At 50.3% G+C, this 105,028-nt stretch overlaps 7 protein-coding genes across 16 annotated transcripts; 4 read left to right on the forward strand and 3 right to left on the reverse strand.

Moving 5' to 3' along the window:
* The first annotated feature begins 692 nt into the window (after nucleotides 1-692).
* LOC116892675 (isochorismatase domain-containing protein 2A) lies at nucleotides 693-18,382 on the forward strand. Its single transcript, XM_032894507.1, has 6 exons — nucleotides 693-830; nucleotides 15,014-15,154; nucleotides 15,256-15,465; nucleotides 15,637-15,707; nucleotides 15,785-15,902; nucleotides 18,028-18,382. The coding sequence occupies exons 2-6, from the start codon at nucleotides 15,017-15,019 to the stop codon at nucleotides 18,118-18,120; spliced, it is 630 nt and encodes a 209-aa protein (XP_032750398.1). The 5' UTR covers nucleotides 693-830; nucleotides 15,014-15,016; the 3' UTR covers nucleotides 18,121-18,382.
* A 3,063-nt stretch (nucleotides 18,383-21,445) lies between these two features.
* On the reverse strand, nucleotides 21,446-28,250 carry LOC116894545 (uncharacterized protein C19orf85-like). The gene is made up of 2 exons (XM_032896253.1): nucleotides 28,078-28,250; nucleotides 21,446-22,141 (listed from the first exon to the last, which is right to left on the reverse strand). Exons 1-2 carry the CDS (start codon nucleotides 28,248-28,250, stop codon nucleotides 21,637-21,639), a joined length of 678 nt encoding a protein of 225 aa, XP_032752144.1. The 3' UTR covers nucleotides 21,446-21,636.
* Nucleotides 28,251-35,998: 7,748 nt separating this feature from the next.
* Znf628 (zinc finger protein 628) lies at nucleotides 35,999-43,465 on the forward strand. 5 transcript variants are annotated; one of them, XM_032894509.1, is made up of 3 exons: nucleotides 35,999-36,185; nucleotides 38,281-38,404; nucleotides 40,210-43,465. In XM_032894509.1, the coding sequence occupies exon 3, from the start codon at nucleotides 40,215-40,217 to the stop codon at nucleotides 43,332-43,334; it is 3,120 nt and encodes a 1,039-aa protein (XP_032750400.1). In that variant the 5' UTR covers nucleotides 35,999-36,185; nucleotides 38,281-38,404; nucleotides 40,210-40,214; the 3' UTR covers nucleotides 43,335-43,465. The 5 variants fall into 5 exon arrangements, with proteins under 5 accessions (XP_032750400.1, XP_032750399.1, XP_032750401.1 ...); XM_032894508.1 differs by having other exon boundaries at nucleotides 38,281-38,387; XM_032894510.1 differs by lacking the exon at nucleotides 38,281-38,404.
* A 552-nt stretch (nucleotides 43,466-44,017) lies between these two features.
* On the forward strand, nucleotides 44,018-46,145 carry Nat14 (N-acetyltransferase 14 (putative)). 6 transcript variants are annotated; one of them, XM_032894514.1, is made up of 3 exons: nucleotides 44,018-44,113; nucleotides 44,687-44,807; nucleotides 45,375-46,145. In XM_032894514.1, exons 2-3 carry the CDS (start codon nucleotides 44,736-44,738, stop codon nucleotides 45,921-45,923), a joined length of 621 nt encoding a protein of 206 aa, XP_032750405.1. In that variant the 5' UTR covers nucleotides 44,018-44,113; nucleotides 44,687-44,735; the 3' UTR covers nucleotides 45,924-46,145. The 6 variants fall into 6 exon arrangements, with proteins under 6 accessions (XP_032750405.1, XP_032750409.1, XP_032750408.1 ...); XM_032894518.1 differs by having other exon boundaries at nucleotides 44,058-44,113; nucleotides 44,690-44,807; XM_032894517.1 differs by lacking the exon at nucleotides 44,018-44,113 and adding an exon at nucleotides 44,343-44,389 and having other exon boundaries at nucleotides 44,688-44,807.
* A 1,719-nt stretch (nucleotides 46,146-47,864) lies between these two features.
* On the forward strand, nucleotides 47,865-65,042 carry Ssc5d (scavenger receptor cysteine rich family member with 5 domains). The gene is made up of 14 exons (XM_032895215.1): nucleotides 47,865-47,884; nucleotides 48,008-48,034; nucleotides 48,458-48,807; nucleotides 49,057-49,170; nucleotides 49,398-49,511; nucleotides 49,871-50,179; nucleotides 50,676-50,993; nucleotides 51,404-51,568; nucleotides 53,195-53,512; nucleotides 56,098-56,661; nucleotides 56,743-57,057; nucleotides 57,343-57,510; nucleotides 62,774-62,938; nucleotides 63,584-65,042. The coding sequence occupies exons 1-14, from the start codon at nucleotides 47,865-47,867 to the stop codon at nucleotides 64,981-64,983; spliced, it is 4,347 nt and encodes a 1,448-aa protein (XP_032751106.1). The 3' UTR covers nucleotides 64,984-65,042.
* Nucleotides 65,043-75,655: 10,613 nt separating this feature from the next.
* Sbk2 (SH3 domain binding kinase family member 2) lies at nucleotides 75,656-82,357 on the reverse strand. The gene is made up of 4 exons (XM_032896254.1): nucleotides 82,138-82,357; nucleotides 80,863-81,117; nucleotides 77,210-77,412; nucleotides 75,656-76,551 (listed from the first exon to the last, which is right to left on the reverse strand). The coding sequence occupies exons 2-4, from the start codon at nucleotides 81,113-81,115 to the stop codon at nucleotides 75,919-75,921; spliced, it is 1,089 nt and encodes a 362-aa protein (XP_032752145.1). The 5' UTR covers nucleotides 81,116-81,117; nucleotides 82,138-82,357; the 3' UTR covers nucleotides 75,656-75,918.
* A 2,710-nt stretch (nucleotides 82,358-85,067) lies between these two features.
* Sbk3 (SH3 domain binding kinase family member 3) lies at nucleotides 85,068-89,153 on the reverse strand. Its single transcript, XM_032896255.1, has 4 exons — nucleotides 89,109-89,153; nucleotides 88,477-88,627; nucleotides 87,819-88,021; nucleotides 85,068-85,754 (listed from the first exon to the last, which is right to left on the reverse strand). Exons 1-4 carry the CDS (start codon nucleotides 89,151-89,153, stop codon nucleotides 85,068-85,070), a joined length of 1,086 nt encoding a protein of 361 aa, XP_032752146.1.
* Nucleotides 89,154-105,028: the final 15,875 nt, after the last annotated feature.

Consider the following 105,028-nt stretch of genomic DNA (forward strand, 5'->3'; position numbering starts at 1 on the left):
AAACAGGAAGCCTAAGAAGCCTAGTCTCTGTGTGGAGGCCATCCACGGAATCCCTGAGGTTGCAGTGGCGTGAAGAGGGGACAAGGAAGAGGTTTCCCTGAGTGGTAGTTACTTAATTTTTTCATCTATTTATTCTGTGGCGTGTGTGAGGGTCTGTTTTTGCCACGTGTCCGTGCCACATGAAGTCTGCAGAGGTCAGAAGACAAGTTGCAGGACTCAGTTCTCTTCTCCAAAATAAGGGTTCTAGAGATCGTACTCTACAGAAATCAGGTCCAGAACTCGCAGTTGTTTCTTTTGTTTATTGTTGTTGTTGGGGGAGGGGCTCTCACTGTGTAGCCTACGATGGCCATGAACTGGCTTTAAATGCGGGTGCTACCACCTTTAGTCAAATAGGAGAGCCAGGTTGTAACCCCAAACCTTCGACTAGCCGGGGTAGGGCGTGCTGCGCAGCGATAAGCCAAGGTGCAACCTGGCTACTTCTACCCACATTCCCAGATAGAACCTGAGCTCTCTGCAGAGAACGCCACTCACCGCCTTACCAGCTCTCCATTGATCCTATCCGCTCTCTCTCCACGCCCTTGGGCTTCTGCGGACCAATCAGATTCTCGTGACTGACCCGCCTTAGCCGCCTGGCGCCTTTAAAGGGCGCCGCCCAGGCACGGGCGGATTGGTCTGTCGGGAGGGAGGGGCAGGCACGTAAGGGGCGCAGACCTCGTGACCAAAGCGGGCAAAACGGTGACCCAGCCTGGAACCAGTGACAGTCCAGTGGGCAAAGTGCCCTGAAGGGACCTAGTGGAGGGGCTGATTAGACTCGAACCTGGTATTGCTGGGTAAGTCCAACGGCCCGTCCTTGCAGACGGGGTAAACTGAAGCCTTGCGGGGTGTCCAGCTGGAGCGGGGTTCCAATTCGTCTCAGGATGGCCCATCAGGGAGGGACGTCAAGCTTCTCCAGAGTTAAGTTTTGTGTCAGGCCCGGGAATGGGTGACTCCCACGCTCATTTCTTCCAGGAAGAAAAGCGTCCCAGAGAGGGACTGAAACTCACTCCGGGTCACACAGCTTGGAAATCTGGGTTCCTGTAGTGGTGGCAGTAACCACTTGCCCAATTAAGCAATCCCCAATCCGTACACAGGAAGTCATTTACTTCAGTTTAGGACAGATTTCCATTACAGAGGGCTCCTTTCAGAATCTCCATGAGGTCCCTAAATCTCTCTCCAGTCCAGATATCCCCTTTCACTTCTTACACGCCCCGCCCCACCTCCCCCCTTCCTTCCTTCCTTCCTTCCTTCTTTCTTTCTTTCTTCCTTTCTCTCTCTCTCTCTCTCTCTCTCTCTCTCTCTCTCTCTCTCTCTCTCTTTTTTCTTTCTTCCTCTAAGATTGGTCATTTTCTGTCTTATCTCACACCCAGGTTCCACTTCGTCTTCAGATCATACACAGCTGTCCTGAACTTTTTTTTCTTTTTTATTCTGTCAGATATTACATCTCGGCAACAGTTTCCCCTCCTTTCCTCCCAATACCCCCACCCCCCATCCCATCTACTCCTCTTTCTTTTCAAAAAGGGCACACCTGCCCTCACACACCAACCAAATACAGCATATCAAATTGCAGTAAGACTATGCACCTCCCCTAGTATTAAGGCTGGACACAGCAACTCAGTGTGAGGAAAGGGGCCTAAAAGCAGAAAAGAGTCAGAGACAGACCCTGCTCCCACTGTTAGGAGTCCCCCAAGAAGACCAAGCTATACACGTGTGACACATATGCAGAGCAGCCTCCCTGGATCCTGGTCCAGTCTCTGTGAGCCCCTGGGGACCCAGGGTAGCTGATCCTGTGGGTTGTCTCCTGGTGTCCTTGACCCCTCTGGCTCCTGCAATGCTTCCTCCTGTCTTCTGCAGGACTCCCTGAATTCTGCCTAATGTTAGTCTGTGGGTCTCTGCATCTGTCCCCACCAGTTGCTGGTTGAAGCCCCTCTGATGGCAGTTGGGCCAAGCACCAATCTATGAGCATAGCAGAATATCATTAGGAATCATTTCATTGGCTTTTTAACTTTTAAAATATTTATTTATTGCCAGGAGGATTGTTTCTATCCTAGGTCTCTGGGCTATCCAGCCTCCCATTTGTGGCCCTCTAAGTAGTAGGGTGGGTTCCCTCTGGTGGCTTGGGTCTCAAGCTGAGCTAGTCATTGGTTGGCCACTCCCACCATTTCTGGTCCACTTTTACCCCAACATATCTTGTGGGCAGGACAGATTGTAGGTCAAAGGTTTTGTGGCAGGGTTGGTGTCCTAGTCCCTCCACTGGAAGTCTTGCCTGATTACAGGAGATAGTTGGTTCAGGCTCCATATCCCCCTTGCTAGGAGTGAGTGTTAGCTAGGGTCAACCTCCTAGATTGCTGGGAGTTTGCATTACACTAGTCTAGCTTGTTACTGAGATGCCCCCCACCCCAATTCTAGTTGTCTCTCCCAATAACTCTCTCCCTCCTGCTCCCCCCACCTGCTCCTGGTTCCTGCCCCCGCCCACCCCAGTCTCCCCTTGGTATATAGTGTATTTTGCCTTCCCTTGAGCCCTCCTTGTTACTTAGCTTCTCTGGGTCTGTATGTAGTGTGGTTATGTTTTAGTGATGTCTAAGGGAGTACATGCTACTATATTTGTCTTTCTGGGTCTGGGTTATCTCGCTAAGGATGATTTTTCTTTCTAGTTTCGCTCATGTGTTCTAGATCCATCCATGACCAGGATGTATCATCTGTTGGGTATATGCCCAGGAACGGTGTAGCTGGGTTTGAGGTAGATTGTGTCTTAGTTTGGGCTTTACTGCTGTGAACAGACACCATGACCAAGGCAACTCTTTTTTTTTTTTTCAGAACCGGTTATCTTTATTTTTTGGAAAGTAAGTTGGCTGTGTTAACAAAACCACATTTGCCAGTGTGGGCTGAAAAACCATATGCTAGGCCCCAAGAAAGTCACCCTGAGCCACTGTCCTGACCCTGCTGGCTGACAGGCAAGGGACAGCCACCCAAGCCTAAGGCCCAGTAACAGTACAAACCGTAACAAAATTGCATTCAGCACTCTCTCCCAAGCTTTGAAAGGTAGCAGTCAGGGGTTGGGGATTTAGCTCAGTGGTAGAGCGCTTGCCTACCAAGGGCAAGGCCCTGGGTTCGGTCCTCAGCTCCGGAAAAAAAAAGAAAAGAAAAAAGAAAGGTAGTAGTCTAGGCTATAAAAAGTCTAGGATCACTTCATAGGAAGTGTTAAGCCTACAGCAAGACAACTTGTAAAAACTCAATAAATTATAGATGGATAAACTTGTAACAGACATCCATTAACATCTGAACCTTCTTTGCAGGGCTAGCCCCTCCCTGGGCACAGGCCCCTGCCTGGAACACATAACAATTAGAATAATCTGTATGAAAAATACCAGTTCACCTTGAAATCTTTAAAAATCTTCTAAAGAAAGTCCCTATATAATCTCATCCCCCACAGAAGAGGGCCAAAGGAAACAAAACAAAAACAAAAACAAAAACAAAAAACCCAAATGCTTACTGGAGCCACCATTAACTAGGAGAGCCGCTCAAGCTCCACGGGGCCACGTCCAGCCTTGGTGGGAGGCCAGACGCACACTCTCAGCAACTCCCTAAATTCAGCACAAACCTCTTCAGCTGTTAATAAGTTACAACTTAAAATTTCTGCAATACCCTGAGACTAAATGCTATGAACCCGGGGTCGGGGACTAGAGCTCTGAGGGTTGATAAATAGCTTTACAAATATACAGGTCCAGGTACAAACAACTCTGCAGTGCCAGAAGAGGCCCCTGCCTCTCGGCCTGCCTGTGCAAAGCAACTCTTATAAAGGACAACATTTAATTGGAGCTGGCTTATGGGTTCAGAGGCTCAGTCCATTATCATCAAGGCGGGAGCACGGCAGTGTCCAGGCAGAGCTGAGAGTTCTACATCTTCATCTGAAGGCAGCTAGGACTAGGGTATTATTAAAGCCCATCTCTACAGTGACACACCCACTCCAACTGGGCCACACCTCCTAATAGTGTCACTCCCTGGGCCAAGCATATACAAACCGTCACAGATTGATTACAGATTTCCCGAGAAGCCACCATATTGATTTCTAAAGTGTTGTACAACTTCGCACTCCCACCAGCATGTGCTATCTGCTGGGGTTTTGCTCAGAACTATTCTGAAGGGTCTAACATGCAACCTCAGGGTCGTTTTGATTTGTATTTCCCTGATGACTAAGGACATTGAACATTTAAGGGCTTCTCAGCCGTTTGAGATTCCTCTCTTGAGAATTCTCTGTTTAGATCTGTAACCCACTTTTGATTTGTCGGTGCCTGATTTATTGAGCTCTTTATGTATTTTGATATTAGCCCTCTATCACATGTGGAGTTGGTAAAGATCTTTTCCCAGTCTGCGGGGCCTGTTTGTCCTACTGACAGTGTCCTTTGCTTTACAGAAACTTTTCTTGAGGCCCCATTGGTCCGTTGTTGATCTTAGTGCCTGAGCCATTGGTGTTCTGTTCACTCCTGTGTGTTCAAGGCTATTCCCCACTTTCTCTTCTATGAGATTTAGTGCACCCGGTTTTATGTTGAGGACTTTGATCCACTAAGACTTGAGTTTTGTGCAGGGTGATAGATATGGCTCTATTTGCATTCTTCCACATGCAGACACCCAGTTAGACCAGCACCATTTATTGAAGATGCTTTCTTTCTCCACCGTATGGTTTTGGCTTCTTCTTCAGAAGTCAAGATGGGTCTTCAGTTCCATTCCACTGATGAAGTCTGTTTTTATGACAGTACTGTGTGGTTTTTATTATTATTGTTCTGTAGTACAGCTTGAGGTCAGGGATGGTGATTCCTCCAGAAGTTCTTTTATTGTTCAGGATTGTTTTGGCTATTCTGGGTTTTTTGATTTTTTTCCATATGAAGTTGAGAATTACTCTTTCAAGGTCTGTAAAGAATTGAGTTGGAATTTTGGTGAGGATTGCATTGAATCTGTAGATTGTTTTTGGTAAAATGGCCGTTTTTACTCTATTAATCCTGCCAATCCATGAGCATGGGAGGACTTTCCATCTTCTGAGATCTTCAATGTCTTTCTTCAGAGACTTGAAGTTCCTATCTCATAGATCCTTCACTTGGTTAGAGCTACACCGACATATTTTATATTGTTTCTGACTATTGTGAAGGGTGTTGTTTCCCTAATTTCTTTCTCGGCCCGTTTATCATGTGTATAGAGGAGGGCTACTGATTTTTTTTTTAATTTTAGCTTGTATCCAGACACTTTGCTGAAGTTGTTTATCAAGTTTAGGAATTCCCTGATAGAATTTTCGGGGTCACTTATGTATACTATCATATCATCTGCAAATAGTGATACCTTGACTTCTTCTTTTCTAATTTGTATCTCCTTGATTTCCTTTAGTTGTCTATTGCTCTGGCTAGAAGTTTAAGTACTATATTGAGTAGGTATGTCAAGAGTGGACAGCCTTGTCTTATTCTTGATTTCAGTGGAATAGCTTCGTGTTTTTCTCAACCTAATTTGATGTTGGCTGTAGACCTGCTGTAAACTATCATTATTGTGTTTATGAATGTGCTTTGTATCCCTAATCTCTCCGAGACTTTTATCATGAATTAAAAGTCTCCCACTGTTAATGTGTGATTTAAGCTTCAGTAATGTTTCTTTTACTATGTAGGTGCCCTTTGTGCTTGGGGCATAGATGTCCAGAATTGAGAAATCATCTTGGTGGATTTTTCCTTTGATGAGGATGAAATGTCCTTCCCCATTTCTTTTGATTATTTTTGGTTTGTAATCTATTTTGTTAAATATTAGAATCGTTACACCAGCCTGCTTCTTGTCTCCATTTACTTGGAAAATCTTTTTCCAAGCTTTGACTCTGAAATAATGACTACTTTTGTTACTGAGATGTGTTTCTTGTATTCCGCAGAAGAACAGACTCTGTGTTTTCATCTGTTCTGTTAGATTGTGTCTTTTTACTGAGGAATTGAGTCCATTTATGTTGAGAGATATTAATGACTAGTGATCGTTAATTTTTATTATTTTATTATTATTGGTGGTGGTGGTGGTGGTGGTGGTGTGTGTGTGTTTCCCTTCTTTGGTTTTGCTGCTGAGAAATTATTTCCTGTGTTTCTTGGGTACCATTAACCTTCTTGGGCTGGAGTTTTCTTTCTAGTATCTTCTGTAGGGCTGGATTTGTGGGTCGATATTGTTAATATTTGACTTTGCTGTGGAATATCTTGTTTTCTCCACCATGGTGATGGAAAGTTTTGCCGCATGTGGTAGTCTGGGCTGGCATCTGTGGTCTCTTAGAGTCTTCAAGGCCCTTCTGGCCTTTAGAGTCTACTTTTATATGGTACTTGACCTTTATCCCTTGCAGCTTTTAATGTTCGTTTTTAGGTCTGTATGTATAGTGTTTTGATAATTATGGGATGGGGGACTTTCTTTTCTGGTCCAATCTATTTAGTCTTCTGTAAGCTTCTTGTGCTTTTTTTTTTTGGTTCTTTTTTTTCAGAGCTGGGGACCGAACCCAGGGCCTTGTGCTTGCTAGGCAAGCGCTCTACCACTGAGCTAAATCCCCAACCCCCTTCTTGTGTTTTTATGGGCATCTTTTTCTATGGTTTTGTGGAAACTATTTCTGTTCTTATTATTCTTAGGTTTGGTCTTTCCATAATGTCTCAGATTTCCTGGATGTTTTGTGTCAGGAATTTTTTTTTTTATTTAACATTTTCTTTGACCAATGTATCAGTTTATTCTATCGTATCCTGTATGTCTGAGACTCTCTCTTCCATCTCCTGTATTCTCCTGTTCACTTACCTAGGATTTCTGTCTCCGGGATTCCCACAGTTTGTGTTTCTTTATTGCTTCTCTTTCCATTTTCAGGTCTTGAAAAAAGTTTTATTTCCTTCCCCTGTTTGTTTGGGTTTTCCTGGACTTCTTTAAGGGATTGATTCCATTTTCTCTTTAAGGGCCTCTGTCATCTTCATCAGATTGTATTTAAGTTCCTCTTCTTGTGCTCTGGCTGTGTTAGGATGCCCAGGGCTTGCTGTAGGAGGATATCTGGACTCTGGCAGTGCCCTGTTGCCCTGGCTCTTGTAGACTGTGTTCTCACGCTGGCCTCTAGGCATCTGGGATTGGGGTAATTATAGGTTTAGCTGCCAGGTTCTGAGTTTATCTTTACTCGATGGACATTTTCCTCCTCGGTTGCTGTTTCCTTTCTGATCTTCAAGCCAGAGTGGTTTGTGGTTCCGGTGGCCTGTGAGTCAGGTCCAGTAGAGTGTCTCCGCTGGTGTTTTGGTGGCCCGAGTAACCTCTGAGGTTTTGAGTGTCAGCGTTGCCTCTGGTGTTCCAGGAGGTAGCACGGCCTCTAGTAGAGCAGTGCTGGCCTGAACTTGAAAAAGAAAAGGAAAGAAAAGAAATAAACACTGCTATAAAATTAGAGTAAGGGTGCAGGGCATTGTAGTGCATGGTTGTAATCTCAGGACTCAGGAGCCTTGAGTTTGCCAGGAGACTGAGCCAAGCGTTGGAGGCCAGCCAGTTGAACTTAGTGAGACTTTGTCTTTAAAATGAATAAATAGTACCAGGTGGTGCACACCTTTAGTTCCAGCACTCAGAAGGCAGAAGCAGGGGAAATCTGTGAGGTCAAGGCCAGCCTGGTCTATAGAGTGAGTTCCAGGACAGCCAGGGCTGCGCAGAGAAACCCTGTCCGCCCAAACAATTCCACAAAGCCAGGCAGTGCCAGTGCACACCTTTCAATTGCTGTCCTCTATTGCTGTCCAGCTTACTAAAGCTGACACCTTTATAGATAGAACACATTACCTCAGGCTGGGAGATCGCTCAGGAGGTAATGCTGTGCCTGCACCCAAGCGTGAAGACCGGAGTTTGAATTCCCAGCACTCATGCCAGAAGCCAGTAGCAGCCATTGTGTGTCTGTGCATACTTTGTGCAGCACCAGGACCGGGGAGAAAATGATACACATTGATGGGTCGGGTGGGGTGAGGGGTCAGGTGAGAGCCAGTCTGATAAAGTCAGGATAAAGGCATGCACGACCATGTCCAGTTTATCCAGGGTTTTGTGTATGTAGGCCAGCACTCCATTAACTGAGCTATATCCCCAGCCCCTACTGTTGTTTGTTGTTGTTGTTGTTGTTGTTGTTTGTTTGTTTGTTTGTTTGTTTGTTGAGACAAGGTCTCTGTGGTGGTTTAAATGTGCTTGGCCCATGAGGAGTGGTACTGTTGGAGGTGTGGCCTTGCTGAAGGGAGTGTGTCACTGTGGGGGTGGGCTTTGAGACCCTCCTTCTAGCTCCCTGGAAGACAGTCTTCTTCTGGTTGCCTTTGGAAAAATATGTAGAACTCTCAGCTCCTCCTCCCGAACCATACCTGCCTGGATGCCGCCATGCTTCCTGACATGATGATAATGGACTGAACCTCTGAATCTGTAAGCCAGCCCCAGTTAAATGTTGTCCTTTGTAAGAGTTGTCTTGGTCATGGTGTCTCTTCACAGAGATAACACCCTAACTAAGACAATCTTTCTATGGAGCCCTGGCTGATTCCCCTAGAACTCACTGTGTAGACCAGGCTGATCTCAAACTCACTGAGATCTGCCTGTCTCTGCTTCCTGAGTGCTGGGATCAAGGGCCTGTGCTTCTCTGCCTGGCCTGAGTTTTTGTAAAATAAATATTGGTGTCCTTACTACATAGCTTTGAAAAAAAGTCTGTTGCTTACCACTACCTCCCTCAGTGTCCCTCTGTTGGGTGTCCACCTCCCTCTGTGTCCCTCTGTTGGGTGTCCACCTCCCTCAGTGTCCCTCTGTTGGGTGTCCACCTCCCTCAGTGTCCCCTCTGTTGGGTGTCCACCTCCCTCAGTGTCCCTCTGTTCAGTGTCCCTCTGTTGGGTGTCCACCTCCCTCAGTGTCCCCTCTGTTGGGTGTCCACCTCCCTCAGTGTCCCTCTGTTGGGTGTCCACCTCCCTCAGTGTCCCTCTGTTGGGTGTCCACCTCCCTCAGTGTCCCCTCTGTTGGGTGTCCACCTCCCTCAGTGTCCCCTCTGTTGGGTGTCCACCTCCCTCAGTGTCCCCTCTGTTGGGTGTCCACGTCCCTCAGTGTCCCCTCTGTTGGGTGTCCACCTCCCTCAGTGTCCCCTCTGTTGGGTGTCCACCTCCCTCAGTGTCCCCTCTGTTGGGTGTCCACCTCCCTCAGTGTCCCCTCTGTTGGGTGTCCACCCCCCCAGTGCCCCCTCTGTTGGGTGTCCACCTCCCTCAGTGCCCCCTCTGTTGGGTGTCCTCCCTCAGTGTCCCCTCTGTTGGGTGTCCCCCTCCCCTCTGTTGGGTGTCCACCTCCCTCCGTGTCCCCTCTGTTGGGTGTCCACCTCCCTCAGTGTCCCCCTCTGTTGGGTGTCCACCTCCCTCAGTGTCCCCTCTGTTGGGTGTCCACCTCCCTCAGTGTCCCCTCTGTTGGGTGTCCACCTCCCTCAGTGTCCCCTCTGTTGGGTGTCCACCTCCCTCTGTGTCCCCTCTGTTGGGTGTCCACCTCCCTCAGTGTCCCCTCTGTTGGGTGTCCACCTCCCTCAGTGTCCCCTCTGTTGGGTGTCCACCTCCCTCAGTGTCCCCTCTGTTGGGTGTCCACCTCCCTCAGTGTCCCCTCTGTTGGGTGTCCACCTCCCTCAGTGTCCCCTCTGTTGGGTGTCCACCTCCCTCAGTGTCCCCTCTGTTGGGTGTCCACCTCCCTCAGTGTCCCCTCTGTTGGGTGTCCACCTCCCTCAGTGTCCCTCTGTTGGGTGTCCACCTCCCTCAGTGTCCCTCTGTTGTGTCCCCTCCCTCAGTGTCCCTCTGTTGGGGTGTCCCCTCAGTGTCCCCCCTCTGTTGGGTGTCCACCTCCCTCAGTGTCCCTCTGTTGGGTGTCCACCTCCCTCAGTGTCCCCTGTTGGGTGTCCACCTCCCTCAGTGTCCCCTCTGTTGGGTCCACCTCCCTCAGTGTCCCCTCTGTTGGGTGTCCCCCTCCCCCATGGTCCCCTCTGTTGGGGGCCCCCCTCCCTCAGTGTCCCTCTGTTGGGTGTCCACCTCCCTCAGTGTCCCCTCTCAGTGTCCCCTCTGTTGGGTGTCCACCTCCCTCAGTGCCCCCTCTGTTGGGTGTCCACCTCCCCTGTGTCCCCTCTGTTGGGTGTCCACCTCCCCCCCTCTGTTGGGTGTCCACCTCCCCAGTGTCCCCCTCTGTTGGGTGTCCCTCCCTCAGTGTCCCTCTGTTGGGTGTCCACCCCCTCTGTGTCCCTCTGTTGGGTGTCCACCTCCCTCAGTGTCCCCTCTGTTGGGTGTCCACCTCCCTCAGTGTCCCCTCTGTTGGGTGTCTCCCTCAGTGTCCCCCTCTGTTGGGTGTCCACCTCCCCTCAGTGTCCCCCTCTGTTGGGTGTCCACCTCCCTCTGTGTCCCCCTCTGTTGGGTGTCCACCTCCCTCAGTGTGTCCCCCCTCAGTGTTGGGTGTCCACCTCCCCTCAGTGTCCCCTCTGTTGGGTGTCCACCTCCCCCAGTGTCCCCTCTCCCTCCTCAGTGTCCCCCTCTGTTGGGTGTCCACCTCCCTCTGTGTCCCCTCTGTTGGGTGTCCACCTCCCTCTGTGTCCCCTCTGTTGGGTGTCCACCTCCTCAGTGTCCCCTCTGTTGGGTGTCCCCTCAGTGTCCCTCTGTTGGGTGTCCACCTCCCTCAGTGTCCCTCTGTTGGGTGTCCCCTCCTCAGTGTCCCCTCTGTTGGGTGTCCACCTCCCCCTCAGTGTCTGTTGGGTGTCCACCTCCCCAGTGCCCCTCTGTTGGGTGTCCCCTCTGTTGGGTGTCCACCTCCCTCAGTGTCCCTCTGTTGGGTGTCCACCTCCCTCTGTGTCCCCTCTGTTGGGTGGTGTCCACCTCCCTCTGTGTCCCCTCTGTTGGGTGTCAACCTCCCTCAGTGTCCCCTCTCTGTTGGGTGTCCCCCTCCCTCAGTGTCCCCTCTGTTGGGTGTCCACCTCCCTCAGTGTCCCCCCTGTTGGGTGTCCACCTCCCTCAGTGTCCCCCCTGTTGGGTGTCCACCTCCCTCAGCGTCCCCTCTGTTGGGTGTCCACCTCCCTCAGTGTCCCTCTGTTGGGTGTCCACCTCCCTCAGTGTCCCCTCTGTTGGGTGTCCACCTCCCTCTGTGTCCCCTCTGTTGGGTGTCCACCTCCCTCAGTGTCCCCTCTATTAGATCCTTGTGTCCCCATACCCCACTGAATGAATAAAAGATGAATGAGCACAAACAAATCCACACAGAAGCGGTGAGAAGGAGCTGCAGAGAAAGCCCAGCGGGAACCCCGACTCATGCAGCAATTTGAGGTTCCAGCGACAGCACAGCCTCCTAGGAACACTGGCTGACGTGTGCCATTGGCTGTGAAGCCTCAGACCCTGTGGGTGGATAGACTCCATCCAATCAGGGGAAGTGAGGACAAACGTCCGGGCCCCTCTGGAACACAGGTTTTCCTCCTCTTGGAAAAGTGTTACTGGGCAGGTGACTTCACTAGCCTGTGAGGGGAGATGGCTCATTCTGCGAAGTACGCGTCATAGGTGCATGAACACCATGTAGAAAGTCAGCGTGGGTTGATGTAAAAGCGGGACATGGTTGCGTGTACGTTGTGACCCCAGCCGTGGAGGACAGAGTGACTCTGGTTAGTGAGAGACCTTGCCCAAGGCAGTAAGGTGGAGAGCAAAAGAAAAAGATACTGGACATTCTGCTGTGGCCAAACATGCATGTACATGTGTACACGAGCACATGCATGCACAGGAGCATGGACACACACACACACACACACACACACACACACACACACACACACACACACACGCTAAATGGCCAGAACAAACAAAGCCACAGATACAGACAGCCAGGGGCTGGGGAAGGAGGGATTTGAGGTGACTGTTAATGGATGCAGGGTTTCTACTGGCCATGATGAAAATGCTTCTCCGAGGTTAACAGTGATGGTAGACACATGAATATGCCCCCTGCGCATCTAAATTTAAATTTTATTTTTAATTTTTCTATTGATTTCCTACTTTTAACATCTTTCTTTTAAAAAAGATTAATTATTGTTTTATTTTATGAGTATGGGTATTTTATTCTCATGTATATCAGTGCACCACATTGTTGCCTGGCATTTGCAGAGGCCAAAAGAGGTCACTGAGTGCCCTGGAACTAAAGTTATAGATGGTCGTGAGTTGCCAGGAGGGTGCTGGGAATCAAACCCAGGTCCTCTGCAAGAGCAGCCAGTGCTCGTAACTGCTGAGCCATCTCCAGCTCCTTCATTGGCTTTTAAAGGCAAGGTCTTATTCCATATCCCTGGTTGACTTGGAACTCTCTGTTTAGCTGCAGGCTGGCCTTGAACACTCAGTGATCCTCCTGGCTCAGCCTCTTGAGTGCTGAAATTACAGTCATGGGCCATTTTGGGCATTCCACTGTAGACTCATATATCACATGGCCTTTGTTATGGGCTTTTTCCTAAATATAGTACTTTTGGGGTTCACCAGAGTTGTAAACGCCTACTAGGTTTTCATTAGTTTCTATAACTGGATAATACGCCATGTGTGAGAATCTTCCCAAGACCCAGAAGGCAGATTCAGCAGCAGTGTTTATACATGGTGTCTTAGTTACGGTTTCCATTGCTGTAAAGAGACACCATGACCAAGGCAACTCTTGTAAGGACCACATTAGTTTGGGCTGGCTCACAGGTTCAGAGGTTCAGTCCATTATCATCAAGGTGGGAAACATGGCAGCGTCCAGGCAGGCATGGTGCAGGAGGAGTTGAGAGCTCTATATCTTGATTGGATACATCTTGATACTGCTCCAGGATAAGAGTTCCAGACAGCTAGGAGGAAGGTCTTAAAGCCCACCCCCACAGTGACATACTTCCTCTCACAAGACCACATTTACTCAAGGCTATACCTCCTAATCCACCACTCCCTGGGCCAAACATTCAAACCAGCACACATGGGTAAACCGAGACCGGAGAAGAACTATTGGCCTTTCTGAAAAGGCCAGGTTTTAAGGATCTTAAAGCCTGGCTTGGTGGCAAATGCTTATTAGCCCAGCACTTGGAAGGCTGATCCAGAAGGGCATCAGTTTAAATTTAAGGTCACCCTGGGCTAAATAGCAAGACCCCGTGACCCTTTTTTACCTCAAGGATGATGTCCCAGATCTGTATGCCCTTAGACAGATCACCATACTGCTCATGCCTCAGTTTCCCCAGGGGTGGAGGCCTGAATGAGCTCCACTAGTGACAGATAGAAAGTGAATCAACTACTTGTTGATGTCGTATAATCCTTATACAAGAAGGAGAAAGTGGGGGCTGGAGAGATGGCTCAGTGGTTAAGAGCACTGACTGCTCTTCCAGAGGTCCTGAGTTCAATTCCCAGCACCCACATGGTGGCCCACAACTATCTGTAATGGGATCTGATGCCCTCTTCTGGTGTGTCTGAAGACAACGACAGTGTACTCACGTAAAATAAATAAATAAATCTTTGTTTAAAAAAAAAAGAGAGAGAAAATGGGGGTGGGGTAAGGGGTAGGGTGTGGGGGCGTCTAGAGGGTGTCACTGGGGCCAAGGCAGACATGCTCAGAAAAGGCTTCCTTAAGAAAGTAGCCCTACCTATGAACAGGGAAGGAGTGAGAAGGAAGGAGGGAGGGAGGGAGGACATTCCAGGCCGAGGAGAGCAGATGAAAAGGCCTGGAGGTGGGAGCAGGAATGCAGGGTGCTTGCGCAACAGAACCAAGGGTGCGAACCCTGGATGAGTCCATTAACCCTCAACCCCTGCTGTATCCCACAAGGATCCCAAGGACAGTGAGGGGGTGAAGACAAGGTGAGGTACAGAGAAGCACATTCAGGAAAACGGCATCTCTCCTCCCCTCTCCTCTCCCAGACCCCCTATCCCCCACCACTCAACCTCAGTGTACTTATTATATGCAGTTTGTCTTAGTGTTTTACTGCTATGAAGACACACCATGACCACAGCATTTAATTGGGGCTGGCTTATAGTTTCAGAGATTCAGTCCATTATCATCATGGTGGGAAAAATGCAGTCAGACATGGGGCCGGAGATGGAGCCTAGAGTTCTACATCTTGAGCTGCAGGCAACGAGGAGGAGACTAGCTTGAGCATAGACCTCAAAGCCTGCACCCATAGCAAGGCCACTCCTACTCCAACAAGGCCATACCTCCTAACTGTGACACTCGCTATGGGCCGAGCATTCAAGCACATGAATCTACGGGAGTCAAACCCATTCACACCACCACACAGTTGAACCCGTACAGATAAACCAGGAGGCAGGCTTAGCTGATCTTAGCAGTGTAAGATTCAAACTTAAGGACAAAGGCTGCCTTTGGCAAACACAGGGTGGAATTTAGGATAACACCTTGTTCCAGGAAATGAGCTAGCTGCCCTTAGCAGGGGTCCTTCACCACCCCCTCTGCATGACAAAGATATTTCCCGACCAAGGGCCTCCAGTAAATTCAAAGGACAATAGGTGACCACCAATGAGTTCAAAAGGTAATAGGCCCTACCAATGAGAAATAACCAACTCAGGCTGTAACCTAAAGCCTATACCCTGAAACAGTATAAAGGGTGTGGGCCTGTGTTCTTCAGGGTCACCTCTGTCTCGAGTACAGGGTCACCCCAGCGTGCTGGGTCATTAAACCTCTTCCTTATCAATCCCCATCTCGTGTTTTCATGAGTGGGACCTCCTGGACGTAGGGCTGATCAGGTCCTACAGCAGGAGCAGCCTCTGTGGAGGGCAGTTTGCAGGCCATAAACATCAGGGGTGGGAGAGCGCTATGGTGGACATTTCCTGCACACATTGCCAATATTCGCGCTCAGACTTGACAAAGGCTTTGTCCGTTTCCCATGTTTCTGAGGGTTTGGGTCTTGACATGGTCGTGCTGTGTCAAAACCACACATTTACTGAGCTCTTCACTGAATCCCTATAGTCCTCCCCTGTCCCTGCCTACTGTCCCTCTGTCCACCCCCCAGACAATGGCAGCAGCCAGGGCTAGCCTGGGCCGGATCCTCCCAGAGTCCTCCATCCTGTTCCTATGTGACATGCAGGAGAAGTTTCGTCCCAGCATAGCCTACTTCCCACAGATTGTGTCAGTGGCTGCTCGAATGCTTAAGGTACGTAGTCTCAAGACTCAAGCCCTCCTCCCTCAGACCCCAGCAATCCAGTCCCTTGCCCTCACCTTGAGATCCAGCCCTTTGTCTCTTTTCCCACGTAGGTGGCCCGGCTGCTAGATGTCCCCGTCTTGCTGACAGAGCAGTACCCACAAGGCCTGGGCCCCACAGTTCCTGAGCTGGGCGCTCAGGGCATTCAGCCAGTGAGCAAGACGTGCTTCAGCATGGTGCCCAGCTTACAGAAGGAGCTGGACAGGCGCTCCCAGCTGCAGTCTGTGCTGCTCTGTGGCATCGAGACCCAAGCCTGCATCTTGGTGAGACCCTGTCTGACCCCTGGATTCCCCATCCTCACCTCCTGCCCTGGGGCCCTGGCTGAGCTTCCCTCAACCCTCATTCGCAGTACCCAGCTCAGACTGGGACTTCCCAGTTCCTCACTGGGAGCCCTGCTTGTGCTCTGGGTCTGGACCTGACCTCTCTGCCCTTAGAACACGGTTCTGGACCTCCTTGACCGGGGACTGCAGGTCCATGTGGTGGTGGACGCCTGCTCTTCTCGAAGGTGAGAGGGAAAAAAGGGCGGGTATGCATGCTGTGGTGTTCCTGACACACATGGTCCTTCCTCTCTCTCTCCTGCAGCCAGATTGACCGGCTGGTGGCACTGGGCCGTATGAGACAGAGTGGAGCTTTCCTGTCCACCAGCGAATCACTCATTCTGCAGCTTGTGAGGGATGCTACCCACCCCCAGTTCAAGGAGGTATTGGGCCCTTTGGGCTTTTGTACCTTTCTACCTTTCTTTTTTTTTTTTTTTTTTTTTTTTTTTCCCGGAGCTAAGGACCAAACCCAGGGCCCTACGCAAGTTCCCCCCCACTGAGCTAAATCTCCAACCCCTTGGGCTTTTGTGAATAGAAGAATTATCCTCCTTTTGATATAGGGCTCCTGTGTCCCAGGCTAGCCTTGGACACACAGCATAGTCAGGGGTGAGTTCAAACTTCTGCTCTTCACATCTCTGCCAACCAAGCGATTTTACAGGCACACACACCACTACACCCAGCTGGCTTTTTTGTTGTTTTTGTTGTTTTGTTTTGTTTTGTGACAGAGATTCTCTGTGTAGCCCTGGATGTCCTGGAACTCATTCTGTACTCTGTAGATCAAACTGGTCTCCAACTCAGATATCTACCCGCTTCTGCCTTCCAAGTGCACCACCACCACTCAGCATGGTTTCTTAATTTATTTTCATTGTATCATGTATGTGTGTGTGTGCATTCGTGCTTGCATGTGTGTCTTCGTGTGTGTGTGTGTGTGTGTGTGTGTGTGTCTGTGTCTGTGTCTGTGTCTGTGTGTCTCTGTGTGAGGGAGTCAGTTCTTTCCTTCACCCACATGTGTTCCCAGGACAGGACACGGTCAGGCTTGAAGACAAGTGCCTGTGTTCGCTGAGCCAGGTTGCTGACCATGGCCCTTTCTGTTTTTCTGTTTTGTTTTGGTTTTTTGCTTCCCCAGCCCCAACTCTTTGAGACATTCTTACTCTGTAGCTCAGGCTGGCCTCAAATTCATGGCAATCCTCCTGCCTCAGCCTCCTGAGAACTGGGATTACAGATATGCACCATTATGCCTTACTGAGGAATGAATACCATTTCTTTAGGCTTCTGAAAAACATCCAGGGGCAGGGCAGGCTGAAATAGCAGTGTGACATTAAGTATCACAGAACAGAGCAGTGTGACCGGTCAGGAAGCAGCTGTGGCCCTTCACCAGGGTAGAGGCAGTGGACATACACACTTTGGTTTCCTGGAGATTAACCAATGATGCTAATGTGGTTGACTACTCCTGTTCAAGAGGGAGTTGTGTAAATGGGTTGCGAGTTCATAGGCACAGTTTGGACCTGTGCAGGATCTGAGGGCCTAAAGAATGAAGGGAAAGATAAGACTAGTGAAGAAGACGAAGAGACCCCAAGAGGGAGCCGTCTACCACTAATGGTCCAAGGCAACTGAGCAGACCAAGATGGTGGGCGATTAGCTCAACAAGGCAGATGCATCGAGAAATAGATGAAAAGGAACACCATTTTTTCTTTCCTTCTATTTTTGTGTGCCTTCGTGCAGAGTGAGTGTACGTGAACATTTGCATGCATGTGGTGGGAATATGTGTGTGTGCATGCATGTGGAGGCATGAGGCTCGTGTCTAGAACATTCCTTGATCACTCTTCCACCTTACAGGCAAGGTCTCTCTGTCAAACCTGGAGCTTGAGGATGTGGGTAGCGTCTCACTGGCCAGCTTGTTGTGGGATTTAGACTGGAATTACAGTGGGCCCTGCCCAGCCAGCGTTTATGTGGGTTCTGGGCATCAGAACTTGAGTCTTAACTCTTGTACACATGTTTTATACATTGAATCGTATCCTCAGCCCATTCCCAGGTGATTCCCCCCGCTTTTAGGACAGGGGCTTACTATATAACCATGGATGGTCTGAAACTCTAACTGTACATCAGGCTGGCGTCAAAATCAGAGATCTGCTCTCTCTGCCTCCTGAGTGCTCTGTTAAAGGTGTGCACCCATGTCCAGCTCCAGAATAATTTTTAAAATGTTTTTTATTTTACTTTATGTATGTGGATGCTTTGCCTGTTTATATGTTTTACAGCTCATGTGTGCAGTGCCCAAGGAGTCCAGAATAGGGCACTGGATCTTTTGGAACTGGAGTTAGAGTTGCAAGTGGCTTTGTGGGAGGTGGGAACTGAACCCAGATCCTCTACCAGAACAGAAATGCTCTTAATGGTTGAGCTGTCTCTCCAGCCTGCAGGAGAACTCTTTAGCAGAGTGATTGGCTTGAGGAGAGAGGCTGCTAGGAGGACCAGAGAGATGGGGCTTCTCACCTTCTTGACCTCTGTCCACAGATTCAGAAGATCATTAAGGAGCCAGCCCCAGACAGCGGGCTGCTGGGTCTGTTCCAAGGTCAGAACCCCCTCTTGCTGAACTCCAGGCCCTGACTGAGATGAGAGTGTTACTCTGTCATTGGTGGAAGCGGCTGCCCTGTGGGAGGGGAGGGGTGTAATGCCTCCTGGTGCAAGAGCTGGTCCTGGAAAAGCAAAAGAGACTCCTGGGTGCTGGAAGGGGTTGGGGACAGGAGGTTGACTGAAGAGGGGTGGAGGGGGAACTCTGCTTAGGTCTACCTCACGAGCAGAGGGCAAAGAAGTGTCACAGACTAGGACTCATACTCTGAATAAACATTGATGTGGCTGTGGACTGAAACATTGTTGGGGTTTGTGGGGTGCTACTAGAGCGTGCAGGTAGGAGAAGGAGATGGGTCTTTGGAGGTTGAGGGGAGGGGAATGTCTCTTCCCAGCCCCAAGCCGGGGCTAACGGAGGCCACGTCTGCATGGTAGGCAGTGTGTGTATCTTGAAGAGTTTCTGGCTGACCCCACGTCTTAGGGTTTCAGCTGCTAAGACAAAGCACCATGACCCAAAAGCAGGCTGGGGAGGAAAGGGACACTACCAGATCAGTGTCCGTCATTGGGGAAAGTCAGGACAGGAACTCAAGCAGAGCTGGAACCTGAAGGCAGAAGCTGATGCAGAGGTCAGGAAGGGGAGCTTTTACTGCCTTGCTTCCCATGGCCTGCTCAGCCTGCTTTCTTGTAGAACCCAGGACCGCCTGGCACCACCCACAATGGGCTATGACCTTCCACACTGACCACTAGTTAAGAAAATGCCTTACAGCTGGATCTCATGGAGGCATTTCCTCAACTGAGACTGTTTTCTCTCTGAGGACTCTAGCTTGTGTCAAGTTGACACACAAAGCCAGCCATACAGCCCATCCCAAATAGTACTTGTGCCCAACCCTGCTGGCCCCTCTGACACAACAACTCGTACATCCTGCAGGCCTCACATCCAAGCTCTGCTACCCCGAGAGGGAGCTGGGCGCCGTGTTACCACGGTTGCAGAGGCCACTTAGAACCCACATGACTAAACCAGGAAAAACATTTCTCTAAACAGCCTTTCTCTGGAGAGCACCCACTCAGCTTTATAGCATCCTGTAGGCTTGCACTGCGGTGCCAGAGAAGAGCCTGGAGGACCAGGCAGTGTGTGTCAAGGACAGGTTTCCTTCATGGAGCCCTTGCCTGGGCAGTCCATGAAGCTGTGGAGGGGAAGCCTAAGTTGCAGTGGAGACACCAGGGTGTTGGAGATGCCCTCGAAGAGACAGATGCACTGTTCTTTTCAAGAGAAAGTCTTCCAAATGAGTTTGCCTTTTTATACCCATCACCACTCTCGGCAGGAAAAGTAAGGTTTCCTGGACCACAAACACGATGGTACTGGGGCACTCCTGGTAACGGAGACGGTACCTAAGTGATTACCGAGGCGGGGCGGGGAGGGGACGGCGTAGCACATAGAGCAAGCATGGATACACAAGGCACAGGATTTCTTTTCCAACCGAGCAGTGGATGCATACTATTACGTACTGTTCAGAACGGTATGGAAATTAAAATGAATGCTCTATTTCTGGAATTTTCTGTGTGGTATTTGAAGACCAAGACCGATTGTCTGAACTAAAACTAGAGAGACCTCGGATTACATGGGGGGGGAAAGGAGGGAGGAAATCGCTGGATTTCCTGGGACATCTCAGATTCCAAATCCCATGAACTAATTCTTTATAATCTCTTTCTGGAGAAAGCTGGATCGGCAGAACTATCCATGTCTATTTGGTGATATCTTTCTAAGACGACCGGTCAGCTGACTGAAGGATAAATACTTGATCCTCCTCATGATGGTCCCTACCCACCCACCCGCCCACCCAGGGACCAGATATAGGAAAGACAGGCCAGCACGGATCTTCTCTCAAGCCCCTTAGGACTGGGTCTGCAGGTCAGAATCTGCTGGCCTTGAAAACCAAAGACTACTATGGATTTCACAGAGGAGTGACACCCTTACCTCCATATCTTTGTATTTTGGGGGGCCCAGGCCCCTCCTGAGCTGGCATTTTCTCATTTGCTTGTTTGCGGACACCTTCCTTACTCAGATTTTCCAGGCATAATCTTGCTGGCTGCTCAGTCCCAGACTCTACACGTAAGTGCACACAGCTCTCCACATCATGGTGGGGACTCAGGACAGGGAAAGGGAGACTGGTATATGACTTTCAGCCCTCAAACCGAAAAGCCAGCACCCAGCCCGAGTGATGTAGACACTGGAGCCCCCTCGTGGAGCATTCTCAAAGCACAAGCTTGTGCACTCAGGTCCTGCCTGGCTGGCTGGCTGGTTAAACCAGCGGCTGGGACTGGGCTAGCAAGAGTATGCTGTCCTAGCCACAGCAGTGGTCATCGTGTGCCAGCTTCGAGTCTGAGCCTTGCCTTCCAACCCTGCAGAAATCTGGAACCCAACCCCTGCAGCTCCTTACTGAGGCCTCCAGGCCTCCCTCTGGACCTGAGAGCTGGAGGAGGACAGGACAGCACCCCCACCCCCCACCCCATCTCCTCAACCCAAGAATGTGTGTGTGCCCAGGACAAAGAGACACAAGTACATACACACAGGAAGGTGGGACCTGCCCAGGACAGACAGACTAGGGCATTTTTGGGAAACCCTAAGAGAGGGGAGTGAGGCATAATATGACAGGCCTGCAATCCCAGCACTGTCTAAAGAGAAAACCCCAACAACCCACAATAAAAACTAGGTTTAAACTTTCCTCAATTCACGATAGGCCTCTCCTCTTACACACTCAGAACTCTTCAGCTACACTGACCTCCCTTAGTGGCTTCAGAGTTCCACCTCAGGGCCTTGGCTGTGCAGTTCCTGCCCCAGGATCCCATGCCTTCTGACAGCCCGATTCTGCTTACATTTCAGGCCCTCCCTGACCGTGCATGTCCCATAGTCCTCTCAGTCAGCCACACATTTTATTGGTGTCCTAACACTCATTCCAATCAAAAACTGGAACTCCATCTTGCTCTCTGAAGCTCTCTGCAGGTTCTTGGGCATTACGTACCCACAGAGAGGGGGCTCTTATCTGCTTTGTCCGCAGAGTCTTAACACCAAGTCCTGGGCCCACTCCATAGCAATGCTCTGTGGAATTGGGGACTATTGAGACAGAGCAGACACCAGGAAGAGAACAGGTTGTGTGTGTGTGTGTGTGTGTGTGTGTGTGTGTGCGTGCGTGCGTGCGTGCGTGCGCAACCCAGCCACTGGGAAGGAAGGAGGGAACATTGATGGCCAGCGATTCTCCCAGAGTTCTCCATCCTGTCCCTCTGTGATATGCAGGAGATATGTAGGGGTTAGTCAAGTGGACAGAGAGTGGCCCTGGGTCTGGGAGCAGAGCTCTGGACTGTGGTGCACAGTGGGAACCCCAGCTTGGTTTATTTTTCCAGGGTTTATTTTACATGTTTATGGGGTTCTGGGCATGGAATCCTGGCTTCTTGCATGTTGGCCAGGCACTCTACCAACTGAGCAATGGTCTTACGTCTGTCAGGAGCGGGGAGGTTGGCTGGGCCTGAGATGGGTTTAGCTTGTGTTGTGAATGGGTTTCAAAGGGTTCCCCAGCTGTCCAGGATCCCCTGAGGATCACAGGCACAAGGTGCCTCCCAACTGTCTCCCCAACCCCAGCCAGGCTCCAGGCTTCCCCCTTGGGCATTCTGGGGAGGGAGCAGAAAATTGGAGAACCTTGGGGCCTGTATTGGGGTTGGCTGTCCCTGGTCTCCTGAGCCCAGAGCATGAGAGGTGAAATCGGATGCCACCTGGGGGTTACCAGCAGTGAGAGTCTGGCTGAAGCTGTCAGGAGTCACCAAGGGACACGTAGGAGGGAGCAGAATGTCATCAAAGAGGTCAAGGGTCGAGGTGTCTAGGGCAGCCGGGCTCAAGCTGGGGCTACCATGGGGCACTTCCATGGGGGCCTCAGCACATGCCACCCCCAGGAAGGGGGATGGAGGTGGTGGAGGTGGCCTTTGGAGCTGTGGTCTCTGGGCAGGCGCTTTTTGAGACAGGATGGTCAGGGCCAGGTGTTGGGTGGCGGCTTCAATCTTGGCAAACTCCCTGGAAGGAGGGGGAGGGAGGGAGGGAAGGAGAGAGTCAGTTGTACGCCTAGGAAGACCCCTCTTCTGAGTTCCATCCCCCACCCCTCCCCCGCCCTGCACTTCACCCGGAGAGACATGTCTCTTCTTTCAGGCCCATTCCTCTCCTCTGCCAGCTCATTTCCTGGCCCCTGCCTTCATTTTCATGAGTCTGACAGGTCATTATGTCTCCCTAGGGGAGTTCTGATTGCTGTGGGTTGCGCACTGCTCAAGGAAGTTCCGTTAGCCCAATCCTGGACACATCTTGACAGTGAAGATTTATCATAACCCTATTCCAATACAGGAAAGTGAAATGTCTCGGGGAAAGAGCTCCTTTCCAGTCAATAACAGCGAAGGGGAGCCGTGGGCCAGCGGTGCACTGCCTATTGATAAGTGAGCATTCTTCAATGCTGCCCACACCCTCGTGTCTCTTGCCAGAAGCTCCAACCCTCTCCTGGTACTTCCACCCCTTAGCAGTCCCGTGGACAGATTTCATAAACAGCTGGGACTGAATTGTGTTTCCCCAAATTCTTTTATTTTTAAAAATTAATTTTTGCTATTATCTTAAATAACTTTTTAAAACATTGTGTGTATGCTCCCTCTACCTCCTTCCTTCCCCCTCATTCCCCCCCACCCCACTCTCCACACCACACGTGAAGGTTATGTGAGTTTCTGTTTCTTTTAATGTCTGTGTTTGTGTGAGTGTATCTGGGTGCCTGTTTATAGATAGTTGTGAGCCACCCGGTGTGTGTGCCGAGAACTGAACCCTGGCTCTCTGGAAGGGCAGCAAATTATTTTTAACTACTAAGCCAGCTCTTCTTCAGCCCTTTTCCTGGTATTTTACTCAGTAAGTCCGGCTTGGTTGCAAGTACCTTTACCTGCTGAGCTGTCTAGCTGCCCCATAGTTGCCGATCTGTATAAGTGTATTTCTGTGGGAGTGAGGGTGGGTTGAGATCGAGAAACTAGAAAAGGCACATGGCAGGAGCCATGAGGTTCCAAGGGAGGGAGGTGCGGAGGGTAATAGAACGGCTGTGATACAGAAGGGGAAGAGGAAGACTGTGGGTGGAAGGGTACAAGTGACGGTGGCACAGGGAGACAGGGAGAGGAAGAAGGTGGGTGGGATCAACCCAAACTAAGTGTGTATTAGACCAGAAATTTCTGGACCTGCCAGCGGTTAAATAATGATCCACAGACTTATTAATATCTATAAGAACTTAGATCTTTGGCTTGGGCTACCTCCCAGTTAGCTCATCTAGTTGACTCTTCGCCCACGACCCGCTGTGGAAAGTTCTACCTCCCTGTCCTGGCAAATCTATGGTCTCTGATTCTTCTCCCAGAGACGCTCTCTCTGCCTGGAAGTTCCGCCCTCCCTTCCTGCTTCAGCTATTGGCCGTCAGCACTTTAGTAAGCCAATCAACAGGCAAGGGAGGAAGGGACGCTTACAAAATACTGAGGAAGGTGATGATTCAGAAGAACAACAGTCCCAAAGTCCGCCAGTACTCAGCTCTCTGATGGTATAGCAATCAACGTCAAACTGCACACAGTGCACCAAAAATACGTGTATGAAAATGCCATATGTGGGGAAGAAGAGATGGCTCAGTGATTAGCAGAACTGGCTGCTCTCTCAGAGGACCGGATTCCATTCCCAGCACGCACACGGAGGTTTACAAGCATCTGTAGCTCCACTGCCAAGGGAGCTGTCGCCCTCTTCTGGCCTCTGAGTGCACTGCATACGTGTGGCACATAGACATACAGGAAGGCAAAGCATGGATAAAAAAATAAATCTTTTAAAAAGATAAAGTCCCGTAAGGAAACCAGATACTTTGTATACTAATTTTCAAAATTAAAATTTTAAAGCAGAGCGGGGAGCCACACCTGTGATTAAGTCTACACAACTGACTGTTAGAATCCTGCAGAATTAGGGGGTGTCATCCCAGGCTAGCTCTACTTCTGCTAGTAGCCGTTCATGGTGGGTGCAACACACCTGCAGTCCCAGCACTTGAAAAATGGAGGCAGAAGGATCATGAGTTCAATGCCACCCTTGGCCACGTACTGAATTTGGAGACAGCCTGGACTATATGAGTTCTTATGTCAATAAAGATTCCAGAGACAAAGCAGGAAAGAGAAAGAGGTGAGACAGGGAGGTAGAGAGGGAAAAGGAGAGAGGGAGGAGGAGAGAAGGAGGCAGAGGGAAACAGGGAGGGAGGGAGGGAGAGGGAGAGAGAGAGAGGATATTAAATTATAATAAAAAACCAGCTGAGCACGATGCTATACATATGTAATCTCAATTCTCTTGGAGGCTGAGGCAGGGAGATTGGTAGGTGTTTGAGACCAATCTGGCTGACAGAGTGAGTACCAGGACATAGAAATACTCTATCGCAGAAACAACAGCACACGTGTGGATGGGTGACGCGCATGTGCATGCACGCGCGCATACACACACACACACACACACACACACACACACTTTGAGGAACGATTACTCCCTGGGTTTGGAAGGTAGCTCAGTTAGTAGGGTGCACACACCAGTCCCTGGGTCAGACCCCCAGCAGTGAATACACTGGGTGTGCTGGCGCGCACCTGCACCCTAGCACATGGTCGGTGGAGGCAAGAGGATCAGAAGTGCACTTACTGTGAATGAGTTCTAACTCATCATGATTTAAAAGTCAAGTGCAGCATGTGGTACATTTAAATGTCGTGCACTTGTTACTGTCATCTTCATTATAACCCATCACCATGCCACCAGAATCATTGTCATCATCACCACCAACACCACAGTCACCATCATCACCACCATCATTATTATCACCACCAGCACCAATATCACCCCCATTACCATCATCACCAGCACAGCACTACCACCACCATCACCACCACCACCATCACCACCACCACCACTACCATCACCACCTACCACCACCATCACCACCACCACCATCACCACCACCACCACCACTACCATTACTGCCATCACCTCCATCACCACCACCACCATCACCACCATCACCACCAACAACAACACTGCCATCACCACCATCACCACCATTCCCTCCATCACCACCATCACCCCACTATCCTCAGCCTCCGTGCCTTTACTCTGGCTCTGGCTGCCACCTAGATGCTCAATGTGCCTCACCTTCTCCAAGCCTTAGCTCAAACCCATTCTCAGTGAAGCTTCCTTGGCCTCCTCCTTTAAAACAATCACACTCCCTCCTATCCCATTTCTTCCTCCATAACATTTGCCATCTCCTAACGTAGTCTTCATTTTAAAGTCTAGGTAAAAGTTTACATAACTGGGAAATTCGCTGTTTTCTATTTGTTTTTTTTTCTTTTTCTTTTTCTTTTCTTTTTGGAGCTGGGGACCAAACCCAGGGCCTTGTGCTTGCTAGGCAAGCGCTCTACCACTGAGCTAAATCCCCAACCCCTTTCTATTTGTTTTGAGACAGAGTCTTAAGTGTAGCTGAGGCTAGACTTGAAATCCTTGCAGCAGAGGAGGACCTCGAGTTCCTGATCTCTTGGCTAATTGAGCTGGCATGGTGTACACCTGTGATTCCAGGAGGTCGAAGCAGGCAGATCAGGAGTTCAAGGTCATCCTTTGGTATATAATTGTGTTTGAGGCCAGCCTGGAACACACAAACCCTTTGATTTAAGAAAAAATGTGTTCAGTGGATTCAGTGGCACTTGGGATGTTCCAGATCTTTTCACTTTTGAGCTCCTGATCTTTGTGCCTCCGCCCGCTGGATGCTATGATTACAGCTGCACTGCTGTGCTTGCTTTTATACTGCAATGAAGTTGAAACCCGAACTTCATTCATGCTAAGCAAGCATGGCCCAAGGTTGGTGCACAATAGTTTCTGCTTAGTATTATTGCAACTTGAGGTTTGATACTGGAATACATTGTTAATAAACACTGATATGTTAAAACATCATTTATTATTTATAATTTTTGTACTATGGAAACTGGCAATGAATAAACAGCAAACATTAGTGACTTTTGTTTTTTTGTTTGTTTTTTTTTAGAGACAGGGTTTCTCTGTATAGTTCTGGCTATCCTGGAACTCACTCTGTAGACCAGGCTGCCCTCAGACTCAGAGAGATCTGCCTGCTTCTACCTCCCAAGTGCTGGGTTAAGTACCTGACCTGAGTGATTTTTTTTTTATTTGAGTACAAAAGAATACAGCAGAAGAGACAATTTGCAACGTTAGTAATGCATTTGGCTCAGGAACTGCTAAGGAACAAACAGAACCCTGGTGACTCAAGACATTGGTTTTGCAAGGTGTGATAGAGGGAAGCTTTGATTCTAGCTCTTGGGAGGGAGAGGCAGGCACATCTCTGAGTTCGAGGTCAGCCTGGTCTACAGAGTGAGTTCCAGGACAGCCAGGGCTACACAGAGAAACTGTCTCAAAAAAAAATTTGTCTGTCTTTCTTTCTTTCTTTCTTTCTTTCTTTCTTTCTTTCTTTCTTCCTTTCTTTCTTCCTTTCTTTCTTTTTCCTTCCTTCCTTCCTTCCTTCCTTCCTTCCTTCCTTCCTCTACCTTTTCTTCTTTTTTGTTTTTGTTCAAGAAGTTTCACAAAGGAGATTAGAAGCCATTTGGCATTTGAAGCAAATAAAAAAGGTGACAATACTTGATAAATGGGTGCGTCAGGAGCTGATTAAAAAATGTAAGCGTGGGGTTGGGGATTTAGCTCAGTGGTAGAGCACTTGCCTAGCAAGCGCAAGGCCCTGGGTTCGGTCCCCAGCTCCGAAGAAAAGAAAGAAAAAAAAAATGTACGCACGATCATCTAAACCATGTCCTTCTATACAGCATAGAATGATTTTTTTTTCTTTTTCTTTTTTTCGGAGCTGGGGACCGAACCCAGGGCCTTGCGTTTGCTAGGCAAGCGCTCTACCACTGAGCTAAATCCCCAACCCCAGCATAGAATGATTTTGTTGTTGTTGTTGGAGACAAGGTCTCACCATGTAGCCTTGGCTGTCCTGGAACTCACTGTGTAGACCAGGCTGGCCTCGACTCACAGAGCTCCCCTACCTATGCCTCCTAAATGCCGGGATTAAAGGCGAGCAGCCACAGCACGTCCGGCCCAAGAACTGTTTCTTTGGACTGTGACTTGCAATTGAAAGTGTGTTCTATACAACAACAGGCAGCGGCCGCTCAGCTGGACAGAGGAGAAGCTCCACAGCAAGTCCCAAAGCTAACTTGGAGCGAAGAGAGAGAGAGCGAGAGAGAGCGAGCGAGAGCGAGAGCGAGAGCGAGATCTCCTAGGTCACTGTTCAGTGATCTGCAGCCAGGCTGATCCCCTAACCTTTCTGAATCCCAGCCTCCGGAGTCTTGGGGTTGTAGGCATGTTCCGCCACACCTAACCAGTATTCACCATCTTGTAAAACCAACGCCTCTAAGCAGCTCCAGGACCTTTCATCCTTTCTAAAAGGGACCTATTCCCTGTTATCCACAGCCTCTCTGCCAGTTCGTGCCGGGCAGCTTTGTCGGGCTTCTCTCTTTATGGGTTCTGGCTGAACAGCTGAGATCCACTTTGTCTTAAATCGTCTTGTCCAAGCACATCCACACGGTGGTGCCATACCCTCTCTTATTTATTTATTTATTTATTTATTTATTTATTTATTTATTTATTTATTTAGGCAGAATCTTGTTACCTAACCTGGCTGGCCTCTTACATGCTAAGTAAACTGGCCGAAAACTGGGAGTGTTAAGGTTACAGTCCCGGGCCACAGTGCCTCGCTACACTTATTTACTCAGGCCATTTCTTACCCTCTGTCTCCCACCTGGGACTCAGCTTTGCTGAGTGATGGGTATTGATTGACTCTAGTGCGCAGAAGGCACACAGGAATGCACACAAAATGGTGCCAAAACCAGCCTTAGGGCCTCCCGGTGTCCACCCTGTGCCTCCCTTCCAGCACCCCTCACCTGCAGATCTGGTTGTGTAGAAACCTCCGGTGGTTGGGCCTGCGCTTGGAGGGCCGGGTACGCCTGGGTTGCAGGGCCCGCAGCATGTGGGCCGAAGCCCCGCTCACAAAGGCACACAGCTCTCGGGGCCCAGGCTCAGAGACCCCGGGGACTGCAGGGGATCCAGGGTGCATGGCGTTTTACTCAGGAGTCACAATGCAGATCAGAAATCACCCCCCAAACCCGAGATGGGACAGGAGCATATGGACTCAAGGCCTGGCATTGCAGAATGAGAAACCACCCTGGTAATTAAGGTGAGCCCTCGCGCTGTGCCTATCCCACTGCAGATGCTAGACTCCGATGACTGCAGGTGAGGGGCTAATATAGGAAGGCAAGGGGCGGGGAGGGGAGGGGACGCCCCACACATCTCTTACATGCCCAATTAACACATAGTTGGGCCTGGGATATAAAGCAGGGGCGCGTGGGTGCTGAGGCATAGAAAGGCTCTTAGAGATAGCCAATTAAGGGGACAAAAGCCTCTTTAGCAAGGCCAGGCTAGGCAGAGTCAACCGCAGCGATTAATGTTGAGAGCCTTTAAAAAGGAGACGCGGGGAGGGGATCGCTGGTGGCTGGAAGAAGGATCCTGTCTCTGAGAGGGGTGCCAGCACCTCCAGGGGTGGGTCAAGCACCCCACATTGGCCCACCATCCTCAGGCTACCCCACCCAAGGCCTATTTCTTTGTGCTGGCACCAGAATCATCAAGGAGAAATTGAGGTCTCAGGTCTCTGGGAGTCTCAGGGTCTCTTAGGCTTTATTTCATTCTTGAGACAGGGTCTTAAGTAATTCTTATGTTGTCAAGGTTGGCCTTCCATTTAAAATGTATCAGATTCCAAAGAAACCCAGTACAAGTCTCCCTCAGTCCCTGTGGCTCCGCCCAGCACGTCTCACTCCGCCCCCACTACCCTAAACCTCTCCAACCCAGGGCCCGGGCTTCACTTCCCGTCCCTCAGCTTCCTATTCCTACATAAGTCAGCCATTTTGACACTCCCTTGGTCCACAAGTTCTCTCTTGGTTCCCAGGGGCTCTTCTTGTCTCCTCCCTCCCACCCCCCTGCCTCCCCGCCCCCTCCCCGACCGCCATGGCTGGGTTAGGTCTGGGCTCTTCCAGATGCCTCTGCTGTGCTCTCCCTCATATTTACTATAACGCCTTCTCTTCAACCCTATTAAGGAACAGTCAGGTTCTCATTTCATTCGATATGTGGCTGGGAATGGTCCTGAACTTTCGGCTCCTCCTGTCTCCACTTTCCCGGTGCTGGGACTACAACAGCACACTGTCACACTTGGTTCTCTGAATGAATGCTCCTCACTGTTGCTGTGCCTGCCTTTCCATCTTGACTAGGTTCAATCCCCCTGTCTGTCTGTCTGTCTGTCTATGTGTGTGTCTATGTGTGAGATCATCTAGTGAGGCAGATACAGGTTCATTTTCTCTGCTGATTTAAAGAATTTAAAGGCAGAACAGACATATTACCAGCCCTCTTGAGGTATCTCAGCAGAGATATCATATGATTCAGGGAAGGGGAAATCAGGGTCCTCTCATGAAGTCCTTAGTTTCATTAATAAAAGAATGAGGAAGGGCCTAGAGAGGTGGCTCAGTGGTTAAGAGCACTGACTGCTCTTCCAGAGGTCCTGAGTTCAATTTCCAGCAACCACATGGTGGCTCACAGCCATCTGTAATGGGATCTGATGCCCTCTTCTGGTGTTCATGAACACTCATGTACATACAACAAATAAATTAAGCTTTTAAATAAATAAACAAACACATATATAAATAAATAAACATGTAAAATAGCCAATCTCTTTTAAAAAAAGGATTAAGATTCAGATGGAAACTCAAGGATAATTTATTAGAGTTTAAAAAGCAACTCCCAGAGCAGGCAAGCTGTCAAGCTCAGGATTGTCAGCGAAGGGGTGGGGTGGGGTGGGGGTGGGGGGAATGAACTGGGAAGTCAGCCACAAGACAGCAGGTAGCCGAGCCACACTGCAGGGCGGGGATCTTTAGAATCAGAGCAAGGAAGCCCAAAGCCACAGTGAGGGAGTTTAAGAGCAGACTAAGTATCTGGCTAGAATCTGATGGAAAAAGAAGAAAGGAAAAATAGTTACTCCTTTCTAAGGAAACACACAGACCCAGCTGAACCTGAGACTCCAGTAGTGGGCGAGAATTCTGGGAAGGAAAAGTATATTATCTTAAGGTGACCGCCCTTCTTAGTGTAAGTTCCTTGAGGAGAGCTGGTGGCCAGGCCCTGTCCCCAATCATAAAAGCCATTCCAGCCCATAGAGAAGCAAGCGACCAAGCTCTGTCTTACAGAGGGAAAACAAACAAACAAAAAAGCCCAAGAACAGGCCAGAGAATCCCATCAATCCCAGACCATCTTAGAAAACCCTGACCCTCCCACCCAAGACACTATATAAAGCCTGCCTCCTGACCTGTTCTTTGCTGCTTCTCACCTGAGCAGAGGCAGCCACACCCTCTTGTCTTTCCCAATAAATCTTTTTTAAAAAAGATGTGTTTATGGGGTTGGGGATTTAGCTCAGTGGTAGAGCGCTTGCCTAGCAAGCGCAAGGCCCTGGGTTCTGTCCCCAGCTCCAGAAAAAAAAAAAAAAAGATGTGTTTATTATATAAGTACACTGTCCCTGACTTCAGACACACCAGAAGAGAACATCAGATCTCATTACAGATGGTTGTGAGCCACCATGTGGTTGCTGGGATTTGAACTCAGGGCCTCTGGTAGGGCAGTAAGTGCTCTTAACCGCTGAGCCATCTCTCCTGCCCCCTCCAATAAATCTCTCGTGTGAGGTTTCTTGTATAATGTGCCTTTGTGGTATTTCTTGGTGTCTGACTTCCCAGATACTGGAATTGCAACACTTAAGCTGGGAAAACCTTTCTACCCAGAACTGCAACACTTGTATCAAGGAAACCTTTCCCCTCAGAGCTGTTAACACTTACACTTAGGTCCTATGGGAGGCTTGTCTCCACTTCCAGATAGCGACTACTTTTTACAAATCTTTGTGGGTGGGGGAAGGCCGGGATTCCTTGGTTGGGAGTTGCTGGAAGTATACTCTCAGGTCTCTCCGGAGTCGAATGAAAGACTCAGACACCAAGGGCCAGCCAGGGGTCACCACTGCTGTAGCTAGTACAGCAGTCTTGCTAGCTCAGCTTCAGAAGCTGACTTGGATTCCTTGCTCCTAGCAGCCAACAGAAACATCCACCAGCTTCTCTGTTTCCAAGCCATGTCCAGCCTGAGGACACACAGCTTGCAGCCTGGGAATGGCTCTGCCAGGGGAAGCTAATATCTCTACTGACATTGGGAAGTCCAGCTCTAGATTTCAGACCCCCTTTTCTCTTGTACCATTTTGTGTGAAAATCTCCAGTGATTTCCAACCCCGCACCCCCATGTAGTCTGAGGTCTCTCTGGTTTTAGTTCAGACAATCAGTCTTGGTCTTCAAATACCACACAGAAAATTCCAGAAATAAAGCATTCATTTAAATTTCCATACCGTTCTGAACAGTACGAAATAGTATGCATCCACTGCTTGGTTGGAAAACAAATCCTGTGTCTTGTGTATCCATGCTCTGTGTGCTCCGCCCTCCCCACCCCGCCCTGCCTCGGTAATCACTTAGGCACCGTCTCCCCGTTACCAGGACTGCCCCAGTACCAGAGTGCTTGTGGTCCAGGAAACCTTACTTTACCTGCCGAGAGTGGTGATGGGTATAAAAAGGCAAACTCATTTGGAAGACTTTCTCCTGAAAAGAACAGTGCATCTGTCTCTTCGAGGGCATTTTTAACACCCTGGTGTCTCACCAAGGTGAGAGAGAAAAACCTGGAAAATTATGTAATGCATTGCAGGGCAGGGCTCCTTACAGAAAGACTGTCATAGTTAGAGTTTGTCTCTATTGCTGTGAACAGACACGGTGACCAAGGCAACTCTTATAAGGACAACATTTAATTGGGGCTGGCTTACAGGTTCAGAGGCTCATTTCATTGTCAGCAAGGTGAGAATATGGCAGTGTGCAGGCAGACAAGGCGCTCAGAGATCAGTAGGAAGCAGGAAGTAAACTGGCTTGAGCTTCTGGGACCTTGAGGCCCATCCCCTAGTGACATACTTCCTCCAACAAAGCCACACCTCCTAATAGTGTCACTCCCTGTGGGCCTATGGGGGCCATTTTGTTTCAAACCACTACAAAGACCTTGAGTGGGCCATGCATGAAGTTGTGGAAGTAAAGTCTAAGTTGTGATGGAAACCTGAGTATGTTGGAGAAACCAAGAATGTAGACATTTGGTAAAGAAAATGTCATGGAGGGTTGGGGATTTAGCTCAGTGGTAGAGCGCTTGCCTAGGGCCAAGGCCCTGGGTTCGATCCCCAGCTCCTAAAAAAAAAAGAAAAAAAAAAAAAAAAAAAAAAAGAAAATGTCATGGGGAAGGACCAGCCTTCACTGAGACCAAGTATGCTGCACCAAAGCCCACAGGATGTCAGGTGCCCCGCTTCAGCCAGTGGAAGTACAGAGTCTAATGTTTGCCCCGCTGTGATTGCGGTGGGTTTTTCCCCCCTTTTCTATCTTTCCACTCCTCTTCCATTTTGGAATGGGAATTGACAGGACAACATAGACCCCATTTGTCTTCACTTAAGGACCAGGTCTGACTTTGAAAAGAAGGCCATAAGGCAGCAGCTCCAGGAGCAGACCATAAAATCCAGGCACAAGGTCATAAAACCCACTCCCAAAGAACGGCCTGGGGATAACCACAAAAATAGAGAAATATTTTATCTCAGGATGGGCCATCTGCGCCGGGCAGGCCTATCTCCGCCTGTGGCTAAAAGTTCATGGCATAGGAAGGCAGACCATTGGTCACCTGTGACCTAGCACCCACCTATGAAATTTTAGATTACCTAATTCTTCTAGACAGTCCGTGTGTCCCCCGCCCCCTGGTTTCCTATAAGAAGGCCTGGGCACCTTTGTCTGGGGTGCCCATTTTGAAGAATGGTTGATTCCCGAATGCTGGTTGTTTCTGCAGAATAAATGCTCTTTGTCTTTGCCTACTATGGAGTCTGGGGTTTTCCTTCAGTGACTTTCAGACCCATACAGAGTGTTTATTGTGTCACTGTATATCGGAATCATGGAACTTCCTTTTTGATTTTGCAGGGCCTCACAGCTAAGGGGCCGCCATGAGTTTCAGGAGAGACTTTGAACTTAATTAATAGATTTACTTTTATGTGTATGGCTGTTTTGTCCATGCTTATGTCTGTATCTATGTACCCAGTGTCTCTGGAGGGCATCGGGTTCCGTGGAACTGGAGTTACAGATAGTTGTGAATTCTAGGAATCTAGGACTCTAGGAATCAAAGCCAGGTTCTCTGGATCTCTCTAATACACAAAATGAGAAAATGCAGATTACATTTACCGACTTACTTTGTGCACAGCATAGGTACCGATCCGAGGACAACTGGTGGGAGTTGGTTCTTTCCTCTCACCATATGCATATTGTAAATGCAATTGTTATTTTCCAGATGTAATGGTCATGTCTGATGCTTACTGTTGAATAAACTTACCCTTTCTGCCTCTTTCTGAATTCCGGCTGGCTGGTTCAACTCAGCTGCTCTGGCCCAAACGCTTCTCCAAACAATGATTCTTTCAGCTTCTGGCTGAATCGCTCTGCTTGACCTTAAATCTAGAAATCTGTTCTAATTTGCTTTCTTTCCATTCTCTGGCTCATCCTGTCTTCACCTGCAACCTGTCTCTACAAAACTATCTCTAAAAAATCTGCCTCTGAACTCTACTGCATAGCCTCTCAACTCGCTGACTCGACTGATTGCCTAGAACTCAGAAGATGGCCTGTCTGCCTCTATCTCCCGAGGGCTGGGATCAAAGGCATGCGCCACCACGTCTGGTCCTAAGATTCTCTTTACCTGAAACTTGGTCCACTCCAGGCTGACCTTGACTCAAGAGATCTGCTTGCCTCTGTCCCCTGGGATTAAAGGCATGTACTAACGTCATATCTGTGTTCCAGCCAGAATAGCCATGTTGCTGGATTAAAATTCCTCTACAGACATGACTTGAATTCCAGCATCAGATTGGGCAGTAAGCATCAGTATCTGCTGAGCCACCTCACCAGCCCTCTGCATGGTTTTTTTTTTTTTTCTTCCCCACCCCTGCATGTTTTTTTGTTGTTGTTGTTGTTTGGTTTGTTTTCTTGTTGTTGTTGTTTTTTTTGTTTTTTTTTTTTTTTTTTTTTTTTAGTTAACACCACTAACTTAGAGCTGGAGTGATGGCTTGGTAGTTAAGAACAACTGCTAGTTTTACAGAGGACTGGGCTTCAGTTCCTTGGGACCACACCTGACAGTTCGCAACTGCCCTGAAACTCTAGCTCGAGGATCTGACAGTTTCTTTTGGCTTCCTCGGGCACCGGGTACATATGTGGTGCACAGACATGCATGTGGGCACTCATGCATACAGAGAAAGTAAAAATAAATAGATCTTAAGAAAAAAGCAAAAGAATCCTCTCTCCTTACCCGGGCATCAAGAGAGTGGCTCCTTAGCAACCTCTTGAGATGTAACCGGAGAGTAACCGAAATGGCCTACTTGGCTGATGCTAAGACAACTGATTGGTTACTCTCCCCTAGGAGCCTGTACCTACGCTACGGTGCCGTCTTATTTTCTACCCACTCTCCTGTTGAGAAGCTCATATCTATACTTGGATGTGTTTTTCTTCTGAGATCCTTTTGTAAACCTTGTGCTTAAACCTATAGTAAAATATCTTTCAATAAACTTACCATATCTGCTTCATAAACTGGCTATAGCTGTGGAATTCCTTAGACCCCCCCAAGCCAAGTCCCCATTTTGACCTACATCAAGAGCCCTAAAAGTCTAGGGGAACTCCTTGGGCTGCTGACAATGGTGGTGTGTCTCCTTGCTACTGACAAGGACCTGGTTACCACGGATCTTTCCAACAAGAGGTAGGCAGAGATGGGTTAGAGATAAAAGGGCCTTTGGGTAAGGGCAGAGAATAGCCTGGAGAAGCCCATTGGGGAGGGGCATCGCTGTAATCCCAGCATTTGGGAGATAGAGGCAGGATAAGGACATCAAGTCCAGCGTGGTGCTGGTGGGTGTGTGTCTGGAGGAGGTCCACAGTCCTAGAGTGTTTGGCTTGCAGTACTGGCTTTGAACTTGTGGCTCTCTGGATTGTCTAAAGGCACTGTGGCTGTTGTTAAGTGTCTGTGTGCATAGGCAGTTGCACCAGTAACTAGTGGGCAGAGGCCGGAGCGGCAGCTGATGTTACTACAACACACAGGATAGCTTCCACAAAAACCAACCAACCAGCCAACCAACCAACCAACCAACCAACCAACCAACCAACCAATCAACCAACCAACCAACCAACAAGCCAGCCAGCCAACCAACCAACCAACCAACCAACCAAACCAACCAACCAACCAACCAAAGCCAAAACTATCACAAGTGAGAATGCAGGTGAAGCTTTGGAGAGGTGAAGGCACGGGGATTATGAATTCAAAGCCAGCCCGAGCTGCATACTGTGCTTCCTACATGAGACTATTGCCTCGAAAAAAAATTTTTTTTAAATAACAAAAATAATCTATCTCAAAGTCTCAGCACAGGCTGAGAAAGCAAGCAGATGCCAGCAGGCGGGGGAAGAAAAGCAGGCTTGAAGGGGCAGCTCAGACACGCCCCTCCCCAAGACCCAGGCCATGCAGGAAGGTTATGTGCCTCAGTTTCCCGCGTCTGAAGAATTCCTTTTCAGCACGAGGGAACCCGGTATGAGCGCATACCACACACCTGAGGCTTGGACCCCCCAGGACTCTGCAGCTGGCGCACCCCAGCAGTGGGTGGGGCCGGGCGCGTTGCGTCATGACGCACGACGGCGGCGGCGGGGTTTGTGTGCGCGAGAGGCCGCCGATAAAGGTTGAGTGCCTCGCGCCGGGGGCCGTGGGGAGGGAGCGCGCCCCCGCCCCCTCCCGGGCCGCGGGTCCCCCAGCGCAGTGCCGGGCCCCGCTTCCCGTCAGCCCCCGCGGGAAGGCCCTGGGGTTCTCTTTGATCCCCCCTCCCCGACCGGGGCCACAGGTGAGAGACCGGAGGGCGCGGAGGGGGAAGGGCCGGAGGGCGGAGTCGTTTGGAAAACGGCGAGCGGGAAACCGGAAGGGGTACCTTAAAGGGAAGGTCGCTATTTTGCCTCCGATATTTATCTGTTAGGTAGGCTCCGCCCTCTTAAAGGGTAAGGGCAGTGTGTTTAGCTGCATTTTTGCAAAGCTTCCTTGCCGTTTTCTCCCTTCTCTTTCTCTTAAAAGGGGGATTATTTCCTTAAGAGCGGATGATAGTTTCCCAAACATTGAACGAAAAGTTTCATAATTCTTCTGGTCCCTAGAATATCTGAACAAAGATAGCCCCCCCTCCCGGTTCCCCAGATATAATCTCATGTAGCTCAGGATGCCCTCAGACCCAACTATATAGCTGAGAATGACCTTGAATATATGATCCTCTTGCCTTCATCTACATGCTGGGATTACAGGCCTGCCTGTGCCACCACGCCTAGTTTCATGGTGTCATGTGAATAGAACCCAGAGCTTCGTGCATGCCAGTCATTAACTCTTAATAACTGACTATATCCCAAACTCTAACAGCTTCCTCTCAAAACCCAGCCTTTTAAAGGGGATTCTCACTGCTAAGATGGGTCCCTGTTCCTTTGGGCCTCTTGTATTAAAAGATGTGGCCTCAGAAGCACAGGCAGTTTCTGAAGCTCATTTGTCATCCACATTTCAAAAGGAACACTAGCGCTTTAAAAGCAGAAGTCCTTTGTAACCTGTCAAGAGGGGATGGCTAGTCTATGTTCTCTCAGGCTGTATTTACTGAGCATGCACTCGGCTGATGTTTTGGTAGGTGCAGGGATGCAACAGTGAATGAGGCAGATGTTCCCTGTTCGGATGATGTGAACATTAACAATAAAACAAGCAGTGAAAGAGCTATATGTCCTGATGGGGCCATCTCTGGGACTGCCACTGCAGTACTGACTTAACGGGTTTACTAGGGAAGGGTCAAACTGGCACTAGTTTGGTTACTAATGGCATCCATTCCGTTGAGGTCAGGAATCCTGCTAAACATACAGCAGTGTGTTAGACAGTCCCTCTGACAAAGAATGACCCATTTCCAAATCTCTGTGCTGATGAGGTTGAGAAATCCTGGCTAGGGTGGTGGTGATGCAGGCCTTTGAGCCCAGCGCTCAGGAAGCAAAGGCAGATAGCTGAGTTCGAGGCCAGCCTGGTCTCTGTAGTGAGTTCTGGGACAGCCAGGGCTATGCAGAGAAACTGGGCCTCAAGACAAAGAGAAAGAAATCCTTGTACGTAGGTGATGAGCCCCAGTGAGAAGGGAGCAAATTGAAGCACGGGAAGAGAGCAGGGAGTGCTGAAGGGATTCAAGTAGGCAGGTCTGAGGAAGTATTTCTGGGGTGAGTTCGTGGCTAACTGGGAGGTGACAGTGTGAATTGTGGATGGTGGAGGGAGGGGGCACTGGGCAGAAGCTCCGAGGTGGGGTTAGCTTTCTCTGCCCAGTTGAAAGGCCAGAGGCATGGAAGGCCAGCAAGATGGGAGAAGACTACCAGTTATGAGCAGTCCGTAGGCTCCTGAGAGAGAGAGTTTGTCTTCTGTTCCCACATAGGTGTGGCTGTTATACTGGTTTGCCTCAAACTCATCCTCCTCCTTTCTTTTTTTTTTTTTTTTTTTTTTTTTGGTTTTTTTTTCAGAGCTGGGACCGAACCCAGGGCCTTGCGCTTCCTAGGCAAGCGCTCTACCACTGAGCTAAATCCCCAACCCCACCATCCTCCTCCTTTCTTAGCCTCTTCTCTCACACACCTGGTCTATGCAGTGCTGCAGTTCAAACCCAGGGCTCTGTGTGTTGGATAGGCACTCCACCAACAGAGCTACATGTCTTGCCCAACCTTTGTAATAGGAGACCGGAGAGGGGAAAAAGACATGGAGTTAGATTGTGGTATGAGTGTGAGGTATCTTGTGCACCAAGCCTGTGGAGCAAAGGAGAGGCTTGGGTAGAGCCACACTTGTGGAGTTTTTAATAGATTGTGGAATCCTAGGAGAGAGCGAGGGTTTCCAGAGAGGGAGCAGATAGAAAGACAGCAGTTCTTGACTGAGCTCTAATTCTCCACCTCCAGGTTTAGAAGGATCCAGCCCAAAGGCTAATGTGGTCACAGAACAGAGTGTCAGCCATCTGCAGCTAGGAGATATGCTTAAAGGAAAGACTCAGCAGCAAGGAGCTGGGGTACGTGGGGACTACAGGTACCTGCACTGGTTCCAGAGGGAAGGGCAGGTTAAGCCTCCTGACCTATAAAGGACCGGAGAGAAGTGAAACAAGGGGTCTTGTTTCTTTGTTTGCTGCTGGGAGTGGGCCTGGAGAGAAGCAAACTGCTAGAGGATGCCATGGGAGGTCAGAGGCCATGGGAGGTCAGAGGCCATAGCAGAAGGCAGCTTGGGGCGGGGTCTTCTGTGGTTTTTCAACTGCTACTCTTTTGGACCGGATCTTTGTAGGGATTCATTATATGCACTGTAGGGTGTTAAGAAGCACCGCTGTCCCTGCACTTGACAAGCAACAGCCAGTGTCTCCAGACATCACAAGGGTCTCCTGACTGGGAAGACAGTTGGCTCAGTTGGGAACCATTGGTGCCTGGATTGGAGCATGAGAACATTGTTCAGATCGCTTTTCTTTTTCCAGTCATCGGCATGGTCAGTGACAAGGTCACTGGGTAGGAACAGGGAACAAGAGGATTTCAGTTGGGGAAGAAACATGCCAAGGGGTTACCCCTGAGGGAGCATGGGGATCAGAGAAAGTGCTGTGTGAGGTGAGAAGCATGGGCTGTGTTCTGAGTTGTAGGCCTGAATGTATGCACGGGCAGGATGTACCAGGGAGAGTGTGTACAAGGCTGGTAACTCTGGTAGCAGTGGCTTGATGGAAGGAGGTTGCAGATCCTCTGGGAACAGGATGTCATCATGTTGTTGTAAAAATATAAAAAATAAAAAAAGTATGGGTCGTCTTTTATCCTGCTAGGTCACACTGCAGTGCCCCAAGATACCTGCTAGATATCTTGTCCGAAACACATCCCAACTCAGCGGCGGTCCAGAACAGCCACCGCACACCTTTTCCTACACTCAAACCGTCACACAAAAGAACACACAACACAGTAACCTTAGATTCAATTGGTAAGATATAATTGCCCACCTAAACATACAAAGCCCAGTACCATCCATCTGTTAAGAACATTTGTAACAACCTGTAAAGGTACAGCATGGAATCTTAACATCACCCGCCATATTCTCCTGCTACAGCTTCTCTCCCTTTCCTCCTGTCTCCTCCTTTCCATTCCAGTCTCCTCCTCTTCTTTCAAACTTCTCTCCCGCCCATCCTTCCTTCTCCTCCAATGACAGGCCTCCTTCTATCCTGTACCTGCCCCTCACCTGTATTTTACAAATTCAATGGGGAGAAGGTTCTGGTGAAGTCACCTGATTCCTGAGTACTGGACTAGGCAGCTGTCCTTGGGACAGTAGAATTAGAATCAAAATACAGATAACTCCAGGACAAACCACATCATCATCACTAGGGGTTTGGGGAATCTGAGAGTGGATGGTGGAATGGGATGCCTAAGGCTCTGATCACTACTCGGTGGCTTTGCTTAGACTGAAATTGTTTAGGGTGAGGTAGGGGGACAAGTGTTGAGGTGGAGAGGTAGGAGGTAACTCTTCAAAACAGGCAGGAAACAAAGCCAGAGGCTTCTTCCAAGGGACTGATGACAGAGGGAGCCATTGTCCTCCTAAAAGCAGGACTCTCTCAAGAGACCACCCCTTCTTGGATGTGTTTGCTTCCTACTTCCTAGAGGAGCTCCTTTGCTGAGAAGTTTCCCCTCCAGGTACTCCATTACTCTTCCCTCGAGTCTATGATAGTGTTAGCCTAGGCTGTTGCAAATCCTAACCTTAAAGAAGAGTGCCTCCAGCGTGGGCGACATAGGGAGGCTACCCCGTCCCTTGAAGAGCCAGTGTGGGTGGTGGTGAGGCCCAGTGCTTGCTTATTCTGATCAGAATCCTTCCACCAGGTGTGATGGCCGGCTCCCACATGGACATGGTGCCAGCTTCCACCATGGAGGGAACTGGGGAAAAGCCAGATTCCACTACCCCAGCGCCCACCCCTGCTGCTCAGTATGAGTGCGGGGAATGTGGCAAGTCCTTCAGGTGGTCATCTCGGCTCCTGCATCATCAGCGCACTCACACAGGTGAACGGCCCTATAAATGCCCGGACTGCCCCAAAGCCTTCAAGGGTTCCTCAGCCCTTCTCTACCACCAGCGGGGCCATACGGGTGAGCGGCCCTATCAGTGCCCTGACTGCCCCAAAGCCTTCAAGCGCTCCTCCTTGCTGCAGATTCACCGCAGTGTGCACACAGGCCTGCGGGCCTTCACCTGCGGCCTGTGTGGTCTGGCCTTCAAGTGGTCATCCCATTACCAATACCACTTGAGACAGCATACTGGTGAGCGGCCCTACCCGTGTCCTGACTGCCCCAAGGCCTTCAAGAACTCATCCAGCTTAAGGCGCCACCGGCATGTGCACACGGGAGAACGCCCTTACAGCTGCAGCATTTGTGGGAAGAGCTTTACTCAAAGTACCAACCTTCGCCAGCATCAGCGGGTACACACGGGCGAGCGCCCCTTTCGTTGTCCACTTTGTCCCAAGACCTTCACACACTCCTCCAACCTGCTGCTGCACCATCGCACCCACAGCCCTGCCCCCAGCCCCGCCCCCGCCCCTGCCCCAGACCCCACCCCCACAGGGGAGACCAGCAGAGCTGGCACCAAGGTTCTGGTCTCTGATGCCTACTTGCAGCCCCGCAGCCCACCTGAGCCTCCAGCCCCACCACCCCAGCCCCCACCTGTGGTGCCCGAATTCTTTTTGGCTGCTGCTGAGACTACAGTGGAGCTGGTATACCGCTGCGATGGTTGCGAGCAGGGCTTCAGTAGCGAGGAGCTCCTCTTGGAGCACCAACCATGCCCAGGTCCCACCGTGGCCACCCAGCCCCAGGATGTGCCTGCCGAGCTGCCCCAGGCTGACTCTGCTCTGCAGCCCCCACCTGCCAGTACTGGCCCTCCTAACTTTGCTTGCCTTCCTTGCGGGAAATCCTTCCAGACAGTGGCAGGCTTGTCCCGTCACCAGCATAGCCATGGTGCGGCCAGTGGACAGGCCTTTCGCTGTGGTAGCTGTGATGGTGCCTTCCCACAACTGGCCAGCCTGTTGGCTCACCAGCAGTGCCACGTGGAGGAGGCGGCAGCTGGACGCCCACCACCTCAGGCTGAAGTTGCAGAAGTCACCTGTCCCCAGGAACCTGTAGCCCCAGCCACTCCTGCTCCACCTCCTCCTCCACCTGCCCCAGTTTCTGCAGAGCGGCCCTACAAATGTGCAGAGTGTGGCAAGGCCTTCAAGGGTTCTTCCGGGCTGCGCTACCACCTGCGGGACCACACAGGTGAGCGGCCCTACCAATGCGGGGAGTGCGGCAAAGCCTTCAAGCGCTCCTCCCTGCTGGCTATCCACCAGCGTGTGCACACGGGCCTGCGAGCCTTCACCTGTGGCCAGTGTGGCCTCACCTTCAAGTGGTCGTCCCACTACCAGTACCATCTGCGACTTCATTCCGGTGAGCGGCCCTATGCCTGCACTGAGTGTGGCAAAGCCTTCCGTAACACTTCGTGCCTGCGGCGCCACCGGCACGTGCACACTGGCGAGCGGCCCCACTCATGTAGCGTGTGTGGCAAGAGCTTCGCACAGACCTCCAACTTGCGGCAGCACCAACGTGTGCACACGGGTGAGCGACCCTTCCGTTGCCCGCTCTGCCCCAAGACCTTCACACACTCCTCCAACCTGCTGCTGCACCAGCGAACTCATTCTGCGGAGCGCCCTTTTGCCTGCCCCATTTGTGGCCGAGGCTTTGTCATGGCCGCCTACCTGCAGCGGCATCTGAGGACGCACACCCCAGCCACTACAACTTCGGGGACCACTGGCCCTGCTGTAGCATCGCAGCCCCCTACCCCATTGGCTGCAGCTCCAACTCCACTGGCCGCTCAAGATGTTCATGTTCTCCCTAACCTACAGGCCATACTTTCACTCGAAGTAGCTGGGGGCACAGCTCAGGCTACACCCCCGGGCCCAGTTGCCCCCAGTTCTCAGACATTTCTCCTGGTACAGACCGCCCAGGGCCTCCAGCTGATTCCTAGCAGTGTCCAGCCCCCTACCCCACCACCACCACCTCCACCCCCTAAACTCATTCTGCTGCCTCCTGCCAGTGCTGGAGGTATGGGCAATGGTGCTGCAAGGCCAAGCCCTCGGGCTGTTGGGAAAGCTGGACAGGGGACAGGGGTAGTGTGGTTTCCAGGCCCAGGTGGTCTAGGGGTGCAAGGAGGAGGCAATGCTGGGACTAGCGGGGGCGGGCAGAGCCTCATTGTTCTACAGAATGTAGGGAGTGGGGAGACAGGACCACAGGAAGTGAGTGGGGTTCAGCTTCAGCCAGCACAGGAAGTGGCCACGGTCCAACTACAGCCTGCACAGGAAGTGACCACAGTCCAGCTACAACCAACACAGGAGGTGACTACAGTCCAGCTCCAGCCCCTGACAGGACAAGTCTCCAATTCTAGTGGAGGAGCTGTGGCTACCGAGGCTTCAAACCTGCTGGTGGTTCAGAGTGGGGCAGCTGAAGAGTTGCTGACCAGCTCTGGACCTGGGGAAGTGGGAGACAGTGAGGCCAGCGCTGGTATGGTTCAGGATGTCCTGTTTGAGACATTGCAGACAGATGAGGGGCTGCAGAGTGTGCTGGTGCTGAGTGGAGCGGATGGGGAACAGACTAGGCTCTGTGTGCAGGAGGTGGAAACGCTTTCGCCTGGACTGACCGAGCCAGCTGCCACTGACCCATCAGGACAGAAACTCCTTATTTTTCGTAGCGCCCCAGCCTCTGACCTTCTAGAAAGTAGCAGCGTTGCAGGAGGTACCACAACACTGCAACTCCTGGCCCCACCAGCACCTGGCCCAGTCTCTGCCCCTGTGGGGGTGCCTGTAGCTCCCCCATCCCAGATGGTACAAGTGGTCCCCGCAGTGACTGGACCAGGGGTCATGCCTCCCCAGAACTTGCCCTCCATCCAGATAGTGCAGACTCTGCCTGCAGTCCAATTGGTACACACGTTTTGAAGAGACCCAGTAGCATCTCTGTCACAAACCCTCTTCCCCCGCAATTAACTGTTCTCCTCAGCTGGGCTGGGGTCAGCCCCAGAGTCAAGGGGGCTGCTGGCTGGACTTGCTAATAAAGACCCAGACTCTCCTCTTGGTTTTGTTTTCATGGGGAAGGGGATAGTCATAAATATAGCTTCTGCCTCAGGCCTGAAAGTCTTCGTTCGTTCTTGCTTCTTGGCTCTGAGAGTACTTGCTTTGTACTTGGAGGGCAAAATGCTTCTCTGGGGTGGGGCCCAACACCCCCATTCTTTAAACTGTTAAGACTTTACTGTGGTGGTGGTGGGGTACACTTGTGGAGGTCAGAGAGAATACTTAGTGGGAGTCAGCCGTTTGGGTTTCTGTTTGGCAAGCTCTCTTATTTCCTGAGCTATTTCTCTGGTCCTTTCCTGTCCTTTGTATATGTTCGTGTGCAACTACACTTATTATAGTAAGGTGGGGTCAGGGGTCAAATTCTGGATTCTCCACTTCTTTCCTATAAACCACCCTTACCTTTACCTCACCTGAAAGGTAGGTAGAGGGATATTATTTATCCAAACGATACCCCAGGTACCACACGGGTTGAGATAAAGGTCCCTGAGGATGGGGATGCTCATTGCTGTCCCCATCCCTTCCCGCAAAGACCCAAGCGCCAATGAGATTGGGTTCACAAGCAACGCCTCCTCTTCCTGATGCTCAGGTCGCTTAGCAACGAAGAACCAGCAAGAAAGGCGCTGTGCTAATCCTCCCAGGCAGGCCGGGTAAGAAACCCTCTCTCTGTTCCACGCTCCCATCCCCCTTTCTCCATGGTTTTCCCACTGGCCTCCAGCAGGTCACAGCTCTTCCCTCGTCCTCGCAGTTCCATTACTCCCAACCCCTGCCCCATAGTGGGGAAAGCTTGGCAACAGTTGCTAAGGCGCTGGACCCGCCTCCAGTCGGGAGCGTAGACGTCACGTCCGGCGATGACCGCCCCCCCCCCGCGCCCCCGACTCCGTCCCCCCCCCCGTTACTGTCAAGGGATTCGAGCAGCCCCGTGGAGAGACTGCTGGGCCCTATTCCTGCCATGCGGGGTGGGACCATTTCAGGAGACTGCTAGAGTATGGAGAGAGGTTGAGTTTACAGACAGATCGCTGACTGCCTTCCCTGGAGTGGGGGACGATTTGGGGAGATTTTTAAGGAGCCCCATTAGGTATGGAGGCATCTGGCCTGCGATTATGACTCTCCTCTTTGGCGATGCGCCAGCATCCTTGGTGATCTGGGAAATGCTGCAGCCCGTTCCTCCCAGGGCTTTTAGGACTCAGGTGCCCACCTAACACCAACCTACTTGTTTTCAGCAGGTGTACAACGCCAGCTCCCTCCTTGGGGGGCGGCCTGGGGGCTACCATGGCCCCCAACCACCTGTCAGTGCGGGAAATGAGGGAAGATGAGAAGCCCCTGGTGCTGGAGATGCTGAAGGTGAGAGGCCGGCAGGGGCACCAGTGAGCATGCGCAGCTACTTAGGGACGCTCAAAGTGGGTTCCACTAGCCCCGCCCACCTGCCTGACCTCCGGGGAACCTACAAAAGGGGGAGGGGGCCGTACCAGTCTCAGCAGTTTTTAATTGGTCTCTTTTCTCTAGTGCTTTCATCCTACTTACATCTCAGCTGCCATTTTTTAAAAAGCAGTTAATTGTAAGGGCGTAGGGGCTGAATATTCAGGTCTCCTGATCTTCATTCAGTTCCACTTACCAGCCCCCAAATGAGGGGTGATCTCTCTCTCTCTCTCACACACACACCCCAGACCCTCCAGCGAAGAGCCCATGTCTTCGCTTTGCCTATCCTGTTCAGTCTTCTTTGGTACTTTACCCTAGAATGCCATCCGGACTCATTGGCCCCAGGCCCTATTCATTCTTTTTGTTCAGGCAAACTGCATTCACTCAGTCCTTCACACCCAATGGGCCAGACTACCCTATCAGCAGGCTTCTCTACTCACTCGGGAATCCTTCCTCAGGAGTTCCAATGACTGAGCCCCCCCCCCCCCACAGGCTGGTGTAAAAGACACGGAAAACCGTGTGGCCCTTCACGCTCTGACACGTCCTCCAGCCCTTCTCCTCCTGGCTGCAGCCAGCAGTGGACTGCGCTTCATCCTGGCCTCCTTCGCCCTGGCCCTCCTGCTGCCCGTGTTTCTGGCTGTAGCGGCTGTGAAGCTGGGTCTGCGAGTTCGATGGGGCTCTCTGCCTCCACCAGGCGGGCTGGGGGGTCCCTGGGTGGCTGTCCGGGGATCCGGCGATGTGTGTGGAGTCCTGGCTCTGGCCCCTGGTGCCAACTTGGGGGACGGAGCCCGAGTTACCCGCCTCTCTGTCTCTCGATGGCACCGTCGCAGGGGCGTGGGCCGGAGGCTGCTGGCCTTTGCTGAGGCCCGAGCCCGAGCATGGTCTGGGAGTGTGGGGGAGCCTCGGGCCCGGCTCGTGGTCCCAGTGGCTGTGGCCGCTTGGGGTGTGGCAGGGTTATTGGAGGCCTGTGGCTACCAGGCAGAGGGAGGCTGGGGCTGCATGGGCTATATGCTAGTTAGGGAATTCAGCAAAGACCTGTGATTGGAGACCATGCCCATTGGGTAGATGGGCAGAGAACCAGCACCTAAAGAACACCTACTGTGTGCCGTGCACTTTACATCCCGTCCCGCAGTGTCCACTCTAGTCTGCTGGGCTGATAGTGAGGCACCAAGGTTGATGGACTTACATGCTCACAGTGGACCTGCCAGATGCAATGGGGACTCTAAACTCAAATAGAACAAATTCCTTCTTGGTCTTCTGGGACCACTAGAGGTCGCCCTGTTCACTTCTTGCCCCCCCCAACCCCCAACCCCAGTCTGTATGCACTGAAAAAACTTGTGGTTCTGGGTCTACAAAGCCCCTGTTGCGTATATTTGAGGTCTGGAAGGGATATCTGGAAGAGAGAGAGAGAGAGAGAGAGAGAGAGAGAGAGAGAGAGAGAGAGAGAGAGAGAGAGAGAGAGAGAGAGAGAGAGAGAGAGAGAGAGAGAGAGAGAGAGAGAGACTCTCAGAGTTAGAGTCTGACGGGGAACTCCCAAAGGGGACAGATCTTCTGGGAGTGGGTGGGACCGGGAGCATAGTGTCTCCAAGACCATCTGGTTTTTTACACTGATGTTAATAAACCCTGAAACTTCTGTGTGCCTGTCTCCTCTCTGATGCATTTTCCAGCTGCTCTCTCCAGACTCCTTCCTTCTGTCTGGCCCCTCCTCTCCAAAGTTGACATTAATTGCTAGAGAAGTTGGGGGGGGGGAGGCGCGTGCACTGTGCTGGGAAAAGGAGAAGCAGTGAGCTCACAGCGGCAGCCCAGTCTCTGCCAGGCCTTCTGAGTCATGCTCCCCATTACCAAAGTTTTTCCCTTTACGGCTGCCTGGTGTGTGGTGTGTGTGTGTGTGTGTGTGTGTGTGTGTGTGTGTGTGTGTGTGTGTGTGTGTGTACACCCCCTCCAAACCGAAGCCTTGACCCCCTCGGTCTCTCTACCCTCCATACCTTTGTTCTAGGAACTGTAAGTTTGGGAGGTTTCCATCCAGATTTGCCACAGTGGGTGTCAAATGCAGAGAGAGGTTTTTCAGTTTCTCTTCTAGATCTAGGAAGTCCCTCCTAGTGTCTGGCTGCAGGCCCTCTTGCTACTGCAGGATTCCCCCAAATCTGTCCACTCCCGTTTGCACTTACTTGCCTGGCTGGACAATAAGAGGAGGCAAAAGGGTGTGCCCTCAGCCCTGTCCCCCAGACACCCAGGCCTGCCCCTTCCCAGAACTGCCATCCCCAGAAGCATCTCTAAGCGCGTGGCCCTCTGGAGCTTGGCTGGCCGCCTCCCTCCAGTGTGGGTGTTTGCACTTGAACACCTCCCTTCTGCCTGCCCACCGCCCCCCCCCTCCTCCAGGCTCAGCTGTGGCCAGCCCCCTCCCCCTCCTGTCCCCTGCTGCATCCCTGCAGCCTCTCTCCCTCCTGGCAAAGCCTTCAGCCCAGCCTGCTCCTAGCTGTCCAGGGCGCCTCAGCAGCGGCTTCCCTCCCTCCTATCCTCCCTGGCTGCCTCCGCCTCCCCTCTCCTGCCCTCTTTCCCCTTTCACCCCCATCCCCTGCCCTGGACTCTGCAAACATGAGGGTCTTGGCGTGCCTCCTTGGTGAGTGATCCATTCCCGTGGGGGGTGGGGCACCTTAGGGGCCTGGACCCTCACCTCTGACACTTTAGCTTCTCCAGTTCAGGGACTCATACTATAGGGAGCCTGTTCTGGTCCCTGGTGCTGTGTGATAGCCTGACATCTGGTCGGCCCCTCTAATCCCTCAGGGACCCAGCCTTCTGCTAGTCCTGCCTAGCAACTCAAGTGACCTGCCCTTTGTTGCCCCTGCATGCACTCTGTGGAGCTATCACTCTCACCATTCAATATGGTCCCCAGCCCTGTCTTCAAGGGTCAGGCATCCGGGGCCCCACCCACCCCAGGGACCTGTAACTTATCCCAGCCTCCACCCAAAGTCCATTCCAGCAATGGGGTTTCTGACTCAGAGGTATGAGGAATCTGTATGTGAATGGATGCTTCCCACTGAACTGAAGCTGGAAGCCTGCACTGGGGAAAGGACCCCTCCCCTCTGATTTACCCTTCACTCTGTCCCTTCCAACCTCCTTTGCAGCAATGCTGGTGGGGATCCAGGCTATAGGTAAGTGTCCTGATTCTGCACTTGGCCTCACCCAGCTCTAAGCCTCCCCTTTCTCCTGCTGGTCCCTGCTGCCCAGATTCCACTCAGCTCCCCAGACAGTGCAGGCCATGGGTCCCCATCCAGCAGGGACACTGAGTCTTCTCTAGAGTTAGCTGCACGCTGACCTACGGGAGAGAAGCAAAGTTATGAGGACAGTGATGGGGGAGGAGTAGAAGAGCCATTTGACCCCTGGCAGAAGGACCTTGGATGCCTGAATTCCCTGGTTCAGTGTCCTTCCACACAGCCCCCAGCATCTCTGAGATACTCCTCTCATTGCACCCAGGAGTCTGGGACCAGGGACCAGCCTCCAGGGTAGCTGGATTCCTGATGGTAGCTTGTAACACACACCCCCCTCCGCCACCCTTGGTGTCACCGTGCCTACAGTACTCCTGTCTGGAGTCACAGTTTTTTTCTTCACCCCTCAGAGCGACTCCGCCTGGCTGATGGCCCTCATGGCTGTGCAGGACGCCTGGAGGTCTGGTACAGCGGGCGCTGGGGCACCGTGTGTGATGACGGATGGGACCTTCGGGATGCTGCAGTGGCCTGCCGTGTGTTGGGCTGTGGAGGGGCGCTGGCCGCCCCCGGGGGTGCCTTCTTTGGGGAGGGCACTGGGCCCGTGTGGCTCAGTGAGCTGGCCTGTCGGGGCAATGAGGGACAGCTGGGTATCTGTCCCCACCGGGGCTGGAAGGCTCATATCTGCTCTCACGAGGAGGACGCGGGCGTCGTCTGTGTAGGTAAAAAGATTCAAAATCCTCTTATGGTTAAGGCCCCCAAGCCCTTAGTTCCCACAGATCCGAGCTGTCTGGAAGCTGAGAGATAACCAACTCCAGATCTCATAACACCGGTGCCCACCCCCAAAGACTCCCAGCTTATTTCTGAGCCCCAGGGAATTCAGGCATCCAAGGTCCTTCTGCCCCAGGGGTCAAATGGCCCTTCTACTCCTCCTCCATCACTGTCCTCATAACTTTGCTTCTCTCCCGTAGGTCAGCGTGCAGCTAACTCTAGAGAAGACTCAGTGTCCCTGCTGGATGGGGACCCATGGCTGGCACTGTCTGGGGAGCTGAGCCCCAGCTCAGAGGAGCCCCCTATAACTCATGGTGAGCACAAAGGACTAGGCTTCCCATCCTGCACCCTGGTTGGACTCATCTACGGGGAAGGACATCATGCAGACGTTTTCCCAGCAAGCTAGTTTCCTTCATTACCTAGAAATCCTCTGTCCAGAAATCTTTCAAACCCTCAGAAAAGAATCCCTAGACAGATGAAAGAAGTCAGGAAGGGTGACCAGCTCAGATCCTGAGTTCCTGGTCACATGTCACTTTCCTAGCTCCCCAGCCGGCAGCAAGCTCCCAGAATGGCCCCCGAAAGAAGAACCCCCGGCCACCCAAGCAGGTCAAGTCCACCCGAGCCCCTGTACTGACAAATGGAGCTCCCCGCCAAGGTAAGTCTCTAAATCTCCCTTAGACAAGGTCCTGATCTGGATGCTATGAGACCCTAGACCCGGCCAAACTGAGGATCCCAGACCTCCATTCAGCCGATGACTCTCCAAGGAGACCAGCATTCATAGTTTCCTCCCTTCAGATCCAGTCAGGGCTGGCCACCCCCTCTTCTTGATGCTTCCTCTATGAGAACCAGAGGGATAGCAGTTTTCTTTTCTAAATTAGCCAATCGGCAGGCAAACCTCAGTCCTCTGCTCTCTCTGGGCCTTAGCTTCCCCAGGTGGACAAACAAGAAACTGCCCCCTCCAAGCTGACATTAGCCTCTTACGGTCTCCTGTCTTCCCTGTCTGCACCCCCCCAGAGCGGCTGCGTCTGGTCTCAGGTCCCCATGGGTGTGCCGGCCGCCTGGAAGTCTGGCACAGTGGGCGTTGGGGTACTGTCTGCGATGATGGATGGGACCTCCGAGACGCAGCAGTGGCCTGTAGGGAGCTAGGATGTGGGGGAGCGCTGGCCGCCCCTGGAGGTGCCAGATTCGGACCTGGTGAGGGACCCGTGTGGATGGACGATGTCGGGTGTGGAGGAGGAGAGGAGGCCCTCCGGGACTGTCCCCGAAGCCCCTGGGGCCGGAGCAACTGTGACCACACAGAGGATGCAGGGCTGGTCTGTACTGGTATGTGTGTGTGTGGGGGGGGTGAGGGTGGGGGCAACTACTTCCCCTTCAGATCTCAGCTCCCCCTTCCCCCCAGGAAGCAGTAAAAGGCCTGGCCTCACGTCTGTCTCTCTATTCATTCTCTGGGAGAGGCAGTGAGGAGCTTAGCATGCTGGGGCTCAGTTTTCTTGAGGAAGCAACTAGAAACTGGGACCAATTGTTAAGGGCTATGGAAGGGCACATGGGAGCTTCCTCCTCCATTCTCTCCTCTCCTTCTTCTTCCTCACTTCCTTTCCCTCTTTCCTTCCCCCAGCGTTCTTGTTCCCTGATTGTGTAAGTCAATACCTGTTCACCCATCCTGCTTCTTCACTGGTCTATCTCAGTATCTGCTCACAACCCTAGACTCCCACGGTGTTAAGGTGGCCCTTGCACCACTGTAGTTTTCCTTCTTGGTTACGTAGCAGGCACTCATCCATTCTGACCTCTTGTCACCCTGACCTCTGTCCTTCCGTTTCAGGTCCTGCACCCAGGTTGCGCCTTGCTGACGGTCCCCACGGCTGTGCTGGGCGCCTGGAGGTTTGGCATGGTGGCCGCTGGGGGTCAGTATGTGACGATGCTTGGGATCTTCGAGATGCTGCTGTGGCCTGCAGGGAGCTGGGCTGTGGGGGTGCCCTGGCTGCCCCAGGGGGTGCCTTCTTTGGTGAGGGGGCTGGACCCATCATCCTGGATGACCTCAGATGTCGAGGAAATGAGACAGCCTTACGATTCTGCCCTGCGAGGCCCTGGGGTCAGCATGACTGTCACCATCGGGAGGATGCCGGGGCTGTGTGTGATGGTAAGGGCATAGGAGTGATGTGAGTGGGGAAGGCTGGGGCACTGCATGTGTGGTCACCGGAGTGGATGGGAGAGAAGCATTGTCCAGGCTCAGCCTTCACTTCCTGTGTGATTTCCCTATCTTATATTCTTATGTGAAACCTTATGCCAATTAACTAGGGATTGCCTAATGGGCACTGGATATTATTTGGTATTGATGGTCATAATGAGGGGTGAGCCCTGCTTCCTTGTTCTTGGTAGATACCAATCTTGCCTTGTCCCCGTCTTCTTTTTCACCTCCAAACTCTACTTCCTGCTCTCTCTACCCTGTTCTTCCTACCCACTTCTTACTGCAGTTTAGGGATGTGGAAGCCTTGGGCCTGTGGAGGAGGCAGCCCTGCAGGTGGTGCTAATGTCTCTTTCCTGCCTCAGGCATGCCTCTCGGTGGCGATGTGCAGCCTACAGCTCCTGCAGTGGACAGCAACAGAACAACACCCAGGCTCCAGTCTACCTCAGTGGGTCATACGCCAGGCCCAGCAGGCAGTTGGCCTCCTCCTGCTTCTCCTACTGCCCCTCCAGAGCCTGGGCCTGAAGCTGGTGAGTGTTTCTCTGCTCTGGCTGTGAGACTGTCTCCATGAAACCTGCTTGCAGAAAGGAGATAGAAAAGAGGAGCCCAAGCCCCTGCTCAGACCAGTACTTGATTTAATGGTCTGTTGATTGCGGAAAATCCAGGGTTGCTTGTACAACCTTCTGTAGCTGGCCCTGACCTGGACAGGAGGATGGGCATGAGAGCTTACCATCTAACATCTGGGCTCTATGGTGGGACTGTCACAATGTCCTCTGGCTAGCCACTGACTGTCCTTCAGAGGTCCTGAGTTCAATTTCCACCAACCACATGGTGGCTCACAACCATCTGTAATGGGATCTGACAGTGTACTCTGTCTTATGTATAGACACTTGTGTAAGCAGTTTTGGGGACCAAAATTAACATTACAACACTAGCAGCATTAGGTAAAACCCACTTCATTTCCCCCTTTTTGTCCAATTAACAAGGCTCTCTCTTTTCCCTCAGATATAAATTGAGCACAACCATAACAATTATGTAAATTACAAAGTATGATATACACATAAGATCTAGTCCATCATATTTGTCAGTTAAAGTACTCTTCCATCTATCCTAACTTAAAGAGGTTACAATTCTCTTCCTGAATTATGTTCTAATTTTAGCTTGCATTACAATCTGAAAACCACATTTTCAAATCTATGTCATCTCTCTCAATGCCAAACAACTTGAGTTTAATTATGAGACTATACCTAGTCTTCAACCCCGTCAGAAATCTGAGAATGAAATAAATATAACCTGAATATATGGAAGCACAAAAACATAGCTTCCAAAACTTAAACAAATGTGGAGACGTCTGACTTCCTGGACAGTTCTCTAATTTCTTATAACGTTGGAGCATCTCTCTTCAGCCTTTCGGCCCAGAACCATCTGATAGACTTGAAATGAAGCAGGAGTATAAAGGACTAGCTTACCCTGTATTGGCAGAGCTTAGCAGTTGACTACCCCACATCTGTTTGTCCTCTTTGGACAGCATTTTTGTCTGCAGATGAATAGGGCAATTCTTGCCGAGTGGCCACCTTGCCATTACTGGGTGTTTTGACGCTCAGTTGCTTCTTTGAACTGTGAAGGGGGTACTGTCAGGAGCAGACATGTCTCTAGTCAAAATTTCTAATAACAATGAAATGATTAAATGTTAACAGATGCTTTCAGCTTTAAAAAATCATGTTTAGTCCTGTGTGTATATGTACATGTGTCATGATACTCATAGGTCGGAGAACTCTTTTTCTGCCAGGTGGATGTCCCAGAGATCAGACTCTCAGAATTGTCAGGCTTGAGGGCAGGTGCCTTCACCCACTGAGCCATCTTGCCAGCCCCCTTTCAATATACTTTGGGTGTATCCCTAAGGGTGGAATTTCTACATCATATGGTAATTCTACATTATCTTTCTGGGGAAACACCCAGCTCTGCTTGGCTCTGTGTCCACTGCAGGCAAGACCTTGATCAGGGCCTGCTCTCTGGATTGAACGATTACGAGGAAAAGCACAGCCGAGGGAATAGATGGACATTTAGAAAGGAAGTCATGAGGCAGGTGGATGAAGGCTCAGAGTGCTAGCTGGGCTCTTTGACCCTGACTCTTGGCTTTTTTTTTTTTCTTACAGGGTCCCCCCAGTTGCGCCTGGTGGCTGGACCCAGCAGGTGCTCTGGTCGGCTGGAGGTATGGCATGATGGACGCTGGGGGACAGTATGTGATGACAGCTGGGACATGAGAGACTCAGCTGTGGTCTGCCGGGAGCTGGGCTGTGGGGGGCCCCGACAGCCAGACCCTGCAGCAGGCCGCTTTGGCTGGGGCGCAGGCCCCATCTGGCTGGATGATGTAGGTTGTGTGGGGACGGAGGCTTCACTGTCAGAATGCCCTGCTGCTTCCTGGGGGAAACACAATTGCGCGCACAATGAGGATGTCGGGGTTACCTGCACCGGTGAGGATGTGCTAGCTATCCACTGGCTCTAGGAGGGCTTCTCAGAGGAAGGCATGGAGGCTAAGGGTAGCGATAACTTGACTACTGCAAGTCCCTGCTCTGTAGTGCATATTTAGCTCATACAACCTTATTGACATCGCCTAGTCTACCCAAAGTGAGGGCTACTTCCCATCAAGGCTGGCAGTGCACTTCCCCCCATTTATAGGGGTCTGGTTTCCAACTCCAGTGCTAGATGCTAAGCTAGGAGTTGGGAGCTCAGATTGGAATGAACGTAGGACGGGGCTGTGAGACGCTCAGGCCTCGTGGAGGGCAAGGGGAACACAGGTCAGCTATTGCAAACCAGCAGGACAAGGTAGTGTTTGGGAGGCCTCTGAAACGGCACTGAGGGTTCTTCTGTTGCTAAAGGACTCTCGGAAGTAAGAGGCTCCGTGCTATATTTCAGTATAGTGAAGATGCAGGTTAAGTTAAACCAAGGGAAAACACACAGGGAGCGGCGTTTGGGTGTGAAGTGCTGGTGCGGTGGTGTAGACAGTTCTGCATTATCCCAGCACCATGTGTGACGACATACAAGAACAGCCACCCAGACATGCTAGCCTCGAGGTCTGCGGGTTTTATTATTTATTTATTTCTGACAGGGCCTTGATTGACCATGCACGTGGCTGTTCGGAAGTCACATTGTCAGTATGGACTTAAGATGGTGCGAGTGTCCTCTTCTCCCTGCCCCAAACACATAGTTTCTTACCAGGCAAGAACATTCCAAGGGTGTAGAGGTCATCCTCCCAGAGCCAGGGGCAAAGTCCCCAAGCTTGTCTTGGCCATGGCTCATCCTTGACTGCCTAGGTGGCCTAGCCAGAGAGACAGAGTGTGGACATTGGTGACTCAGCTCTGCCTCTGTCTCTTCTGGGAGCCACGGGAGGAGGGGGAGCAGGGAATGGACATGTAGGCTTCATGCCACTCTCGAGGGTAATAAATATGAAAGAAAAGGCAGGGACAAGAGAACATGCCTGTAGTACCAGCACTTGGAAGGCCGAGGCAGGAGAAGTCTTATGAATTTAAGGCTAGCTTGGGCTATAGAAACCTTGCCATGGAAAAAAAAAAAAAAACAAACCACTAAACGAACAAGGGCTAAGTGGTTAAAAGCGCTGGCTGCTCTTGTAGAGGATCCAGGTTTGATTCCCAGCACCCACACGGCAGCTCCCTAACGCCGCTTGGTGGGTGAGGATCTGATACTCTCTTCTGGCCTCTGCAGGCACTGAACACACATGGTGCACAGACATATATGCAGGGAAAATACATCGAATAGAAATAAATCTGTAGTGTGTGTAGGGTTGGGGTGAGGAAGGAAAGCAAGGCCTGGTGGCACAGTCCTATAATCCCAGCTATTTGAGACGATGTAAGAGGATCACAAGTTCAAGGCCTGCCTGGGCAGCTGTGCCCCTGTCTCAAACAGTAGAAACATAAGCAGGTGTTAAAATAAGAGATGAGGGTTTGGGGATTTAGCTCAGTGGTAGAGCGCTTGCCTAGCAAGCGCAAGGCCCTGGGTTCAGTCCCCAGCTCCAAAAAAAAGAAAAGGAAAAAAAAAAAAAAAAAAAAAAAGAGATGAAGGCCTTAAGGCAGTGGTTCTCAACCCATGGGTTGTGATCCCTTTGAGTGTTCAATGACCTTTTCACAGGGGTCATTTAAGACCATTGGAATACTCAGATATTTACATCATGATTCATAACAGTAGCAATATTACAGTTACAAAGTAACAACAAAAATAATTTTATGTCTGGGGGCCACCACAACACGAGGAGCTGCATTAAAGCTGATTTTATTATTTTAAATCATGTACACGCTTTTGTTTGTGTATCGTTCTTCCCTGCTGAACTGTCTCCCCAGTTCTTTATTCCCAGCTCTTTGTGGAATCCTCACGCTAGCTTCCCAGAGTGGCTACACCACTAGACACTCCCACTAAGGGTGAATGAGGACTCCATCTTGTCCACTGGCTGTCATTTGTCTCCTTGATGATGGTCCTTCTGACTGGGATGAGATGGGCTCTCAAAGTAGTTTTAACTGTTGCACCAGGCTCTTAATGGCAGTTTCAATCCAGTGGTAACGCAGGTGGCCTTTGCTGGAACTAAGTGGGTCACGTGACGAAACCCAAGGCTGTGAAGTGGGGAGAGGGTCAGGTAGGGATGAGGGAGATAAGAGAGGGCAATTAGGGAATGATGCATTATAGGCATGCTTGCAATGGTCAGGAGACAAGCACACCACGTATAGACTGCCTTTACTTAGCTGTTTCTGTGGGGGTGGGGTATTTTGCCTGCAAGCACATCTGTGCACCATGTGACTGTCTGGCGCCCTCAGAGGCCAGGAGAGGCCATCGAATTCTCTGAGACTGGAGTTACAGCGTCATTGTGTGTGTGCTAAGAATCAAACCCAGGACTTCTGGAAGAGCAGCAAGTACTCCCAGCCACGGATCCATTTCTTCAGTCCAACAGACTTCTATTTCCTTAAGGGAAAAGAGGGCGGAGGGTATGGGTTAGCGGTCAGGATGCCATCTTCCTTCATGATCTTATCTCTCCTCCCTCCCGGCCTCCTAGGGACCCCCGGCCTGGACACCATCTCAGACCCTTTCAGTTGGAGCTGGCTCCCTGGGCTGGGTAGAGATCAGGATGCCTGGCTCCCAGGAGAGCTGGCCACCAAGCCTTCTGCCAGTCTCACCTCCAGTGTGCTACAGAAAACCACAAAGGCTCCAGGGAAAGTGCCCAAGAGTACCAAGAAGTGGGTGACTAAAAATGCAAAGAGACCAACCACTCAGCCCCCTGGGATGCCAACCACTAAACGCTCCAGGGTCCCAGGCACCCCAACCTCCCTAAGCCCAACCCCACGTACCTCTGAGTTACCAAAGAGACTTACTGCTGAGGCTCCTCGCAGACAGACCTCATCTACCACCGAAAGGCTGACCCCTAGGGTTCCCTGGGAGTGGACCTCAGAGACCGTGGCATCACTGTCCACTCAAGGCCCCCAAGAAGTGACCTCTGAGGCCACCACCGCACAAACCCCTCAGACCTCCTTGGAGCCATTTGGTGAGAACCCAGAAGGCTCTCTAGAATCTTCCCAGGATCCAGCTGCCACCCCGACTGCTGGAGTTCCCGTGCCTTCGGGTGAGTAGTAGAGAATTAAAAGGGTGGGAACAGTGAGGTAGCCCTGTACCTCCTAACCTGAGGGCCTCCCACCACCCCCAGGTCCCTTCCGGGTTCGTCTGGCTGATGGGCCCAACAGGTGTGCTGGCCGGCTAGAGGTGTGGCATGCCGGGCTCTGGGGGACAGTCTGTGATGACAGCTGGGACCTCCGGGATGCCACAGTGGCCTGCTGGGAACTGGGTTGCGGAAAGGTCCGGCCCCGAGTAGGCAAAACCCACTATGGCCCTGGCACTGGGCCCATCTGGTTGGATGACATGGGCTGTAAGGGAAGTGAGACGTCACTGAGTGACTGCCCCTCGGGGACCTGGGGGAAGCACAACTGTGACCACGAAGAAGACGTGGTGCTCACCTGCACTGGTACCAGGGAACAGTGAGGGAGGCCGAGGGGGTGAAGTTAGAGTGGGGCAGAATGGTGTCTACGGAGCAGGCCCAGGCTGGGAAAGGGTTACCGCAGGAGACTGGCAGAGAAGAGCAGAGCAGTGGCAAGGACCGGAGGGGATGGAATTACAGTGGGACAGAATGGCGTCTAAGGAGAGGGCCAGAGGGGGTTCAGTGTGAGGACAGGAAAGGGTTACTTCAGGAAGCACAGTGGTAAGGGCCTCAGCTAGCAGGAAGAGACACAAACTGCCTGTCCCTCCTCAGGCTACACAGGGGATGACGATTACCCTTCCTGGACCTGGGACCCCACTTCAGAAGAGGACCTGACCAAAAGGACCACAGTGGCCACGCAGCCTGGACATACACCTTCCTGGGCTACTACCACAAACCCTGAAGTTCTCTCTCCAGCAACACAGAGCCTTCCAGACATAGGTGAGGGGCTTGACCCTGGTGCGTAACAAGGCATGTGTGCTGAGGCCAGAGGAAAGCTGGTGGAGCTCTCCATCCACAGGCACTTTTCACCCTGTTTGTTTTCGCTTTTGCTTTGAGGTGATATATCGTGTATCCCAGGCTGGCCTTGAATTTGCTGTGTAGCTGAGGTTTGCCTTGAACTGATCCTCCTGTCTTCCCTTCCCAAGTGTTGGCATTATAAATGTACGCCACTATGGCCAGCCATAAAGATCTAACAGCTAGCCTAGGCCTCTGTGACCTGGCAGGCTTGCCTAAATGTATTCCATTTTGGGCTTGACAGTATTCATCTTCTCCAGAGTGCAATGGGACAGCATGTGGCTCTGAGTGAACAGAGGGCACCAACTAGTACTGAGCCTACCAAAGCAGCCAGGCAGTGGCTGTAACGCACCAGCCCGAGCCCTTCAATCCGAGGATCTGCAGAAATGATCCAGAGCCCTCAGCTCAGGGTGATCCTGTGAGCGCATGGTTCCACACTCAGCAGAGTCGTACCCAGTGTGGCAATCCACGCTCTGTCCTGGTCAAGCTCTAGCTCAGACACAGACAGGACCCTCCTAGGGCACATGTTCTAACTCCTGCCCTTCCCAGCCCCACCCATCAGGGCCAGTGCCTTACATGACAGCGATCTGTCCTGCTTTTCCATGGCTTCTGTCTCCCTGTGGTCTGTCCTTCCGTCCTTGTGGATCTCTATCCACCCTGGTCCCTGAGCTGCCACCCTGCATGCTCTGTCATCTCCCATCCAGCTCTGTCCCTATGGCTCCCATGCCTGTGACCTTACCAACTTCTTGACTTCATCATCTACATTTTAAAACTCCATTTTGCTTTTCTCCTGGTGTCTTCCTCCCATTGGATTCGTTCCCACTCTCTCCTCTCTATTCCTGTTTTCCACAATGCAGTGTCTCTTTTTTCCTCAGTTTTCTTTAAAGTTCTATACTCCTTCCTCCTTCCACTCTTTTTAAAAATTTTAAATTATTATTTTACGGGTATGGATGTTTTTGCCTGTATGTATGCATGTCCGTGTCCATGTGCCTACAGTTCCCACACAGGCCAGAAGAGGGCACCAGAACTCCTGGTACTGGAGTTATAGACAGTCGAGAGTTGCCGTGTGTGTGTGTGTGTGTGTGTGTGTGTGTATGTGTGTGTGTTTGTGTGTGTGTGTGTGTGTCTCTGCGTGTGTGTGTGTCTGTGTGTGTCTCTGTGTGTGTGTGTGTGTGTGTGTGTGTGTGTGTGTGTGTGTGTGTGTGTGTCTGTGTGTGTGTGTGTGTGTGTGTGTGTGTGTGTGTGTGTGTGTCTCTGTGTGTCTCTGTCTGTGTGTGTGTCTCTGTGTGTGTCTCTGTGTGTCTCTGTCTGTGTGTGTGTCTCTGTGTGTGTGTCTGTGTGTGTGTCTCTGTGTGTGTGTCTGTGTGTGTGTGTGTGTGTGTGTGTGTGTGTGTGTGTGTCTGTCGGGGGGAATTGAACCTGGCTCCTCTGGGAGAACAGCTGAACCCTCTTCCCAGCCCCTGTATCTTCCTTTCAGTCATCATCTCACCCCATTTCTCACTAGTTTGCTTTTTCTTTCTTTCACTGCCCCAGCTGGCCTAGAACTCCTGTTCTCCCCTTGCCTCCACCTCCCCGGCTCTGGGGTCACTGGCATGTACCACCATGCCCAGCACTCACTGTATTTCATGTCACTTCCTCTCTTCTTGCCTGCCTGGGTTTCCCCTGTATTGTCTTTTTAAGACCCTTCGCTTTTATCTCTTACCTTCTGTAGCTTCCTCCTCTTTCTTAGTTACATTGATTGTGTACGTGTGTGCATACATGCCTGTGCTTGGGGCCATATGCCACAGTGTGTGTGTGTGTGTGCACATGTGTGTGAGTGTGTGAAAGTGCACTCACGTGTGTGAGTGCATGCATGTGTGCATGTGTGTGCATGTGCGTGCACACACACATTCATGTGTGTGAGCACACTCAAGTGTGTAAATACATGAGTGTGCTTGCATGTGTGTCCACACGTGCGTATGCAAGCTCGTATGTATGTGCGTGCACACTTGCATGCATGGATACATTCGTGTGTGTGTGTGTGTGTGTGTGTGTGTGTGTACATCTTGCAGGACTCAGTCCTCTCCTTCTGCCATGCGGGTTCCAGGTAACTACTAGAATTGTCAGGTGGGTGCCGATCCATCTCACCTGTCCTCTAATTTATTACTTCAGCCACGCGTCATCCATGGCTCTTTCCTCCCTCCTCCTTTCTCTTTCTCTTTCCTTCCCTTTTCTCCCTTACTCTTCTCTGCCCCTCCCCCTTTTGATATGTTCTTTTATAGCTCAGGCTGGGCCTCTCTATGTACCCGAGGCTGCCCTTGATCCCTTGACCAAATCCTGGGATTACAGGCATGGGGTACCACACATACCCCGACTTCTTTTCAGTCAGCTACTAAGTCACACTCTCTGTTTTTTGTTTTTGTTTTTGTTTTTTTTCTTCTGCTAGCCTCAGTCCCTTCTTTCTCTCTCCCCGTGTCTCCTGGCCCTCATTTTAGTGAGGGAGGTTGACACTATTTCTGCCCAACCCACTGCCTTTCACACCACTGTTTCTCTGGCTTCTTCATTTCACTCTCTCTACATACACTCTTGACTGTGAATGCTCACTGCCTCTCTCCATGTGTCCCTCTGCCTGTCACTGATTGTAGGATTACCTTGTGTCCTTCTGGAACCCAGCATGCACAGTCAGTCCTGCCTAGGTAGGTACCTGCTCTTCTGCCTAGCACCTCCTTACATCACAGGGGTGCTGCGCATTTTGATTGGCCACCAGGATCTCCTCTTTCCAGTAGACTTCAGAGACTTGTAACTTAGACCTGGGAGTATCTCTTGCTGGTATTAAGGTTGATCATTAGAATTCTGGAGTCAGAAATGATCTTTCAGAGACCCTGCTTCTTGTTAAGGTGCAGCCGGATTTACAGAACTTACATTTTGCACAATTAGGGAGGCTTCTCGGTTACACCGCGCCCCCTTGTGGTGGAATTGATTGTCCCCTTGTGGTGGAATTGATTGTATGGAGAGGCACTGCTCGCTGCAGAGACAGCTAGCCCGTGAGGCAGGGGGATTCTTTGGGGCAGTGGGGAAATAAATCACAAGTACAAACCGTGCAAGCAGATTTTTGGGACAGTTCTATGTAGCAAGATATGTAGCAAGTTCTATGTAGAAGAAAGTATGGGGTGTATGGTAGGATGAGACTGTTTCAAACAGTTTACATGTGATGTATGTGTGTGTGTGTGTATGTTGTATGGTATGTATGTAAGTATAAATGCATGTATGTAAATACTTGTGTATATCTCTGCAGTGCATGGACAGTGTGTGTGGTGGCCACATGGAAACTTCTAGCGCTGTTTCCTAGGCACTATCTAAACCTTGTTTTTGTGAGACAGTGGCCTGGGGTTCAACATCGAGGCTAGGCTGGTGGAGCATAAACCTGGGCGGTCCTCCTGTCTCTGTGTCCCTAGCATGGGGATTACAAGAGGAGCCAGCATATTTACTTTAAATGTGTGCTCTGGGTTCACACGTTCCCTGTGTTTGCAAAACAAGAACTTTACAGACTGAGCTGTCTTCCCGCTCTTGTTTGTTTGCTGCTGAGGCCATCTTATTCCAGAACCTAGGCTGGCTTAGACGTCACCGCGTAGTTCAGGCAGGCCTTGGACTCTCAGTGGTAGGACTGTAGGCATGCATCATCACGCCAACCTAACGCTATTCACTCTTTGCACTGGGGCGACGTGTGCTGCCATTCAAAACACAAGTCTGGGCTCCCCTCTCTCAGCCGACTCCAGGCTACACTCCACTGGGTCTGGAGCGAGTTGTGTGTCCAACGTACAGAATGCCTATGTTGGAAGAGTTCTTTACTAAAACAGCCCATAGGTTCAGGGTCCCAAGGTTGTAATGATTCTTTATAGTAGTGAAATCATGAAAAAGCCTCCCAGAAATGTGACATTATCCGCCAGCAGAGGAGAGCAAGAAGAGAATTGGTTTTTTTTGCGTGTGCCGTGGCACATAGGTGGAGGTCAGAGGACAGCTTCGGTGAGTTCGGTTTTCTACTTCTACCACGTGGGTTTTGGCAAGGTATAACTCAGGCCATCAGGATGTACAACAACCAACTTTACCGGCTGGCCCAAGAAAGGGAATTCTCAAGGGACCAAAGGCCTGTGGGGGAAAACGTGCAGCATAGTCACATGGTTAGGATTTTATTCTAAAAGACTTATTTTTTGGTTTGGGCTTGGTGGTGCATACCCTTAATCCTAGCACTCTGGAGACAGAGACAGGTGGATCTCTGTGCACACTTAACAAGTTCCAGAACAGCCAAGCTACACACACGCACGCACACACACACGCATGCATGCACGCATGTACACACGCATGCACAGTGCTCAGTGAGACCAGAAGAGGACATCCAATCTAAAACTGGAGTTACAGGCAGTTATAAACTGCCTGAAATGTGTGTTGGAAACCCAATAGATGCTCTTAACCACTAAGCCATCTCTCCTGCCCTAGCAAGGGTAGGCTTTAAGCTCTAAGAAGTAACTCCATGGATCTCTGACTGTTAGAACATCACCGCAGATGTCTTAAACAGCACAAGCTTATGCTCTTGATCTTCTGTAGGTCAGATGCACGGGTCTCACCGATCTAAGATCAGGGTATCAGCAGGGCTGATCCCTTTGGCAGAATCTGCCCTCTTGACTTTTCCAGCTATAGCCCCTTCCTTCTTCAAAGCTGGTGGTGTTGCCTTTCTCTGGGCTTACCTATGTCTTTATTCTCTTCTCCTTCAATTCAGCCTGAAAAGGTTTCTGTATTCTAGGTAGTTATGAGACTCAGGAATATGGTTTTCTTTTTATTAATTATTTTGTCACCTATTTATTTATTTTAAATTTATATACACACATTCATATACACACACATGCACAAATAAGTACATGTAATTTTAAAATGTAAAGGGAGATCAGAATTCAAGGCCAGATTCAGCTACGTGAGTTCAAGGCCAGCCTGAGCTATCTGAGATTGTGTCAAAAATATCGCTTTGAATGGAAGCAATGCATGCATTTGCTTTATAAGATAATTTCTTCAGTTTCTGCTTTTACTAGCCAGGAGCATCCTGACTGGTGGCCAAGGTGACATAGGTTGTAGAGGGGGCTGGATGATGGGTCAGCTGGGGTAATGAGCCAGCAGGATGAAATGGGAGGACTCAACTCTCTTCCTCACACTTTTGCAGATGACCAGGGTAGTTATGAGCTCTCCAGGACATGGGATACACCTTCAGGAAGGGGTCTGTCCAAAGGGACCCCCACCACAACCAAACCTGGATCCACAGTTACCACTAGCACCAGAAAGAGTCCAGGCCACCCCTTTCCAGCTCCAAGGGCCCGTGCAGACACAGGTGAGGCACAAGAAGAGGCCTGGGGAGTATGTGCCATGGGGTACAGAGACGGACCCCAAATTTCTAGGGGTAACTTACTTCTTACCTCAGAAAGACCCACAGACCCTCTGCCTTTGTCTCTAAAATGCTGGGATTAAAAGCATGGGCCACTACGCCCGACCAGCTCACTTCTTTTCATTCAGTTTAGAACTCTAGCCCATGGGGTAGATACAGTTGTTTTTCCCTCCCCAACAAAATCTCTCTGTAAACCCCTGCATAGACATGTCCAGACCTGTGTCCCCTGGGTGATTCCAAACCCTGTCAAGTTGAAAGTGAATATTAATTATCACACAGAGTCTCACTGTGGGTGTTCCCTAGTAATCTTCTTGTATACCAAAGCGTGTCCCTCTTTCTGGTTCCTGGACTCATTCTCCACTCTTGTATCCTCCATACTTGTATCCACGTGTGTTCCCCTCATAGGCCACCGGGTGGCAGCAGGAACCTCACAGGAGGCCAGGAGGAGGGGCACTAGGGCCTGGTGAAGTCTGCCGGTGACCCATGATGTCATGAAGATCTTTGCCTCCCCATTGGTCATCTCGACAAGGGACACAGTGGATAGGGCAGACTGACCTCTGACCGATCTGACCCTCTTTTCTTCAACTCTAGGTTTACCAAGGAAGCCAAAACCTGAGCGCCGGACGCTGCAGCCCACCTCAGCCAGGACGGCACACACCACCTCATCTCCGGCTTCCTCCACCTCACCAGAGCCTTCTGGCTCACGGCAGACCTCTGGCTCCTGGCCACAACTCTTCCCAGACTTGGCTTCAAAGCAGGAGGGGACGTCTACCCCTCCCAAAACATCTCCACTCACCCCAGGACTTCCCTCCCCAACAGACTTTGCCTTGTCCACTACTGATGCCAGTTTGCTTCCAACACGTCCCCCAGAGCTTTCAGGCAGCCCAACATCCAACTCCCCTGAAGGGCTAACCTCTGACTCCCCCATGCTATTAGAAGTGAGCAGCCTTTCCCCTACCTCAGAGCTGACGCCAGGATCTGACACAACACCAGACCTGGGCACAGCACCCAAAATAATCCCAGAAAGTTCTGAGTCCTCAGACCTCCCCACGAGCCCCAGCACCCACACACAACCATTCACAGCCTCTTACCCTACCAGCATCCCTCACCCCACCACCATCCCTCATCCCACCACTACCCCTCATCCTAGAGCCCCCTCCCACCCCACCACCATCCCTCAACTCAACACAACTTCCTACCCCACCATGGCCCCGCAACCTACCACCAACCCTCAGCATCCTGGGAGCCCTCATCCCACCACAAGTCCTCAACCTCCCACCAACACTCACTCTTCTTCAACCTCTGCCACCCCTACAAAGTCCCTTCCATCCTCCCCAGAGACAGAATTTTCCTCTCCTACTCCACAACCAAGGGTCAAGCCTAGCCTACACCCAGAGCTGACCTTTGTAGGAGTCCCGCCCACAGGCAAATCCCAGATGCAGAACCTAGAGTTCTCTCTAGCCTCAGAGTCTGGCCCCTCCAGGCCCTCTCCAGCCCCAAGCATGGACCCACTATCCACAGAGGTCTTCAAACCATCCAGAAGCCAGACCTTACACTCAGTTTCAGACCCCATGGTGACCACTGACCTTGCCATCTCCTCTATGGCCCACCCATCTGACCAACCTCCCCCAGATCGCCTCGCTCAAGGGCCAACTCCTAATCACAACCCAGGTCCCTTTGGGCCATGTGTCTCCTCAGTACCACCTGTAAGGGTCATGGCTTGTGAGCCACCTGCCTTGGTGGAGCTGGTGGCTGCTGTGAGGGAGGTGGGTGACCAGCTGCAGAGGCTGACCCGGGTCCTGGAGCAGGACCGGCAGGAGCGCCAAGTCCTGGGGCTGGGCCTAGTCAAGTTGGTAGAGGCTGCCCAGGGGTTGGGGCAGCTGAGTGAGACTGTAAAGAGGCTTGCAGAGGTGGCCTGGCCCCCCAGCACACCTGTGCCCACAACCACCACCACAGAGGAGGAGGAGAGGCCTCTGAGAGGAGATGTGTGACCCATTCTGAAGTTCCAAGTGCTTAAGATACTCTCAAAGAAACAAAAACAAAGGTATCTGCGATCAAAGTGTGGGTGTTATTCCTGGGGAGGCAGGGAACCCTGGAGGGAGAGAATTGCAACGCTGGTCCTAACTTGTCAGTGACACCTGCGATGGTGTTGGTGATCATGGTGAGGCAATGGCGGTTGATGGTCGTGTGCTCATGGTGTTGATGGTGATGGCCATGGTGGGGTGATAGTGGTGTTGATAGGAACAGTGGTCACTGACAGGATCGTGCTTATGATAAAGGTCATGGTGATGATGGTGGTTGGTGACCATGGTGGTTATGGTGATCATGGTGATGGGAAGATGGAGATAATGGTGTGATGATGCCAGCGGCCATGAGTGTGATGACAAAGACAGCATGGTGGCACTGGTGGTATAATGACGAAGATGGTGATCACACCAACGAAAGCCATGACTGTGTGTTAATGGTGGTGGCGGCGTTAGCTGTGAAGGTTATGATAACGGTGAAGGTAATTTTGTGGTGACTGTGGGGATGGCATTGATAATGGGGATGATGGTATTGTTGTCGGTGGTGATGGTGAACTGTGTGGACGGTGGCGATTACAGTGGTGATGGTGTTGCTGGTGATGTCGATGGTGAAGTGATGATGAAGGCAGTGAATGTGGTGACAATAGTGATGGTGGTGATGGTGTTGGTAATGGCAGAGGCACTGACGTGCTAAGGCTGATCACCCTGGTGGTGATCACTGTGACAGTCCTGACACTGACGAATCTGTGGAGGCAGGAGGATGTCTGAGCCATGGTGTGCCCAGCTTTAAGAACAGAGCACACCGGGTTGGGGATTTAGCTCAGTGGTAGAGCGCTTGCCTAGCAAGCGCAAGGCCCTGGGTTCGGGTCCCCAGCTCCGAAAAAAAAAAAAAAAGAAAAAAAAAAAAAAAAAGAACAGAGCACACCGTTCAAGAGTCCGAATGGGTTGGATAGCATCACCGTAACAGGAACAAGCACTTATGGGGTGTGTCCTGTATCCCACTCTGCAGCGATTCTCACCCTTCCTGCAAGCCCTTACGACAGTTCTTCTTGCCAGGGTGAGCCCCAACCACGAATTTATTTTTGTTGGTACTTCATAGCAGTAATTTTGCTACTGTTATGAATCCCAATATAAATATGTGCTATGCAGGATGGTCTTAGGTGACCCCTGTGAAAGGTGACCCACAGGTTGAGAACCGCTGGTTTAGAGGCTTTGCAGCCGGCTGTCATTCCATCTCTGTTAACACTGACTGGGGAGGGTACGGTTACCACAGCTCAGCAGAGGAGGAGATGCACTCTCGGCCTGGACGCTGGGGTGGGGCCCTTGTTAGGGGTAGTCCTGAGCCAGCTACTGAGCCTCTTACTCTCCGTCCCCACCTATAAACGGGGATAATAATAGTGTATGTCTCATGGGCATGCGGAGATGACTGGATGGGAACACTGTATCTGTGAGTGTGCTTAGGCTCTGGAGTATATGTGTATGACCGCTCTGTTATCCCTGGTTCGTGCCCCAGTCTACGCAGCAGCCTTGATTGGCAACCCAAGCCTGTCTCCTCCAGACCCTTTTGAGACAAGGTTTCATGCATGTAGCCCAATCCGGCATTTCAGTCAGTGTGTCACGGACGCTCGCGAGCTCCCGATCTCCTTGACTGTATCTCCCGAGTGCCAGGATGTGCAGTTTCACACCTGGTTCTGTGCACTGCTGGGGGTTGAACCTAAGGCTCTGTGCATGCTGGGCCAGCACTGTACCAACTGAACTTCCTCAGATAATATTATGTGGCCACATCAAACCAATGGGCTTGGGTCCAGTCTTGTAGCCTGTATTCCTCTGGAATTTTGGATCCTTTCTCAGAGCCTCAGTTTTCTCCTCTGTAAAATGGGAATATTAACCACACTAAGCCCACAGGGTGGGGATTACTACTGAGTTAGTTCACGTACAGGTGGAGATGACATGCGGTACATATGAAGACTGAGCCCAGGGCTAGTGAGATGGCTCAGTGGGTAGACACTTGCTATGTAGCCTTGATGATCTGAGTTTGGTCTCTGGAACTTAAATAATAGAAGGAGAGAACCAGCTCCCATAAGTTGTCCCCTAACCTCCATATGCGCCCCTGATAAATTTAACAAATTAATGAAAGAAAACCTTAAAAACAAAAGTGATCCCAGATACACCTAGTTTGCCACCCTGTGCCTAGCATTGTGAACTGTGTGTATGTGACACACACACACACACACACACACACACACAGAGAGAGAGAGAGAGAGAGAGAGAGAGAGAGAGAGAGAGAACTCTCCTGAGTACTGGGGTTTCAGGCATGCACCTCCTGTCCATATCACTGCTGCCCTGCAAGGGCTTGATCTGCACGGCAGAAAGGACTCAGGGCCCTCTAGCCCATCATTAAATCCACACAGTAGAGCTGCAACCCAGCCCTGCAACAAGGAACATGCCCCTTCCTGGACCTCATCAGGTTAGGACTTTCATGACTCCCCCTATCTTATTGACCTGAGCAGGTGCCTTCCTATCTCTGCACCTCTCCTTACTGGTCTGAAAACTGAGGACCAGCTTGGAAGACACCCCACCGTCACACTCCAGTTCTGACCCCTGAAACTGCGGCCAGGAAACTGGTCCCTCCTCTTCTTCCCAGATCCCGACTCAGAGGTCACAGAAGGTGATGGAGTCTGGCGCCCCTGCACTCCTGCAAAGGCCAGCAGGGTCCAGTTACTGATTCGGGTGTGGAGTAGGCTAATGTCCGGGGGTCTTAATGGATGGACAGGCTGGTCCTGCCAACAGGCAAACATGCAGGGAACTCTCTGGTCCTCAGATCTCATTAAGCCGAAGACTTAAATAACTACTGACAGCTAAACTTGGAGGGCAGGACTTCTGCTGCCTTCTCCTTCCTGTCCTGGCTCATTAGAGTGTCACAGAGCAGCACCCCAGATTGGAGAAAAAACATCGTCTCTATCCCTGGTTGAGATCAGGTGGACCCTGCTATGGGTCATCTCTCTGTGCCAGAGAGCCAAGCCTGGGGGACGGCCTTTGACTTTTCTGCAAACCAGAGGTGTGTGGGTGTGTAATGGGTGTTCTAGCCCAAGGTCTCTCTACCCCCGGATACCTTCTGCCAGCCCCAAACAAGCGGGTACCTAATTACTCAGTCATCCTATCCCTGTTTGGCTGAGCAGCTAAGCCCAAACATCTGGCTCCAGGGCCCACAGCCAGGATGGGTAGCCAACCCCACCCGCTGTTGGCCCTGACCCTCGACACCTCCCTCAGGACAGCTGAGCCCTGTGTCTGCTTACCAGCTTTCCACAAGCCCAGAACAGTAGCTGCATAGGACTAGCAAGCTCAATGGGTGTAGATAAACTACAAACTCAAGCTCCATTAAAAATACCTCCAATGGGCTGGAGAGATGGCTCAGTGGTTAAGAGCACTGACTGCTCTTCCAGAGGTCCTGAGTTCAAATCCCAGCAACTACATGGTGGCTCACAACCATCTGTAATGGAATCCTCTCCTTGTGTGTTGAAGACAGTGACAGTGTACTCATAAAATAAATAAAACAATAAAAAAAAGTTTAAACAAAAGAAAAAAAACCCCACCTCCAACACATTCTCTCTCTCTCTCTCTCTCTCTCTCTCTCTCTCTCTCTCTCTCTCTCTCTCTCTCACACACACACACACACACACACACACACACACACACACACACACACATCAAAACACATACCACAAACACACACAGCAGAAGCAAAGTCAATATCTTTCTCAGGTAAAGCAAGATGTGTATCCGTCAGGATCCCCCTGGGCTGTGACTATTGACAGAAAAAAACTCTAACGAATGGATGGGATTAATCATGGTGCTAGGAAGCCTATGCAGAACACCGGATCTGAATTGCAACATTACACCCTGAACTGCAGAAAGAAACCTCCAGCATTGACTCCTCAGAGGTTGGTCCAGAACCCAATCTCAAGAGCTGTCAAAGAAAACCTTCATCTTCGCCAGCACATGTAGTTAAAATCTGTTACCTGGGGCTGAGGATGTAGCTCAGTTGGTAGAGTGTTTGTCGAGCGTGCACAAGGCCCTGGGTTTGATCCCCCACACTGCATAAACTGGGTTTAGTGGGTGTGTGCTTTAATCTCAGGCCCAAGGAGACAGAGGAAGGAAGATTAAAAGTTGAAGGTCATTCTTGGCTGCATAGGAAGTTTGAAGTCAGCCTGGCCTACAAGAGACTGTCTCCAAAAACAAAACAGAAACAAAAATCTTACCTATGTGAAGGGCCGCTGGGCCTTCTGTCTCTCTGTTCTAGGCTCTTTGGTCGTGAGTTTCCTGCAAGAGGCATGCGTAGTGGGCAGTTGTTATTAATAAAAAGTTTCTGGGAGGTGGCACACACATTTTATGCCAACACTTGGCTGCCAGAAACAGGTGTATCTTCCAGGGCTACAGAGAGAGAGAGAGAGAGAGAGAGAGAGAGAGAGAGAGAGAGAGAGAGAGAGAGAGAGAGAGAGAGAGAGAGAGAAACACAAAGCAAACCTGGCCTTGAACTCACAGAGGTGACCTTATCCTGCGTGTATGTCTGTCGTCTGTGGGTGTGCCTGATGCCCACAGAAGCCAGAAGGAAGGAAGGCATCAGATCCCCTGGAACAGGAGTTATGGGTGGTTCTGAGCTGCCACATGGGTTCTGGGAACTGAACCCTGGTCCTCTGCAAGGTCAGCAAATGCTCTTAACTGCTGAGCCACTTTCCCAGCCTCCTGGCCACAAGCTAACTGTACGTTAAGATAACTGTAGAACTCTCCGTGATCTGACCTAAGAATGTGTATTACCACCTGTGGTACCTGTAGCTGCCTCTTCGACAGTTCAAGGTGCCTCTGTGACACTCAGGACGATGTGTGCCCTATTCAGTCCTCTACTAGACCTCATGCACAGAGGAGCCACAGTGTTCGTGCATCGGTTCATCAAATGAGTTGTCCTCACTCTCTGGAAACAGTGCTGTGAGCACGTGTGTGCATGTGTGTGTGCATAGGCGTGAGTACATGCATGCATGTGCAGAAGCTGGGAGTCCATGCCAGATGTCTTCAATCGTCTTCAACTTTTAAAAAAAAAACCAAAAACCAAGTTTCATCCCTGTTTTCCTCCTGCATGCCTCTCCCCTCCTGCTGGAGCCTTTCCTCCCAGCTGGTTTTCTTGTTTTCACGTTTGTTTTTAATTTTCCCACTGTTTAATTGTGGCTACTTGCAACACTGAAGAAAATGGCATTTCCCTTTCCCTCACCTCAACAATTAACTATCAGGAGCCATTCAGAGGGGAGTGGGGGGCTGGTGAGCCTCTTTGCACTATCCTTCCACGATGGGCCCAACCTGATGCAGATAACCACAGCAGCTGTGACCTCCTGAGTGCGGCGGCCATGTCACATCCGGAAAGCAGTGTCTCACAGCAGTCCTTCCCACCCTCCCATTCTTACACAATCTTTTTTCAAGTTGGACAGGGTGACTTAGATGTCCACTGAAAATCCACCTGATTTCCTCCCCTCCCCCAAACCACTCCTCCTCCCAGACAAGATTTCTTTGTGTAGCCCTCGCTATCCAGGCTCATTCTGTAGATCAGGCCTGCCTCTCCCTCCTGAGTGTTGGCGTGCCCTGCCACCACCTGGGTTTTTCGAAACAGTCTCTCGCTAACTCTAGAGTTCATCGAGGGGTTGGCTAGGGGATCCCTCTGCCTACACCCCGCTAGTCCTGGAATCGCAGGCACATTCTGGGTACACACGGCTGTTTATGTAGGTGCTGAGGAACTGAACTCAGGTTTTTATTCAGGCTGAGCCATCTCCTCTCTGTGGCCTTTTGTCCTATCCTAGTCTCCTGGTCATATACCTAGAAGTGGGATTGTGTGGTCTGATGTAACTCCTTGGTGGAAGTTACATATATATGATGTGTATGTGTGTGTGGTGGGGGCGGTGCACACACACGTGCCATTACACATGTAAAGTTTAGGGGATGACTCACAGGAGTTGGTTCTCTCCTTCCACTATGTGGGACCTGGGGATGGAACTTGCCATCAGGCTTGGCAGCAAGGCCTTTACTTACTGATCCCTCATACTGGCCCCGGCTGATGGTGAGAGCCCGCTCCAGTATGTGAAGGGCCCAGCTTCTCACACCCTCACTTTTTTGTCCCTTAAAGGAGGCGGTGCTACCAGATCTGAAGTGTTTATTGCTTTACTTCTGGTCTTTACCAATCAGGTGCCCCATCTCAGGGAGTACGCATATCCACGTACACCTGCCATCTTCACACGCTCTTGCACACCCACTCTCTTGTTCACACCTTTGCCCACCCACCTGCCCCTTGCATTCATACTCTTAGAAACGCCATACTAGGGGCTGGGGATTTAGCTCAGTGGTAGAGCGCTTGCCTAGGAAGCGCAAGGCCCTGGGTTAGGTCCCCAGCTCCGAAAAAAAAAAAAAAAGAACCAAAAAAAAAAAAAAAAAAAAAAAACATATACTAGCTTGTTATCCATATCTACACAACTTGTGTCCACAACTCATAAACTGTTGCACAATCAAGCTCACACTCCTACCTGCATCCACACTTATACCCATGGACACACCTGCACACTTACATTCACAACTAACCCCCTCACCCTCACCCCCACATGTTCACACACACATTTGTGATCCTGCACACACACCATCTTATGTGAGCCCACACAACATACTCACGTCCGCACTCATTCATACTTACACACGTACAGATCCGCACTCATTCATACTTACACACGTACAGCTGCGTTCATCTTCATGTCTACTTCACACTTCATATTCACACTTCGGTTCGTGTGCAAACTCGTGTTCACACACACCTTTGAGCATATGATCCCATTAACCCTAGCACTCACGTCCACACCCACACATGTACACTCATGTAACAGAGGCATGCTCACACCCACACACTTACATCTGTACTTTTGTTCACACTTTCCTGGATAGATCATATTCATACTCAACTGTGAACACACCTGTGTTCACTCTTGTACACACAAACAACCTCTCGTGTTCACACCCACCCTTACACTCATGTGCTTACTTCATGTTCACACATATTCATGCTCTTGCACGCAGTGAACATTCTTACACGAATCATACCACCCACTCGTGTCCACACTCTGGCACACATGAGCAGTCTTTTCACTCCCACCCACACTTTATATTTGCACTTATTTTCACATCACTCGGTTCACTCTTGTACGCATGTGCACTCATATTCACATCTACCCTCATATACAACCACACTAACGATCACACTAGCCCTAGCAACAACCTCCACACCCACGTGTACACTCAGCCCATGTATACACTCAAATTCATACCTGCCCACGTGGTTTGTGTTCACACTTACTCACGCTCACCTGTGAATGCACAAATACTGTCATATTCACGTGTACACTCAATCTTACAGCCCACACTTCAGATTCTTCACATTTCTGCATTCATACCCACCCTTACACACTCAGATAACCACAAGTATGATCACACTAGTCCTAGCACCTCCATGCTCATTCATGCACACTCATGTCCATACGCTCCTACTGACGTGTATTCACATCCACACTTGTGCACTTGTTTGCATCCGCCCCCACATTTAGTATCACACTCACTTTTATAGTCATGTCGGCTCCTGCACACACTAGTACAAATCTCTTAGTCACACTGGCATTCACACCCTGCACTTAGTATTCACATTCACACACATTAACTTCTGCATGCACACACACTTCCACATTGACTCCCACCTCACAGACTCCTGCGGCCACTCTTGCACACTCGTGTGTCACACCCACCCACACTCACATGCAAATATTTTACCACACTCTCGTGGCTGTGGCTGCATTTGTGCTCACACTTATCCATGCCCCTCCTATCACACCCCTGTGGCTCAACAGTGAGGCTGCTTCTGGGATTTGAATTCCAGCTCTACCACTGGCAGGTGTGTGAGCTCTGACCGGTCTGTGGCTGTGGCTGCTGTGCAGTGCCACAGCCTGAAAGGGAAGTGTGCAGAGTCCCAGGGACCCCCTTTGGCATGCTAAGGAGGAGGAGTCCGTGAGCAGGGAGCATCTGTGAGCAGGTGGGTGTCCTTGGTGTGAAATGGTGCTGTTAGCATTGTTAATTGGTGTTGTCCTTTCCCGCTGGACCCTCCCTAGGAATCTTCTGTTCTCCCCTGCTGCTCAGCTTGGTGCCTTGTCATTGTCACCTTCCAGCTAATCCTCAGCTGCCACCACCAATTAACAAATGCACAGGCGCCCCTGTGCCCCACCGCCTTTCTCCAGTCCCATTACCCAGCAACACCCTCATCCCAGGCACCTCCAGCTTTTATGGGACACATTCTTGGCCTAATTGTGCATGCTATTTTAGATCCACGGAGGAGGTGGCAGGATGTCTTGACACAGCTCACCCCCTCTGCTGTCCCCATCTTTTCTTTCTAAAGGGCCTCTATTCCCAGGCACCCCACCCGCTGCCCAGGATAGCAACTGTCATCCCTGCCACTTTGGCTGGAACCCAGAGTCGAGGAGTCCTTGGGGGTCATGTCACACACAGACACACATGGTCTGCCAGCCCCCTACCAGGCAGCACCTCGTAGCCACAGCAGGGGCACTGGAGGAGTGTGCAGGGGGCTTGGGAGCCAGTGACACATGATCCATTCCTGAGTTGTAGCCTTGGTCTGGGCCTGCAGCCAAGCAGGGCACGGAGAGGAAGAGAGAGTGTTTGCAAACATGGTTGATGCCAGGAAGGGGCTAGGGTGGGGAGGAAGGTGAGAAGGAGTGAGGAACCAGATGGATGAGGACTGGCTGGGACTCCTGTCTGGCCACTTGTGCTGACACAAGCGTGTGTACCCAGGTACACTCATGCATGCCAGCATGCCTGTAATCCCAACCTTGAGGGAGTGGAGACAGGAGGATAAGGAGTTCAAGATCATCCTCAGCTACATAGAGAGTTCCAGGACAGCTTGCCCTATGTGGAATCATGTCAAAGAAAAAAAAAGGGGGGTGGGGTGGACAGATGCCTCAGTGGTTAAGAGCACTGGCTGCTCTTCCAGAGGTCCAGGTTCAATTCCCAGCACCCACATGGTGGCTCACAACTGAGGAATGTGACTTCAGATCCAGGGGATCCAACACCCTCACACAGACCAGACATACAGAAGGCAAAACCAATGCAAATGAAATTAAAATAATTTTTAAAAATGAGGAGTTTGGTAGTACATGCCTTTAATCCCAGCATGGGGTGGGGGGAGAGTAGAGGCAGGCAGATCTCTGAATTTGAGGCCAGTCTGGTCTCCATAGTGAGTTCCAGGCCAGCCATGGCTGCAGAGTGAAACTTGGTGTTATAGAAATTAAAACAGAACAAAAATGTAAAACCCGGGCAGGTGAGATTGCTCAGTAGGTAAAGACGCTGGCTTCAGCCTGTCAGCACGGTAAAACCGACCTCTGCAGCAAGTTGTCCTTTATATCTACAGGCACGGGGTGACATGAACATAATGATCAATTGTCTTGCTCTCTTGCTCCTTGTTCTTTCCCTTTTCCCTTCTTCCCCTTTGTCTTCTCTCCCCATTCCCCTCCCTGCTTCCCTCCACGTGCTCATGGCTGACCTTTACTCCTCTCCTCTCCTACTCTTCTTCTCTCATTAAACCTTTCCACATGGAAAAATGATTAATTGTCTTTAAAATTAAAAATTAAATAGCTACCCAAACAATATTTACATACCTGCCATCACAGATTCCATGTAAGAGCTCCCCAATGGGGGTCCTTACCCAAGTACCACTTGGCCCTATGGCCTCTCTGTCTCTGTCTCTATGGGTGTCTCTGTCTCTGCCTCATGTCCCTTCCACTCTTTCCCATGTGAACAGAATCACAGCACAAGATTCAGTTGCCAGGGGAACTTTATTTGCAGAGAGCAGCTGGGCAAGTGTACCTCACACAGAGGGTGCTGTCCCGGCATGCAAGTGGGTGAGCGACAAAAGCCAGAGCAGCTCTGAGTGGATTGAAGCCACATGAGAGAGGACGGGATGAGAGAGCCAGGGGACAGTGATGAAGAGGGTGAGAGGCCCAGTAGTGGGGAGCAATGCTGAGTAGCTGTGTCTACTCATTGGCTGCAGGCTGGGCATTGCTCAGAGATGTAGGGTCATTCCTTCAGGGGCCCAAACCCACCCTCTGGGAGGTCAGAAAAGAAGCAGTTAGTAAAGGTATGGCACACACCATGGAAGTACAGAGGGGCCTAGGATTGTGAAGTTCACAGCAGGTGGCCATTTTACCTGGGTTTTTGGGGAAGGCTAGCTGAGGTGGGTGGGATGGCGAAAGCTATGCAGGACAGCTGAGCATGGTGCTGAGGCAGGAGGATCCAGAGTTATAGACCAGAGCCTGCAAGATGGCTTCCATAGGTAAAGGAAGACTGACAAGAATTCAGTTCCATGGCTGGGCTCCAAGGTGGAAGAAGAGAGCTGACTCCTAAAAGTCCTCTGATTTACATACAGCACCACACACATACACACACACACACTCACGTGCATACACACATGCCATACACACACATATGTGTGTACACAGATACATGTATATACATGTATACACACACATACACATACACTCATGTACATTCACACATGCCATACACATACACATATGTGCATACACAGATACATATGTTCACACACATATACTCACATGAACACATGCACACATGGAAACACATATGTGTGCATACAGATACATATATTTGCATGCCTACACGCATAAACACATGTGCACACATATACAAATAAGCACACATGCACACATTTATGGATGCACACACAGCATAACACAGGACAGATCAGAGACAGATCAAAAACAGAGAAGAGGCCACAGCCAGGCAGCTCAGGCTAAGCCGGTCTCAGCATGCAGGTTGCTCTCCCTTTGCAGCCTCCTGTCCTCCTCTCGACCCATCTTCTCTCAGCTCCTTTGTCAATTCCTCAGCCCCCTCCTCCCTCTGCTTCCAGGGTTGGCCTAGATAGCTCTTGATGGAGCTCACAGGGTTCCGCTTCCGGGGGTGAGGATCCAGCAGCCCCCACAGGAGAGTGTCTGCTGCAGGGGACAGGTTATACCACGGCTGTGGCCGGTCTTGGGGCTGGCCAGAAGCCTGCCAGATGAGAAAGTCTTCGAAGAAAGGGTCAACCTCCACCAGGGGCTGGTCCCAGGGGAAGTAGCCAGTAAGAAGGCAGAAGATCAGGACCCCCAGAGCCCAGGCATCCAGGGCAGGTTGGATGGGTAGTCCCTCAGGGAGGGGGGGTGGGGCACAGAGCTCAGGGGCAGTGTAGGGGATAGGTGGCCCAGTGAGTCGGAGCATTGTCCCTCGGGGCCGGGTGTGGCCAAAGTCTGTCAGCTTGACACGCTGGCAGGCTGGGTCACACACCAGCACATTCTCTGGCTTCAAGTCCCGGTACACCAGGCCGTGGGAGTGAATGTGCTCCAGGGCAGAGGCCAGTTGGGCGGCACAGCGCTGGACTGCTGGCTGTGGGAGACCCACCTGCGGGGGGAGTGGGGGAGAAGATGGAGCATGAACACTGCTCCCCCAGCTGTTGAGGTAGGGCTTCTTTTCAACCCCATGTGCAGATGCTGAGGGAAAAGCTGAAAAGGCCAACAGGCCTGTGAGGCCTGCCTGGTGTGACTGTGTAAGTCTGTGAGGATGTGAGCCTGTCAGGCCTATGAGGTCCAACGTGAGCCTGTATGGCCTAGGGGTCTCTGAAGCCTGGTACAAGCCTGTCAGGCCTTTGAGAACCTCAGACCTGTAAGGTCTAGTGTGAGTCTTGTGAGGCCTATGAACCTTTGAGTCCTAATATGAGCTGTGAGGCCATTGTGCGAACTTCTGAGGTCCCTGAGGTCTAGTATGAGCCTACAAGACCCATGGGCTTGTAGGAATGCTGAGGCCTACCTAGCATGAGCAGCTGGTGTGACCTGGAGAGATCCCAGAGAGCCCATGAAGCCTGGTAACCCCCACAGAGAAGACTATGAGCTTGTGAGTGCTGGTTAATCTCAGTAGGACATAGTCAACGAAATCTAAAGTGACCCAACAAACCCAGTGTGGCCTAACACAGTGAACATGATCCCTGCGGTCCATGCTGTTTGGAGCGTCCCATAAATGCTGGCGAGGCTCAGGAAGGCATGCTCAGGGCCTACCTACTTACCTTGGGCTTGATGAAGGTGATGAGGTCCCCATGGAGAACAGGCTCTGTCAGGAAGCTGTAGGAATTGGCTGACTCAATGCCAATGCCATAGGCTGCCACGATAGCCGGATGTGTGCCAAGCGAGAGGCCCACGCAGAACTCATACAGGAAGCTGCGGAGGGAAGTGGAGTGCTTGGGGAGCTGCTTCAGCGCCAGGGGTGTTCCTGGAGGGGGAGAGGCGGATGTAACAGGGACAGCTATCAGAGGTGGATAAGAGTTTAGGGCACTGGACTAGCCCTGTCCATTCCTGTGCTGGCCTTCTGGATAGAAGAATCCGCTTGCCAAATGCCATCTTGTCCCCCAATCCCTGCCTCCCTACCTACTCCAATAGCATAGACTCTGCTGCTACCAACAATAGACGCAGCTGCCATGTCTACTCTACATTTCTCTACTGAACAGAAGCGGAATCTGGACTCTCTCTCCGGTGGCTCTAACTCTCATGATGACAATCCCATGAGAGGGGATTTTTTTTTTCTCTTTTTCTGAGATAGGGTCTCATGTATCCCAGCCTTCATGTATATCTGAGAATGACCTTGAACTCCTGATCTTCTTCACAGATGGGATTAAAAGTATGGACCAACATGGCTGGCACAAAGATGTGTTTGCAGTAGCTGGGGGATAATAAGCTAAGTACAGGACAATGGATACAGTCAGGGAGTCGAGATCCTATCCCATGTAGAAATGGCTTCCTAGGTTACGAAGTTCTCCAAGGTGGAAACTTCCACTACTTTCTTTGCTTTAATTAATTATTTTTTGGTGTTTTTTGAGGCAGAGTTTCTCTGTGTAGTCCTGGCTGTCTTGGCACTTGCTCTGTAGACCAGGCTAGCCTCGAACTCAGAGATCCACCTGCCTCTGCTTCCTGAGGGCTGGGACGAAAGCCATGTATCACCACCACCTGGCAAAAAAAAGTACCCTTAACCGCAGAATCATCTCAGAGCCATCTCTCCACTTCCCTTTTTTGTTTTCAATTTTACTTGATATGTATGAAGTGCTTCTACATGCATGCATGTGTAATGCACCATATTCATGCCTGGTGCTATGGAAGTTGGAAGAAGGCATTGGATCCCACGGAACTGGAGTTATAGATGGTTGTGAGCCACCTTGTGGTACCAGACATAGAACTTGGGTCCTCTGCAAAAGCAACAAATGCTTCTAACTACTGTGCCACCTCAATAGCCTGAGAGAGTGAGTGAGAGCTAGAGTGAGTGAGACAGAGTGAGAGTGAGAGCAAGAGCGAGAGAGCAAGAGAGAGAGAGAGAAAGCAAGAGAGAGGGAGAATTAATGTGTATGAACTTGCACATGGCATGCTGAACTTGTAGAGATCACAAGACAACTTTGTGGAGTCAGTTTTGCCCTTCCACTTTTATGTGGGTTCCAGGGATTCAACTCAGGTAGAATAACTTTTGAGGCAAGTTTTACCTGCTGAGCCATCTCAATGGCCTGTGGATGATCTCTCTCTCAAGCCGGAGAGATGGCACAGTAGTTAAAAGCATTTGTTGCTCTTGTAGAGGACCAAAGTTCTATTCCAGGCACCCAAAAAGTTACACCCATCTGTAACTCCAATTTTGTGGGTGCCAGGCATGTACCAGGTATGTATGGTGCACATACATACATGTAGGCGAAGCCCTTCCTACCTATGCTTCGTGAGTGCTGGAATTAGAGGCGTTCACCCAGCAGGATGCTGAAATGTGATGAGATGTTTTTCTTCTTGTTCAGAATTGGGGATTTAGCCCTGGGCCTCACATATGCCAGACCCTAACACTGAGCTACATCTTCAGCCCCGCTCAACCCCCTCTCTTTTCTGAGACAGGGTCTCATGCCTTGAAGATTACTGTTTTCAACCTGAGTCCTCAAGGATCCTGACTCCTAATCTCTTCTTTGAAAGATACCAGTCAGACTGTGTTGGAGTCCACCCACATCGTCTCATTTTATCTCTCTACAGCAGTGGTTCTCAACTTTCCTAATGCTAGGACCCTTTAATACAGTTCCTCATGCTGTGGTGACTACCCAACCATACATGAAGCCTCCGGATCCATCCCTCAGACTACATAAGCTGGGCCTAGTGGTGCATGTCTATAACCCTAGCCCTTGCTGGAGGTAGAGGCAGGACAATCATGAGTTTACAGCCAGCCTCAGATGTGTAGTGATTTTGAGACCAGCATGGGTTGCATGAAAAATTTGAGAAAGAAAGGGAAGAAAGAATTAAAAATGAAAGGGTGGAGAGATGGCTCGGAGTGGAGGGCAGTGGCTGCTCTTCTAGAGAACTCAGTTTCGATTCCCAGCACCCAACATGGCAGTTCAAAATCATATGTCGCTCCAGTTCCAGGGGATCAGATGTCCTCTTCTGGCCTCTGGGGGCACCAGGCATGCAAGTGGTACATAGGTGTGAATGCAAGCAAAACACCACACACGTACAATTTAAAAATGAAGTAAAAATAAAGGTTAGAATAAACAAATAGTAATCCCTACTCTTCCAGAGACCAAAGTTCAAATCCCAGAACACAAGATCCAGTGGCTCACAACAACCTGTAATTCCAGCTTCAGGGGAATCCATCTCCCTCTTCTGGCCTCTTTGGACGCTGAACTCAGGTGCAGTAACACCCCCCCCCATGTATGCACATAACCAAAAACATTTTTTTAATAAAAATGTACAAAGAAAGAGGAAAGGGTAGATGTTGCAGTTGATACAACATTTATACAGTTTGAGGATGGAAAGATGGCTCGGCAGTCAAGAGCACTGGCTACAGTTTCAGAGGACCTAGGTTCTGTTCCCAGTGACCACGTGGCAACTCACAACTGTTTGTAACTATAGTTCCAGGGGATCCAACACCCTTACACACACATAAATGCAGACAAAACACCAACGCCCATCAAATCAAATTTGAAAAAGTTGTTCACACAGTTTCAAACATCCTGGGGAGCGCAGATAGGTGGGCATGACTGTATAATAGAAAATAACAAATAGAAAATCATTAGTTTTTTTTTTTTTGGTTCTTTTTTTCGGAGCTGGGGACCGAACCCAGGGCCTTGCGCTTCCTAGGCAAGCACTCTACCACTGAGCTAAATCCCCAACCCCTAGTTTTTTTTAAAGTACAAACACTTCTTTTCTCCTTTTTAATTTTATATTAGTTGATTGATTGATTGATTGCATGTTTGTCAGGAGATGATTGCAGAGATCAGAGGGCATCTTGGGGCAGTTAGTCCTCTCCTTCCGCCATGTAGGATCTGGGGAATTGAACTCAGGTCATCAGGCTTTGTGGCAAACACCCTTACCTGCTGAGCCGTCCTGCCTGGTCTTCTATTTTTGAAATGGTTCAAGATGGTTATCTTGCTGTGCAGCCATGGCTAACTAACATGGAACTCACTGTGTAAATCTTAGGCTGCTTTCAAATTCACAACAACCTTCCTGTCAGCTTCCTGGTCTCTTATCTTTTCAAAGGAAAAAGCTGGGGCTCAGAGAGGTTAAAGGAACTCCCTAAAATGAACAGCCTGAAAATAAAGTGGGGAAGGAAGATGAGGCTGAAGTTTGTAAGACTTCCTGGTCTTGGCCTAGTTTGCCGAAATCTCTACTCTCAGCTGCACCCTACAGCATGCCTGTGTCCAAGATCCAGTACCTTTCTGGCGGTGAGTAACCAGCAGGACACGACCGAACCGGCCCTGGCCCAGGGGGCGCACTTCCTCGTACAGCTCTTCCACCTCTGTTCGGACCAGGGTTTGGGCACTCAGAGCCATCATGTCTTCCAAAGCCAGAGCAGCCTCCTGACCCTGCTGCAGCTCCTCTACCGTGAGGCCTCCCAAGCCTTCATCACCTCCATCCTCCACAGCTGCCACTTCCATTGGCCTGTCTTCTGACTGTTTGCCAGGCATTTCTGCAAGACAGACAAAGAAAGTGACCCAGGGCTCAGAGGTCACTAGCCTATGACCATGAGAGGGAAAGCAAGGGAACCAGACTCCTGGGTCTGAGGGAGGAGGCCTGCAGTCTGGACTCCAGGGTCCGAAGGAGGACGGCCAGGGTCTGGGCTCCAGAATCTGAGGGAGGAGGACTGGGGTCTGGACCTCAAAGTCTAAGGGAGGAGGGCTGCAGTCTGGATTCCTGGGCCTGAGTTAGGAGGGCTGTGGTATGCTCCTCTGGGTCTTAGCGAGGAGGGCAGGGTATGGACTCTGGGTCTGAGGGAGGAGGGCTGTAATCTGCACTCCCAGGTCTGAGGGAGAAGTCCTGACCTGGACTGAGGACTTCTCCTTACCACTTCTCTCTGTGACTCATCTCCATTCATTCAGAGACCCTGAGGAGTGGAAAACAGTCACTTGTGTGAGGCGAGGTCAATTGAGAGGTCAGATGCCCCCCCATTCCCACTGCCATCTGGTGGCCTGAGGGTGAAAGATGAACCAAGTCATCGAGACACCCCCCCATCTTGTTTCCAAAGCAAACAATCTTGGGCCCAGAGTGGATGAGCAGCTTCTCTCTCCAAAGAGCAAACAGGTGCTCTCTGCCTCCAGGGAAGGGTGGGGCTCTACACAGCTTGGGACACCAGGGTCCTGACTGAAGCTGTCACTTGGACCTGTCCCCAAGCCTTTAACCCTCAATCATTTTGTGGTCCAAGTCTCACAGCTCAGCAGCTCATCCCTAGACTCAGGGCTCTAGACCCCAGTTCTCTTCCCAACACCCAGAGAAATCGACCCCAACTCTCCTCCTTCGAATTCAGGGCTCAGACCCCAGCCTTCCCTCCTCAGATCCAGGACTCCAGGTCCCATTCTTCTACCCTCAGACCCAAGGGCCCAGACCTCAGCCCTCCTCCCTCAGACCCAGCGGTGCAGCCCTCTGCCCTCCTCCCTCAGACTAGGGCTTCAAACCATAACTTATTACTGTCCCAGGAACTTCTAGAACTCACACAAATTGGGCCTTGATTTCTGTCACCAACACTAAAGCACTCGATTGCTTCAAGGTGTCTCTTGTCCTGTCGAGGGGCCAGGACTCTTGCCACCTGTTTTCCTGTTCAACTGCAGCCTTCCCTCAGGCCGGTTAACCTTGCCCTACTTCTGACCTGGGCTCAGAGCTCCAGACCTTGCCTTCTCCAAGGCTTGTCTGACCCCTTTCTGCCTACTGCTGTTAGTGCCCTGCACTTCAGTAATCCTGCCAGCACTAGACTGCTTAGGAGCAAGTCCCGCCCTCACTCTGGGGGGTCGTAAAGCCCCACCCTCTGCTCCGCCCCTTCTGACCCCCACTTGGGGCAGAGCGACCTCGTGTGTTGAGTCCTAGTACTGGCTGTCGTTGGACCACACCAGGGGGGCTCAGCTCTGCTTCTTCGGACCCAAGGGTCCAGGAAGCGTACTGTTAGACCCAGAAGTCCAAACCCCAGCCCTGCTTCCTCACTTTGAGTCCACACTTCAGCCTCCATTCCTCAGAAGGAAGAATCTAGAATGTATCCCTCCGACCTTAGACTGGGGGTGCCTAATTACCATCCTTTCTCCCTCATATCCAAGTTCCCCTCCCTTAACCTATTCCCTCAGACCCGCTGGTCTGGGCAGCCTTCTTCTCTCAGGCCCAAGATTCTAGAGACCAGCCATCCTCCTCCAGGCCCAGAATTCCCGGACCTAAAGTGCTGTCCTTAAACCCAGGGATCCAGCCCTCCTCCCTCTGACCCAGGGATCTTGATCCTAGCCTCCTCCCTCAAAAGGTCTCGTATTTTCTTTAATCTGACCCCTGCTCTGCTCTCCCCGCTCCTGCCTCTGGAGTCCTGTTGACAAACACAAATCTGAGAAGCGTGTCCAGGAGCCACGCACTGGGTTCCTGTTTAGGAACAAAGTAAGACAGGATTCTAAGATGATGTCATGAGAAATGACCTCAGACTGGGGACCAGAAACAGGTGGTAGAGCAACTGGGGATCAAAGATGACTTTCCCCCTTTTGCGGGACAGCTGTCGGGTTTTAAGCACTAAGAACCATGTGGGTTCATTTCATTGTTCAATATGCACTTTTTATTTTGTAAATATTTTTAGTTTTACAAAAACAGTCGCAAAGGTCACACAGTTATAAAGGTCCCTTGGACCCCTCACCCAGCATCTCACAAAAGGTTCATCGCTGAATTAGCAAAGCTTCCAACCACAGTCATCCATCAGTCATCCATCCCACCCAACCATCTTTGCTCTCAAGGTTCTTTTCCTGTTCATTTGGTGCATTTAGTGAACTCACTTTGAAATCTAGAAAATGTAGATTCCCGGTTGGGGTCGTAGTTCTAGTTGCAGTGTTTGTTTCCCTGCATGAACCCCCGGAAGCTCACATCCCCAGCGCCTCCGTCATAGCACAGGCCTCTAACCCCAGCATTTGGGAGGTGGACAAAGGATGATCAGGAGTTCCAGGCCGCCCTCTGCCACCTCGTGAGAGGACGTCCTGGGATACAGGAGAACTCGAATCTTTTTAAACTGTGAATCCCTGTGATGGTTCCAGTTCCTGCCCCTCTGCTGGGTGCGGGGGACTCCAGCCCCACGGAACTGGAGTCTGTGTGCTCTTTGGGGAAAAGGTAGAGCCGTGGAACCAGTCCTGGCTCTCAGGCCTGATGGGTCCCTGAAGATAGATGGATCTGGGATATTCGTGGCCCGAGAACGTGGGGCTTTGTGGAAACAGAAGGTGGAAGGGAGAAAACCCAAGCACATCCCAGCGGTTTGTGACAAGGACGGGAAGAGAGGCATAGATGTGTGGGAGGGCTCCAGGGATGGGGACGTTTCTGAAAGCCGAGATGGAAGTAAAAGGTGCTAAGTGGGGCATATAAGATGTGTGGGTGTCGGTAGGCAGTGGTGCTGGGGTGGTGGTGGTGGTGGTGGTGGTGGTGGTGTGTGTGTGTGTGTGTGTGCACACGCATGTCTCTCTTGCTGTGTGTGTGACGATTCCCACAATGTCACCAACACAGAGTCCAAGAAATGTCGGGTAACATACCGTCGGATCCTATTTTGTGCCTCAGATGGTGGGAGCCCCCATGGTCTTAGACAGTGGTTCTTAACCTTCCTAATGCTGTGGCCCTTTAATATAGTTCCCTAACCAGAAAAGTGTTTCATCGCTACTTTAATATAGAGGATATCTGATATGCAAACCCTGTGAAAAGGTTGTTCGACTCTCCCAGAGGGGCCACAGCCCACAGATTGAGAACCACCGCCCTTACGGAAGAGTGGTCCCGTCGGAATTCATGATAAGCGGTCATTTCAGAGTACAGAAATAAATCTGTAGGAGAAACAGAAGCGTTCACTGCGAAGACACTCGGGAGTTAGGGAAGAGGTTCAGTGGATGGAGGGCCTTCATAGCATGCAGGAAGCCCCATCTCCCATCTATACCCTGCACTTCAAAAATACTGTGGAGGTGCATGCCTATAGCCCCAGCACTGGGGAGCGGAGGCAGAAGGATCCGAAGTCAGCTACACAGTCGGTTGAGGACAGTATGGCATCCCCGGGACTGTCTCAAAAGGAAATCAGGATGAAAAGGAGGAGGGAGGAGAAGGAAAGATCACAGGAGGAGGAGGGGAAGAGGAGGGGAGGGGGCAGAAGAAGAAGAAAAGGAAGAGGAGGAGGAAGAGAGAGAGATCAAGAGGAGAAAGAGATGAAGAAAGAAGACAAAAGGAAGATGGAGAGGGGAGGAGGGGAGGAGGCTGCAGCTGCAGCAGCATACACTTGAGACCCCTGAGCCCTCAGTTGTGTGTGTGTGTGTGTGTGTGTGTGCACTGCAGGGAGGGGGCTTGTGTGCACATTCTAGTCCAGTGTGTTCCCTGTCTTCTCCCGGTAACGGTTATTGCCTTTTCCATGTGGACCCAAGAGCTCCAGTTCCGACCACCGTCTCAGGAAGCTATGTTGTTTGCCTCCGTCCTTCCGCCATCTTTGATTTCCTCTTCCTCCTCGTCTGTCCACTCCTCCAAACTCGATCCTCCCTCTTCTTCCTCCCCATCTTCGTAGGATACACCTCCCAAGCTTCCCGATCTCTCTCCGCTACCCTGAAGCCCCCAGTCGTCCCCTAAAACATCTAGGACAGCCAGTGGTGGGCTCCTAGTGTCAGGATCCAGGTCCAGAAGTCCCTGGAGCAAGGTCAGAGCTGGGGGTGCAAACTGGTCCCATGGCGCCGGTGGCCGAGGGGGCTGGGGCTTAGTGGTCATCCAACGAGCAAAGGCCTCAAACTCAGGATCAGGAGCCAATGCCACATCCCAAGGGAAGCAGGCCATGGCAGCACAGAAGAGAAGCACACCCAGAGCCCAGGAGTCCACGGCTGGCCTCAGGGGCAGTGTGTTTGGTGGCAGCAGGAGGCAGAGTTCAGGTGGTGCAGTGGGCAGAGGCACTGGGGGAGCAGGGGTTTGGCTGCCCTCAGGTCGGGTCAAACCCAGGTCACCCAGGGCTACCCTGTTGCAGTCAGGATCGAAGACTAGCACATTGTCTGGCTTGACATCTGCGTGCACTAGTCCCCGGCCATGGAGGAAGTCCAGGGCTCCAGCCAGCTGGGCCACTACCCGCTTCACCATCAGCTCTGGGAGGCCCTGAAGTTGGAGAGAAAGGAAACAAGTCATGCTCTCTTCCTCGCTTCCTCATTTTGAACATAGCTCTTAATTCTGAAAGATTCTGAGTCTGGAAGTTTGAGAATCTGGAACTCAGGGCCCCCAAGGTCACCTGATATATCCACAAACACCCAAAGTTCTTCGGATTACCCACCCTTCGTCTCTCCACTCACTGACTCCCAACAGGACCCTTTTTTTTTTTTTTTTTTCTTTTTCTTTTTTTCAGAGCTGGGGACCGAACCCAGGGCCTTGTGCTTGCTAGGCAAGCGCTCTACCACTGAGCTAAATCCCCAACCCCTCAGGGCCTTCTTTTAACCAGAACTTATTTTCTCTCTGTGTGTTTTTCTGTGTACCTCCCTCTATCCCTTTCTGTGTGTCTCTCTTTCTCTGTCCCTCTCTGTTTCTCCTTCCCTCCCCCTCCTCTCTGTTTTTATGTGGGTTTTGTTTTTGTTTCGGAGGTAGGGTCTCACTATGTAGTCCAAGTTGGCCTTGAATTCGTAGAGATCCCCCTGCTTCTGCCTCCCAGGTGTTGGTATTAAATGTTTCAGTGAGAATCTAATCTGTCTAGTTAACCCTTATCTTAGCCCCATCTCTAACTCAGATTGCCCTCATATCAGTCTGTCCTATTGTCTAGCCAGGCATCTATTGAACAATATTAAATAATGCATCCACTCTATGTCCACTCTGCATCCAGGCAGCAATGCAATGTTATCATATCTAACACCTTCCATCCTCCTTGGCTTCCTTCTTGTCCTCTTATCCTCTTATCCATCCATTCACCCATCCATGCATTCAGTCATCAATCCATCACCCATCCATCCATCCATACATCCATCATCCATCTCCCCATCTATCCATCATCTATCCATCCATACATCTGTCCATCCATCCATCCATCCATCCACCCACCTCTCATCCACCCATCATCCATCCACCTGGTTAGTCATACAGCCATTTTTACAACCAGTCAACCATGAAACTATCTATCCATCTACCCACCCTTCCATCCATCCATCCATCCATTATCTACCCATCCATCTACTCAAGCATACAACTGTCCATCCACGTACCTACCTAACCATGCATCATATATCCATACGGCTATCAAGGTAGCCATCTGTGCAGTCATCTATTTATTCATCCATACATCCACACATCTGTCCACCCATCCAGGAATTCATCCATCTGTACGTCAAACTAACCATCCAGCTATCCATATATGTATGCATTCCTCCACCCACCATCCATTCATACTTGCATCCATCCACCCATACATTTGTCCCCCACCCAGTATCCTTCCATCCAAGCATCCACCCACCTATCTTCCCTCCCCCCTCCTCCCCTCCCTCCTCCCTCCTCCCTCCCTCCCTCCCTTGCTTTCCCACACCTCTAATTCTATCTCCTAAGTCTATCTCAAACCCAAGCACCCCCTGCAATATCTCCATGATCCTATCTCCAAATAAGAGAGGCTACACTCTTCTGGGTTCAGTCCTGACCTAGCATCCTTTCTAGAGGAAACCTCATTTCAACTCTACCCAAGTTGGCCAGCAGATGCTGCCTGTGCCACACTGCCCTTGTCTACAATATCACTCCTGCATTTCTCCTTTTTTTTTTTTTTTTTTTTTTTCGAGCTGGGGACCGAACCCAGGGCCTTGTGCACTAGGCAAGCGCTCTACCACTGAGCTAAACCCCAACCTCCTACTTTTCTCTTGTACAACCACAGCCCACCTACGTATGATCAACCATAAACCCTCCATCCCACTCCAGCTATTCCCACCTCCTAATCCCAGCACCAACTGAATCCTCAAAGCTGTCTACACTCCAGCCCCACAGTAGCTCCAATCCATTCCCAACTCTAACAGCTACCCAACTCTTCCCTTCCAAGCTTGTTTTTGGAACATCATGTGGATCAGTGCTGGGGTCAGGCATGGAACTGTGGACGCTTAGAAATGGGGAGGTCATTTGGGGTCTCAGGGTGGATCTAGATGGGGCAGTGGAGTAGGGCTAGGGCCTGAGGGGAGCCTGAGCTGTCTTTCCCAGCCTTGCCTTCTCCTGGAGCATTCCACTGAGATCCCCACAGGGTGCATACTCCTGAGCAAAGGCAAAATGTCGGGGTGTCTGCAGGGGCCTCCCCAGGGTCTGCAGTAGGCCTGGATGTGAAGAGACGCAGCGTCCCACACAGAATTCTCTCAGGAAAGTTGTTCTCAGGACTGAGTCCCGTCGGAGGAGCTTGAGGGCCACGGTTTGACCTGTCAGGAAGATGGAGTCAGATGAGAACCTGAGACATCATGGTCCTACTGTGGGACCTTAGGGAAGCCACTTGACCTCTCTGAGCCTGGGAATTTTCATGAGAATCAAGTTTCTCCATCTGTGAGGTGTGGATTGGAACAGATCTTCCCTTATGGGCTTTCCCATTCTACCTCGGCCTGCTTTGCCGCCTTGTATAACTGGCTTACCCTCTCTGGTCCTCCATTTCCTATAAGACAAGGGGACATGACAGTGACAGGGATCCCAGTTCAAATTGTTCTCTTGCCTTGCTGTGTGATGTGAGACTTGAAGTCTGCCATTTGCCCATTCTGGGATACCTATATCTCTCAGAAGATCAGAGTTCTGCGCTTTCCGAGTTCCCACCAGATCTGGCTTATCTCTGAGAAGTCTCGTGATGGGAGAATTTGAAGTCCACCCCCTTGGTGGCGGAACTCACCTCCTTGGCGTGACTGGGCTAGGAGCACGCGGCCATAGGAACCGGAACCTAGCTTTCGGATGAGACGGTACTGTACACGCAGGCTTCTCACCGATGTCACTCGGCTGGCTGTTAGCTCCACTAGCCGCTGCAGGGCCACGGCTGTGTCCTCCTGTAGGGAGAAGAAGCCGAGTGGTTGAGGGGCGAGTCTGGGGCCTCTTGGAACAACAGGAGAGATCAGGGGCCAAGCCCAGAACCAAGCTTCGGATGCAAGGGACAGGGGTCACTGTCCCCAGAGAGAAGGATGAGTCACAGTGAGTCACCCTGCCTGGGGACACCTGTTTTTGTGTCCTAGCAGAATTAGGGGTCTTTGTCTCTGAGGCTTTGTCTGCTCCCTACTTGAGGGAGGAAGCCAGATATTCTCAATCCATGTTACTATGGCTTCAGTGGTCGGGCCACTGGACCCCCTCATCCTCTCCCATGTGATCTGATCTTCGTTCACGGGGGGACCGAGAGCCCAGAGAGTGATGCTTTGGGTCTACACTGTTGTTCCTCCTTGAATCTGGGTTTCTCTGTCCTCTGTCTTTCTGTCTTTCTCTTTGTCTCCTCCTGCTCTCTCTGTCTCTCTGCCTCCCTTTTATCCCACTTCTCACCTCTGTGTCCCCATCCTCGGTGGTCTCGAGGACCCTGAGCTCCATCTCAGAGTTGCCTGGGGTCAGCTGGCCCTTACAGGCACCCCTTATTTAGTCCCCTCAAAGAGGAGCCAGCCTCGGAGGCACCCTTTGTACACCAATGGTCCTTGCCCAGCAGAGGTTGGTGAAGCTGATGGAGGGTCGTCTTGGTCTCACTCTGTCTGAAACAGTCTTCCCAGCTCCCTGAAATTCCTCAGACTCCCCTTCCTGCTCCCTGTCACCTTCTGGGGGGTGTGTCACCTTCTGTACTGCCTTGTTTGTTTCTTTTGTGTCTTCTCAGCCTTCGATCCCTTCTCTACAACCTCTGGCAGTCTCTCTTTCCTTCTGAATCTCTCTCTCTCTCTCTCTCTCCCTCCTCTCTCTCTCTCCTCTCCCTTTTATGTCTTCGTTCCTCTATCTTTTTTTTCTTTCTCTTTCTTTACTCTCCGTGTATAACTTTGACTCTTTTTCTTTTCATCTGTCTGTCTCTTTTCCCACCACCCTGTCCCTCTTTCTGTTTCTCCCCAGGGTACTCTCCCTCTCTCTTCCCTGCCTCTGTTTGCTGGGGCCTCTGACTTCCCTACACACTCTTTCCTGCTTCCCTGCTTATCAAACCAGTCTGCCAATGGGATGATCCCACACTCTCTTCTTTGACTCCCCTTCTGTCTGGCTCTCTTGGGTTGTCTCTGTGTCTCTCTTTGTTCTGTCTCTCTGAGCCTTTTGTCCCTCCCTTTCTCTGGGCAGAGGTGAGTGTGACAGCTCAGAGACAGAGACATCCTGTCCCCCCACACGCCTCCCTCACCCCCCTAACCCGATGTCCCCTCCCTCCCTCTTCCAAACTTAGACCGGCTTGGACTCTGGGCGCTGGTCCCAGGACAGAGGGGACGAAACTTATTGTGAACCCCCAAGAGCCAGGCCTGAGAGCAGAGGTAAAAGGAGGGGAGCCTCTTTCAAAGCCATCTGGGATAACTGGTCGGGGGTTCAGAGCTTCCTCTAAGGGGCTGGGAGTGCTGACAGCCAGAATCCAGGACTCTGCCTAAGCTCAGCCTGCCTTAAATATAGGAGTCCAAGCATTAACTCCCCCTTCCCTAAACCTAGGGGTCCAGATCCCCAGGTCTCCTCTCCTAGCCCCAGAGATCCAGACCCTCAACCTTCTTCCTTTAAAGAAGCCAACCCTGACTTCAGCCCTCTAACTCAGACTCCGGAGTCTAGATCCCAGCTTCCACACGCAGACCTGGGGTTCCACATCCCAAACCCTTCTGTCTCATACCTAGGGGTCTAGACTCCTACAGACTCAGGAATTCAGGCCTCTGCTTCTCTTTCCCCAGATTTATGGGCCCAAGCACCGTCCCTTCTCTCTCAGACCCAAAAGTGGACACCCCAGCCCTCCTCCCTCATACTCCAGCCCTCCTTCCAAGACCCAAGGGCCGTTCTACCCTTGGGACTTGGGGACAGAGGTTGCTGGGGACACTGGGTCACAGCATCTCTCAGTACTCTACATCCTGCCCTGACGTTCGCTGGAACAGGGGGCTTCGCACTGCTCCCCTCCAGTTGCCCATTGTATCAGGCGTATCTCCAGCCCGGCGGAGCAGGAAACTGAGGTTCCGAGAACAGCATCGCCTTACACGGGGCCAGAGGGAGCCAGGTCCGTGCCAGGCCTGGGTGACTCACAGTCCTGACGTCGGCACCGCTCGAGTTTCCACTACTACTACAGCCGGCTATTAATAAAGACACAACACGGCTCTCAGAGGCTCTGGAATGATCCCCAGGAAACTGGCTGTGGTGGTTGCCACTGAGGAGCCTGACTGGGCTGAAGGAGACTTTCCCTTGATCTTTGTCTTTTTCATGTTCCATTTTGGAGAGTAGCAAAGGCACAGAAAGGTTGACACGGGGCTGGCTAGATGGCTCAGCAGGTAAAGGGTTTCACACAACCCGAGTTCAAAACCTGGAACCCGTACGATAGGAGAGAACCGACTCCCACATGTTGGCCTCTGACCCCAACATGTGAGCTATGGAATGTGTACACACACACACACACACACACACACACACACACACACACACACACACACACACACACACACAGAGAGAGAGAGAGAGAGAGAGAGAAGAATGAACAAATATCATAAAATGAATAAAACAAAAATACTCCAACAAAGTCAGGCATTGCACTCAGAAGGCTAAAAATGAAAATAAAAAAATATATGTGTGTGGAAAAATAGGCTCCCTTATATTTTCTTCATAAAATAATAAAAGTTATAGAAGAAAATACAGGTGAGCGATAACTTTTACTATCACTTATATATTAAAGTTCTTTAAAAAAAAAAAGTGTTGGCTCTTTACATGTGTGTATGTCTCTGCACTACTTCTGAATCCACAACAACCAGCAAATCCTTTAAATAATTTAATTAAGGCAGGAGTGCATGAAGGGTGGGGCTGGAAAAATGGTGCAGTAGGTAAGGAGCTTGCTGCCCAGCCTGACCATTTCATTTTGTCCCACGTGTGGAGGGAGAGAACTGGCTCCCACAAGTTATCCTCTGACTGCACTGGAGTACATGTGCAGGTATGGTGGCTTATGTGTGTATGCCCAGAATTCAGGAGGCCGAGTTGGGAAGATCTTGGTGAGTTTCAGGCCTGCCAGGGTTCCCTGGGGAGATCCTACCTCAAAGAGAAAAATAAAATAAAATTTAAAAAGACAACGAAAACTCCCCAGGAATTTATATACAGCAGCGGAGAGATGGTTCAGCTGCTAAGACACTTGCTGCTGTTGCAAAGGACCTGGGTTCAGTTCCCAGCATCCACATACAAGAATTCCAGTTACAGGGAATCTACAGAAAGGGGAAGTCTGATTTCTTCTTCTGCCTTTGGAGGATATTCTCATGCATGTAGCAAACACCCCCCCCATCTTTATAAATAGATAAATATCCACGCACGTCTTTCAGGAAACTTGTAAATAGCTGTCTCTTTTGCATTATTTGTTTTTTTCTCTCTCATGAGTATGTGTTGCCTATGCAAAAGAAAAATCAAAATAACAAGATGATATGGTGATAGCATTATGCTCTTGATGACAGGTCCTGGGCACTACGCTCCTTTTCTCTTAATTTATTTATCCAGGAGTTTCTGAAGTCCAACATGCTCTAGTGATCAGAATGCTACTTCTCAGGTTACTGGCAGGGAAACTGAGGCATGGGGCAGCAGTCATTGGTCACAGACACCAAGTGCCAGTATTCCATCTGGTCTGCAGAAGCCAGGGCACCATTTGTCTCCCATCCAGAGGGTTTCTGTGGACGCTTCTCCAGGCTTACCCATACTCCCTGCTCAGGGGATTTAGGGTCAGTGGTGTGAACCTGGCCTGCAGGGATGGCACTAACAGAGGCTCTGTCAGAACAGAAAGGTCAGGCTGGAGAGGTGGCCACCTGGGCCTCTGAGAGGAGCCCGTGAGGGGCCTCCTCAGGCCTCCAGCCTGTCACAGCCCTCCCCCAAAGCTCACTGATGATCCGGGGAGCTTTGCACCTCCCCATTTAGCAACGACTGCTTCACGGGGTCACCCAGAGTGACCTCAGTACACAGGTGTGGCAGGGGACAGTCCTGGCCTGGCCCTAGAGTGTACACGAATACACATACCACTCCCCTCTTTAAAGTTGAGCTCTGGGCACCAAGCCTTCCTCCTTCAGTCCTCCTGCCAGCTTCAAGGGCTCCTCCTGTGACCCTTTCCTGACTTTCTAACTGCCTGGCTGATCTTGGGGTCTCAGTGCCTCTGTGCCTCAGTTTCCTTCCATGTGGTGTAGAGGAACTTGCAGTCCCTATTAAGAACATTGTGGAAGGGACGCTTTAAGGGCTGACAAGGTGGCTCAGTCAGTAGGGGGTTTCCTTCCAAACCTGACAGCCTGAGTTTGATCCTCAGAACCCACGTGGTGGAAGCAGAGAACGGGCTCCACAAAGTGTCCTCTAGGACCTCCACATGTGGGCTAAGTAAATAAATGTAATAAGAAACATAACTTCCCAGATAACTGAAGCCTTTGTGTGATTTTTTTTCCTCTTCAAATCTTGGCCTTTCTTCCCAGAAGCAGGCACTAGCTTTAATGAGGCGTCTGCTACTGTTTGATTTAAAATGGAAAAGATTTTTGCTACATTTTGCTCCCTGAGTGTATAAATCCATCACTGCCATAGGGTGTCATGTTGCCTGTTTTCAATTTTGTATAAATAGCATCCCGTTTTGACCTTCTGTGACTTGCTTTGACCCTCAGCAGCTCGACAAAACATTGGTGAGTTCAGTTTCTCCCCTTCTGGCGTGTGACAACACCGTCTCTGATCTGAGGATGCACACGGAAGGTTCCAGCCAACCCTGGGCTCTCATAAGCAGGGGCGGCAAGGACTGCTTGAACGTGTTGCTGCCTGTTAATGTCTTCCCCCACTTGCAAGAAGTGACACATTTTCACTAGCCTTGGCCTGGATGGAGAATTCCTCAGTGAGAGGAGTAAGAATGCACAGCTTTCTTAGGCGTTGCTACACAGCCTACCTCCCGTCAGGTTTTAGGCTTTTTTTTCCCCTGAGGTCACAGACCTGCCTGACAATCTGAGGAAAGCTAAAGATTGTTGCATTATCTAATGAAGAGCTGATAACCACAGGACTTGACACATGACTGATCCAACTAGAGGACAGTAGAAAATAGAGTTTCCATCTATTTTCTAAGACCGAAGATCCACCTTTGAGGATCTCCAAAGATGAGTCAGTGGTTAAGGCCACTTGATGCTCTAGAAGAGGACCTGATTCGGTCCCCTATGTGGTAGGTGACTCACAAACGCTTGTTGACTTCAGCTCCGGGATCTGACACCCTCTTCTGGCCTCTCCAGGGACTGCACTTGCACTCACATGCGTGTGAGTGTACACATGCGGGATCACACACACACACACACACATACACACGTATTTACAAAATTAATAATGACTAATAAAAGTGGGCTGAGGAAATGGCCCAACAGGAGAGCATTTGTTTGGCAAGTGTGAGGTCCTGGATTTAATCCCTAGCACCAATAATAAGACAAAATAGGAAGAAAAAATAACAAAACCCATCACAGTACTCATTTATTTCTTTGAGACAAGAGTCTTATTCTGTAGCCCAGGCTAACCTCACATGATCCTCCTGAACCAAAACAAAAGAAAACAAGCAACAGCAAACCTGTGTTGGGCAGGCTCCAATAGGACATGAGCTCCGTGCTGTTACTGCTGAGTTCAATGCCAATGAACCAACAGTATGTATTTATGGGGCCAGTGAGACAGCTGAGCAGACCAGATGACCTGAATTCAATCCCTGGGACCCACATGGCTAAAGAGTAGAACTGACTCTGGCCCCCACAAGTACTCCTCTGACCTCCACACATGCACAGACACAGACCGAGAGAGACAGAGACAAAGACACACAGAGACACATAGAGAGACAGGCACAGAGAGACACACACACAGAATACATACATACATACATACATACACACACATACATACATACATACATACATACACATACATGTAATAACATTGAAGAAAGAAAAGCATGTGTTTGCATTTATTTATGTGTGTGTGTACACAGCCTGTACCTGCCTCAGCATGAATACAGTCAATCAGTTTTCCTGTTCTTCTGTGTGGGGGCCTGGGGATCAAACTCAGGCTAGGTGGCGAGCACCTTTGTGGGATGTACATCTTACCAGCTCCCACAATTCATACTCGAACAAAGACCCTCAAATAAACAAAGTTGTGTTCTGACAGGCTGGTGGAAATGGGAGCAGGCTTTTGGGAACCTGACTCTTGCCTTCCTCAGGGCAATGGTTCAATGATGGCTCATTCTGTATTCTGGGCAACTTTATAGACCACAACTGCCACAGAGGCGATGGCACAGGTCTCTGATTCAAGCACTCGGGAAGGGAGGAGGATTACAAGGTTCAAGGCCACTTTTGGAGACCTTGTTTCAAAATGAAAAGTCAAAAACAACAGAGATAACAAGAACAGGGCTCAGGTCTTATCTCATTGATAAAGCACCTGTGCAAGGCCCCGAGGCTGGGCCAGTGCACATGTGCCCACGTGCACAGACATAAACACACATGCAGACACACACACACAGGGACACAGATACATTCAGACACACACCAAGAGAGACAGAGACAAAGACACACAGAGACACATAAAGAGACAGGCACAGAGAGACACACACACAGAAGAAACACACACACACACACACACAAAGACACATGCACTGAAAAAGACAGAGACACACACATACACACATACATACAGACACACACATACAGACACACACCGAGAGAGACAGAGATGAACACACACACAGACACACAGAGAGAAACACACACACACACACACACACACACACACACACACACACTCCCACCACATGGTGAGGGGGAAGCTGGGGTGTAGCTTAGTTTACTTTCCCAGCATGTGTGAGACCCTACCTTTAATACTTAGTATTGGAAGAACCTCTCCCAACACACATTTTTTAAGGCAAGGTCTCATATAACTCAGACTAGCTCCCAAGAATGACCCTGAGTTTTTGATCCCCCTGCCTCCAGATCCTGAGTGCTGGGATGACATGTTCACCACTACACCTAGATTTTTTCAAAAAATATTTATTATATTTGTTTGAGTGATTTGCCTGAATGTGTGACTGTGCACTGTGTGCATGCCTGGCACCTTTGAAGGCCAGGAGAGGGTGCTGGATCCCACAGGAGTTAGGAACAGTTGTGAGCTGCCATGTGGGTGGTGGGACCAGAACCCTGATCCTCTTCAAGAACAGCACGTTCTTGAGCACCAAAGCATCTCTCTAGTATCATATACCTGTGGGCTGTTTTTTAAAATGTGGTACTAGGGATCAAATCCAAGGCTTTGTGCACGTTAGGCAAACACTCTGCCAGCCGAGCTATGCCATGCTATTTTTAGTTTACATACAAAACTTACAACTTGGCAGAGAACATCTGGGACCAGAAACCCCACCGAAGCTTACTCTGGGTTTTTCAAGAACACTGGAAACTGCCGGCTAAGAACTGTTGCCTTTTTCAACCCAGGGCTTCTCTCCTAAATGGACCATCATCTCAGCTTTTCCCATCTCTGGCCTGTCTCCTGGAGTGGCCCACAATAACCCCCAAAGGGCATCTTTTTAATGCTCAACTCTGACCTGGCCCCTCCTCTTTTCCATAGCCTCTCTTGGCTCCACACTGCTCTTGGAAGAGTCCAAAGCTCCCCATCCTGGCTCCAGATCTCTTAGGGGCTGGCACCTGCTCTGTCTTATCTCCAGTCTCACCCCATCTCACCCAACACCCCAGTCACACGGAAGGTTTCAGAGTGCCCAAGGCACGCTGGATTCTTTCTCTCTGTCTCAGGAAACGTGTGGGGAATGAAGAGCCAGACTGATGGCCAAATACAGTGGGTCTAATGGTTGAATAAATCCTGTGTGATTAGCAATAATTCTAGCTGGTATTTACTGAACTCTACGTATTACCAGCCCCCGTGCTAATCCTCACAGCAGCCCTAGGGAGGTCGGTCCTATTCTTAGCTGTGTTTCATAGTTGAGGAAAGAGAGACTTGCAGAGATTAAGTCTCCTGCTCCTTGTCCTGCTGGGGGTCAGTGGCAGAGTTGGGATCTCCCATGCAAAGCCGCTGCATTTCATACCTTTTGCCGAAGTTTGCGAACCACGGGCTATGGGCAGATACATGTCAAGCAAGGTTACTGCCTTCTGTCTCAATTGCATGCAACCTTAATACACACTTCCTTGGACCTTGCGTAAGTTAAGTCAGGGCTCCTTGCCCCCATGGGTGTCTGCAAAGGATTTGGACAGGCCTGGTAATAATTTTAAAACAGGGTGAACCTGATCTAACAGAGGTGCCAAAGTCAAGTCCAAGAGTAGCTCTCAAGAGTCCTGAGGGTGAGGCAGGAAGAGGTGTTTGAGCAGAGACCATGTGACAAGAGTAGGAACTGAGGTCACTGCCATGGAGACTGAATTCTTATCGGAACAAGGGGATGAAATAGCTATGGAATGTCCTCCCTGCTGCTGTGTGACCAGCGGTGTGGGGGATTCTGGGGTATAGCAGAGACCAAATCAGCAAACAGGTCTTAGAGTCTACACACAGGTGATCTACAGAGAGAGGAAACAGCCTGGGTGCTGGCCCACATCTATATTCTCAACATTCAGGAGGTCGAGACAGGAAGATCTGCAGCTCAAGGCCAGCCTGGGTATACAGTGTTTAAGGCCAATCTGAGCTAAAGGCCAGACTATAAACAAACAAACTGTAACAAAAATACAGAGATGGGGCTGGGAATGTAGCACATTCAGTAGAGTGCATGTTTGGCATGGGCAAAGCTCTAGGTTCAATCCCACATGTCCTATACACGTCATACACACAGGAAAACAGTCATACACATAAAAGAAAAGAAACAAGTCTTTAAAAAGGAAAACCAAAGCAAGACAGCTAGGCACAGTGATACTTACCTGTAATTCCAGCACTTGGGAGGTAGAAGCAGGATGATCAGAGGCTCAAGGTCATCCTCAGCTACATAGCACGTTCAAAGCCAGTCAACAATAACAAATCCCTGGTTGCTGAGGACACTGCTGTGTGTGTGAGAGAGAGACAGCTAATTTAGTGTTTCTTTTGCAGATAACGAGGACATTGTAAAATCGATTGCAGCAACTGTCATTGGTTGAGCCCACACTGTAATGACAGACTATAATGAAAACGGCCTGTGGAAAACCATAGATCAAAGTAAACACTTATTCCCCAATTAATTGATTGATTTTGGTACATTTTAATTATTTACTGTGTGCATGTATTGGGTAGAGGCTGTATGTGTCAGTCAGAGGGAGTCAGTTCTCTCCTTCCACCATGTAAGTCCCAGAACTTGAACTCCAGTCTCCAGGCTTGCTCAGCCAGCACCTTTAACAACAGCTCAGACATTTCCTTGGTTTGTTTTCTATTGCTGTGATAGAGTCTGACCAAAAGTAACTTGGGGAGGAAAGTCTTTATTTGGCTTACACATCCCAAGTCACAGTCTAATAAAGGCAGCCTCAATAGAAACTCAACACAGGAGCTTAGAGGAAGGACCTGAAGCAGAGGCCATGAAGGAACATTGTTTACTTACTTGGTCAGCCTGCTTACATATACAGTCCAGGATCACTTGCCTCAGAGTGGCATCACCCACCCTGATTTGGGCTCTCTGATATCTCTCACAATCAAGAAAATGCCCTACAGACTCCACCTTGTAACAACCTGACAAAAACCTAAGCAGGGCAGCCATCTTACCAGCTTTATTTGTTTTTGAGACACAGTCTCATGTAAGCCAGGCTGGCCTCTCAAAGCACTAAGTAGCCAAGGATACACTTGAATTTCAGACCCTCTTCTCTCTGCCCCCTGAGTGCTAGAATAGTCATTCCTAGATTATACATGGCAGGTGAAGCTACCATTCAAGCTTGTTAGACTGGTACTGTGCCAACTGTGCCATGGCTTCCAGTCTCATTTCAAAGATTTAACCCTGCTTTCATATATAGAAGTATTATCCTAGGACTAACATGGTCTCAGTGGTAAAGGTGGTGCTTGCCATCAAACCTAATGACCTGAGTTCAACCCCCAGGTTCTACATGATGGACGGGAATATGATCCCAACTCTTATAAGTCGTCCTTTGACTTCCACATGCACCATGACACACACACACTTACATACAATAAATAAATAAAATTCATAAAAATTAATTTTAGCAAGCCAGGTACTGGTGGTGCATGCCTTTAATCTCAATACTTGGGGGCAGGGGCAGGCAGATCTCTAAGTTCAAGGCCAGCCTAGTATACAGAGTGAGGGCTACACAGAGAAATCTTGTCCTGAAAAACTAAAAAGATAAAAAGAAAAAAGAAAGAAAAAAATTACTTTCAGCGATGATCAATTTTGTCTGTTTTCCCCCCCCTTGACCTGTGGTTTTCTTTTTTCTTTTTTAAATTCAAGACTGTATGAATGTATGCATGTAGTTTTTGCAACACTAAATGTAGAACCTAGGGACATACTCTAGGTAAGTGCTCTAACCACTGAGAAACACCTCCAGCCCCTTACTGGGAAATTCTAGGCAGGGGCTCTACCACTGAGCTATGCCCCCAGCTCTGCTCTTAAAAGTCTTACTCTTTTGAGACAGGATCTCACTATATAGGCATCTTGGCCTTAAACTCACAGTCTTCTTGTTTCTGCCTCCCCAGTTCTGAGATTCACAGGTGTCTGTCACCATGTGCAGCTGTCCCCTGGTCTGTCTGAGCCTCACTTGCTTTCATTATAAAGTAGGGAGTCGGCTAGTATACGGTCCTCACCTTGCTCATTGCTGTGTGTTTATTGTGCATCTGATGCTGAGGACATGGTGAGCCCCATGGCCTCTAGGTCCCAATGAGAAGGAGTAGATGACCAATGAGTCGATGGGGAATATACAGGAGGGACAGTAGCTTTAACTCCATTCAACAGATGAGAAGAGAAGCCCAGAGAGCTAACTGTTCAGATTATTTTGTACCGGCTCTATTCAAGACACACCCTTTAAAAATTACATTTATTTATTTATTTAATACTTGTGCTTGGCAAGCCGGTGTGTGGAGGTCAGAGGAGTTTGCAGTAGTTTTTTTTTTTTTTCTGTCCTCCCACCCTCTGGGTTCTGGGGATCAAGCTCACACCATTGGGATAGGTGGCACGTGCCTCTACCCTCAGAGCCCTCTCTCAGGCTGTCAGAAACACTTCTTCTCCATGGGGGATCAGTGACTAAACCTGACTGAGATCAGCATGCTGGCATGTAATCCATGTGGATGGAGGGACGCGGTGGCATGAACTGTTTCTTATAAAGACCCACTGCAGCTTGGTATGGTGATACCCACATACACATAATCAAGGGAGGTGGAAGATGAGGGGCCAGGAGTTGACCTGGATCCTGTGCACACTGTGTATTGTAGATATTGTAGATGTAATGAGGTATGACTACAATCCCAGTGCTTGGGAAGTGGTGGCAAGAGGATGCAGAGTTCAATGTTATCCTTGGCTACAGATGAGCTTAGGACCAGCCAGCGAGAGAGAGACCTTGTCTGGGAAAAAAAAGTGATTGGCACCTGAGGAAAATCACTTGAGGTTGTCCTCTGGCTCCCAAACACACATGACTACTCATGCATGAACACACACACACACACACACACACACACACACACACACACACACACACACGTATACGCAGAGAGAAGAGAAAAGCATCTCAGAACATGGTGTTATTCACAAATAGGATTGCTGCAGTATCCTTGCCCAATGGAGAGTACTCCAATGTCGAATGGGCTCCCATCCCTGCAGGGTGGACTCCTGTGTAGTTCTGTCAGGTCTGACACGGTCTGGAGTCTTTTGGAAAAATTAATTTTTCCTGTGGTTGTTTCTATGGAAGATTATCTTGGTTGTGTTCATTGACATAGGAAGATCTGCCCATTGTGGACGGTGCCATTCCCTGGGCAGAGATTGGCACTGTATAAGAACAGAGATAGTAAAATGAATACACGCGGGCATGCATTAAGTCACTGCTTTTGGCTCTTGACTCTGACTAGCTGCTTTTGCACTCCCTTACAGTGATTGACTATAACTTAGAATTGTGAGACAAACGCAGCCTTTCTTCATGAAGTTGTTTGGTTTTTTTTTTTTTCAGGGTATTTTTTTAATCACAGCAACAAGAAACAAAACTAAGACAGACTCTAAGTCAAAATGACAACTGTCCACATAGGAAGATGCTCATGTGTAGACAGAGACATAGGGAGATGCTGTGTGTGGCTGGAGCAGAGGCTGCGAGGGTGTGGCTACAAGTCAGGGGACCCTGAAGGCTTCCCGGGAAAGGCAACGGAAGAGACCTCATGTGGGTTTAACTGACTTGGCAGCTTAGACCTCTGTACCCCTCAGGACAGTGCAACAGAGCAATGTTTAATCTCCGCAGTTTTAAGAGCGTGTCTGTGCTTTGTCACGACAGCTTTAGAAAAGGAACAGGTGGGTAGACTGCAAGCAAAGAGAAAGAATTCCTTGCCAGATGACACAGGTAATATGGTGGCCAATAAGTTCCATGGGTGGCATCTAGCCCCTGACAGGGTATGATGGACATGATGGTAACTGATGTAGGGTCAGAGACTGAAAGAGAGAGACAGGGAAAAAACAGAGAGAAGGAGAGACAGTGATAGGGAAAGAGAAAAAAGAGGCACAGACCAAGGTAACAGAAAGCAGAGACAGAAGAGAAAGCAGAGACCCAGAGATAAACAGGGACAGAGACCTAGAGACCAATAGAAAGATGCAAAAAGAGACATAGACAGGGAGAGACATAAAAAAAATACAGATAGAGGCGGAGAGAGAGACAAAGAAACAGAAACAGTGGCAGAGAGACAGCAATGGGGAGGTGAGATGCAGAAAGGGCAGGCCTGGCTAACTTGTTTGCTTGGCAGAAGGATCAAGACAGTAGTAGACTGTGTTCATTTTCTATGCTGCACCCTGAAGTGGCACTCAAGTTCTCTGGGCCAAGAATCCAGAATGGCTGTTGGCTTCTCAAGACTGAACTCAAGATGTGGGCTGGGCTGGGTCCTGCTCCAGGTTCATTTAGACTGTGGTGGTACCCAAGTCCGTGTCTCTAGGACCAAGGTTTTAATTTCTTGGTACCTTGCTGGCTATGGGCTGGAACTGCCCTCAGCCATCTGTATTTCTTTTGGTTCTTTTTTTTTTTTTTTTCGGAGCTGGGGACCGAACCCAAGGCCTTGCACTTCCTAGGCAAGCGCTCTAACCACTGAGCTAAATCCCCAACCCCAACCATCTGTATTTCTTGCTGTGCAGTATGGTATGTGTGTACCTCCAAGGTCAACACAAAGAGCCTCCTCCCCTGTGTGGAATCATCCTCCAGCCTCGGGAAAAGCTTGGTTTCTTTTAGGACTTCATCTGGTAAGGCCAGGCCCATCTCCCAGGTTTCAGGGAGATGGTTCAGACAGGCTGATTGGCATCACCTGCCTGTCACCTCCCTTTACCAGCTGGGAAAGCATCCGGTGGAACAAATGGATTTCGATATCCTGGAGGTTAGCTTACATTTATGTTGTGTGGGGGAACAGCAGAGGGTCGGGGTGGACTCTAGGTGGGGGTAGAGCATTTACAGGGAGGCCAGGAGGGAAGTGTAGGGTTGCTCCAGGCAGAGAACTGCCTATCAAATCTATGAAAGGTGAGAGCTGTACCAGGACTGGACAGAGGCAGGGAGACAGCCAAAGTGAGGTGCCCATCCCTGGAAGCTTCAGGGGAGGGGCCCAGGAAATCAGCTGGGTTTATGGGTCCTGACACAGAGTCACTCTCCCTCTGTCTCTCTTCCTCTTCTCTTTCCCTACTTCCCTATCTTTCTGTGTCCCTCTCTGTCTCTATCCCTCCATCTTTCTGTGTCTCTGGTCTCTCTCTCTCTCTCTCTCTCTCTCTCTCTCTCTCTCTCTCTCTCTCTCTCTCTCTCTCTCTCTCTGCCTGCCTGCCTGTCTCTCCTCATCTCCAGAGCTCTGAGTCTCTGCATGCCATCATTTCATCGCTGTTCTCCTCACATCCCCTCCTCCTCTCTACCTCACTTCCCTTCTCCACACAGGGTGGGGTGGGAGCCAAAGGTGATATTTGTCTGGTCTGTTCCCTGCCTGGCACCGTGTGGGCAGTAGCAGATAAGGCTTGAGGAGGCTGGGGGCTCTGCCCAGTTGCATTCCAGAGTCAGCCTGGAAGAGTAGAAGTTCTCATGATGGAGACCTAGCGAATCACTGTTCCCACAGCTTCTGTTCCCTGGGAGAGAAGTGTGCCCAGGTCCGGATCACTGTGGTCTCTGTTTTTCTGACTGCCCCTGTATCAGAACAGGTAAAGTCCAAGGAAATAAATAAAGCAGAGGCATATTTACGCCACTCACCTTATAACACAGCACCTGACCTATAAATCATACCACCTAACCTATAAAGCAATGCCCTCAAGATCAACTTGATGCAGAGAAATGACTGGATAAATTAGTAAACCAGGATATGGAAAGAGTGGGCAACACTTCCTTGCAGCTAAGAGACAAAAGATTATTCTAGAAACTTCCATCTCTACTAGGAGCTTCAATACCATGTCTTTCTTCCCCATGTGTACATGCTTAGTGACTTATTTATAAAGAATAGAAGCTAGGCCACCGTGGTTGGGGCTGCGTATGATCCCAGTGTTCAGGACGCTGAATTAGGAAGATGAATTTGGTGGCCAGCCTGAGCTACATGGGAAGACCTTGTCTGAAACATAAAATAGAACAAAAACAAAACAAAATCCAGGTGATGGGGTGAATGCCTGTAATCCCAGCTTGGGCAATAGAGGCCGAGGTTGGGAAATTCGAGACTAGCCTGGACTGCATGAGACTGTCATACAACAAAACAAAACAAAGCATACAGGCTGGACCTGATGGGGTAAGACATGGCCCGATATTCAAGGCCAGTCAGGAAATTAGAGATCCTGTCTCAAAATAAAAGTTGAAAAGAAAGACTGTAGAGATGGCTTAGCGGTTAAGAGCGATTGTTGATCTTGCTGAGGATGTGAAGAAGAAATAGAGGTAAGGAGACAGGAAAGAAAGAGACAGAGATGGAGAGAAAATCATGGAAACAGAGATATAGAGACAAAGAGAAAGGGGAGAAGACAACTACCTATCATTTCAGCCTCAGGGGATCAAGTGCCCTCTACTGGCCTCTCGGGTACCTACACCCACGTGCTCACACCCAGAGGGCCATATATACATAAAACAAAAATAAATATTGTTTCAAAGTAAGAGAATTGGGAATAATGTTCATCCATAAAACCCACCAGCAAAGGGCTGGAGATGTGGCTTAGCAATAGTGTGCTTGTCTAGAAGAAGGCTCCATATTTAAAAGAACGGACAGTCAGTGACATGGCTCAGGCAATAAAGGCACTTGCATCTAAGTCTGATGATTAAACTCCAACCTCAGAGACCCTAGTGGGTGAAAGAGAGAGAGAACTGACTCTTGAAAGTTGACCTCTGACCTCCACACCATGCTGGGGCACATGCGACAAATACTTGAGCACACTTGCATACACACATACACACATAGTATATGTAAATAAATAAATGTAAATTGTAAATTGTTTTAAAATGAAGTTTTCTTTTAAAAATAGATGCATGAGAATTCTATACTTTTAACATAACTTCCTTGTGAATTGCTGATTTAGTCATTTTTCTGTGATAAGACATTATGACTAAGATAACTTATAAAAGGAAGCATTTATTTGCAGCTTACAGTTTCAAAGAGTTAGAGTCCATGACTATCATGGAGGAGCACGGCAGTAGGAAGGCATGGGGCTAGAGCAGTAGCTGAGAGCTCACATCCTGATCTACTGACCTGAGACAGAGAGTCAGCTGGGAATGGCAAGGGCTTTTAAGACGTCAAAGCCCACTCCCAGTGACACAGCTCCTTCAACGGTGCCACACCTCCCAATCCTTCCCAAACTATTCCACCAACTGGAGACCAAGTATTCCAATTATGAGACTATGGGGGGGCATTCTCATTCACATCACTACAATTTCTAATTGCTCTAATATAAGGTTTTAAGTAAAAAGTATGGATTGATGATGGTAGATAGATGAATGGAGGATGAATAGATGTCAATGAATTAAAGGGGATGGATGAGTAAATGGATATGAGTTAGGTCAATAATGAATAGATGATGGATGGGTTTAGGATGAATGGATAGATGGACACATGGTAAATAGATGCCAATATATGGCAGAGGGTGGATGGTGGAGAGATGAACGAATGATGAATGCAAGAACAGCCATCACAAATGGAGAGATGAATGGTAGATGGGTAGATAGTAGATTGATGGGTGA

Source organism: Rattus rattus, chromosome 2 (genome assembly GCF_011064425.1).
Source record: "Rattus rattus isolate New Zealand chromosome 2, Rrattus_CSIRO_v1, whole genome shotgun sequence".
Lineage (NCBI taxonomy): Eukaryota > Metazoa > Chordata > Mammalia > Rodentia > Muridae > Rattus > Rattus rattus.

Coding starts and splice junctions, on each gene's coding strand:
- LOC116892675 (XM_032894507.1), top strand. CDS start 15,017: ATGGCAGCAGCCAGGGCTAGCCTGGGCCGGATCCTCCCAGAGTCCTCC. Junction 15,466..15,636: donor AGACCCAAGCCTGCATCTTG/GTGAGACCCTGT, acceptor CTCTGCCCTTAG/AACACGGTTCTGGACCTCCT. Junction 15,903..18,027: donor CCCACCCCCAGTTCAAGGAG/GTATTGGGCCCT, acceptor CTCTGTCCACAG/ATTCAGAAGATCATTAAGGA.
- LOC116894545 (XM_032896253.1), bottom strand. CDS start 28,250: ATGCACCCTGGATCCCCTGCAGTCCCCGGGGTCTCTGAGCCTGGGCCC. Junction 22,142..28,077: donor CTACACAACCAGATCTGCAG/GTGAGGGGTGCT, acceptor CCCTCCTTCCAG/GGAGTTTGCCAAGATTGAAG.
- Znf628 (XM_032894509.1), top strand. CDS start 40,215: ATGGCCGGCTCCCACATGGACATGGTGCCAGCTTCCACCATGGAGGGA.
- Nat14 (XM_032894514.1), top strand. CDS start 44,736: ATGGCCCCCAACCACCTGTCAGTGCGGGAAATGAGGGAAGATGAGAAG. Junction 44,808..45,374: donor TGGTGCTGGAGATGCTGAAG/GTGAGAGGCCGG, acceptor CCCCCCCCACAG/GCTGGTGTAAAAGACACGGA.
- Ssc5d (XM_032895215.1), top strand. CDS start 47,865: ATGGGGTTTCTGACTCAGAG. Junction 48,808..49,056: donor CGCGGGCGTCGTCTGTGTAG/GTAAAAAGATTC, acceptor TCTCTCCCGTAG/GTCAGCGTGCAGCTAACTCT. Junction 62,939..63,583: donor AAGGGCCCGTGCAGACACAG/GTGAGGCACAAG, acceptor CTTCAACTCTAG/GTTTACCAAGGAAGCCAAAA.
- Sbk2 (XM_032896254.1), bottom strand. CDS start 81,115: ATGCCTGGCAAACAGTCAGAAGACAGGCCAATGGAAGTGGCAGCTGTG. Junction 77,413..80,862: donor GGTTACTCACCGCCAGAAAG/GTACTGGATCTT, acceptor CTCCCCCTCCAG/GAACACCCCTGGCGCTGAAG. Junction 76,552..77,209: donor TCACCTTCATCAAGCCCAAG/GTAAGTAGGTAG, acceptor CTCCCCCCGCAG/GTGGGTCTCCCACAGCCAGC.
- Sbk3 (XM_032896255.1), bottom strand. CDS start 89,153: ATGGAGCTCAGGGTCCTCGAGACCACCGAGGATGGGGACACAGAG. Junction 88,628..89,108: donor CCGAGGATGGGGACACAGAG/GTGAGAAGTGGG, acceptor TTCTCCCTACAG/GAGGACACAGCCGTGGCCCT. Junction 85,755..87,818: donor GTGGAATGCTCCAGGAGAAG/GCAAGGCTGGGA, acceptor CTCCAACTTCAG/GGCCTCCCAGAGCTGATGGT.